At 37.0% G+C, this 114,900-nt stretch overlaps 4 protein-coding genes and 1 non-coding gene across 9 annotated transcripts; 3 read left to right on the top strand and 2 right to left on the bottom strand.

The window, feature by feature from the left end:
* Positions 1-16,662: 16,662 nt before the first annotated feature.
* tbc1d16 (TBC1 domain family, member 16) lies at positions 16,663-36,262 on the bottom strand. Of its 3 annotated transcripts, none has more exons than XM_052552789.1 (12): positions 36,095-36,262; positions 32,036-32,242; positions 31,419-31,830; positions 25,375-25,563; positions 24,718-24,865; positions 23,751-23,915; positions 23,410-23,558; positions 20,283-20,417; positions 19,147-19,333; positions 18,869-19,048; positions 17,742-17,888; positions 16,663-17,487 (listed from the first exon to the last, which is right to left on the bottom strand). In XM_052552789.1, exons 2-12 carry the CDS (start codon positions 32,208-32,210, stop codon positions 17,221-17,223), a joined length of 2,154 nt encoding a protein of 717 aa, XP_052408749.1. In that variant the 5' UTR covers positions 32,211-32,242; positions 36,095-36,262; the 3' UTR covers positions 16,663-17,220. The 3 variants fall into 3 exon arrangements, with proteins under 3 accessions (XP_052408749.1, XP_052408750.1, XP_052408751.1); XM_052552790.1 differs by having other exon boundaries at positions 35,867-36,256; XM_052552791.1 differs by having other exon boundaries at positions 32,036-32,309; positions 36,095-36,256.
* Positions 36,263-37,331: 1,069 nt separating this feature from the next.
* Positions 37,332-47,256, bottom strand: gaa (alpha glucosidase). Of its 2 annotated transcripts, none has more exons than XM_052551285.1 (19): positions 46,143-47,256; positions 45,546-45,697; positions 45,200-45,365; positions 45,018-45,114; positions 44,816-44,935; positions 44,617-44,735; positions 42,970-43,101; positions 42,729-42,839; positions 42,457-42,570; positions 41,583-41,667; positions 41,381-41,498; positions 41,129-41,262; positions 40,729-40,880; positions 39,563-39,711; positions 39,339-39,480; positions 38,876-38,974; positions 38,634-38,798; positions 37,669-37,821; positions 37,332-37,556 (listed from the first exon to the last, which is right to left on the bottom strand). In XM_052551285.1, the coding sequence occupies exons 1-19, from the start codon at positions 46,665-46,667 to the stop codon at positions 37,494-37,496; spliced, it is 2,796 nt and encodes a 931-aa protein (XP_052407245.1). In that variant the 5' UTR covers positions 46,668-47,256; the 3' UTR covers positions 37,332-37,493. The 2 variants fall into 2 exon arrangements, with proteins under 2 accessions (XP_052407245.1, XP_052407246.1); XM_052551286.1 differs by having other exon boundaries at positions 42,481-42,570.
* Positions 47,257-47,350: 94 nt separating this feature from the next.
* On the top strand, positions 47,351-62,636 carry LOC127952651 (transportin-2-like). 2 transcript variants are annotated; one of them, XM_052551287.1, is made up of 25 exons: positions 47,351-47,516; positions 48,746-48,845; positions 49,220-49,295; positions 49,434-49,583; positions 50,041-50,147; positions 50,373-50,506; positions 50,595-50,676; positions 51,373-51,495; positions 51,572-51,690; positions 53,307-53,367; positions 53,551-53,722; positions 53,933-54,085; positions 55,403-55,628; positions 56,173-56,344; positions 56,427-56,513; positions 56,599-56,706; positions 56,782-56,940; positions 58,157-58,244; positions 58,381-58,479; positions 58,576-58,671; positions 58,880-58,955; positions 59,042-59,141; positions 59,785-59,859; positions 59,969-60,110; positions 60,199-62,636. In XM_052551287.1, exons 2-24 carry the CDS (start codon positions 48,747-48,749, stop codon positions 60,074-60,076), a joined length of 2,670 nt encoding a protein of 889 aa, XP_052407247.1. In that variant the 5' UTR covers positions 47,351-47,516; position 48,746; the 3' UTR covers positions 60,077-60,110; positions 60,199-62,636. The 2 variants fall into 2 exon arrangements, with proteins under 2 accessions (XP_052407247.1, XP_052407248.1); XM_052551288.1 differs by lacking the exons at positions 58,576-58,671; positions 58,880-58,955; positions 59,042-59,141; ... (1 more) ...; positions 59,969-60,110; positions 60,199-62,636 and having other exon boundaries at positions 58,350-58,479.
* LOC127953969 (small nucleolar RNA SNORD41) lies at positions 53,410-53,478 on the top strand. Its single transcript, XR_008153395.1, has one exon. It is a non-coding gene; the product is annotated as a small nucleolar RNA SNORD41 (small nucleolar RNA).
* A 710-nt stretch (positions 62,637-63,346) lies between the features above and the next one.
* LOC127952680 (transmembrane protein 104) lies at positions 63,347-109,420 on the top strand. The gene is made up of 10 exons (XM_052551334.1): positions 63,347-63,649; positions 63,948-64,036; positions 66,080-66,201; positions 69,183-69,264; positions 70,042-70,138; positions 70,237-70,317; positions 73,752-73,851; positions 74,672-74,768; positions 92,140-92,233; positions 106,326-109,420. Exons 2-10 carry the CDS (start codon positions 63,992-63,994, stop codon positions 107,087-107,089), a joined length of 1,482 nt encoding a protein of 493 aa, XP_052407294.1. The 5' UTR covers positions 63,347-63,649; positions 63,948-63,991; the 3' UTR covers positions 107,090-109,420.
* Positions 109,421-114,900: the final 5,480 nt, after the last annotated feature.

Genomic DNA, 114,900 nt, shown 5'->3' with positions numbered 1-114,900 from the left:
CTCTTGTGTTTCACAGAATAAAGAAATTCAGGTTTGTAATGAAATGAAGTAAATAAATAATGACCGAATTTTTGGGGGGCTGAACTACACTCTTAAAAATAAAGGTTACAAAAGAGTGTTTTTTTCCAGGGTGATGCAAAAGAAGAACCATCCAAACAAACATTGAATGTACTGTGCTTAAAAAAAAAAAAAATCCAGTATGTAAAACATTTTAATAATCAGAAGAACCTTTTTCCACTATAAAGAACTTTTGTGCAATGCTAGATGAAGTGCTCTTCATGGATTCACGTTGCCTTAGATGTTTGTCCTGAAAATAATGAAATGCATGCAACTAAACCATTTCGCATCTATTAGAAATAGTGAACATTTTCAGGTTACCAGTTCGTTTCAGAAGAAGAACAACCTCTCAAACACTCCTCTGGTTTGTCAAGATCTCTCAATATGATCTCAAACATCTGTCAGCAGGATCTCACTAGACCCATCCATTCATTTCACAGCTCTCCACCCTTACGGCATGTCAATGATTGTCTCCATTGCACACTGAATTCTCCTTAGGAATTTCTGGAGGAAGCTCAAAGGCGAAGTTGACACATAAATAAAACATAAGTGAGATCTCCATTAAGTCTTTTGCAACCTCTGAGCAATAAAATGTTCCCCTGGGCAGTATCATGCAAATCTAGACTGGCGCATGTGTTTAAGTGTGGAGTTGGCTTCGCCCTTCTTTTCTGCCCCTCTCGGGGAAGACAATCTGACTGTTTTCCTTGCATTTTAATTTGGATTTCCCTGGCAGCGGAGCTCAAGGTATTCTCCATCCATCTCAGCCTTGGTCTCAGGGTCACTGCAGCTATTTCACGCAGCAACCTTGAGGTCTTGGTGCCTGATAACCATTGAGCTGGTGTTACAGCGTAGCGCATTCACTTGGGCAGATGAAACCAATCACATACATAATAAAATGACAATCGTGGATGTGCCAGGGAAGATGATGAAGCATATTAAAAAAAGAATATCTTGAACAAACGGTGATAGGATAAATGGACAATGCAATGCAGTTTAGTGTGGTGCTCTATCTATATGGAAATGCAGGCGTGTAAGACTCTGCCAGGGAATGTCGAGCGGCCCACACTGGTGATTGGAGGGGGGGGGGGTGTTTCAAATTGTGATTTAAAAGATACAATCACACGGAATTACAATGAAGACTGTGGAATTGTCGGGAAAGAATAAAATGTTCTCCTTTTAAACAAATTACAAATGGTTTAATTTTAAAATGGCATTCACATGTGCGCAAAAAAAAAAAAAAAGTACAATTGCACACAAATACGAAGAATAGATATCTCCAGCTCTGTGAAGTTGCTTGCTGCTTGGCAACACCAAACACTAGACTAAAACACTAAAAGTAGTGTTTTAGCTGGAAGCAATGGACTGAAGTTAAAAACATCTTGTTAGTGGATTGGTTTCTTACAAACATGCAGCTTTTGTCTTCACAAGATGTTAACTGGTGGATTGGAGTTGTGTTTTACTTGTGGATTATTGTGATGTTTTTATCAGCTGTATGGAATCTCATTCTGACGGCACCCATTCACTGCAGAGGATCTATTGATGAACAAGTGATGTAAAGTTGAGCTTCTTCAAATCTGTTTTATGATACGATGTATGATTTTAGATATCTCCAAATCTGATTTTTAACAGAATTTCATTTTACTTTAAATGTGATTTTTGTCACTCGTACATAAATGAAGCAGATAAGATTTTACAATAGAAATAGAAATGATTCAAATACACAATAACTAGATGTACTGTATATATTTATCATCAATAAATCCACTCTTTTAATCTTATAAATGAATTGCAATTGAAGTGTTTTCACAATGGACAGATTTTTTTAATGCATTAAAAAAATATGACTTTTACCATAAAATTAAATTTGCAAATAAATATTACCTGCTTCATTTATGTATGACGTTTGTTAAGTTTGTTTTAAAATTATATAATTCAATTTTATATGCAATTCAAATACATAATTCTTAAATGTAAGTCTTTTTTAATGAACAGTTACACTACTGAACACCTTGACATGCATATTAATTAAACACTCCTTTGATTAGACTATAGCATCCAAAAATAACACTATCACATGTTATATTGGCTGTAATTCCCTCTGCACATTTAATAGATTTGCCTGAGCACATCTGATGGTTATTTAAAGAGAAAGCCATGGATTTTTCATCCCCATTGAAGAGAATGGTAAATCAATAAGCTTGTATTCAAATCATCCAGAGGGTGAGGTGTATAAAAGAAAACAAAGGTAAAAACAGGAGAGATATTTATTTTCTGTAAAATAGATGCCTTGTGATGTTGTGATGTAATATTATCCAGCACAAATTTCCTGTATGCGAGTTACTTGCTAAATTGCAATGACCATCACAATAGCTGCCGGCCATAAATCAATATGAGACTGAAGTTGTTTACAAGCACAGCTCAATTACAGCACGGATGCCGCTGGATAACATGGATGGAGGTGTTTTGGTTTGCTGTGTTTGTTCTTACAATGAATTCCTTCTGCTGGCAGGCCTTTGACATCAGATTCAGAGAGCCGCACTTCTGGTTCTCCAGTTCTCTTTTATTCTCTGTGCATCAAACACAATATATGGATTCTGGTGGATTTCATGTTTTTCAAGAAGGTGCTTGTTGAGGGTGCGTTTGTTTTGATACAATGGTTGCTATTGTTTTTATAATTAATGAGGTATGCTAAGACTATATATATAGACTATATATTTGCAACACAGTATTATCAGTAGTTCTTTCCCCCTTGGCACTGTTTTGGGCCATGTGAATTCACTGCTGTGGTATAAGATACACACAGTGAAGCAGAATAAGCCGATGTTTATAAACCCCTCACACATGAGTTTGTCTTGCTCTTCCTGGAGCTGGGAGCAGTAGGACACACGCTCACACACAGATCAGCACTGACGCAGGTACGCAGAGCGCTGAAACAAAGGCTTTGTTCTGACCTCTATCCCCTACAGCCTGTCACAGCATCCAGCCACAGGAGTCCTTCAGCCCTCTCCTGCTCCTCTGCTGGGGTTTCACAAATCTCTGCCACGCAAAAACAATCAGGACTGCAGAGCTGAGGCTCCCCCATGAGAGGAAGGAAACCTGTGCTGGAATACACTACAGAAACCTTCCCTAAATGAACACATTTGCATCTGTCTGTCTTCATTTCTGTCTATCTGTCTATCTGTCTATCTATCTTTCTCTGTATCTTTCTATTTATCTATCTATCTATCTTTTATCTGAATAAACACTGAAAATATTTATTCTATATACTACACCACTTGTGTGCATGCTATTTTTTGAAAGCATAAATAGTGCAGATTATTTATTGTGGATTTAAAATACATGACATTTTCAGCTGCATGCAGATTTGTACAATCTGTTATTTCCACTGCATTTAGACAGAAAATGAAGCAAAACAGAGCAGTCATAATTAGCATGCAGCACTGTTGAAGCAAGTCGAATTAATGTCCTCCGTATTAGATAAAGAGAAATATTGCTATTGATCAAGAAGAGCAAAACAGGCCTCTTATTGATTCATTTTGACACTGCAACCATGTGCAGTCAATATAAAATCAAAGTATAATTTGAAAGTGAATGCATTTTTGCGCTTTTAAACTGTGCTTTTCATTTAACCATTAGTTTTCAACCACGTTTTTAATGTCACAACTGCTTTCGGAAAGAAACGCCTGGACATTTCTGTGAATTTAAACGTCACCAAGGTGCAGCTGATGACTAAGAAGTCTGAACACACACCCAATGGAAAGAAAAACACACACGAAGATGAAATCAGTGGCTCTCGCAGCTTCTCTCAGCAGCCACGTGTTCCCGTCTTATTAAAATGCATAAGAGCAAATGAGATTTGGGAAGCTGCTGAAAGATGCTGCGTATAATCCACTTCTCTCCATTTCGCAGCGGAAAGGGTTTTGACGTAGCATTGATGTGCTCAGCCGCACCTCTGACTCATTAATATTCATTGATGATGTTTCTCCCGCTGCGAGTGGCGGATATTGTGATTATGAAGATTTGGCTGTGTGAGCTGAGGGTGGGCTCTGGAATTCGAGGGCTGGGGGTGTCATGGGTGTTCATTATCTATCCTTCGGGAGATGAGTCACATACACTCGTGAACCTCATGACTCACCGAAGCCTCTGATCCTGCTCACATCAACAGCAGCACAATCCTCCCAAACTTCAAACAAAAGGACGACACATGTTTGAAAGAGCTACTTGAGGCGTTCCTGCAGAATTGTGCCCTTCTTCTGCATGTTGACGATGAACGCTCATTTACATTTATTCATTTTGCACATGGTTTTTTTTTCCCGACTTACAAATGAGGAAAAACACATGCATATTATCATGAAGGAGACAACATTAGCAGTGCCAGAATTCAAAACGTCTTTCATAAACCAGAATAAGTCTGTGTAACTGGACAAAGTAAGTGAATTATATTAAGTTAAGTCATTGAATTTTTCAGGAAAAACATGAATTGATTATATATATATATATCTCTTTTTCAGGAAAAAAATGAATCGTGTATACACACACACACACACACACACACACACACACACATATATATATATATATATATATATATATATATATATATATATATACACACACACACACACACACACACATATTCTGTACACACACACACATACACACACAATTTGTGGTCTAAGCTTGATATTAAATACATAAATACATGCTGTGCATGTGCCTGTGTTTTTAGCTGAAGAAATGACTGTTTGTGCTGTTATTCCCAGGGTATGTTATTATGTTCAGCACACTCCCGTACTCTCTTACACAAACATACATTAATATGAAACAAATGCAAGAGGGAAGCAGCTGCCAAACAGCTGCATGTAGGGGGTCAGATGTCCACCGCACAACTCTCCGTCCACACAGAGGTGGATCCAAACCACAGGTGCATCACTGTACCAAGGACAAAACCTGAAAATAAAAACACCTTCAATATATACAGAGGCCACCAAAAGCACTTGTCACATGAAAATGTCTGATTGTATTAGATCTTGCAAATTTTAGTTTCAATTCACCTGGTCTTTGAGTTTTAGGTGATCCTGAAGAGCTTGATCAGCTGGTTCAGGTGTGTTCGATTAGGCTTGTAACTGTGTGTCAGATAATTGCTGGGGTTTGACGATAAGCTCATACTGTCCAGAATGAAGGAAAAGTCTTTGTTTCTTGCAGTAGAACAGTTAATATGGTTAACTACAAATATGGTTACACTGAGAAAAAAAAAGGCACAAATCTATATTAACTGGTTTTGTTCAAGTCCAAAATATTATTTAATGTTACTGAGCCAACTGATATGGAATAATTTATACCAAAAATATTTTTATAGGTTAAATCAGCGAGAAATAGCTATTTTACTCTTGTGGGACAACTTGAACTTGAGGGGTTTTATAGTTAAGTAAAACTACAAACATGTTAGTTACATGTTAATAATCGTAAACTGAAATAAAATATACAAGAGTTAGTTGCAAAGTCAACATTCCTCATTCTTATTGTTTAACTACTAAAATAACTAAAACATATAAAAATTTTCATAAAACCTACATTACCCCCACTAATACAAATGACAAAATACACAATAATCTTGCCCAGAAATTACCTAAAATGTAAATATTTAAAAGAATCTTAATGATACTAAAATAACATACAGTATCTTGAGGAAAACTAACTTCATACATACTAAAAATGACCAAAACAATAAAGGCAAAAGTGAAGAAAATGTAAGTTTTTGCAGCTTTTGATGCCACTTGTTTTGAATGTTTTGTCACTGACTGCAATAACATTCAGACATTTCTTTGGGGTCACTGGACAACACATTCCTATGCCTCATAATTATAGGGTTTGTGCTTTCAAAAGTCGCCGTCACTGTCATTTGTTTTCTTTTAACACAACATCGAGACTGCAAGCTATCGTGCCCCTATTCTACGCTTGAAAATAGCCATCCCCAGTCACACACACACACACACACACACACAGTCGCATTCGCATGCTAATGCTGCTTTAATCTGAGCTCTCTAATAGACCACCATGGCAACAGAGATACAGCACTAATGAGGAAGAGGTACAGGTTAATGACATCAGCGACTCTCTCTCTTCCTCACACACCGTATAAACATCAAACCTCCTTATAACACACATCATGCGTTAAGAGAAGATGCTCTTAAGAGCCATGCGAAGTGTTAATAGGCATGTCAGTCTCACCTTGTCACTGTGTGTTTGACACTAGCCTGACGCTCATTTACAAGCGAATCAAAACCATTAGGCTAAGACGTGATTTAGCGAGACTCTCTCGTTTAAGACGGTCAGTGAGGGAATACTCATCTGCACACACACACACACACACACGTGCAAACATTGCTGTGGGCTGTTATCAACATGCCCTTGAGCGGAGAATGTAAAGTGACGTGTGTTTCCCGCTTTCTGTCCATCCAAAACCTGCTCTTTACAAGCAACAGACTTGTGTACCAGAATATAAATTACATCTGTTTTATATACTGTGTGTGTGTCTGTAAACACATTTCATCTATACCCAAATAAAGTTAATTTCATTTTAATTTATGTATTTAATTTACAGTTTGGAATCATGACCCCACCCCTACCCCCCATTTAAAAAAACCTGACTTCTATATTAACATATTTTACAATATAATTTATTCACGTGATGACAAATTCATGTTAAAATTACATTTTAAGAAGAATTAAAATAAAAAAATAAAAAAACAATGGGAATTTAAATGGTCATTTTGCAGTGTACTTTTACAGCCTCAGTGAGCATAAGAGACATTACAAAGATTTTAAAATCTTTAAATATTCATAACAACAGCGTGCATTAATATTTATGAAATGAAAAGGCTCTCATTTCTTTTAAATGCAGTACAGCATGCCACTTTAGGAACTTGAAATGTCTTGAATCACGACCGTGTTACAATGCATAACTACAAATAACAACAATAATAATAATAATAATAATGCGGTCTGATGTCCAACCATTCAGACGTATTAATGTTTGGAGAAAACATTGTTTTATGTGATGATCTGAGCAGTCTCCTCGTGGGAATCATTACTCCTGCTAATTGCTTTTCAAGGCTGTATAATGGCCAAAGAAACATTTCATGAGACCAGGTGCACACAATGTTCCTGTAAAACATCCTAAACCCTCCAGACAGCGTTCCACAAGACTGGAAACAGAGAATGTCCCTGCTCTGTGACAACTTTTGGTCATTGGCAGTCATGTAATGAGGTCACGGCTCAGCATGCTGGGATAGCAGCGTCCCTTCGCATCCTCCTTTGATGATCAGAGACGAGGTCCAGGTGTTGGTGTCCCACTCGCCGCATCTGTTTAGTTGTGGTTGCGAATGGCAACGCTGGCTTGTGCTCTGAAGGCTAGAACATAGAGATGAAAGAGGAAAGAGAATGAAGCAGGGAAAACCATGAATGAATGAGCTATCTATCTATCTATGTGATAATGATACTTTTTAAGATGTCATTGTTCAAACAAATGCAACAAATTATTCTTCCAATGTATTATTCTAGTCGTACACTCTTAAAAATAAAGGTGCTTCATGATGCACTTTTTCTGATTGGTTCCAAAAAGAACCTTTAACATCTGAAGAACCTTTCTGTTTGACAAAAGGTTCTTTGTGGCAAAAGAAGGTTCTGCAGATCACAGAAAAATAAGAAAGAGATGGTTCTTTAAAGAACCTTTGACTGAATGGTTCTTCGTGGAAGCATAAATGGTTCTTCTATGGCATCGCTTGTAGAACCCTTTGAATCGCATGAAGAATGTATATTAATTATTATGACTGTAACCAATTATTTTTTTTAGCAAAAGAGAGAAAGTAAAAAAAGAAGAAGAAGAAAATCCTTTAACATGCTCAAAATAATTCAACTGAAATACCTGCGTGACATGGTCTATTAAATGTTGAAAATGAAGCAGACTAATCACACGAGGAAGGTCTCTGGAGACGGCAGAGCTGAAAAACAATGGAACAAGTGCTGGGGAGGGCGGCCATGTGTGCTCAGCTGTTTGTGATGTGGCAACAATTGCTTTTCTCAGCTTCATTTCAGAAACCACAAATCGTTCTCTAGGCTTTGGACAATCTGTTCTTCCAAGACTGTTTTCACAACATGAAGCGAGTGTCATTCATCAGATCTCACAAGTACATTTTTTCCAACATATGGGGCTTTTCGAGAAAAATCAACTATTCTGACTCTACATAATACACATGTTGAACCAACAATATCCCATTTACTGTTGTCCAAGTTAGAGCGTATTTCTAGAAAGTTACAGATTACAGTTTCTGATGTTGCAAATTTACACTTGGATAAGAGCATTTCAATCAGGCTAAAAGTGAAAACACATCCTCTTTTACTGTACAGTATCTAATCCAGTGTTGGAATGAGCACACCAAACCCGAATCAGTTTCACACCCAGAGAGTGTAAAACACACTAATCCTATGAATACTGTACTGCTGCTGGAGGAAATGAAACAGATGACAAGAAAAGGCATGAACTGCAGTCAACTCTTTTTTTTTTGTTGCATGCATTATTCACTTTTGCTGCGTCATGGAAAGAACGACAGGTTTTCGCTGGGTCTCATTTCAGAATTCAGCTCCCTGGAGAGAGCATGTGAACAATGATTTTCAGTAGAAGAACAGTAATCAGCCGTGGAAAGCTTAGAGACAAATATGTGCAGGTTTAACAATGTTTTGAGTAAGCTGAATCTGAAACTGGAACAATCAAAACATTAACGCTCTGCCAAGATCATCGCATTCTCCTCTGAAGAGCTCATCCAGCAACTCTGAACTCGATCCTCAATCGGTCAGTCAGCAGACTTATTTGTCTGATTAGAGGACATGCTGCATGCTGTCCTCTGTCCTAAACACATCATGTCCATTTAGGAAACAGTAGTAATAGAAACACGTGACCTTGAATTACATACAATGCATTATATGTACAGTGGCCTGAAATGTATCTGGACTCTTAAAATGTCTGATTGTCAGTGCATTAAATATATATAAAAAATGTGTCAGCTTCCCCAACACCGTTTTTATCAATTGAAGCCTAAGTAGAAATATATTGTAAAACTGATTAATTTATTCTAAATACAATTTTAATTCATAAAATTCGTCAGTTTGTCTGAACGAACTGATTCACTAGAATGAGTTGGACTTTCCATCGTTAAAGAGAGAGGAACGTTTAAAAGGGTCATATGATGCGATTTCAAATTTTTCCTTTCTCTTTGGAGTGTTACAAGCTCTTGGTTCATGAAGAAGATCTGTAAAGTTGCAAAGACTAAAGTCTCAAATCAAAAGAGATATTCTTTATAAAAGTTAACACTCATCCACGCCCCCTTAAAACGGCTTGTTCCCACATCATGTGGGAATATTTGCATAACGCTGCCCAGATGTTCATGCAAAGAAAGAAGGTATACATTTAATTTTTGTTGCAGTTAAGAGTTGTCTCTGCTTCATCATGCCTGGAGCTGATCCATGCTGGTCGCTAAGGAAATACATCAGCTTTGTACTGTGGCTTTCCCCATGGACGAAGCGGCATACAGCCCGGGGTCGTCACATGTAGTTACCGCAAGACCAAGGTATGCTCCTTCGTAGAATCAGCCGGGAGCACCATTCTCTCAACGTTCTCTCTCCGTTCCCTCGAAGCGAAACGACTTTGTTTGGCCTTCCAAAAGAAAACACGACTAGAAATCATGTTTATATCACGTTTTTAATGGGTTTTATGTTTTTTTTTCTCATCGCACCGGCCGGACAGGGCTTCACAAAATGTTAAGGGGCCTGACATTTCCATCACACGCTTGAGGTATTCGGCCAATCACAAGGGGCTGGATAGCTGGCCAATCACAGCACACCTCGCTTTTCAGAGAGATGAGATTTGTGAAAATCGATGCTTTTCAGAAGGTGGGGCATAGAGAAGAATCAATAATGCACAGAATATGGAAAATAATGTGTTTTTTTAAACCTTAAACCGCATAAACACATTTCATTACACCAAATAATGTTTTTTTTTTTTTGCAGCATCATATGACCCCTTTAAGACAAACTGATTCAATAGAATGAATCAGGCTTCCAGAGCTTTTTTCAGAGCGAGAGAAGTAAATGATTTACTAGATTAAATTAGATCTGCCATGAAAGAGACAGAAACATTTTGGACGAACTGATTTACTAGATCGTTTACAGCGAATCTATTACTGATTTTCCAATGCTACATAAAGAAAGAGAGAGAATCGTTTAGGACGCGACTTATACTGGAAATGTTCGAACCTTCAGGCATTACATTAAACAGAATAAAACTATTTAGGACTAACCAATTCACTTTAGGCTTTCCAGCGCTTCTGAGAGTCGGAGCGAAACCGAATCACGATAATGATTCACATTTTCCAGCACAATAGCTGCAAGATGAGAACCGTTCCATCAAATGGATTTCGCATCCATTAGCTGTTTAAATTCACTGTAAACCACGGCTTCTTGGGGGGTTATTGCTTTTATAAAACGGTTATTCCATATAAGTAGTAAGGTTGCCGAACAACACACGGTCATAAACAAAGGTGTATGTTTGTAGAATTTACATCAGATTCGAACACGGCTCAACCAATCAGAATCGGAACTATTTGTTTCATAATAATTTTGAACCTTTTTTTAGCACTTAATCACATAGAACGAGAGCCGTTTGGGAAGAACCGATTCAGTAAAATAATTCGAACTTCCCAGTGATGCAAACAAGGAAGAAAGAGTCGTTTAGGACTAAACAAATTTGTTTCAATCGTTGAAAGTAGTAGTTTGTCAGTACACAACGTGTTTTAAATGTATAATCTATATGCTACTTTTTGTCAGCTATTATTACTGAATAAACTGTTTTTTTTTGTTTCACAATACAGCTGATGTGAGCCCTCAGGTGCATCACGCGGTGAATGCCAGCTCATCCAGTGTTTCAAATGACTCACTTTACCTCAGATTCCCACTGTATCAACCCCCACAGAAACCTACAGTCACGCTCACGTCCCTCTCAAGGTGTTTCCATCACCCTGCTCTGTGTTAGATTCACGAGCGGTCGGGATCCTGTCCGTCATGGCGGGATTTCAGAGTCGTTCCCGACAGAGGAGGGATAGGGGGACTCCGAGTGGGGGTATTTTTCCGACAGAAAGGATTCCCTGTGTGAGGCTCTGATTACGGTGAACCCCCGTCACGAGGACAGATGATTATGACAGAATCACGTCAATGCAGTTTGTGTAGGCTATAAACAGTGGGAAGCATATGACTCAAACAGCTCGAGTAGGCTGCCATCATTGAAGCATTATACCACGCAAAGACTTAGAAAGAAAATTACTGTATGTATAGCCGATACTTTCTGTTCTGTGCTGTTCATTTTCCACTGACATCATATTTAAATTCACAGTGACTTTCACATCTTTGTGACATCATAGATAATTTTGGCTAAATGTTTGAAAAAAAAATTTTCTTTGCAATATTTCATTTTCTGAACCTACATTTGAAACTCAGAATATAGCAGGCTTGACATAAAATTCTATTTCAAAAATAAAATAAAAATTGTCCTTGGCTATTAACATTTGTTTCAGTTATATGAGGGTGATTTATTAAAATTCACACAGAAACTGAGATATTCATTCTAAAACTATGTTGACTGGGTTGAAATAAATGCCTTAAGAATAAATAGCCTATAAAGTCAGTTTGCGAGACTTGGTGTTAATTGTTTAAGAATTTCCATGGAAAAATTAGTATTTGTGATGTACTTTAGGAATGACAAAATCAGCAGTAACCTTTTCACATTAAATTATTAGTAAACATCATTTTTTGAGAAATACCAATTCAGAGTTCCAGTGAAGTCGTTGATTGTATTACCACGGTATTGGCAAAATTTAAGACGCAATCTTCCTGTTTTTCATGCATTATTTGGAGTAGAACCGAAAAGAAGATGATTTAATGGTTTAAAGTCATTAGTCTTTTCTCAGTCCCGAGCTAAATCAGCATGGTTCCTTCTATTCTTTGTGTGGGAGGGTGTCCTACAGAGATCTGTGCAAAGGTTCAGTGAATAATCCTTGATAACATCTGGGTGTGATTCATAATCACGCTAAGCAAGAAACGGAGAAAATCTCTTCTCTTCGAAACAGCCTGTATAGACTTGTGAGCAACATTAAACACATACATGAAGATCCCAGCCCACAGATGTTCCCCGTCCAACCTGGTGAAATAAAATGAATAAGTGACACAAATGTACAAAACAGGTGGATTAATTTGAGTCATAATTGCTGCTTAGTCCTAAAACTGAATAAATAAAACGATGACCTTCTTGCTTTCAGCTGATCAGTATCTGTTCAGTCGATAGGAATTGATTAACGGGTTCAGATTGAGCGGAGAGGTGAAGGAGAAAGGTTATGAAAGGTCAGAAGAACTATTAATAACATTCAAATGGAACTAGTCAAATACACATATATATATATATATATTTCCATCAATTGATCCCAGTAGGGAAATTCAGGAAATATCACTGCACAATCATAACATCTAATTAAAAAAATATATATATATGAGGATATGTATGGGTGTGTCTCTGTATTCACGGGGCACTTTAACCGCTCAAGTGCTCTTGTTTATCTGAGCTGTGTTGATCTGGGAGTTAAAGTGGCTCCCTGGAAACCGTCGCCAAGGAAAGAACCGGCGGGAAACACACCAGTCCCACTGGGAACATTCTCCAGCTTAAATCTCATAAAGATTTGATACATCTCTCTGCTGTTGAGCTTAAATCTTATTTATTGAAACTCACGAATGCTGCATGGGATTATTTTCAAGGCCTGTACTGTTGAATAATTAAATGTATGATTTTCTAATCCTGGTACAGAGCACAGCTCATCATACCCTTTGCTCAGAAGCAACTTTGACTATGCTTTTTGTTTCTGTTCTTGATGTTTAAGGACAAGTTGTGATAATCCTAGTCCCACTGATTATGCACACGTATGCATTTGTATCGATACAATCACGTGATAGTCCTATTAAATGTGCCATGAAATAAATAATTTAATAAAGAAGACATTTCTCATTTAGTTTAATTTGATGTACTTAACTAAAAATCAGCTAAATAAAAATATAAATTAAATATTAATAAATAAATTAAAAATAACAGAAATTAAATAATTGAAACACTAGACTGAAATAAAAAAAAAACTAATATTTATAAAAGACAAAACCAAAACAGAATTACTCAAACTTCAGCTAACAGATAACTAACAGATAAGTAATGAATCAAGCTTATGAAAATAACTATATTTTGGGTCATGCAGTCCCACAACTGGCTGTGAAATCTCCACTGTGGTCTCTCAAACACAGACGCACACTAAAACATTTATTGTGTCAGAGAATCTGGTAAAATAGCGTAGTCTGGGATTGTGTTTTTGCTAGTATTCATGTACTTATGCATTAATTAACCCAATCAGGCTGTTTGGACACACAGACCAGTGATCTTTTAAATTGGTTTGATTAAATACCTGAAAATGTGCAAGATCAGAAATAAAGGCTAGACTAGGCTTGAGAGAGAATATCAAACAAAATGGAAGTTATATGCGTCTGTGTGTGTGTGTTCCATATATATATATATATATATATATATATATATATATATATATATATATATATACACACACACACACACACACACACACACACACTGATCACACTGCTTTAGCTTTAGCCTTGGCATTCTACATAATCATACAAAATATAAATATACACACTCCCTGTTAAGCTCACCAAGGGATAACAGACCAGTATAATGGTCTTTTATGCTCACCAAGGCTGCATTTATTTAATCAAAAGTACAATAAAAATGGTAATATTGTGAAATATTTTTTACAAATAATGATTCCTGAAGGATCATGTGCCTCTGAAGACTGGAGTAATGGTTGATGAAAATTCGGCTTTGCGTCACATGAATAAACTACATTTTAAAATATATTCAAATAGAAAACAATTATTTTCAAATGACAATGATATTCCACAATATTACCGTGTTTTACTATATTTTTCATCAAATAAATTCAGGCTTGCTGTCATTCGCCTCAGAGTTTATTAGTACAGCGGTCTGCTGCTGGCGGGGCTGGTCTGGTCCTGATAATTGATAATTAGGGGCAATAACACAGCAATGGTTGCAGTTTCACTGTAGGGGGCTTCGCCTGCAAGCAGTCCTGTCATTCAAAGACCGAGGAGGAGGCACAGCCACAGGTCTGAGGGAGACCAAACACTTAAAGTAGGTCAGGGATAAAAACACACATACTAAAACCCACTTTCATAAGGTCTGACATTTTTTCCAAAAAGCTTTTTTTGTGATAATCCATGGTAAATGCGATATTAAAGCAGTAATGTTAAACAAGGACACAGGTCTCATTTAATAAAAGCAACCTGATACTTCTAGGAATACAATCAAGGATGGACGTGAAACGGCTCATGATATCTTCCTGTTGCTACCTGCATCGTGTTTTTATCAGATTTAGCTTTCCAGAAATAGCGCGCTCACAGGAAATGGAAAAGGTATTTTTGACGTCCATTATGGAAAGCCAAAGGAAATTAAAGCTCATTCCAAACCTCCGGCCTGTATATTTTAACAGTCAATTGGCTAAATGCATATATTAGCTCACAACATCTGGGTCTTTTAGTCGGGTAAGTGTTTGCTTTTATGTGTGTTCTTTTGTGCTTTTACCAAACAGAACGAGTGAGAGGTGGACTGTCATGTGTTCTGACATTTTTGCATGTCATTGAAAAATAAGATGATGCAAGATGATTTGCTTGTTTTGCTAAACAACCTGCAACAGAAAACAGTATACAAACCAACAATAGTGTTTCTGATAGGCTTTTACGATCATACAGACTATGATCTAATCTTCTTTCTGTTAAACATAAACAAGCTGCTTAAAAAAAAAAAAAAAATTCCACAACAAATGTTGTCTTATGATGTCATTTTGCTGGGTGAATCTCACAAAAATAATTAAAAGGCAAAAAGAAGAAAGTGATATTCTGATATCAACATGACATTATTTTTATGTAAACAAATAAGCAAATTTTCCTCAAATTAACTGTAATGCATCTGGATGTTTTAATTATTTTTGTAGGCAAGTTCAAATTTTTACTGTATCACAGTAAAGGTTGAATAAGAAATTACTGTAATATATATTTTTTTATTATATTCAGAATAAAATGAATGCAATAAATCATTAGATACATTAATTCCATTAATAAATAAACTGTAATTTTCATTGAACCTGTAATTTGATAAGAATAGAATTTAGTCCGTTTAACCAGTTTTTACATATGGCAAAGATATCAAAACGATCCCATTTACACAACTTCACGAAAATGACTTAAATTGCCATATTATGCAAGCTGGGCCTAGTTGTCACGTAAACACTACATGTAGCCTAGTACACATAAAACGCATGCGCATGACATTTTCATAAATTTGTGAATTTTGAAGTTGACACGGATTAGATATTTGCACTTTGAACCCCGTTTTTGTTTTCACACAGCCAAGGTCATGCAAGTGAATGACCAAAGTGCATATGTAATAGCCTATACAATTTTAGGGGCAGCACCTCAGACTGGTTATAATCCACGCTTAATTTAATATGGCGCCTGGTTTCTCTGTGAAAACATTTGAATGTTGCGCATTTTTGAATTAAGCACCTAAATCTTGATGAGAATTTTAAGCTTGAATTAAAATAATAAAATAGCGTGTTTCAAAACCTTTCTCATTTTTTTTCTTTGCTTGTTTTCACCACCTTGTGTTTCACGTTCTCACACAAACATCCTTTACATGCGTCATTTGGTGTTGCTGATGAGTAGCCTAAGTAAACGTGATATCCTCTCTATGTTAAACACCCGCGTAATCAGCAACAGCTTTGACGCATATAAACATCACCGTAAAGCAGCGGGCAGATAGATGGGCTACCGTAAATGGAAAGTGGCTCTCTAATAGTTTCACAAGCATGTCATCATCCCCAAACACTTTCTAGATCCCTCAGAGAGCAGCAGCCTATTCGCCTAATGGCTAGCCAAAGCCCATAATGCCTGTCACTGAAGGAGACCGCATATTGAGAGGGAGAGCTGGTCTTAAAGGAGTCTAATGTTACCTTTTGAAAGCAATTTGCCGATATCTACCTTTTAAAGAGGCTCTGGGGAACCGCAAATACGCCAGTGCACCTTCTCGTTCACGCGCGCTCAAGCACGGAGTCTAATCTCCGAGAGCGCGCGCCATCGTCAGATAAACTAATTAAAGTCAAACTCCCCCTTGGGTTTTTTAGATTTAAGCTCATTCTGTTCTGGAGAAGAAGATTAAGAACTTCTGCTATAGCTGCGGGTTTACCACATCAACACGGACGCAATATTGCACAACAAAAACACAAAAATGCTAATAGCTTTTACCTGATTTAACAGGTAGGCCTACATTAATGCTCAGTTGGTATATGTAATAGTTAACATTACGTTATTTTAAAATAATATTACGGTTCAAACTCAATCGCCAGGAGAAAAAAAAAGTAGCTTAGACATGTCAGATAATAGCATCAATTTTAATTTCACATTGACTTCAAGATCTTCAAGGATTCGACATAAGAGGAAGATCTTCTCCCATCTCTGAATCATAATATTTATTGTGAGGATATGAAAGGCATAGATGATCATAAAACAATGTTCTGATGCCAGAGAGCCAGTGAGAACAGTATCCCACTTCCTTTTGGCTGATTGTTTGATGAGAACTGCACAAAAAAGAAACGAAAAATGCAGTAAAACACAAACAAACAGAAAAAAAACAACCTTCGACTGTGGTAACAAAACAAACAAACAGTAACACATGCATACATTGTCGATATATATATATATAAAAAAAATAAAGCCAAAAATATTCAGAGATGTCAGTTTTCAAGATGTGACTTCATGAAAAATGATTGTTTGTGATCATTTTACTTGTGAATTACTGATGAAACACAAGTTCCTCAACCTCTAAATTGGTACCCTTCATGCACGAGGCAGTGATTCATTCCAGACGCTCAAGTATAACACAACGGCTCAGAGGCTAAGCCTTATGGGTAAGGGGCTTCCTGAGGTGTGCTGGAGTCAGGAGTGCTTGTGGAAAGTGAAAATGTCTCGTGTCTTGAAGCCCCTCTTGCCCTCGCTGGGCTGGTTGGGGCTGGGTAGAGGTGGGCTCTCGGGGGTGGCGGTGCCTCCATAGGGGCAGCTCTGAGAGTCGGGATGCTCTCCGGAACATTCTATGGCCGGGATGTAACGGCTGTCCCACATTCCTGGCCCGCACAGTTTACACAGGTCGTGCAAGCTGCAGGGGATTCTGGGAAGAAGGCGGAACTGATAGAGCAGGCTCCGAGCCTAGGATTAGAGACAAAGAGAGAGAAAGAAAGATGGACTCAGAACAGCTTGTTTGTACCACAATCTCTAATCTTGAGAAATATTTCTCCAGAGATGACAGCATGTTTGGCATGCTAACTTTTGTTGCTGTAAGAAAACTATGTTTTGTATGCAGCGCTAGAGAGGCGCATCACTTCTGGATGACACAAAGACACAACATACATAACCATGAGGAGCTCTGTCAGCAGTGTGTGTGTGTGTGTGTGTGTTCATACCTTCCTCAGCACCAGCTCTCCATTCATGTGCATGGAGAGGTTACTAAAGTGCAGCAGCATTTGATCTGTAGCGAGCTGCTGCTCTGTGACATCATCGCCGTACAGCACGATGATGGCGACACACAGGAAAAGGTGGAAGTAGTCCGTCTGTCACAGAACATGCACAGAAAACATATAACTGCATCCTTGAAAACACACTGAGCCAAAACAGCCAATGAAATGACAGATTCTATAAGCTAGACCAATCGTGAAGGCCAAATTAATGCATATAGAGCCAATTAAAAAGCAGTAAATGTTGATATGCAAATGAGGGGGGCAACAAAGAGACAAACCACTTTGCTCCCCGAGATCACCTCGTTATTACCATGCCAATGTATGCAAATGGATTCCGTGGAAACCTGAATAATTAGCATCTCATCTTCATTAGACACTCTGCCGATCCTTAAAGTGATACAGACACCCATTCGTTTATCCAAACGGGGAAAAATTTGCATCAATACAGCGAAAGGGCATTTAAAGAACAACTTCGTAACTTCAGAGATTTCTACATCATGCATCGGTTTGAACTTTCACCCAAAATCTCCTTGAATTCTTTGAGTAAGAACACTTAATACATTAAAAAAAAAGAAAATTGAGGAAGTCAAAAAGAGAAATAAACTTCTGCAGTCGTACACAAGGAGAAACCAGCATTAACACAACACAAAAAACACAACATTTAACCTATGAAGACTTTTCAAAAATATCTCTACTTATGAATGCAATTTTTAATGTTCTGTACTGAATCAGTGTGTGTGCGCAAATGAATGACTAAATAAATGAATATTGATAAACACTGAAAACAGAAGCCAGAATATTTTTCAAGAACATTTACAAATTGAGTCAACAGCTTACCCTGAGAAAACAATTACCTAACACTTACAGATCAGGATAAATGTCAGTACTAATATTGGTACAAAACATCCCAATAAGTATATATATATTTTACGTACAAAGCCTTTTATGGCAACCGTATTAGTATATGGTGCACTGTAACTAATACCAGAGTCATATTTGGTGAACAAATACCTCACGCAGAACCTGCTATCAAGTTCATTCAGACATAATGTAGCCCAGTGAGTGTGTTGTACCTGATAGTGTGCCCAGCAGGCCTCCCACATGCGCAGGGCTTCAGCATCAGGGAACTCACGCTTGAAACACAGAAGAACCCAGCGGTGGCAAAACAGCAGCTGAAGGCCGTCCTCACCCAGCCGGGTCAGATGCTGGTGGAAGCGAGGCAGCATCAGCCGCAGGAGCTCACGCAGGTACATCTGGACACACACACACACACACACACACGTGCACAGAACTATAGCAAATAACACGCTGAATATTAACAACAACAACAACATTTCATTCACACCCTCACCAGCTGCCTCTCCATATCCTCGTCTCTAGGAGAGCTGATGAAGATGGTGTGCTCCATGAGCCCCACGAAGCACCAGAACGTGTCGCTCTCGTCCTGGATCTCGGTCAGAAGAGGAGCCACCAGGTCGGACATGCCCTGACAGTAGCCCATGTCTGGGTTAAACACCGCGTAGTTCAGCAGGATACGCCTGGGAGACAAGTGGACAACTGTAACTTTGGGAAACCTTAAAAATAATTAATTGTGTAAAAAAAAAAAAAACTACCACTGGCTTTTTGCAGAATGAATTAATATTTTGTATTATTAATGGAATGGCACAGATTTATATCACAATACACTGAAATAGCCACAACCAAAGGAGAAAATACTCATCTAAAACCAGTGGCCTTTTTGAATAAACTTTTGAATAAACTTAAAAATGTATGAATGTCAGTTCAATTAGATAATAATAATAATAATAATAATAATAATAATAATAAAAAATAAATAAAAATAATAATAATAATAATAGTAATAATAATAATAATAAGGAACTCCCAAGGACTCTTTTTGAGTCCCAGATGATAAACAAGAGAATCTCAAGATAAATTAATGAATACAATTAAATAATAATAAGTACTGTTACGTTTAATTAAAAGTAATATTTACAATAATATACTATCATATATTATAATATAATGGACATTTTAATTCTGACTTAGCAGCTTACATGTTTTAAAATTCTTCTCAGATAATAATAATAATAAGAAGAAGAAGAATTAATTTAATATTAGTAAAATAAATTATTATTATTATTAATAATTACGATCATAAAATTCAAATAATAATAAAAAAATTACAACAAAAATATAATGACATTTTAAAAATGACAGCAGCTTACATTTTTTATTTTCAAATAAAAAAACAATAATAATTCAATATTATTATAAAGAAAAATATTATTAAAAGTATACATTTAAATAATTGTATTTATTTCATAATTATTAAGTCATATAATATCATAAACATTTTAAGTATGATGTGGCAGCTTCAGCTTTGTAAAATCCTATCAAAACGGTGTTTTCAAATGCAAGCAGATATATTTGTATGGGAAGAGTGAGATGTTTCTGGTCGAGTGTCAGTGATTCAGTTTCTCTAACCTCATGATTTCTACATTGGGGTTGTTCTCTCCTCTAAAGAACATGTTGCTTCGATCAGTTCTGACAACATCTTTATCAACAGTGAACTGCACCTTCCTCCAGAAGTCACTGTGCTCCTCTGGACTCATGGACAACCTGACGAGGGACATAAAGAGAAGCGGAAAAGATCAAAACAAGATGCACATAACAGAAATGAAAAATATATATATACAATAACATTAAATAAAAAATACGAATGCAAAAAAAGAAAAAGGAAGAAAACAACCAAATGAAAAAACAAGGCAGTCCCATTCCCATCCTGAAGCATGGCAGTGCCTCTGGCTGTAGACGTCCTCATAACAAGCAGGTGGGATTTCATTAACACTGTTTGTTTTGCTGGAATTGATGCCAGACCTGATGCAACCTCATGTAAGTGTTTCGAGACCTGTGTTTATGTGAACTACTCCCTCTCTGGCCTCTCGAGGTTCAGAGCCCTCACTGCTCAGCAACATCCTTCACACACACACACACACACAATTAACCTATTCATTACTAAAACACCAACAAAATCATCATTGCAAGAGATGAAGAGTGTTGACATTATGGCCATAAAATACACTCATTCATTCACTCACTGTAAACACTGAAATACTGCTCATACTTTTATAGCAAGTATACATTTTTACTACATAATATATATATATATATATATATATATATATATATATATATATATATATATATATATATATATATATATATATATATATGGTAGAAAACTTATACGATTTAGATTTTTCACTTATAGTTGTATTACATAAATCATAATAATTCTAATTACAATATATATATGATAATGTATATTCAAATAATTTAAAAAAATAGATATTATTTGATATTTTATTTTCTGTAATGTGGTAAAATTCAGGTCTGTTCACACACACACACACACACACACACACACCATGTAGGTTATTATTAAAATAACAAATATAATCGCTGCAAGATAATAAGTCTTGCCATTACTGTAATAAAATGCATTGAAATACTGTACTTATTTCTATTATACATATTTTTCCCCAAAGTTTTCCATGTAAACATTTTTAAATGTTTAATTTTTTTTACAATATTATTAACAACAATTGTTAAGAATAACAATAATAATTTTATGGACATCTGTATCAATATGAGGTTGTTTTGTGTCAATTTTATGATTGCCTAATAGCTAACAGAATACATTTCATTTTATTTTAATTAGTCATTCACTGACTATTTTTTTTCTTTATTTTTTGTTTAAAAAAAATAGAGTCTTTAAAAACAATAATACGTTTTAAAAGCGCGGCAGTATGTGCACTACATTGGGATTAGAAATAAAGCAGGAAAATATGCTCAAATCTGAAACACAAGCAGTAGGCTTCATAAGTGCTCTATCAATGGCTTGACAAGGATTTAATTGATTAAGTGAATTATTCTCTGACACTCATTAAGACGCAGAGCGCATATATATATATATATATATATATATCTGCACACATTTATTGATTGATTATGGCTCGGCTGTTAGAAAATCCTTCAGAGACTCACAGTGAGAAAAAAGACAGTACAGCCACGCAAGTTATAATCATTTTAATCAAATAGCAATGCAATAATATAGTTCCACCAATAGAGAAGAAAAAAATGGACTTTCGTTGCCAAAACACATTTGAACAATTCTGGTTGTTGCAATCATGAAACTGACTATTTACAGTCAAAAAGTGCTCAGCCAGACCTTTTTAATACTGAGGCAGAGATATGAGTGAAAACAACATTAAGCGGTTAAAGTGGTTAAAGGTGTATTTAGCCGCTGCTACATTGATTTCATGTAATGATCCCGAGTCTCTGAGTGATTCACCAACCACAAACCCAAACACCATCTAGCTAACTAGAAAAGCTGGAGGATAAGCTAGCCAGATGTTTCACAACAGCTCCGTTTCCATAACAAATCTCCAGTTTCAGACTCCAGAAATATCACATTTAGTAAACAACGGGTTATGCCAACCAGCCAATTCGAACAAAAGTGAGCAATCTAACAACTGGGTGTAGCTTGGTGCTTTTATCCTGACATCAACAGAAGTGAGAGAGCTAGCAATGACAAGTCGCAGCTCTCTTAACTAGCAGTAACAACGGTAACATCAGTGAAACGCACATTAATACGGTTATTTATTTATTTTTGTATTGGTTTTGAACAGACAGCGGTTCAGTTAAATGTTAATAGGTTTCATTATACTTTTACAGTTTTATTATTTAAAAAATAGAATAAAATCATTTTAATTTATACATGCCTTTGATGATATGCAAAACTATACGTTAAAATCACCAATATGTGATCAATTCTTGAGTATACTGGAATTTAAATTCAACCACGTTTCAAACAATTTACAACACGTGTTATTAACTTATAAATAATCTTTTAACTGTTAAATTATGAAAGCTTGTTTTGCACCCAACAAATAATGCAGCAAATATTTATATGTATTTTTTATAACATGTGCAAAATAAAGTGCATTTAATGGATTAATATGCATTTTTGGAACTGGTTGATCATAGGGCCTAATTGATCTGAGCTTATGCACCACAGTTTTTGAGTGAAAAAACATTATTTTTGGATAATTATGGTAATGTTCACTCAAAAACTGAAGTGCATAAGCTCAGATCACTTATGAGCAATCAGAGTAAAAAAAAAGAAAAGAAAATAGAAAATAAAATAAATACAAAACCTGTGCTAACTGAAAGAAAAGTTTACAAAAAATATAATTGCATAGACTATAAATATTATTGCCTTGTTAAATTTTTTATATATATATATATTTTTTTTTTATACCCAGTGTGAGGTAAATTCTGAAAGTTTTAGGCCAATGTGATTACATTTTTGGGAAAAGAAAACCCTTCTTTGTCAAAATGACTGGAACATTGAAAGTTCTAATTGAAATAATTGCAAAAGGCGACAACTATGACTAAAGCAAGACAAATTCAAAATGCGTAACACTGGTTTTTATCTTTTTATTGGCAGAATATTAAAAAGTAACAGGGAAAGCATGACAGACTGCTATGGTTGAAGGAAAATGGGTTTGGAACTGGCTTCTAGATCCGCACTAGTCTCTCCACTAACCTCCTCTGCTGGATCTCCTGGTACTCCACACGTTTCTGCAGTCTCCAGGCTTCCCGCTCCTCAGACGTGGAGTCGTAGCTGTAGTAGTGCAGCAGGAAGGGCCACACCTCACCACGGATGGATGGGTCAACGCCCCCGAAAAAGATCGCCTGAGAGAACAAAGACATTAGGTCAGCTCTCAGAAAAAAATCACATCATAACAAAACCTCTATGACATTGATGCACATTTCAGACAAATATTGCTACAACAACCCATTATGCCATTCAAATATGATGCACTGAAAAGACTTCGACAAGTAATGCTGATTCTTATTTGATTGACAGCTGTCAGTCAGGCTGACCTTCCTGAGCTTGTACTCCTCCAGCACCTGCCCGTTGTTATTGAGATGCCGGAGCCAAGAGCTGACGTCCAGCCGCCGATACAGACGCTCCTCTGGGTGCATCTCAGCAGACGGTAACGTGGGTCTACGGATAGAAAACTGCATACATGACTTCTCATCCGACACCTGGAGCGGGAAGAGGGTGATACAGGACAGGAAAACACTGCATGAACAAGATGTGTATTTTAAAGACAACCAGTTCGAAGGGAGCATAATCAATTAATTCATATTTGCCAAAAACCAACAGTACCAGCAATTAACTATCGGTGCCGATTAATCGGCAAAACGATACATCGGTTGACCCCTACTTTTATCTCAAAATTGCGAGTTGATCTTTTTTTTTTTCAGAATTGAGATATAAACTTGAAAGTGCAAGTTTTAAAGTCAGAATTCTAAGAAATAAAGTTGAAATTCTGACTTTTTATTATATCGCACAATAGTTTTTTTTTTCTTCTCAGAATTGCAACAATTATTTCTTAGAATTGCAACTTCATCTTGCAATTTTTTCCTCAAAATTGCGACTTTATTGCAATTTTTTATTAATTTATTTATCGTGAGTTATAAAAGTCAGAATTGGGAGATATAAACTCGCAATTCTGAGAATATATCAGTCTCCATTCCCTCAGAATTAGACTTTATAACTCGCAATTATGAGGTTATTTCACACAATTCTGAGAAAAAAAGTCAAACTCAATTACCTATTTTTATTCAGTAATGGAGAAAATAAAAAAATTCAAATTCCAAATTGTGATAATATTTCCCAATATTACTGTCTATACTGTATTTTAAGCAAATGAGCATAAGAGACTTCTTTCAAAAACATTAAAAAAAATTTTACAGACCTCAAACTTTTGAGCATTATTGTGTAAGTGTGTGTGCCTTGCATATAAATGTGCTAAACTGATGAATGGTGCTAGACTCTCCAGACCTGGTCTTTGAGCTGCGTCTCCCTGCAGCATTTCCACTGCTGAAACACCTCGGCCAGTTTATCCAGCCCCGCGTGGTGGAAGTGAAGGATCTTGTACTGGCTCTCTCTGCTGGCGATGACCAGCTGGCCACAGGTGCAGGCCTCGTCGCTAGAACACACACATGAAACACAACACACATTCACAGGTCTGGTTTGAACACAAGAACACATCCTGGAGATCAAGGGGAAAATGAAGGAAAAAAAATCAGGACGTGAGCTAGTTATGATGATTTCTCTATTGTTTGCACTGACTTTTTCTCAGTAATGCTATTTGTTATATTGTATTTCCTCTTCATAAAAGGACTATTAATGCACATTTTCCAGAAACATTCAATTTTTATTCACACACACAGAAATATTTTAATATCTTGAACAAAATCAGCCTGAGGTTAAGGAATAATCATTAATATCTTGCAGCTATGGCTATAACTAAATTTCCTAAGATGAGAGCAGTAATGTAATATAAGGAGGTGAATTAAATATATGAGGTGTTTCATAAGACGGAGTCTTATGAAAAAGATTCAGCACAACATATTAAAAACAACTGCAAGAAAAAAAACTAATCTAAATGAATGGATATTGAAATAAACTCTGGACTCTTCTAGGATCCCGTCTGACCTGAAGAAGAGACGCAGTGACCTCATGTGACCCAGGTCAACTCTGAACACCCCACATAGATGCTCTAATGCCATGACTTTATGCTGCTCCTCCCAACGATATCCCTGTGATTGGCTGCTTTCATAGGGGGCGTGGCTGTCCAGACTGGAGGCGGAGCTTGCAGAGTGAGCCATGGGTTCATCGCACTCCCTGAAATGAATGGTATCGCTATTAATATTGATGTAATAAAAAGCAGATCAAATACTAAAATTGTGATAGATTAAAAATGCTTGAGAACCTTCTTTTTATTTTTCTATTTTCTGTAAAGCTGCTATGGAACAATGTGTATTCAGTTTGGTTCATATTCATTTGTATAGACAATGACAATTTATTTATATAGCACAATTAACTACAACTTCCGTCGACCAATGTGCTTTCCATTAGGTCATTAAAAACAGAGAAAAACACACAATGAACAAACAAACAAACAAACAAAAATATATATATAAAATTGTACAGATATCTCATCAGCCAAATATAAGTATAGCACTTTCCACGATAAATATTGTCTCAAAGCAGCTTTACAGAAAATGAATGTTTCTACATTAGAGTTAGGAGAGATCTGTTATCAGAGGTGACTGCACATATGGCAGAAATGTACAGTTTATACAAATCATGCAGTTAGTAATGCAGGAACAGTGGACATATTAAAGCAATGATTACGCAATGATTACAAAAAGGAAATTTGGCAGTGCACTGTAAAAAGTGCTATGTAAACAAATTGAACTGAAATTTAAGATGGAATCCACAATTATCTCATTATATTTGCAATTACATTTGGTGTCTATAATGCAGAAAAAAAATGTCATTTGCAACCCACCTAACTCTTGTAATGCAATGCATTCATGAATAAAACTGGATATTAAATGAAAAGGAATTGGGGATTGATTGGACTGTGAAATTACAAAACAAAGCCTAAATGGCTAATGGACTATTGGTTAACATAGTTATTAAAATATTACCCCAAAAGTCATTTCAGATGATAAGAGAAAAACCCTTTTTCTTTAAAATAACACTGAATAATTAGACCAGAAATGTGTATTAAATATACATATATTTATAATTTCAAATCGTCTTTAAGAGACTACAAGAATGGAATAATAATAATAATATTATTATATATATAGATAGATATATATATATATATATATATCTATCTATCTATCTATCTATCTATCTATCTATAGAGAGAGAGAGATAATATTCTGTCACGCTTTATATTACGGTCCAATTATCAACTTATAACTTAGTTATAGTGAGTTAATAGTGAGAATACTGGTTAATAACTAGTTAAAAGTGAGAATTGGTCCCTATACTGAAGGTGTTAACACATTTTCTACAAATAAAATTTAAAGTTAATGTAAAAATACAACTCAAAGCCAAATTAACTGAAGTTAATTACCTGTTATCTAACTGAAGCCCTTTATAAGCTCTACATGACAGCTTAATTCAGCTGCTCTCTCTACTGTAAACCTGCACATCAATTCATTCGTTCTGCCCTGTGTCTTTAGTGTGAAACTCAGCGACAGCTGTAGGGATGTATACCACTGGAAGTGAAGAGGAATGAGAGGAATGCTGGGAGGTCATTGTGCTGGCAAGAGCCGAGCAGAGACACAAATCAAGCAGCCTGGCAGCCAATTTCCCCTGACAACCCTCCTCTCTCTCTCTCTCTCCCGCTGTGAGCGTATCTCCCTGTAACTGTCTCTCGACCTCTCATGTAGCCAGAGCTGTAACCTGAACCGTGGGACCTCTTCTCCTCTCTCACACTCGTCTTTTTCTCTAACAGAGCACGTCTAACAGGCCAAAAGCACCTCCAGACACGTCCCCTGTCACAGATCCACTGTGGGAGCCGAAGGTTTATGGGTCATGTGGTATTTGAGAGGTCTCTTGGAGTCCACACTACAGCAGGATCACACACATGAGGCCATATGGCGGGCTGAGGCCGTGACAGACAGCGCACGGTGCAAAGTTACATCTCATGTTCTTTACAGACCCTTGTTTTCTATTCTGTGAGCCTAACAGTGGCTTTACGAAACAAGAACAATAAGGGGACCAAACTGAACTAACCAACTAGCTAGAAGTTAGTTGGTTCCTCGGTTAGATGTTTGGATGGATAACCACATAGATGTTTATGACGAACTGAACTAAAGTTGGTTGATTCATTAGTTCGACACAGAGGCACAAAGATGTTAATTAGGAACAGGAGAAAGTAAGGTAATTGCACTTAACTAACCAACTAGATGGATAAAGCTGGTTGGTTGAGTCATTGGTTAGTTGGGAAGATAGATAAAAGTAGATGATATTTAAGAACAGAAGAAAATAAAGCAACTAAATGGAACTAACCAACTAGATGCACAAATAGAAGTTAGTTGGTTGAATGGTTAGATCAATAGTTCAATAAATGGATAGCTACATAAATGTAGCAACAGGAGAAACATGAGGAAATGGTCAACTAAATTAAATAAACCAAATGGATGGATGGAAATTAGTTGGTTGATTGGTTAATTAGTTGGATAGATTGATGAATAACTACATAGATGTTTGCTAGAAGAGAAAGTATAAAATAAGGTGACTAAACTCAACTAACCAACTATGGACAGAGACGTTAGTTGGTTGAGTGGTTAGATGGGTAGCCACACAGAGATGTTTGTCAGGAACAGGAAAAATTATGTTAACTGAACTAACCATCTAGATGGATGAAGTTAAGTGGGTGATTGGTTTGTTAAATGGACAGGCACAGATACATTAGTTAGGAACAGGATAAACAGTAGAAAGTACGGTACACGGTACAACTAGTTAACAACAAATAAGGTAACTAAACTGAACTTACAAACTAGATGGATGGGTAGAAATTAGTTGGTTGAATGGTTATATTTCAGTTGACAGATTAACATTAGTGTTAGTTAGGAACAGGAGAAACACCTGTAAATAAGGTAACTAAACTGAACCAACCAAACAGATAGACAGAATTTAGTTGGTTTATTGGTTAATTAGCTGGATAGATGGATGAAGAGCCACATAGATGTTTGCTAGGAACATGAGAAAAAAAAGATAAAGTAAGGAAACTAAATTGAACTAACCAGATGGATTGATAGTGGACTGATAGTTAGTTGGCTGATTAACTAGTTGAACAAATGGATGGATAGTCACAAAGATGTTAGTTAGGAACAGGAAAAGTTAAGATAACTAAACTGAACTAAATAAATAGATTTAGAAAGTTAATTGGTAGTTTAGTTAGATGGACAGATGGATAAACAGCCACATAGATGTTAGTAAGGAACAAGAGGAATGGGGGAAATAAGAGGACTAAACTGAACGAAGCAAACAGATGGACAGACACAAGTTGGATAATCACATAAATGTTAGTTAGGAACGGAAGAAACATGAGGAAATAAATTAAACTGAACCAACCAAATGGATAGATAGAAATGAGTTGGTTTAATAGTTTGGTATTTGTAAAGATGGATATATATGTATAACCACATCAGTGTTAATTAGGAACAGGTTAAATAATAGAAAATACATGTAAATAAACTGATGGACAGATAGAAGATAGTTGGATGAATGATTAGATAGCGAAATAAATGTTAGTTAGGAACATGAGAAAATAAGATAACTAAACTGAACTAACTATACGTACAGAAGTCCGTTGGTTGATTGTTTAGTTAGATGGACTGATGGATAGCCTCACTGAGGTTAGTTAGGGACAGGAGAACAATGACAAAACAATTCAGACAGACAGATAGATAGTTAGATTCAACTAATGACATTTCTGTGTGCCCGCCCGGCCTCCATCTATCGGTGTTATTAGTGGTAGCTCTGAGAGTTTGTACTAGTATGAGTTGAGGGAAGTTTTTCCAGGGACTGAACTCCCGCTGGAACAGACACTATCTCTCAGGGCCTGTTTATTACATCACACCGAAACAAATGCCCCAGAGCCAGAGCTGTCAAACACGGTTAACACATTACTATTACATCATCCTCAAGCAAAACATGACCTCAATGGGACGGGATCTACAGTCTTTTCCACCTCTGCCACCCACAAGGTCTGCTTTCACCTCCAGCTTGGTATTTTTGTAAACTCTATTGTAAAGTCTATTCACTCTAATGAAATGCAGACACGGACACAGTCATAACAGAGAACATTTACATATTTCATATAATAATAAAAATAATGATTCTAAAAAAGACACAGGGTGGAAATAGTCGTTAGAAACAACAAACTAAAGCTACAAAGGTTAAAAATGTACTAAACCACACATTGAGCCAAACCACGACAAGGGAGTAAAAAAAAAACGACATGAAACAGGGGAAGAAAACATCTATTAGGGAAAAGCACATGTGTGAGAAAGCAAAGGAAGAAAACTTAACAGGCCGAATAAAGGAGAAGTCAAACATAAACACTAAAGGACTCAAAGAGGAAGTGGAAGTCTGAAAATAAATGGCAAAAAAGCAGGCCAAAGAGAGCCTTCTCCACCCAAAGGAACCGTTCATCACACACCCAAGTCAAACACAAACCACTGATATTCATGATCCGATGGGCAGCTCAGGACATATAACAAAGGGAGGAAATCAAGCTGAAAGAGGGAATGCTAGCTGAAGCAGCTGGGGGAGTGAATCTGGAGAAGTTGACCGACTGAGACACTCGCTGCCAGCCTGCTGAGAGCTGCACTTTCTCGCTCTTTCTATCTCACGCGTATCGCCCTGTGTCTCCACCTTGTGTCCACAGTGGAGCATTACAAATATCACATTCACAGTGACCACATTTCACCTACACGAATATATTTGTTTACAAGTATACGAAATGAAAATACTTTTGGTAACCAAACAGTTTGCGGGTAGTGTTAGATAGTGTTTGGTTACCAACATTCTTCAAAACATCTCTTGTGTTCTGCAGAACAAAAAAACACGTATGATGACAGTTTTTGGGTGAATCCTTTATCCCTTTATCTAAGGTGAATAGATGCTCAAATAAATAAATAGGTGTGCAAATATAAATATATATATATTGTTTCACATTGCATGTTATTTTAAAATGGGATGCAGTGTATAATACTGTGTAGTATGCAGTAGTCATGTTGGTATAACATTACAAACATTGGTTGTGAAAAACTGTTGTTGGTGAAAGCGTTCTATCGTTACATCTGTGCTAACACTTATGAGAGATGGTCTGTGATCCCAGGATGCTGTAGAGGTTCAGAACAGGAACACATGATGCTGTGTAATAAGGCATGCTGAGCTGATCTATGAATTATGAATAAGCTCGGAGCAGCTCCTCTTACTACACACAGACCTGCAGCAGCACAGCATGTACATGACAGACGCATGCTAACATTAAAAGATCACATAGTCTAGAGAGACGATACGAAGCAGCACAGCTATTTTCAATACTGATAATAATCAGAAATGTTTCTTGAGCAGCAAATCAGCACATCAGAGTGATTTCTGAAGATCATGTGACACTAAAGACTGGAGTAATGATGCTGGAAATTCAGCTGCGCATCACAGGAATACATTATATTTTAAAATGAATTCAAATTGAAAACAGTTAGTTTAAATTGTAAAAATGTCACAATATTACACTTTTACTGTATTCTTGATCAAATAAATGCAGCCTTGGTGAGACTTCTTTCAAAAATACTTAAAAAAAAATCTTACTAACTTTAAACTTTTAAACGCTAGTGTATGCAGAAACTATTTTAATTAACGTTTTTTTTTCTTTTCTTTTCTATATATATATATATATATATATATATATATATATATATATATAAAATGTAATGTAATTATGAATCTGTCAATTGAGAATGAACAGCTATAAAAAGTAGCTTATTAATCCATTTGTACGTTTATAAATCCATTTGTCACACCGCAGGACATTTATTATGAACCAGTGAAGACCCCCCAAAAAAGTAATGTAAGCTAAAAACTAATTAAAAACAAGGACAAATGGATACATTTAAGTTCCCTGGCACATTTGTGTGAGGTGTGTGTGTTCCTCTCACCTGCTCTCATTATCCAGGAAGACGGAGCTGCTGCTCTCGCCCAGAGCCTCGCTGACCGGCGACAGGCAGAATGGCGAGGAGAAGGTGTCCGAGTCCGAGCCGAGGGTGCTGTCCCGACTCACCTCGTCCGCAGAGAGCTCGCACGAGCCTTCATCGCCCTCTTCCAAAAGCTGCTGGTTCTGCTGGGCTGGCTCAGGCGCCTCCTCATCCTCCTCTTCCTCGGGGGCGGGCGGCGGGCGAGAGTGGCTCCGGTGGGCTCGGCGGCGCGGGTTGCGGCGGACGGGTGAGCTTTCGGGCGTGATGTAACGGAGGGCCTCCTCGTCCTGCCGCTGGATGCGAGAGTTGGGCACCCAGGTGAGGATGAGGGTGGAGCCGAGGGTCTCGTCTTTCTCCAGGTGCACACAGAGGTAACCTGAAGGAGGACACAGTCAGAAAAACTCAAAATGGGTTTTATATATGTTTTTATATATATATATATATATATATATATATATATGTTTGAAGTACACAAAATATTAATACAATTGCAAAAATAGACCATGAATGTACATCTAATATCTGAAATAACACTAACAAACCATTAAGTCATTACATTTCAGTTGATGGCTGTGTTGTACCTGGGTGATGCTCAGGCAGTCCGGGCACAGGCTCGGCCGGGTGAACACACACGTTGTTCTTGGAGAAGATGATCTCTCCATCCAGCACTGTCCTCGATCCTCCCGTGCCCACGTTAAAGGTCAAAAGGTCAGAGGCTTTGGAGGATGCACGTCGCAGGAGTCGACCGAATGACATCTCCTCCAGTGACCGCTCACTGCTCCCATCCTCTGAGACAGAAACAACAAGACAACCTCCAATCAGCCGGCTTCTTCCTTTTCTAAAATACCAGATCACCTGCCAAACAATAAATATTATACAAATCAGAATATCATAAGCTGCATCTCATTTCGGAGGCTCATTTGTCAACCACATTGAGGCGGTTTCATTTAAGAAAAGCAACTGTGATAAAACGACCTAATTGATCTAATCATGACAACATAGGAGTTATATATAAAGTCCCAGTCAATCCATGTCACCTTCTTGAAACTAACAGCATGGTAATTTGTGACTAAAGCCACACACAGACACACCTTAAAACAAACAAGACACACACAAATGTGCCAACTCACTCACTGGAGGAACCCAAAGCTGCAGCAACAGACGGAAGATTCAGCGCGCCAAATGGTAGAAGAAGAAAAAACACCACATTTATAAAACACTTTATTTTCTCTTTATAGCTGCCAGAGTCTCAATAATGTTTAAATGCTAACAAGCCAGTCGATAAAAGTGTGTGAAACTTAACATTTCATCTAAAACTACTTTTGACACAATTGTCTAATTCTACATTAATTTCTTTTGACCTCATAAGTTGTGCTATTACTACTCCATGTTGTATTATTTTTGAAAAGCCCTATAGTAAATTCTAAGCTTTCAACTTCAGTGTGCCACTCGTCTTGCTCTGTTTGTGCTACAGACATGCAGGATTCCTCAAATTATTTTCTAAAAGCCAGAACACACAACACTTTGATCTGAACAGTTTTTCAAACACTAGTCATTATGCACTTGTCAAATTTGTAAATGTTTACAAATGAAAAACAGCATCATACACTAAACTGAGAAGACCGAGCAAATCTTAATAGAAGATAAATATAGAATAAAGAATGAAAACAGTTCAGAGTCTGAAGCTAAAACAAATCGGAGGCTGTGACTGTCAAACGATTAATTGTGATTAATCGCATCCACAATTCAAGTTTTTGTTTACATAATATATGTATGTGTACTGTGTGTATATATTACGTATATATAAATACACACACGTGCACGTACATATTTAAGAAAATGTGTTACGTTTATATATTAAATATATTTATATGAATATAAATGTTTACATGCAATTTTTTTCAAAATATATACTGTATGTGTGTGTATATAATACTATATATATGCAGTACACACATATATTCTGTAAACAAAATCTTTTGTTTTGGATGTGATTAATCGTGATAATTCGTTTGACAGCACTAGACTATCATGCACTATACGTGAATCATGATTTTATATAAAATCGGTCAGACCAAATCTGCTGACTGGCTCTGACTTTCGGTATCCAGTGTCAACAACAACAAATGTAAATTGGGGCAAAGATTTGAGTAAAAGTCATGCAGAGTATATTCCAGCTTTAAGTGAGTTACTTGAGCCAGTAAGCAGCTAAACAGAAACCCTATCAGCCTAGCAATGTCATTAAAATCTGCAGTAAAATACTATACACTTTAGTCATTTCGCAGGACTGTTTAATTGTCCTGCAAATACACTAAAATGTGATTTAAAATGGTTTCAAAATTTTAAAGCATCTAAAACATAAACATTCCCTTAAACACTGGTTTGTCACAGACTAAACATAATGTTTGTGGCTGAAAGGATCAAACAAAAACTACGGTTTTCAAACAATATATATATTTTTCTTGAATTGAAGGCGCCAGTACGCTGCTTCAGATCACTGCAGCCCAATTTAACCCCTTGCTTGTCTTTGAACTGCACTGCATAAACACTGAAAGCCAATTTAAAAGATGTTTCAAAATTCTGAAGCATCTAACACATACACATTCTCTTAGAAATCCATATTTCAACCTAAAAATTGCATATTTGTCAACTACACAAAAACAAATTGCGCAACATTCACAGTCATCCATCACTCGTGACAAGAACTTCCTCAGGACGGATGTTTTGTTTCAATCTTCCTCTTCTGTCTAGTGGGTTTATTTTTTTCCTGTCTTAATTAACGGTACCCAACTCTTCTAGAATGGCATTGCTCATCTTGATGATAAGAGGTCTACTTCCCATTACAAATTAGAGAACATGAATGTTTCTAATTGTGAACAATGTTGCTATTATTATGAACAATAAAATAGTTTTAAGGCTGAAGAGGCTCGTTAAACAACCAGTGAACTTCCAACAAGAAACGAGTCTTGTTAAGACAAATTAACCCAATACTACTGAATTTAAGAGAGGAACAAGTTTGTCCAGTAAAGTCGCCTTACAACTTAGGAGTTCATCTTTCCTTCAGTTTTACAGTGACTATTCAGGTGGATGCATGGCTGCATGTATCATATGGCTGTAATTACAGCGCAAACACGACTCCAGTGAGTAAACATGCCATATCATTGCATTGCACTAGCAGACTCACAGGCCAAATCAGGCAAAAGTGAGTGTGTACTATCAGGAGCAGTGCACTAAGAAGAGAGTGTCAGCAGTAGAAGCATGTGTTGTTTCTTCTCGGAGCTGTCAGCACCGCTGCAATCTCTCGCTCTGGCAGACATCAAGCTCCATACAACAGAACAACAACTACTTCACCTGGAATGCAAACAGAAGATAATCTGGCCTTCAGTTCTTGCTATTCCATCAAACTGCACAATGATATTAGCTCACTCAAAAATAAACATTCCCTCCAAAGATGCACGGCTTTGCCTCTTCTGTGCAACACAAATGGAATTCTGAAGAATGACCAATGTAATGATTTAACTGCACTAGGCAAGAGATGACATGATGCTTCTCTTTTACTAAATTAGCTGATGCATATCAGAAATAGAAGCACATTTGGTTGCATTTTATTCTGACAGTGAGCACCTGTCAGAGACGCTCTAGGCAAATGTGGCTCATCTCTATCTGGGTCTGTCACTCACTGACTATGCATAATTTTTTCTAATTAAACGGAGGCTGAATGGGTCTCTGAAAATAAAAAATTATATAAAAACAATATGTTTGTATATATATAAATTTTAATTAAAGGTGCCAGAAAGCTGATTCGTGTAATGGAAAACAATAATAAATAATGGCGCAGGATTTCCCTACAGTTTTCGCTAGAAATTGTTAAGTTTAATGAACAATTACAAAGAAACAGCAAGTATCACACAGACTTAAACATGAAATTCTACAGTTGAAAGAATGTAAAAAAAAAAAAACCTTACAAAAAAAACAACAACAACTACTATCTTCTAAAAAAACATCTCTTTGGGGCTTACTTTATATTAAATGTCTTTACCATTTCCTAACACTACAATAAATAATTTGCTAGAGTGCACTTATTGTGTAGATACATGTATTTGCACTGCACTTATAATAATAATAAACTGGGACATCTAATTGTGTTACAAAAAATAACATGCGAGACATATTTTAATTTTTGGGGGGGTGAACTATCCCTTTAAGAAGTGTCATAAAATAATTTACTTGGGCAAAATTATATTTATCCCAATGACAAACTTATAAGTCTTTAGCAATAAACTGTGTTGTGTGCATGCCCTAACATAAGCATTACAGCAGGTTAAATTTATATAACGTTAATATAAATATATACATATATATGTATATATAACGTTCAGGCCTGTATCAGCTGTTACATCAGGGTAACTGACCTGTATCAGTGTTGTATTTTCATGGATAACCTCTCTTGTCCCACTTTGAAGGATCACGTATCTCGTGTGTGAGGGTTGATTTCAGACGGAAATCGTGCTGCTGTCCCGTTATATCTGTTATAGAGGGTGCACTGCTGTACCCATATGGGACGCTAACTAAACTCCTTCCAGTAATGACAGCCGAAGGAACACATCTGTGATCGAACAGCACACATGCAGCAGTCTTACCTTCAGCACCAGAAACGAATACAGCCGTCGCTACACGTCCATATCACAAGCGGCGCGTCCGATCCAGGCTACGGTGAATGACGCGCGTGTTTATCGGTGACACTTCACTCCGCACGCCGCCGCTGACGTCACGCCAGACTCGACGCTCCGCCCCATGACATTCCGCTGCTTCCGGAACGACGCTGCGCTTCCTCTGAACGCAACGCTCGACCCGCTTATAATAATCTGTATCTGACGACAGACAACATAAGAGGCACAAGTTTCTGTTGCTAATGTGTTGGGATTTGCATTTATATAAAAAAAAGTGTATAAAACTAAACACACCTGAAACATAAAGAGATAACGTGCACAGACATTATGATAAATAAAAAATGTAATCATTGTGTTCTCGAATCACTAAATGTGATATTTATAATTAAATGTGTGCGTGGGTACCCTATGTGTGCGACCAGTCATAAAAGTGAAATTATAAATGATTCACCTGAATAAATAAGCTTTACATTGATGTATTGTTTGTTATGACAGGATCATATTTGGCTGAGATACAACTATTTGGAAATATGGAATCTGAGAATGAAAAAAATAAATATAAAAATAACATAAAATAAATAAATAAAATATTGAGAGTTGTCCAAATGAGTTTATTAGCAATGTATATTATTAATCAGAAATTAAGTTTTTATATGTTTCATTTAAGAAATTTACCAAATATCTTCATGGAACATGATCTTTAACTAATATCCTAACGATTTATGACATGAAAAATGTATAATTTTTTTTGACCCATACAATGTATAGTTGGCTATTGCTACAAATATACCCCAGCGACCTACTGTATATTAAAATGTATTTAAATCTGAGCTTAATTTGAAAAAATACAGTGCCCCTAGGCTACTGTGCATATTTAGCTATATATTTATTTGTTTAATATAATCTTATAAGCAGAAGACCAACAATAACAACAAAATAATATTCTTATTATTATTATTTCTCTGACATGTAAAATAAACCCTTTCTACGTGTACTGGGTTAGGCTAAGTGACACTTGTCATAGCACTTGCATATTGTTGCTCTCTTGTTGGTCTTGATTGCTCCTATTGTCATCATTTGTAAGCAGCTTTGGATAAAAGCGTCAGCTAAATGACTAAATGTAAAAGGAAAAACGTATGGATTATAAGAAATACTGATTATTCTAATTCTTCAATCACAGTCACACAACAATGAAACATTAAGAACATTTAACAAAAAATATATTTATTTTACAGCACAAAACTATATTTAAATGGCAATGACAGTAGAAACATGCTCTTAATGATAAATGGGTAAAAACATTATAAATGCATTCATATTGCATAAGCAAGGAACATATACACAGCAATATAACAGCAGAGATTTCTCATCAGCTCCACTGCACTGTGATCATGGCTGTCATGGGGAGGTCCAGACCTGGCACTGTCAGAACCTGCAACACACACACACACACACACACACACACAAATTCACTACCTCATGACAGCTTTTTGAGATCAACCCATTTTAAAGATCAGCATGAAACACAAGCACTTGATGCATACCTTGGTGTCTGGGCTGTAAGAGAAGTCATGAACCTTTTGGCCATTGGCCCACACGGCTGTAGGTGGAGCCTGGACCCCAAAAACACGCACTTCCCCGAGGACCAAACCATCGAGACATCCATTTAATTTGACTGGCTTACTGACCACATAAGACTGCAGGGAAATATGACAGAATCAAACAAACAACAGAATACATTTCAAATTAATGCACACATTGACCAGAACTTTTGAGTGTTCTTCAGTAGTCCATTTGTTTGATGGGGTTCAAATGATGTTCTAGTTGAAGGAATAGTTCACCCAAAAAAAAAAAAAAAAAATCTTATTCATCAACAGGCCATCCAAGATGAGTTTGTTTCTTTATCAGAACAGATCTGGAGAAATGCATTTTAATTTTAAATCCTCACCTCCGGTCAAAATACTAGTCTATAATCCATAGTCTAATAATTTTGCTTGCAAACGGTGCTTTTTCTCTGCATATTTTGCTCCTGATTCAGACAAAATGACTTTTTTCAAAAGAAAAAGCAATACTATGGATATGAATCATATTTTAGCCAGAAGCATTGGGGAAAAAATGATGGATTTGTTTCTTACAAACATGCTGCATCAGTTGATGGACTGTTTTTCTAATCTGTTTAGACTCTTATTTTGACGGCACCCATTCACTGCAGAGGATCTATTGGTGAGCAAGTGATGAAATGCTTCTTTTCTCTAAATCTGTTCTGATGAAGAAACATCTTGAATGGTCTGAGGGTGAGTACATTTTCAGCAAATATTCATAAAAAGTGCATTGAACTGCCAGTCAAAGATCTGGTAAACACAACGCTTGCTCTTTTCCAATTTTAACGCCTGATGAAGCATTTCACGTTGGATTGCTCTAACACAAGATAACAATTGGAAACAGATGTTCAATAGAAAAAAAAACCCATTCAAGTCAACATGAGGCCAAAATTCACCCTATTTTGTACCTCTTCAGCAGAGAACAGAACATATGAATAATTTCCACGCTCAAAAGTGTCCAGACTTTCCCCATCGTCCCAGAAGAGCTCCCCTTCAGCCCAATTCCCCACAGACAGTGCCACGATTAGCGTGAAGGGATTCCTGCGAGATGCTGTGGTCGTCAATGCAGGGGCCTGAGAAACAGATAGGGATGGCAGAATTCACTTGCTACACAACAAAACACACAAACATCGCTAGATCTGGTCTTCACCTGCTGCGGGATGATGCTCCCTTCTCTCACATGAACGTTAATGGTGTCTAAAGGAGCAGGGAACAGAAAGTATTGCCCTTTGCTGTAACATGCTTCCCCCTATGAGAAAACACAGAGGATTCAATCACATATAGATTTGTCTTAAAGGGGGCTTTTGAATTACATTGTAGCTTTGTAAACAAATCACAACGTGACGCAGGCTTTGAATTTTATTTAAAAGCATCTACAAGGTAAATCCCAGAGAGCTTAATACGGTGGGCCAAAGGGAGGATGGAAAATTGTTACAGTATCAAGTTTTCATTTGTAATCATTAGGAAACTACATTAGTTGGCACGAACTAACAGTGAGATACACCTATGAATTATAAATAAATATTCCATTAATCTAAGGAAATGTTGCTTTGATAAAATCAATTAATGTCTCGATTTAAATATGTAGCGCATAGTATAAGAGGAGGGATTACATTGTGCAGACTGTACCAAGTCCCCGGGGGAAGATAGGCCGTCACCTCCAGCGCTCCCTCCTCCAGAACGGGGCTGATGAGCAGTGAACCGCCCCACAGGAACTGCCTATCAATGGTATGGCAGTTTGGATCAGTGGGGAACCTGAGAGAACCAGCAAGTCTCAGTAAACAGGTGACCGCTGAGCTCAGAGGAAGAGATATTGAGCTGAAATGAGTGTGTGTACTCAAGGAAGAGCGGACGGGCCACGGTGCGGCTGGAGGTGTGTGTGTGATGGAACAGGGTGTAGAGGAAGGGCAGCAGAGAGTAGCGCAGTGTAATCACAGTCCTCATGGCATCCTGGGCCTGCTGGCTGAATACATACGGCTCCTGGGGCTGGGGTATGGAATATGGGAAGAAATATTCATATACTGCTAATATTGCAACAGGCTATATTTTGGTCACACTTTAGTTTGGGGAAACATTCATACTATTAACTAATTATTGAGTACAACTTTTGCATAAAAAAAATGCTGCTTATTTTAAATAAGTTGTTAAGTTTAGGTATTGGCTATGATAGGGATGTAGAATATGGTTATGCAGAATAAGGCATTTAATATGTGCTTTATAAGAACTAATAATCAGCCAAAACTCTAGTAATAACAGTCTAGTCAACAGTGAGAAATCGGTCACCAAACTAAACATTTACCCATATTGTAAATTAATAATATTCATTCAGAAAATATCCAGAAAATTATTAAGCAGCGCAACTGTTTTTAACATTGATAATAATATAAAAGTAACTTGAGCACTAAATCAGTATATTATTATATTAATATATTAAAAGTTAAATAATATATTAAAATGAAATGTTTTTAAATGATAAATAATCATTTACAATATAACTATTTTTATTACGGTAAAGTGTTTTTGATCAAATAAATGCAGCCTAGTGAGCATAAAAGATGTAAAGGGGTTTTCAAGCCTCAAAACAATAAAAGTTAAATAGAGCTATATATTTTTTCTCCATACATTAGAATGAGTCCTGTTTAATGTTTTTCTGTGAAAACAAATTATGACTATCATACATTTGTACCATGATTTACAGAAGTTACCCACTAAAATGTCATTCAGTTTAACAATAGTTCATATACCTAAAATATCAGGAATATTTCCAACAAGAATCGTTAAATAACATTAACTATTTAAAAATTATTTAAAATGTAACAAAATTCAGTATGATCACATTTTCTTTTAAATATTTTAATAAGTACAGGTCAGAATAAGTATGCCCCCTCCCCCTCCCCTAAATGTTTCAGTTGCACGAAATGGGACATCTTGCCTTATATCCATCGATTTATCAATATGTATTTATTTCTCTAGCTGGCTTTAAACTGTTGACTGGTATCTCACCGCATTGGGTCTGTCATTATGGTTTCTCATAAGGGGGTAAAAGGCTCCAAGTTGTGTCCAGCGCACACACAGCTCTTCGGTAGTGTCTCCACCAAACCCACAGACATCAGCTCCCACTAATGGGACGCCATAGAGTCCAAAGAGGAGCACACCTGGTCCAGACACACAAACACAGCAATATGCTAAGAGCAGGGACGAAACGTACTTGGTTTGCAGGCATTAAAAATAATAAAAAAAGACAAAGATGTTATATAAAAATGGAAATCCACACATATTCCACACAATTGTCATATCTGGGAGGCCAGTTTGCATTATGAATATCTCATATATAATACATTACATTCTTTGTTTGCGTTTAGCATGAGTGTTTTAGCATATGCTTGTGATTGTTTTCTCTCACCAGGTATTGAAAAGCGCAGTTGCTCCCAGTCACTCCGCACATCTCCAGTCCAGTGTGCAGAGAAACGGCCCAGTCCTGGAAAAGACGACCGGGACAGGACAAACGGCCGAGTGCTCTTCACTTTCAACAGTGCCCTGAAACACAAATGAGCGGAACGCTGGTAATCATGTTAAACCATGTCAAATGCCTCTGTTTCCCGATTAACTTTCCCCATTTAAGGTCTTTTATGAACTGAAGGGGCATTACTCTGACCTGTGGGTGGCGATGGCCTCGGTCAGCCCATACAGATTGTGCAGATTGTAATGACTGGACAGATACTGCTGTGCGGACACACACAGAGTTCCTGAGTTTAACTGACCTCCGATCACACCTGTAAACCCACACACATCAATAATCATCAGTCATCAATAATAGTCATTTTTTTAAAAGTATATTAAGAGTTTGCTATTCTGACCTGGTGTATAAGGTGGTTTCTCCAAGTCAGAGTCAGGACACCCATCCACAGAGCCCTCCACGAAATTTGAAGGCTCATTCATGTCCTGTGAGTAAAATTTCAAAGGAAAAGTTCTATATAGTGTATGCATGTTCTGCTAAATTTGGCCACTTTTTCAACAAAAACTGAATAAATAATAGGAATAATAAAATATAAAACTTTTTTTTTAAATAAAAAATAACTTTTTTTTTTAAATAATGCCATTTACATAAAGAGTAAAAAAAAAAAAAAAAAAAAAAGTTATCTACATATGGACGACCCTGGACCACAAAACCAGTCTTAAGTGTCAATTTTTCGAAATTGAGATTTATACAACATCTGAAAGCTGAATAAATAAACTCTCCATTGATGTATGGTTTATTACGATCAAACAATATTTGGCTGAGATACAACTATTTGAATATCTGGAATCTGAGTGTGCAAAAGAAAATCGAAATACTGAGCAAATCGCCTCTGAAGTTGTCCAAATGAATTCTTAACAATGCATATTACTAATGAAAAATTATTTTTATGGAACATGATCTTAATATCCTAAATATTTTGGGCATAAAAGAAAAATCGATCATTTTGGCCCATACAATGTTTTTTTTTGGCTATTGTTTAAAATATACCCCTTAAGACTGGTTTTGTGCTCCAGGGTCACATACAGAGATCTTAAAGGTACACTAAAATATATTAAACATAAATAAGAAATAGCTTTTTAAAAAACATTTCTTTTTTAAGCTTTTAACTCACATTCAAAATAAAAATAACATTTATGTGGCCCTTTAAACATCAAGCATATATGTTTTGTTCCCTTTATATTTGATTTAAAATGAAATCCGTAAACACTCACTATCCAGAGTCCATCCACAGGTACCTTGCTGTGAAAGACTCTGATGCAGTCCATCCACCAGTCCTGTGTTGTGGGATTGGTGAAATCTGGGAATGCGGTTGGACCCGGCCATACCTGGCGAGAAAGATACAAGATCCCTATGCTGCCCTCCATATACCATAATGACTATAACACTGCTAATAATACAACAGAGCAGGAAGAAAATACATGCTGTAAATGACATTATCATGACTAACTTTAAGTGACGATAACATTTCATGTGTGGTACTAACCTTTCCAATAAGGATCTGTCCAGTGGAGTTTTTGATGAACACTCCCCTCTTCAGCCCGTCATCAAAGGGTTTGTATGAACCAGGAGGACTCGCACTGCTGATGCCTGGATCCTAACACAAAAACACATGCTATTTAACACTGATTTGGCTTTTTTTTTTACTAAAGATACTAATAGCCCTGATATTTGAAGACAAAGGATCAAGCGCAAACAACACAAGTTGGAAAAAACCATCCACGTACCAGAATGAGCACATACTTCAGGCCCAGCTGATGGAACTCTTCAACCATTTGGGGCAAATCTCCAAATCTTTGAGGATCAAACGTAAAGACTCTTCTTCGGTCTGCATAATCAAGGTCATTCCACTGTACGTCCTACAGAGGAAAATTTAAGGGTTATCGTGTATATCTTTTGACCTTTCATTTCCGGTACCATGAATGATCAGAAGCCATGTGGACAACAATTTTACACAAAACTGGATTCAAAATAACTGATATTGTCATGTGACAACAGTATAGGGTCATTTCATGTCAAACCAACCAGAGGTCCTCAGTTAATAATGGTGATTTTAATCATTTTTATTTCTGGTGAAACAGTATTTGTTCTTCGGACATTCCTCTTTAAAAGAAAAAGGATAGGCTGTATGAAAAGTGACCCACATTTGGTTTTTGACCATTGATAATGTGTACAGTTTAACTATTTACTCTTGGAGCCATACTGAGATCTCTGGAATTTAAATATGTAAGGAAACCACACACACACACACACAAAAGGCTTGTTCCCATTTTAGAATGGTCACCATTGGCATATACTGCAACAAAGATGGCTAAAGTGAACATATTTTATTAATAGGCCTACCAATATCTCTGTATAAATAAGATTTAATAAAAGCTCGACTCCTGTAATTTGGCTGCAAATGTCTGGCGAAACCTGCCATTTTGACCCCCCTCAATAAATATTCATCCTTGGCATTGAAGGGATAATTGATGCAAAATGTAAATTATGTCAATAATTTCTGACCCTCATGTCATTCCATATCCGTCAGACCTTCGTTCATCCTCAGAACACAAATTAAGATATTTTTGATGAAATCCGAGAGCTTTATGATCCTCCATGGACAGCAACACAACTGAAATGTTCCCAGGCCCAGAAATGTAGTAAGAACATCATTAAAACAGTCCATGTGACATCAGTGGCTCAAGCTGTTCTTTCGGTTTTATTTGCACACAAACACTATTCTCGTAGCTACATAAAATTATGGTTGAATCACTGATGCCACATGGATTGTTTTAACAGCATCTTTACTACCTTTACGGGTCTTAAACGTGTCCGTTGCTGTCTTTGGAGGGTCAGAAAGCTCTTGGATTTCATCAAAATATCTTAATTTGTGTTCTGAAGATGAACAAAGGTCTTAAGGTTCTGGAACGACATGAGGGTGAGTAATTAATGACAGAATTTTTGGGTAAAATGTGGCTTTCATCACTATGTATTTTGCAGTGTAAGTTTCTGATATTTGGCTGAACTGACATAGAATGACCCTAAAACAAACTACAGTTTAAAAACTACTTATTAAAATATAGACAGTGAACACACAGTACTGTATATACTCAAACCTTTTGACTCCAAGGGCTCCCATTGTCCACAACAATATTCAAAGCCCCCCTCCATTTATGTTTACAATTTCCACCTGATAAAATATTTTAGAACTTGGTGTGTATATATTCATCATAAATGCAGTTTTAAGATGGTATTAACTTGAAAAATTCACGGTTTTAAAATTAATTTAAATGTGAATAATTTTAAGTCATCTTAAGGCCCACTTGGAAGAATGCTACAGTGTACCCCCCACCCCCCAGGTGAGAAACACTGGGAACAACAGGGGAACATACTAGAGGGATCTTGGCCTGGCGCATGAGCTGTACCACAGTTCTTGTCCTGTTGGTGGACGTATAACCCCAGCGACAGAGGTGGAAGCCCAGAGACCAGTAGGGGGGCATCATGGGATAACCTCAAATGACCAGAAACAACAACTTAAGTTGCCTTGTGTGTAAAATGCAATTCTAACACAGCATGTAGACTGTTAAATACCTATAACCTCATGGTACTGCTGAACCACACTCTGAGGACTTGGGCCTAAAAAGATGTAGAAGTCCAGTATTCCTCCGACAGTCACCCAAGTTAATGCTGGAGCGGGCTGCAGGAACACTTCTGCAATTGGCAGGTTATCAAAACTTTTAGTCTTAAAAAGGAGACATAATAAGCCATTTTAGACAACAACAAAACACTGTACCCATCGCATTGCTGTTGAGAAGAAAGACTCCATGTGCCTGTCCATCAACTTCTTGGACCAAAAAGAAAGGGTGGGAGCCGTACAGGTTGGCGTTTCTCTACAAAGGCCCATATAAAACATTAAATACAGCTGTAAACAAAGGGCAAGTTAAAGAAGAATGTGAAATGCTATGAAGGTCTTACATGTGGCGCCATGTCTCTGTTCCATAATGAAACAGAGCTCCAGTTGAGGTCCAGTGTGATGGGGGTGTAATGTTCACCCAGGCCAGATATCACAGAGGAAGCCATGCTGCTGGAGAGCTGGAGATACTGATCTGCAAACAGGAGCGGGCCTATTGTAGTATTCAGACTAGGAAAAGAAAAATACAATGCATTTGTTCAATATTATCAAAATTAAAAGAAATTTGTTTGTGGCAAATTACAAAACTGTTGCCATATGGTTCAGTGGGCTGTCATTGACTGCCAGTAACAATACAAGCAGAAAACTTACGCAAATAAAAGTAAGAAAAGAAAAACTATCTAAACTTACAGAACCCGGCCATTGGATTTTCGCCGTACAATGAATCCAAATGGATCTGGTTGGAAGTCAACATCATAGAGGGGGTTCTGTATATCCTTGTGGCCCCTGGATTGGGATGTCACAAAGGGAACCTCATATCGTGGAGATGCTGGATCTTTCAGCTGTGTTAAAGTGAAATTAGTAAGATAAAGTAGGAATGGGTCATCTAAAGGCTGTCATCTAAAAAATACAGATGTTTGAACAATTTACAACTGACATTAAAATGTTTCTAAAAGTAAAAACTTGTAAGCAATAAAAACAATGCAATTGTTTAAGATGTATAACATTTTTGTGCTGTCATTCATATAATAAATATCTAAATTATATATCAACAAATTAATAAAAAATGAACAACTAGTCGCAGAAAAAAAATATAATGTTGTTGTGTATTCCAGCCTTAAATAAAGCTAAATTAAATATTTCCAAAATTAACCATTTCTGATGCAGATTTCAGTCACAAATGATTCAAGCATTTATATTTGCCAGAATTCAATGACAGATCATCTGACTGTATTACTGAGAATACCTTTATGATTTGTAAACGAAATGACTACATGAATTGCTCACAGTGAGGTGAAGACGACCCAGAGTCTCAGGCATCACATCTAGCTGCAGTGTGGGGATGTCCCGGGGCAGGTATGAGGGTGCAGAACGGGCCAGGGTGGCTCTTTGGCCCTTCTCTGTGGGCAACAGGGGCCCCATCTTGTAGCCTGGGTAACGAACTGGGTAGAAACACCACGGTGGTCCTCCTAATCCAGACCGAGGGAGAGGCACATAGCAACATCCTCTTCCCTCACAATCAGCCCGGCTCAGAGATCTATCACGGCCACAGCTGATCCGGCTCTCCACAGCTACACCACACTGACCTCTGACTAAACTAGTGTGAGTCCTGGGACCAGCAGATAGATTAACATCACTGCTTAAGTTCTTTCGGAACTCGACGCTCCTGTATGAGATGTTTGAACTATGCTGCCATTCTGCTGCTGATGGAGCAAAGGCAAATGAAAGGTTCTTGTCCTTGAGCACCATAATAAGAAGTACAGAAGTCAGTAGTGCAAGAGTGTGCAGGGGCCCACAGCAGATCCTGGCCATTAAAAGGGCTAAGTTTAACTGTTCTTGTATTAAACACAGGTTTATCAAGCTGCAATGATCAATACAATAACTAGAGATTGTAAAACAAGCGTCAAAGGGAAAACGAAAGAAAGAGGGTAAGATTATTTACTGTCGTGTCAGCACAATAAATGGCTCATCTCTTTTTCAAAGCGGGGGAGAAAATGACGCATGCGCAATTGCGCACTCACAAAACTTCACAACCTAGTTTGTCAAACGCAGCATGATGATCCAGCTTTAAAAAACGCAAGCGAGATCTCACTCCGGGCGCCGCCATTTCCACGTGACGTCACGACCCTGATGATCAGCGAAATCGATGTTTCCTGTTTTATTAGAGCGTTTTTATTGTGCTATTGTATTATATGTTTATTAATTTACATTGCATTCATTTTTCTGGTTGCAATGTTATTTCTTGCCTTTGCTATGCTTATTTTATATTGTTATTTTATTATTAGTGTTATTTATTTGTGGCAAATTGAACGTATATTCTTGCACTGCTTAGTTTATTTTTATCGCATTGCAAATGTGTAACGATACAGCAAAAATTCAGATATACCAGAGAATAAATGTTGGTTAACTTAAGTTCGACCCATATCAGTTTGCATAAACATCTGCGTAGACATACAATTTCAATTTTATTTATATTTTGGTCTCTATTACATGTATTACTACAAACTCCCTCGCGGATATTGATTTGAAACTGGCTACAGTGTGGCGTTGACCGTCACTTCCTCGTTGTAGCGCTTGCGCTGCGGAAGTGTTTGAAATCGCAGTTGCGCGAGACGACTAGCGCTGCACGAGCTGATCGATAGGCCTCCGCACGCGGCATGTGTAAGTGAAAACGACCTAGTTCTCATCATTAATAGTATTTACATCATATATTATATATACAGGGAGAGTTTAACACAGTATTAGTCGGTAGCATGGATGGGAACGAGTATGCATAATAGATTATAGGCGGACACTTCATGTATGTGTCTAATCCTGTTTTGGGGGAATTAAATAGCCTTTACTTGTTACCCCAGGATTTACAGTTTCGCATGAAGTTCATATTATTTTGTGCTGGTGTTATCATAAAGGCTATTATTAGGTATTTGTGCGGCTCGTGTGTGAGGTTTTCTCACCACACATGAGGAGAGAGAGCAGGCCTCGGCGTGGTATGCAGGCTTCACCATGTGCACTGCTGGCTTTTTCGTCCTTTGTCTGGATTTAATAACGAACAATAATTGAGTCAAACATATGATAAACGATTTTTGTCAACTTTACTCAGGTTTCAACCATTTTACTGAATTGCGTAAACTACGTGCATGAATTCTCCGTTCACAAAAAACCGGTTCGTCATTAAATTTAATGTTTGAGTGCGCAAAATATAAAACATGTTGAACAGATTGTAAAACCACTTTACATTCTTACTAATAGAAGTATGAAAAAACTAGAACTAAGTTTTTCTCTCTTTTAAAAGAAATTGAATGATTTTAAGAAATAGATTTGAAAGATGATTTCATTATGTTAGTTTGATATACATACAAGAATAAAATGAACTGAAAACAAAAATGACTTATTTAATATGAAATTGAGATCAAACTTTTCCTGGATGCTCATAAATTTGAAATTAGAGTAGTTTTTTTTTTTTAAAGAGAGAGAGAGGTTTTCTACAGGTGATTGTGTGTCTGAAATGGATTTATCGTTTGTTATCACCAATAAACTTGCATAACATTCTCTCCGTTTCCATTTGTTTGCTTTAACCTTTGGTTAACCAAACCAAAGTTTGTCTCCAATCACTGATATAGGGATTACACTTAACATAATTTGGCAGGTTGTAAACTGTTGCATTGATATTGTATGTTTATCAATGCCTTCTAGTGTCCTCAACAGCGCAGTGCATAATACACAAGGTGATCGTAGTGGACTACACTGCTCTGCAGAAGTACACAGACCACAAAGTGGATGAAGTTGTTTTGCAGTCATAGTTGTCGCAATCGTTTGATATGAGGAAGTGTTTCATGAAGACACGAGGCGGGAGAATGTAATTGTTTGTGTCTTGTGTGGTTTCTGCGTAGGATGGAGTGGCAGCCGGATGAACAAGGCCTCCAGCAGGTCCTGCATCTCCTGAAAGACTCCCAGTCTCCGAACACCGCCGCGCAGAGAGCTGTGCAGCAGGTATCCTCATCCTCATCTTCACACACAATATCTGCTGCCAGTTACACTTCTAAAGGGATGTGTGATGTGTGGGTGGTGACCACACTGATATTGTAAAGCTGCCGTTTTTTTTTTTTGTTGTAATTATATATAGCAGTATGACAAGGATGTATTGAATTTAGTGTGCCAGGTTTCAAAAGCACTGACTGGTTATCAAGCTTTCTCCACAGTGCAATAATATGTTTGGATACCTGATGATGTGGCATAACAAGAAACTAATTATCAGCTGTGGGGCGTTCAAAGTATCATTCATGTGCATATTATACAGTGACTATTCATACACAGTCAGTAACCATCATAGTAATGCCTTAATTCTCCTTCATTTGAACTCTCAGAAACTAGAGCAGCTCAACCAGTTTCCTGATTTCAACAACTATCTTATCTTCGTCCTGACGAGGCTGAAAACTGAAGGTGGGTGTCGGGTTCGTTTTATTTTTATAAAGCTCATTGCATTTTTAATCATCTTACACGTGTGGGTTGTTCCATGAGGGTTTCAGCCATGAATTTGATGATAAAATGGTCTGTTTCCTGTCGTCTTACGCTCTTCAGATGAGCCCACTCGATCTCTCAGCGGTCTGATACTGAAGAACAACGTGAAGGTTCACTATCAGAACTTCCCCCCTGCAGTCGCGCACTTCATCAAGCAGGAATGTTTAAACAACATCGGGGACCCTTCCCCTCTCATCCGCGCCACGATCGGTGAGCCTCTCAGCCAAAGGATTTGATTTTATTAGCTAGAAATCACATTTTGTGAATGCAGTCTTAAAAACCACTTGGAAAAAGGTCTTTTGTTTACCAAAGCTGCATTTAGTAAAAAAAAAAAAAAACAGTAATACTGTGAAATCGTAATTAAAATGTAAAGTTATTTTAAAAAAGTGATTTATTCCTGTGATTTCGTTACTGCAGTCTTCACTGTCACCTGATCCTTCAGAAATCATCCTAATATGCCGCTTGTTATTAATGTGCCGCTTTATATTTTAGTGCAAACTGTGATGCATTTGTTCAGGATCTTTTAATTTAAAAGGAAATTCAGTATTTATTTGAAATATAAATATTTGTAACTTTATAAATGTCTGTCACTTTTGATCAATTTTATGGATGGTCAGTGCAAATATCTAAATTGTCTATGTGCTGATTCTTGTCCGTCTGTGCTCAGGCATCCTCATCACAACGATTTCCACCAAAGGGGAGCTGCAGACGTGGCCGGAGTTACTGCCTCATCTGTGCAACATGCTCGATTCAGAGGACTACAACATCTGTGAGGTCAGTGCATTGCCTCTTCATATCCGCGTTAACTTAATCCTTTCTTTGTCCTCTCACTCGTTTATCCTGCTTTTCCCCTTCTATTCTGTGTGCATTTTCCTATGCAAATGTGTTTGGAAATGATTCAAGACGTAGGCAAAGTGGTTCTGGTGCTCTCTGTATCATGTCTAGAGATGCTCCAGAGTTGTGTGACTTGTATCTTGGTTCGTTCTCGTTCACACGCAGGGCTCGTTCGGAGCTTTACAGAAGATCTGCGAGGACTCGTCTGAGCTCCTGGACAGCGACGCTCTCAACCGACCCCTCAACATCATGATTCCCAAGTTCCTGCAGTTCTTCAAACACTGCAGTCCCAAGATCAGGTCGGTCTGAGAGAGGATGGGCGGTGGTTTTTCATGTCCTACGTTGAATTGTTCTGGGAATCTTATGCTTGTTCATTTGTGACTTTAGGTCTCATGCTATTGCCTGTGTGAACCAGTTTATCATCGGAAGAGCACAAGCCCTGATGGACAACATTGACACCTTCATTGAGGTACCTGCAGTTGGATCGTGATTTATTCACGAAATACATTTACATGGGACCTGAATCATAGATCTCATTCCTTCAGATGACAATGCGTTTTGTCATACTATAGAGCCAAGAACTTGCTGGTCAAGTTGTTAGTCACATGAATGTCATTTGCAGACAAAATGTCTTATTGCTTGTTGTTATATTATTATATCCTAATTCAAAATAAGAAAATTGATGTGCAATCGAATAATCTCAAATTATGGTCATTTAAAGGTTAACTTGAACTCTTATTTACATAGTTACTTGACCTGGCTACTTGTTTGACAATTAACATCATTTATATAATTAGTACATAATATAAAAAAATTAAAAATAAAAAATCTTGGAAAATTAATATTCTCATGACATAACCACGAAGAACAACAGTTATTGTACAACATCTTTTAGATTGATCCCTTGTAAACTCGCAGATGTGAAATTAAAGTACTCGCAGATGAAATCCCACACAACTTTGGTGCTAAAAAAAAAACAAAGGGTATTTCGGCTGGTACTTTTACACTGGTGGTGGGAGTAAAACGCCAACATTTCCTGATTCAGATGGTACAAGTCACTGACTAGCCCCTGTAAATCTTGAAATTAGCCCCAATAACTGTCTGAATATGGCTTTACCATGATTGCATTGTTTTAATCTGTTGTTCTCCTGGCCTGTTACTCCAGAGTCTGTTTGCGCTGGCCGCAGATGAGGAATCGGAGGTGCGCAAGAACGTGTGCAGGGCTCTGGTCATGCTGCTGGAGGTGCGAGTGGACCGCCTCATCCCTCACATGCGCAGTATCGTTGAGGTGAGAGCTTGATGACCCAGAAGTGATGTAGATCTGGAGCAGTCAGAGATGCTGATGATGTTGACTCTTTGTGCAGTACATGCTGCAGCGCTCACAGGACCCGGATGAGAACGTGGCTCTGGAGGCCTGTGAGTTCTGGCTTACGCTGGCTGAACAGCCCATCTGTAAGGACGTCCTGTCTGGACATCTTGCACAGTAAGTGACCTTTCTCTTTTCTCTTGAGAGTCTCACCAAGAGAAGTGTGTTTGCTTCAGTCTCAAACCCTTCACGAGCAACTGTTCTGAACTGTGACAGACACAGAAGACAGGGACACATTATTGGGGCAAATGGTAGTTCCATTGATTTGATAGCCCTCCAAAAGTTAGATAATTGAACATATGAAACTATACAATGAAGCGTGGTATGCTCCATACATTGTTGCATACATTGCATACATAAAACATTAGCATCCTGCTTCGCTTCTGTAGTGTGAACTGTGAATTTAGTTTTTCTTGTTACACAGGATGTTATTTTTCGTCTTTAGTGTAAAATGCAATGATACATTACTCTTAGTAAATCCAGTGTGTGTGTTATGTAAATAGTGTATTTTAATTATTGTCACTTAAGATCTGCCTCAAACTATTTTTCACATTCTCTGGTATAAATTGATGTGCAAATTAATTTGAACAATTATTATTATTGTATGTGATTTTACTGAATTTCTTTAAAAATAGCATTTGCTAAAATGTTAAACATTAAGACATAAACAAAAGACTATAGGAGAATCTCAATTGCTTGTCACATTGTTATTGCCTTAATTTTATTATTTAAAGTTAGCTTTTTCCATTTTAAACAAACAAGATTTTTAAATCACTAAATAGCCTTTTTTCCTAATTTTGATTTTACAATTTACAGTTTTTTTGGTTTATTATATAAATTAAAATAATTCCTTCTTTGAACATTTAGCCATTAAAATGAACAACTGCACCACAGCAGAATCTCAATTGGCACATTTCTTCTGTTGCGCAGTATTTGGCAACTGAACTTCCTGCCTGTTGCCTTAGAAATTACAGGGTTTCCACGCTTCTTGAAAGTACTTGAATAACAGACACTTGTTTAGTAGAATTGTGCTATTTGGTAAATGTTCCTATATGCGCCGTCAAAGGTAAAACGAAACCGCACTAATGATTCGACTTTGACTAAAACGGTTGCATTTGCGACCAAAGATATTAATTTTAGAGTGAGGTTTTTGCTGTGCTTGCCACTAGGCGACTCTATATATGTTTACATGTTATAACTTTAAAATTTGTATGTAATGTTTTTTTTCTTGGATTGTTTTGCAATCACATCTTTTGTTATTTGGATATCTGCAATATCATTAACAATACTCGTTTATAACCATCACTAATATGGCTGCTTCTTAAGATCTTAGGTCTATGATGTGTTCTGTTAATGCGTAAACTTCATTATTTGAAGTGCACTAACTGTTCAGTAATCGCAAAAAGCTTTGTGCTTGTTACTTTTTAATAAACAGGTTTTGGTGCTCTTAATGTGGTAGGCGCGGTCACTTTAGCGCTTCAGTTCAAGGGGAAAGTTACCCATTTAATCCTTCTCTTTACTACTATACTATATAATGAAGATGAATTAACATCAAAATTCAGACTATTTTATAAGAGAGCCTACAGTACAACTTACTGACATGTCTCATGTAAAAGCTCATTCAGTGTTTCAAACTGCAATTTTATTTAACTGATTAAGAATAACAGACTGAAAGTGTGAAAGACATACACTCACTGACAAGCTAGTCAAACTCTTTCTTTAATCTCTCTTAGACTGGTTCCTGTTCTGGTGAATGGCATGAAGTACTCTGAGATTGACATCATTTTGTTGAAGGTTAGTTACTTGACTTCACAAGAAGTCTGCACCAGCCTGGCCTCGGGTGTGATGATAACATTATCCCTGATCCTCTCCATGATTTTCAAGTATTCATACTGTCTGACCCAAGGCCTTTGACTCAGTCATCACTGTCCAGATTTGGCAGTCGTTTCATCACCTGACCTTCTGCTTCCTGTGTAGGGCGACGTGGAGGAAGACGAGGCCGTGCCGGACAACGAGCAGGACATAAAGCCACGCTTTCACAAGTCTCGCACCGTCACCCTTCGGCACGAGGGTACTGAGGGTGAGGAAGGAGAGGAGAGTGATGAGGATGACGATGATGACGACGACAGTTTGTCCGACTGGAATCTGCGTAAGTGTCTGGTAAAAGAAACCAACCTGATGCTGGTGAAACCCTGCCTGTTTTTGTAAGGTTGTTTTCTGTGGAGATGATTACACACTATGTCATGAATGTCAGTGATGTTTAAGTATTCATACTGTCTGATCCACAAAAAGCTTTTGAAGCCTAAAGTTACACTGGTGCTGAGTGAAACCTCTAACCCCATGTGCTACATCTCTGCAGGAAAGTGTTCGGCGGCTGCCCTTGATGTCCTAGCAAATGTGTTTCGGGATGAGCTGCTGCCCCACCTGCTTCCAGTGCTGAAGGAGCTGCTGTTCCACCCGGACTGGATTGTTAAAGAGTCTGGCATCCTGGTGCTGGGAGCCATCGCTGAAGGTAGAACACAATGAATGCAAGAATGGTGTAACATTGTAACCCTGTTTGTGCTAAAACTGGGCTTTGTTCTGATTTGAATGCTAGAGTACAGTTTAAGACTCTATACAATAATAATTTGTGTTTTTAACAGTAGTATGCAACTTACTGAGGTGAGGTCATGTGACCGTTAAGCACATTTAATTCAGCTACATCATATTTGGTCATTTTGTGCATTGAGCTCAATTTTGTTTGTAAAAGAAAAAAAAAAAAATCGATCTATGGCAATATTTTAAACATCGTTTTGTTTTCACTAAATGATTTATTGTTAATTTAACACAAGTCTTTTTTTTTTCTCAAAGCAAATCTCTTTAAAGGTCAATGTAAAACAGATAAACACTCGAATCACAGTATAGCAGAGTTCAGTGTATGGTTTTAGAACTGTAGACTAAATCAGCGGTCCCCAAACCCCGGGCCGCACAAGAAAGAATAAATAACTTTATTCATTAAAGCTGAATCAGCAGTTGGTAACTTTAGGCGCTCGCATCTGGCAGAAGAACATTGTAGCCGGAGCTACTTCTCTGTTTACATCTATGGCGAGTCAGGCAGGTACTGTGCTACTCTGCAGTGATTCAGGATAAGACAAAAACATTGATTCATTAGGGGGTAGAGAGGATGCTATTCATGTTATGTTTTTGGCGCGATGTTACTAGAACGCTGCTTATAAAGTTGCATACGAATACACAGTGGATTCAGGTTTATTACTATATTTTCAATCTACCACAGTTTTTATGCCAGTCGTATCATTTTATTTTGTTGTATTTATCCATCACACCTTAAAGCCCGGTCCGTGAAAATATTGTCTGACTCTAAACCAGTCCTTGGCACTAAAAAGGTTGGGGACCGCTGCACTGAATAATCAACATCATATCTTAATCTTTATGACTTAATTTTCACCCTTATATTCCATGCATGCAAAAATAAATTGTGTACTTGAATATTATACCCTACTATTCAAAGGTTTGGGGGTCGGTAAGTTTTTTTTTTTTTTTTTTAAACCATCATGTTCACTAAGATCTGTTTATACTACCATTTAAAATAACAATACTTTTACTCCTTCCTCCAGTCTTGAGTGTCACATGATCTTCAGAAATCATTCTAATATACTTATTTGATGGTCAAAATCATTTATTATTGTTGTTGTTGAAAACGGTTTACTATTTTTGTGAAAACACTTAGTATTTCAGTACGAGTGTATTAAATTGAAATCTTACTGACCTTGAACTGTGACTCATCAGTGTATATCCTCGTTTCTGAGCTGCTCCTCTCTCTTGTCCTCAGGCTGTATGCAGGATATGGTGCCGTACCTGCCGGAGTTGATTCCTCACCTGATCCAGTGTCTCTGTGATAAGAAAGCGCTGGTCCGCTCCATCGCCTGCTGGACTCTGAGCCGCTATGCACACTGGGTGGTCAGCCAGCCGCCAGACCCCTACCTCAAACCCCTCATGACCGAGCTGCTCAAACGCATCCTCGACAGCAACAAGAGGGTTCAAGAGGCCGCCTGCAGGTGTGTTAAACAAAATACAGCCTCCAGACCAAAATAACAGCTCTTAAATCTGTCTTTCTTGCAGCAGCCTTTAACTAATAAATTGGGATAAACATCACTGGTGTGCATTTTAAGAAGAAACAAAGACACTGACATGTTTTGAGATCAGTCAGTGCAAGTTTCTTTCAGTTGAAACCGTGTTAAGCCTTGTCTGTGAAACTTTTGAAGAGTACACTACAGTGACTAAAACAAATAAAAGCTAAATAGGAAAAACAAAATGTCAAAATCACATAGGAGTTATAAAATTTAAATAAAAACTGTAGATTAAAAAAGCTCATTTAAAATATTAATAAATACTACAGTCTCACAAGTGTTTATTTGGCCCCTGTCCCAACCCTAATAGCTATAGAGCCCTCTTAAACACACCAGCTAAAACGAAGAAAGCCCAACATAGATTGTGTGTGTTTTTTTTAGATACTTTTCAGTTTTTTCTGTTCAGTCTGGACAGAGCTTCTGGAGATGTATCGGCATGTTGAGCTAATTCTTGGGTTTTTCCTTCCATCAGTGCGTTTGCTACTCTTGAAGAGGAGGCCTGTACAGAGCTGGTCCCCTACTTGAGCTTTATTCTGGACACGCTGGTGTTTGCCTTCAGCAAGTACCAGCACAAGAACCTGTTGATCCTCTACGACGCCATCGGGACCCTTGCTGACTCTGTGGGACACCATCTTAACCAGCCGGTGAGAGCACTGCGCCTTCGGGAGTGTTTCGGGAGGAACATGTTTAAGAATCCTAATTACATGTGAACGTTTTGTTTAACAGGAATACATCCAAAAGCTCATGCCGCCTCTCATTCAGAAATGGAACGAGTTAAAAGATGAAGACAAGGATCTGTTCCCTTTGTTGGAGGTAAAATAGTCTTGCGAAAAGAGAAAAAAAATCCTACTTCAAAACTGAAATGTCTTAAGGAGTTTGTTACTTTGTCTTATTTTAGTGCCTGTCTTCAGTGGCCACAGCACTACAGAGCGGCTTCCTGCCCTACTGTGAACCAGTTTACCAGCGCTGTGTGACCCTGGTCCAGAAGAACCTCGCTCAAGCCATGGTCCGTGGAGAACGAACAGTTGTGGTTCTGGTTCATTCCCCTGGTCTTGAGCTTTTCTTTCTGTTCTTGTTGCAGATGTATAACCAGCACCCTGACCAGTACGAGGCCCCTGATAAAGACTTCATGATTGTGGCCCTCGATCTGCTCAGCGGTCTGGCCGAGGGACTCGGAGCTCATGTAGAACAGCTGGTCACACGCAGCAACATCATGACCCTGATCTTCCAGTGCATGCAGGCATGGCCAAATCAATATTTGAATTCAATATTTTATAGTGATCAATATTTCAGTTAATAACTGAATGATGATTATGATAATTATAATGCTGATGATTTTTGTTGTTATTGAATACATTTAATACGTGTGTGTGTGTGTATATACATAGATGGATATATAAAATATATTAACATTATTAGAAATACTAAAATAATTTTAGTATTTAATATCAAATAGGAAATACAAAAATTAGCTTTTATACTTATTTTAGTATGGTGCGTGTCTATATAATTTATGGTTTAATTTTATTATGAAGGTAATATATATATATATATATATATATATATATATATATATATATATATATATATATATATATATTTTTTTTTTCTATTATTATTATTATTATGGTTTAACAATAAATGTATTATTAAATACATATGTATTGGACTCTTAACACGTAATCTGAATTGACCATCAAGCCAAACATGATTATTTGTAGTAAAATAATTTTAGTAGGTCTGATTATGACACAAATCATAATTGTTGATCATTCCCTTGAAATTGTAATTGCTATTTATAAATTACAACTGTTAAAATTGACACTGAATGATGTTTATACCATTGTTTGATGCAACTGCATGCCGTATTTTTATGACAATAAACAAAAACACTTCACATTCTATAGTATTTACATTTATGCTTTTAGCAGACACTTTTATCCGAAGCAACTTACAGTGCATTCAGGCTATACATATTTAAAAAAAAAACCATTTTTATTATTAACCAGCGTGTAGTATTAAGCCTCAAATGTCAACTATACATCTGATTGGTTTCTTTAAATTATAAAGTAAAAATATGAATGGTATTACAGTGTTACAACTAATACTGAATTTAAAATAATGGGAAAAACCCTTAAAATAACATGTAGAAAGAAAAAACAAAGAAACATCTTAAGCGGGCAGAATAATATAAGTGGACTTGAAACTATTAATTGCTGCTTTGAATGATTGTGTAATTGTGGCATCTGTAATTGTAATTGCGATGTGAAACTCGGTTAGTTGTGCAGTCCTGATTTTCAGTTATTCTTCTTCCTTTGCTCATGTTGTCTCAAGTGCATCTGATTTAATCTTCTGCATAATAACTGTGTGGAAAATGTAACATGAATTTGATTTAGAAAATCTACTTGTGTGTTGTATGCACAAAGCCTAAAGCTGTATTTCTGCTCTAATTAAAGGACACCATGCCAGAAGTGCGTCAGAGTTCGTTCGCTCTGCTGGGGGACCTGACTAAGGCATGTTTCCTTCACGTCAAGCCCTGCATCGGTGAGCTGTGCTCTTTGACTCTACTGAGTGAAGCCTGACACATGGAGAGCTGCTTTCTCATGCTAGCTGTTGCTTCTGTGTGTGTGTGTGTGTTGTGCTGGTCAGTTTGTCATTGGTGTCCGTTTACACTCTCTAGCTGAGTTCTTGCCTGTCCTGGGCCTCAATCTCAACCCGGAGTTCATATCGGTGTGCAACAATGCCACATGGGCCATCGGAGAGATCGCCATACAGATGGGTGAGTGTTTATGCACTCTCATATATGAATTACCATTTCATATTCATTAACGTGCAGTTATTTGCTAATCTAATACCACTCCTGGTGTTTTTTCAGGTACGGAGATGCAGCCGTTTGTGGCCCTGGTTCTCAATAGCCTTGTGGAGATCATCAACAGACCTAATACACCCAAAACTCTGCTGGAGAACACGGGTAAATGCACACAGCAAGAATAATTCAATAAAATCACATGAAATGTATGATGAACTCCAAAAACAGACATTCGAAACCTGAATTATCTGTGGAAAGTGGTGTTCTGATTGCTGAAGCTTGGACTGCAGCCTTTTTTAGCTTGAAACTTTGAAAAGCACTCATGGCCCTTTTCTTATACTTTTGTTTTCTGTGTGTGTGTTTGAAACAGCCATTACGATTGGTCGGCTGGGATATGTGTGCCCACAGGAAGTTTCCCCCATGTTGCCGCAGTTCATTCGCCCTTGGTAAGATGTTGATTTAATTAGTGTGATTTAAACAACAAAATCTGCTAATCTTCTGAAATAAACTGCTCTTCATTTGTTCAACGTAGGTGCACGTCACTTAGAAACATCCGGGACAATGAAGAGAAGGACTCCGCCTTCAGGGGCATTTGCGTAATGATTGGGGTAAATCCTGGAGGTGTCGTACAGGTGAGGATCATTCAAGACCAAATCTGTTATGCCATTTTGCGAGAGCGGAGTTATTATATATTTTTAATATTTATTTGATTTGCTACATTAACCATAGTAACATCTATGTACCCAATCATTAAAATGCAATAAAAGCAAAAATGTTCAACACATTTTCAATGTAAATTGAACTTCAATTAAATAAAAAACAGTTGAATTTAACTCGATCTAAATATGACGTTCATACTGTATAGCGATATCAGAATCAAAAGCAATATAAATATAACAATTTTTCTTCTACATTCTCTTACGTGTTTACCATAAGAATTTATATAATTTGTTAAATTAAAAAAAATCTAAATAATAAATTGGGGTTTTGGCTATAGTTTCCATACTCAAAAAGTTCTTCCATACTATCAAAAACATGACATAATTTCTGTAATCTTTTTCTGTATTCTCTTATGTACTTACTACAATAAAATGTCAACAGAATTAATATAATTGATTACATTTTAAATAAATTATAATAGTGAGTTGGGCTTAACGTTCCATACTGTATAGCAATATCAGAAATATATAATTGAATGTATGTTTTCTCTCTGCTTCTGATGAACTAACTACAGTTTGGTTTTAATGCAATTTTTTTTTTTTTTCGGGGATGCAGGACTTCATCTTCTTCTGTGACGCTGTGGCCTCCTGGGTAAATCCCAAAGAGGATCTGAGGGACATGTTCTACAAGGTACAGATCCTCTTCTTCTGTAACAGATATTTAATGGGTTCACAGCTGGCCAAGATTGAAGCACAATTGTCTGCTATGCTTCAACAGATTTTGTCCATGTCTTGTCTAGATTTTGCACGGCTTCAAGGATCAGGTCGGTGAGGATAACTGGCAGCAGTTCTCTGAACAGTTTCCACCGCTGCTGAAGGAGAGGCTTTCAGCCTGCTATGGTGTGTAGACACCGCCCCGCTGACATGGGAACCAACTATTAGGTGAGGAGAGCCTCTGTGATACAGTAAAACATCAAACTGAAGCAGCTTTGGCCAATCGTTTGGAACAACACACTGTTCTTATTTGCAGGTCAAATCTACGGGAGGGTTACTGGGGAACTCATCCATGTCTGTTTGTGGGAACTACCTGCTGTTAGAGCCAAAGACGTGTGACGGTTTGTGATCTGGAGCGACCCCGCGTCCTCCAGCTCTGTACAAGAGGATTCGAAAGAGAGTTAATGTGAAATCAGCCTTTTTACTGTCACCGCTTGGCTTCTGACTTGCTCCGAATGGGAATAAAAGCTGAAGCTCAGGGATCTTGATCGGGAGGGAGGGTTCGTTAAGGCAAGATTCACCAGCTGCTTATAGGACAAAACCACGCCATTCACAAGCCTGGCTTCTCCGCTAGACGCCAAAAGCACACACACAAACTGCAACGAGCGGCATACATGTGCCTGAACCAAAATTTGTTTTCTTAAAGCGACAGATCACCCGAAAATGAAAACTTCCAAGCTAATGTCTCTCAAAACAAGTGTATATCATCTCTAAGATGTGGAATAGCACAATTACTCTTTTACATGTATAACAAAAAGTGCGTTATAGCTGCAAAAGTTATGATTTTAAAGTAGTTACGCAGTGTTTTCCCAGTCTCCTGAAGCCATGCAGAGGTTTGCTTGAGAAACTGGCTGAAGTGAAGTAGTTATTCGCTAGAAGCTGTGATATACACCGCATAAGTCACCATCAACTTGTTTCATGGGAAATTTTCATTTTGGTGGTGTCCTTTCGTTTTAAAAACTAAGTATAACACAAGTTCTTAGGGTTGGCTGATGACAGACGCATGCAATCATCATGACACAAGTACATATTTCCGAATTTTCTGCCTGCTTGATTTCTTTCCACAGCTCCGTATTGCATCGATCTGTCTTTTCATTCCACAAAGTAACAGCTTTCTTCATGTATCGCTGAGAATTCTGCTGTAGCCAGTAAAGGAACCGTAATGGAGGTGTTGATTTAGGCCACGTTTCGTTAAGCACATACCTTGATTTGTTTCCTCTCTTCTTTTTGCCAATCTAAAAAGTGCATAGCGAGAAAGGCAATGGGGATTCTTGATTAAGTGACGAGTAATAATTTTCCCTAATTGATCGCTGTGATCTGTAGTCTGTATTTAAGCATTATTATTATTCTTTTGTTGCAAACGTCACGTAAAGATTGATCCTGCACCAAGAAATCATTGTAGAGAACGAGTGTTTGCCTCTGCTGCTTTAAAATACATTTTAGGGATTTAAATAACTGTAATGCTTAAGGAACTTTAGTTAGTGGCATTATTGAAATGCACTTTCTCTTATAAGGTCTGTTTGTTTCCCCCTCAAAGATGGGAACCTAGTGAAGTTATGAAGGCTGTTTTTGTTAAGAGTAAGGATGTTTGCTTGTGTAAGGACAATCTAATTATCACGACGGAGAAAACGATTTCTTTAATGACCTTAAATTGAACATGGAGTAAAATTTTAGCAAAGCAACTAACCTGTGTTAATAGCATGTGAAGTGTTACGATTCTCCAGGCCACACAATATGCATTTGTCCCTTGTAGACTGATTTAATTTCAAGGATGTGTAATTGCAAGTACATTGTGTGTCGATGGGGTTTAGAATTTAGGAGAGGTTTCCCAAATCTTTTCCCCAAATTTTTTTTAGCCGCTTTGAGCATATTTCAGCTGTTGTTGTGATTTTAAAATGCCTGTTTAAGCAATATGCATGTTCATCTCTACGAATATCAGTTGCATCTAAAGTTTATTTTCTCATTAAACACTAGCTCTGATGATCTTGTTTTTAAAATAAATACTTAATTTGTTTTTATGGTGCTTTTTTTTTTTTTTTTTTTTTTTTTTTGTATTTAACAGATTTGGTAAGCAACCCTGATAGACATTTAATTCAAGGTAGAATAACTCGAGTTTGACCTTAAAATGCAAAGCTGATATTGTAAAATTGTGTGGTCTGATTTGGAAATCATGCTGTATTTAGATTTGGTTCGTTAAAACTGTCAAATTAAAAGCCTCACTTTGTCATAGATTAATGCACTGATGCATTTGCTCCTGTTACTGTAATGATGTTATGCTGCCAAGCAGACCCGTGATCCACCAAGACCTTCTGTATTTTTTTTTATTTTTATTTTTTTTTTACTTTTGCATTTTATTTAAAATTAAGTATTTTTGTTTAATTGTTTAATATGCTTTTGTTTAATATATTTTGTTTTGTGCATATGCACAAAGATTTTTTTAGACTTTAAAAGTTTTATTTTTGCTTTCTTTTTGTTTTAAAGAATTTTATTTATTTGTTTTGGATTTTTCTTTTAATTTTCTGCGATGGAGAAATGCGTTTAGCTTATGATTTTCAGAAAGTCTGCTGAAGCATTATGATGTTTACCTCACCCTTCCCAGTCCTCAGTTTGGATGTAGACTTGTTTTTCCACTAATCACCTTTCTTCAAATTCTTTGAATGGGGAAATAAACCTTTTCTGTCAAATAAAAACAAAGTGTGGTCTCTCTTTTTCTCCTTCAGCTGTCTAGATGTTGACATAATGGTCTGGCCAGACAGAAACGGTCTCAAAAAGATGGAAAAAATGCGTACACTAGTGACATATTGTGCACTTAACTGAATGCCCTAGCATTTCTGTCCATACTTTACTGAATGCAAAAATTTTTTATCCATAGTTCATGACAACTGAAATCACTCCCCCCACTTTATATTTGGAAATTGTCTAAATATTGTTTTATGAATTCAGGTAAAACGGTCACAGAAAAGTCCCATTTTAGCAATCAGTATTATTAAAACAATCGTAGTAATTATTAAATCAGTGTACTAATCAGATTTTTATTAATCAAGGAATCCTTTAAAAAGTATCACATTAAAAAGGTCAGCATGTTAGAATGATTTCTGAAGGATCATGTGACTGTGTAGTAATGATGCTGAAAATTCCGTTATTTAAAATAAAAACCGTTATTTTAGGTTTTAATTTTTTATTCAATAATGCAGCCTTGATGAGCATGAGACAAATGTAAAATCTCAGTGATCAGAGTGCACTGATACGATATTTGCAATGAACAGAATAAAATATTTTAATTGTAAATTGCTGATTAAAGTCGTTACTGTAAAAAAAAAAAGTTAAATCTTTGCGAGCGTCACAAAGCGTCTTTTTCATTAAACGTCAGTACTTCCAACCAACCAATCAGCAAACACTTCCTATCTGCTACGCCTCACCCCCTTTCGCAGGGACACGCTTCCTGCTGACGTTCTGTGTGCTGTTTATGTTTAATGGCTATGGTTTCCCAAACAGAAGAACTTCTGCAGCCTGTCTTAATTATCCGCTAATGACACAATGAGGAGGAGCGCACGATGTGCTCCGCTTTGTTATTAAGTCGCATTCGCTCGCGAGCCGCGTCGCTGACCTGAGGACGTCACAAGAAAACAGTCTCAATCATTTCTAACTGACGTTAGCGTTATACAAACCTCACGCTTGACAACTAAAGTCGCCCCACACGGTGACAGGTGAGTCTTTACTTTAGCGATATGACTGCTTTTAAAAAGTTTTCTCTCTGAAAATGATATCACCGCGGTGAAACAGTCACACAAAACATCGCAAAGCAGTTGAACTGATTAAGAAAACGAAGTAAACGTTACATACTTTTTAAATCTGCCATATTCTGTGACCACCGAGTGAATATAACGTTAAATAAATCATGAACAACGGTTGACACTAGTCATGTTACTCTGGCCTAACGTCACTCAAGTCCCTTTGGTTACATTTCAGTGTATTAAATATTAAAACAGTCTTTTCTTTCTTCAGGGTGGTAATTTTTCGGGTTTAAGAGTGGTGTTTTTCTCTTCGAGATGGCTGGAGGCATTACAGAAACAGGGGAGCCTTACTCCCCATTAGTAAGTATTACATTTGACCAAGTAAATATTGATTTAACCTACTTTACATAAACACACTGGTCAGTTGAACTCTTCTGTACACTCCGCTCTTTGTCTTGTGACAGTGTCATGGTACTGTGAACTATCAGGTCAGGTTGTCATGCCATGCATTCCTACCTGCATTCATAAAATAGTTCAAGACTTGAGAGCGTGTCAGTTTTAAGAGCACTGCCTGAGACCACTGAAATGTAGATCTGTTTGCACCCTTTCTTAGGCTTTGATATCCAGATAATGAAAGCTAACAGTTGTCATATGAAAGGCACCTAAACTCCTTGTCACTGTAAGTCATGTGATTTCGAACCACTCACTTTGTGTTACTCATTTAAAGAGGAAATGAAAGCTTAGGAAACAGGAGAAACATGCTTGCGTGCTTTAAATCAGCAGAAACCAGCACATGATCCAGAACTGTGTGTTTTTGGCATGTAGTCTAGTGGGTTAGTTGAACTGCTTTTCCTATTTTACATTTTAATAGATTAATTGTGTTAAATGTTTTATATTTAACAGCACTAAAGATATTTATTATAAAGTAAAACTAACAGACGAAGTGTGAAAACCGCGGAAGACGATTAAACGAGTTTATACCTTATAATTCTGTCTTTTTGTCTCATAATTCTGAGACAATGTGAGACATAAACTCAGATTTGCAAGGAAAAAAAGTCAGAATTTGCAAAATATAAGCTTGCAATTACAAGAAAAAAAGCAAAATAAAAAATTTTCCGTGGCTGAATCAAAAACCAAACAGCAAAATATAAATTTAGAAATTCGGTGAAAGTCAGAATACTAATAAAAATTAAATTAAACTAACCTGGATTTAGGACCTGCATTTAATTTTTGTATACAGTTTAAGATCTTTAATGCAAGTGAACGTCTTTTGATTGTGCCATCCCAGAGAAGCACAAAGTCACTTTTACGGACTTTTAAATGAAATGTTTCCTCCTGGTGGAATCACCTCCCCAACTCAATCCGAGCAGCTGAGTCCTAAGCCATCTTCAAGAATCGGCTTAAAACCCATCTCTTCCATCTTTATTTGACCCTCTAACTTTAACACTCACTATTCTAATTCTATTCTTAAAAAACATCTAACCACCTTTCTAATCTTTTTGTATTCTATTTTCATTTATTATGCAATTATGTGTGTGTGTGTGTGTGTGTGTGTATATGTGTATATATATATATATATATATATATATATATATATATATATATATATATATATATATATATATATATATATAAAGATCTCAAACATTAGCTTACTTTATTCGTTTTTTTTATTCTATCTGTTTGTTTTTATTATATTATTTAAAAGCCCTTGCTACTTGTACTGTGTTAACCTAACTGAGACTTGTTATAGCACTTATATTATATATCATTGCTCTTTTTGTTGTTTTTGATTGCTTCCACTGTCCTCATTTGTAAGACGCTTTGGATAAAAGCGTCTGCTAAATGAATAAGCGTAAATGTAAATGTAATGCAGATTTATTGTATTGTTCCCAACTACATATATTGCACTGGCCTTTATTTGAAAACTCTTAGGAAAGAGTTGACATGAGTATAATAATTCTTTGAAATAATAGGAAAGAAATCAAGTTTACAGTAAGGTACATAGTGTGTCAGCATGAGTGTACACTGTCTTATCTCACGTTGGTTAATGGGAAGTATTTTTTTTTTTTATATGATCAACAAGGGAAGTGCTCATTAGTTTCTAATGGAATCAACAGTAAAGTTGAGCTCATGGCTAGTTTACAGTAGACTACATAGGTGATTAATATGTTACTTGTGCACTCAAGTGGGAGAAAATGCAGTGCATTTCAAATGAGTTATCACACACATCAGCTTATTGAATTGCACGATGGTGATGCATCCCAGACTCATCCTCTTTACAAGAAAATAGAACAGAAAACAGACAGATGATGTGTGTGAGAACTTGAGTGTCTCTTGTAATGAATTTTCTATGAAAACTTTAGAACCTGCTATAGCCGTGTTTGTTTTGTGTTCATGTAGGTTGGCCTGGTGTACATGTTCAATCTGATTGTTGGCACTGGTGCCCTGACCATGCCCAAGGCCTTTGCAGCAGCTGGGTGGGTTGTCAGCGTCTCCCTCATCACATTTTTGGCTTTTATGAGGTATGATCTCCCTCTAGGTTCTTTTTTTAATCATCCATCACACTCCCTTTGTTCCTCTCTTTTTCTATCTTAGAGGTATAGTGCACTAAAAAATGAGAACTTGCCATCCTTTACTCATCCTCAAGTTGCTCCAAACCTGGGTTTGGGTGCTTCGGTTGAACTATTTCTTAAAGATTGCAAAAACCAACTTCCATCAATTGCTGGGTTTTGTTGAATCACGGTGATAAACCCTGCTTGTTTTTTTTTGTTGTTTTTTTTCGGAGAGCCATATAAATCAGCCTTGAGCATTTTTAGGTTCAAAAAAGTGCATTATGGCCTCTTCACATCTATAAATATAACTATTATGATAACTGTGTCAAAATCTATAAGCATCCACAACGAAGCACGGCGATTTTCTGTGTATTATAAGCGCGCTACAGATTAATAATCTGCCGCTTTAAATGCTTGAGCTCTTTAAAGCAGGATAGATTCTGATTAACTCTCAATGTTTTTATTTTCATCAGCTGCGGAAAAAAAATACAATCTGGAAGTGATTCCAATGATATCTTTTTCAGTGTCATTATCGTTATAGTTGTGGTGTGGACTTCACAATTATCACAGAATTAGAAAAATAATTGAAACCCAAAGTCATATAGGCCTTTAATGCTGTGATAAACCAGGGTCCACATTGCCAAACAGCAGTATAATGGAATCAGTGATTCAGTCAAATGATTACTATGCACTTTAGTGTAAGTATTGTATCTTATGTAAACATTTAGAGAATAAGTGATAGATGTAAAAACAGTGGCATCCTTTGTGAGCTTGAGGAGAACTGCCTTCACATATCCACTGCAAATCACCTTGATACCTGGAAATAAAGGATGGGTTCTTGTGGTCTAGAACAAAAAAAGAAAATGATTCATTTACTCCTGGTTTGCTTAGCATTTACACTGTCATTTTATAACACCGAACCTAAAGACACAGGCACAACTTGATTGAACAGCTTTCATGACATACATCTTGTGTGCTGGTCTAAATGCATTCACGTGTACAAATAATGCTGCTTTACCAGCTTGTAAAATGTGTAACTTAGTCAAAACAGCACGTTTGGTTCGTGTCGCATTTATATTTCAGAAACTTGTTTCATGTGCACCAAAGTTTAAATACACTCTAAAAATCATGGCAAAAAAGGGTCAGAAAGTAAAGCTCTTGAGAAAACATTTAGCAGCTTTTGTTTTCAGAAACCACTTGGTCGTTTTTCTTTTGCCGTTTTCTTATTGCGAGTCTTAAGTGCACACCTTGCAGCTAGGCTTGATTATTTTGGGGTTTCACATGTCAGGCTGTGCGTATTAGATTTCCATCACTATTCTTTGTAGTGCTTTGCAGTTAGTTAGGGCATGAATTAGTGAAGTCTGATTCTCTCCGTCCTCTTGTGTGCAGTGTGAGAGCACAGCCATGCTGCTTCTCTCTGTCACTCGCTCATCTTCAGCTGACTCCTCAACCCTGTAACCACTGCTGCTGGTGCTGTGGCCATCAAAGCACATTTATCACCTCTGCCAGCTGTCTGAGTCACTGACAGAGCCCAGGAGAGAGTTATGAGTGGTTAGATCAAACAGGATGGAGCTGTATATCAATGAAAGAGACCAGACAACATTCGGCTTTAAGTACAGGTTATAGGAGGTAGGGATGTTCAATTCGGTTATTTTTCCTAACTGACAACCGAAGCTCGTTAACCGATTATTAACTGTTAACCGACAATATTATTTAAGTTACAATTGAATTAAATTAGAAGGGATAAGTGTCTGTGACCCATTAAAAATACTAACATTTGTTTCCCGGGGATCAATTTTACATATGCAACAAACAACAGAAGGTGAGGATTCACATGGTCTTCACATCAAATCACGCACCTGCAGCTCTTCTGCGAGCGGAGAAAATCATAATAAAGCTAGGCTCTATATAGCGAATAAATAGGCCTATATGAGAAATATAGTTTCACATTAATAAATTAATGAAAATGAACAAAAAATGCATTTATTTTTTGTGCTGTGCAGAAGGAAACTGATTGCGGAAAGCAGTATCCTGTTTTTGTTAGGCTTATTTTACACACAAAGATTTGTTTTTATTGTGAATGTACACAAATGACTAATAGGAGAATAAGTGTCGAATGAGAGACCCAACATTGGTTTCAGTTTCGTTTTAGCCTAAATGTATTCATTTTGGCTTGTCGTTTGTTGCTATAGCTTCTTATATGCTATTTTATTATTCTTGTTCTTTAAAGATCTGTTGTGGAGCGAGGGTAACTAAAATAGCATAGCTATGTTTGCAGTGTTTATTATAATGTTTGTAAACATTTAGCGTCGCCATTAGGCCTATTTCTGAATGAAATAATAAAATGTGATTTATTAATATGCTACGCGCCGTATGTTTTTTTTTTCTCGCAAAGAAATTTTTTTGTAACCGCTTAGCATAGCCTATTTTAACAATGCAGCAAACTCTTTTAATTATTTTTATAAATTACCGGAAATAAATAAATGACTTTTTAAACCATTTAACTGATTGTATTAATCGGTCAAAATTGTTAACGGTCGGTTAGCGTAATAGGAGGAGATGGACGTAGTATGTATTTATGACATACAGTTGCAATTTTTGCACCAAAAATGAATGATATCATTAAAAGTGTCTGTGTTTGTGTATTATATTACCTAAAAATATGTATCATTTAATTTTCTGTTTGAATTACTGTAGATATTATTGGTTATGTTGTTGTTGTTTTCCTATTGACCACAACAGACATCATTTCAGATGGGGAAACATATTGCATTTAGTGAAAGAAAAAAATGTTTTTTTTTGTTTGGTCTTTAAAATAATCATGATTACCATTTTTTTTAATGTTTTTGTTCAGGATTTTCTTCATGATACCAGCCAGTGGCTTCTTTCTGTATTGTGTTTTGCCCTGTTCTTGTTTTATTCTTGTATTGAACTCTTCTGTCTTCTCTCAGTTTCATGACCACCACATTTGTGATTGAAGCCATGGCCGCTGCCAATGCCCAGCTGCGCTGGAAGAGGAGAGAACAGGAAGAGGTTAGTAACTGCATCGGTTTAATGCCAGCCGAATAAGAACATTATGTTCTTATTCAGTCTCAGGTCATTCCCTATGAAAATTACACTGATCTTGGAAATGTTGCACGTTCCACTGCAGGTAATCAAGCCAGAAAGTCGATGAAGCTTTGAACGAGACTGACATATCAGTGAATGAAACCGGGCCATTTAGGGCAGAAGTACTAGAATAGTGCTATTATTTAAAGCAGACTCAGAATGAGGCCAATGCTCAGTGTGATTCTAGACCGTTTCACCAATACAAACAGAATATAGAAAACCTCTCTGGCAAGCAATAAATGGGCCTATGCAACTTTAAAAGCAAAATGTTTTTATTCATATCTAATAGATCATCTGTTGTCTGCAACAGCATGTGTTGTGCATATATTATACTCATGCTGAATAAGCATGCCATGACCAATTTTGCAGTTTAGCATGACAAATTGCTACTTTTGTTTTTGTTTGGCACATTATATTGTGCACACAGCTTTTTAGCTGAGTGAACTGAGGCAGTAATCAAACATTTTCTCATAAAACGTCCTCTGTCAGTCGTATAGAACATAGTCTTAAAGGACACTTCACCAAAGATATAGATGTTATCCTTTACTTTCCAAACCTGTATATTATTACTGCACAAAAGAAAAGTAAGGCTAAATGAAAGCACAATACAATGAAAAGTCAATGGGGACGAATGGTTTTTGGTTAAGCGCATGTTTGTTCAATAATTAAACGAACCATTATTTTTGTCACAACCATTTTAAGGTTAATGACAGCGACTCCAACTCGGACTATTCAGATGATGATGATGTTATCCGGGGACGTTACGAGCCTGTCGAGACGCGGCCCATTCTCTCTGTCCGTAAGTGCTGTTTGCGTTGTTTTGTGTCTTTGTCAAGATAATGATTCGCAATGTCGAAATCTTAAGCTCACTGCTGGTTTTGTCATCTGATATAACAGAGCGTGCTGCGAATATAGACCACTTTGACATTGTCGAGAGAGTCGAGATGGGACAAATGGCCTCCATGTTTTTTAATAAAGGTAAGAGTTCCTGCATCATTATGTGCTACAATGTAATCTTCAGTTAGGACATTTAGCTTTATGTGGCTATTAAACAGGCCTTAAAGGATGGCTTCCGAAGGTCAAGTTTTGTTGGAAAGTTCAGTCACGGTGAACAAGGTTATTGGCTGCTAATGTGGTGTAATTAGAACTAGTTTCAATTACTTTTGGTTGTAATTACCTCACTCTAGATCTGTTATCTACTTTAATGTAAGGAAAGGTGAGGCTTGCTTCCAGATGGAGAACCCAGGTAATGAGAATCTTATGATGAATATGAAGAAGACGTGTTCACCTTGAACCACAGACCGAAGTGTCATTTATACAGATTCCTTTTTTCAGGTTTCTTGCCCTCCGAAGCATTATTTCACAAGCAGCGCTACGCGAAGGCTGACTCAGCAGTGCCCAGAGCAGCCTTGTAATATCTCAGCAGCATTGCTTTTGGCATCTTTTCCAAACCATCAAAGAAAAGCGGACATCAGAAATGGTTTGCTGCTCTGTTCTATACAGGGTCGGAAATTTAACCAGGGGGCAAAGAAGATGCCACCAAAATTCACAAGTCCCCCCAAATTCAAGACAAGGGGAAAAAAATGCCTTTAGACAATTAAACTGTATCTAATACAACTGTTGCGATTTAATGTCAAATGTGAAAATGAATAAGTTACCTCATATTTAAACCTGCTCACGTTTTACACAATTGTTTTGTTCCAAAAAACATATTGTTCCAAACCCGAAAGACCTTCGTTCATCTTCTGAACACAAATTACGATGCTTTAGATGACATCTAGGAGCTTTCTGACCGTCCATAGACAGCAACACCGTTACCGCTTTAAAGACCCAGAAAGGTAGTAAAGAGATCATTAAAATAGTCATATATAGTCATCACGTGACATCAGTGGTTCAATGTCATTTTATGAAGCTACGAGAATTTTAATGATGTTCTCACTACCTTTCAGGGTCTTCTTGAACGTGGTAGTTTCCTTGCTCTCTTATTCCATCAAAAATATCTTAATTTGTATTCAGAAGATGAATGAAGGTCTTACGGGTTTGGAACGACATGAGGGTGAAATTAATGACAGAACTATCCCTTCAACTTACGGTCGAGTTAGCCTTACAAGAAAATGAAGAGCTGTTCTCCCACTTAAAACTTTTTTTTTTTTTGTATTCTATGCATCAAAATTAAGAAGCATTATTAGATGCTTTATTACAAGAGCAATAAACTACAATAAAACAGTTCTTTGTAATAAATGAAAACAAATTAATTTAGCTTTGTTTAAGCTATTTACGTTATACAGCATAATGCTGTTGTCGTATAAATATGCCATCTTTAAGCAGCATTAAGCAGTTTGTCTATATAAACTTGATGATCAATGCACGTTGAGAGAATTTTATTGGTAATAGTATCCAGATTCATTTAATTTAATAAAGAAAGAAATACCCAAGTACAAATATTGCACTATAATGGAAAGGTTAATTTCTGACCCTGGTTGCACAAGTCCACAGCATGTGAACGCACACTGAACCCGCTAGGTGGAGCACTCGTTACACCCTCCAACACGCACTCACTTTTGATGAACACAAACACACTCTTGTAGCTTCAGAGCTTAGTGTTTCCTCAGCTTGGACGTCACACACACACAGTTAAGCGTGACGTGCTCGCTTTGCTCTGACCTTTTCCATTGTGGGATGGAGTGAAGTGCACACTTTGGAGGTACACTTGGGAGAAACTAATGACTACCTGAGCAGCATAGCAGACTCTGATTACAAATGTATTCAATTGAAGCGTAACTCGCTGGGAAGAAGATTAGTATATAGTATAGAATACTTTATTACTGACCGTTTTAAATATAATACTCATTTGCCCTCATGTCTTAGGACATGCTAGTCCAATCCATGAGCTGCCATTCAGCAGGAAGAAACCACACTTTTATGTGCCAAAATCAACTGAAGTTCGAGGCTTTAATGTTTGTGAATGGACTTTCAGATTGTCCAGGCAGGTGGGAGGTGGTTTTTAGAGAAAAAACAATCAGCGACTATTTGTTTGCAGTTTAAGGTTAAAGTGGAATATGAATTCGCTTTGGTCTGAAATGACCAACGGGAAGCCTGGCTTTCCCTGGTTTCATCATCGGACTGCTGGTTTATCAGGGATGTTCACAGTAACAGGTTGATTAGAAGTCAGCTTCGGATAATGTCACCGAGGAGATGAATTAGTTAATGATTGATTGAGTTTTTTGATGCGCTTGCTAAGACAAAAAATCAAGTTGCATCTCAAAACTAGTCCAAAACTAGCCCAATAACGTTTTCAGGAGGTTCCCTGATAAAAATAGCTTCCCGTGGTTAAAATATACTTTTTTTTTAGGCAGGGTTGCCTTGGTAAAATTCACATTTTAGGGGCTAAATATCACGTTAATGGTATTGGGGTTGCTTGAGCCGCGGACATGAAAAACAACCAAAGACTTGGCAACACTGGTTCAGGTGGAGCGGCAGTTACTACAGAGAGCCATAGTCTACCGACAACTAACACAAAATCGCTTTCAAAATCGACAAAGAATCGCCTGCGATTTTAACATCGATTTTGTGTAGATTGTCAGTGAATTACGGCTCGGTGTAGTAAATGCCAACCAGTGTTGCCAAGTCTGTGGTGGTTGTTTTTCATGTCTGCGGGTCGAAGCGACCCCAATACAAATAACGTATACAAATACAAAATACAAATATTTAGCCCCTAAAATGCGAATTTTACAAAGGCAACCCTGCCAAAAAAATTATATTTTAACCCCATTTTCTAAATAAATTTTATACATTTTGTTATTAAAAATGTAAAATAAGCACTTTGTCTGTATTGGTGTTCATAATTCCCCATGTTTTCTGGCAGGTTTTCGCCACTCGTCTTCGTAAAATGAGATTTTTTATGTGGAGGAAAAGATGACTCGGTTAAGCTTGTTAAAGAGAATATCTTCATTTTATTCTTTATTTAAATAGAGTTTTAAGAGTCTGAAAGCTCTAGTCGACTTCTGAGTAATTAATGAGCTTATTGGTCGGTTGAACCGTTCGAGATCCTTGATGATGAATGTGTGTATGGTAGCCCATGTGTTTCCTCTTGAATGCTCTCCGTCTCATCTCCAACTGGCAGGGACTGATTGATGGATGGATGGATGGAGGAACAGGTGAAGAGGAGTGTGGGGTTAATGAAGAGAAGAGCCGGGGGAATTTCGTAATGAAGTGCTTGTTTCTTTAATTAGGATGATTTATACATGCGTTTAGTGAGTATAGAGAGTTGGGAGGAACATCAGAGGAATCTTCTAAGGAATGATGCCACCCATCTTCTTGTTCAGTCAACATCTCCACCCGTTTGTATCTGACGTGATGTTTTATGTAAAGCCATGAATCTTCAGAATGACAGATGCTGCTTCTTTCTGCAGTTGGCGTCAACATGTTCTACATCTGCATCATCGTGTACCTGTACGGAGACCTGGCCATTTATGCCGCTGCTGTACCTGTATCACTGATGGAAGTCGCATGGTGAGTTCAGGAGGATCCCATCTTGCTATTGTTCTAGACATTAATGAGTGAAACATTAGTCCCACCATTTAAAACTTAAAACGGACTTATTTCATGTTACTTGCAGATCAAGTCATAAAAAGTCAACAAACTTCTTATGGCAGACGTTTTCACATATAAGTTTATGTTTGAACTTATAAGAAATGTTTAAAGGTCTGTTCACAGCAAGAAGCATTTTTGATAAACTGCAAAATGCAAATTTGATAAACATTTTAGAAATCCATTGAACCAAACATTTGTTTGGCATCAGTGTGTCATCATTTTTTGAGCCGTTTTTCATTGGTTTGCAAAAATAGCACAAATCGCACCAAATTTTTGTTCCGAGCATTCATTTTGGTGTGAACAGACAATTTTATCATAATTGATAAATGAACTCCTAAGGCCTCACAAAAAAATATCCACATAGACACAGCGTGCTTTACTCTGTGTTGCTTAAAGCGTATCATTCTGCGCATGGGACGCTCATAAGTGCTTTGTGTTGCTCTCTATTGGAGCCTTCCATATACTTTTGACACAATGAAAGTTTAATTATCTAATGTATAGCACAGTAAAGGAGGCAGCAACATACAGCTTGCAGAATCTGCCAAATTTTAACTATTTTACCAAAATAAGAGGGATCATACAAGATGCATGTAATTTTTTTTTAGTACTGACCTTAAAAAGATATTTCACAAAGTTTACATGCCCTTGATTCTTAATACTGTGTTGTTACCTGAAAATACTTATCGCCTGAAATGAATTTTCAGAGGTGGGAAGTGTCTAATTGTTCACCCTCTCGCAGTGGGAATCACTCGTGCAGTGCTGGGAGAGTGAAATACAACGACACCGATTCGTGCTGGGGCTCCGTAAGACGCAAAGATGCCTACAGAGTGTTTCTGGTGAGTTACAAACACACACGCACCTCGTTGGCAGCACTTGTGTCTCGGCAGGGTGCTGGACTCACTCCGGCTGAAGGTAAGAAAGACAAACGAGACACTTAATACTTCTGCGTAATCTCTGTGGACTCCTCGCCTCGCGCGTATCAGGAGGCTCTTGAGTGCCCTTGAAATTCACATAGAGCTACAGCGCAAGACGCCGGTGTGATTTCCTCCTCGGCTTTAGTGATTGATGTGCTGATTCATCCCGCTCTGCTCCACCCTCCTTCATCTCTAGAAATGGGGGAAGTGGCTGTCCCGTCTGCCATTATAAAGCATTGTTTCAGCTTTTTTTAATCTCATCGCATGGATAAGCCTCTTACTGCGTGTTAACCACAGGAAATTATTCTGATTTTAGAATATGTGCTTGCTCAGTTTGTCATCTCGTGTTGAGTTTTAAGACGAGGTCACATGCCGTGACATCATGTATGTTGTGTGTCGGCTGTAATTGTAATTTCGTTTATTAGATCATTTCTGTACGCAGGCAGTTAGGATGCTAGAAGGCAGAACCCACATCTTCCGTTCCCAAACTCTGAACCGTTTGACTAGAAGGCCATCATTCATTTTCCTTTCCTTAATGCCCTTAAATAAATCATCTTTTTTTTTTTGGAAAAGATTCAAATTCATGAAAGATTAATCCGGCCGGTTTATGAGCTGAGTGTCACTGGGGCTGTTCTGTTCCTCTTACCTTAGCCTCCAACTGTCTCTGTTGTTGTGAGAGAGCAAAATTGACCAATTTTGAGTCTGTGGAATGACCATAGGGCCCAAATATCTGAGCCGCCAAATTTATGAGCTTTATCAGACTAGGTAAATCTGTGCCACAGGATGTTTAACCAAGCAATTGGCAATTCTTGTTAAAAAAAGGTATTCTTATAATTGTAATGTTAAAAAACAGTGCATTCTTTAAGTGTTAAATGCGTTATTAAAATGTTAATGTACTGTTGTTAATATATTTAAGTGTACAGAATTAGATTTATTCTAATTAAAAATAAATAAATAAAATTGTGTCTGGAAGGGAAGGTTTTCATCGCTATGTGAGATTAATGTGAAAAAAACATGTTCTGCATTACAGTATTGAGATTTTGGTGCAAATTAATATTTCTTAATTTTGAGACTTTATTTTATTTTTTATTTTGAAGAAATATGAGGCATGTATTTTTTTGTGAGATTCACCCTTTAAGACTGTGCCATCAAATTTGCCCCATCAGCAAAATTTAACATGCATTGGTACTTTAACATGACCACAAAAATGTCAGGTCACATTTGCATGCAAATGACTGACATTTACATAAATCCCCCATCTTTGCACTAACTTTTTCATTCTCATCGTGTACATGAGCTGGTTTGCGTTAGTTCATCACTTTGATTGCTTTTTAATTGTGTTGTTAATTAGCAGTTCCTCACTGACATTATATATTTTTCTTTCAAATCAAAGCATGTTAGTCTAACAGAGTCCTTGTTATTTATCTGGCCTTGCATTCTGGATTGGTGCTGATCATGCGAATCTATCCCCCGTCCTATTAAGGAGACGTAGCTCAAATCTATTCCAGATGCCATGATGTGAGAAAATGAGAAGATCTAACAGTTTCACCTGTTATTATATTTTTAATCTTCATAAATGCAATCAATTTTTTGGTCGTCCACTGAAGCATGATGTTTCTAGCAAATATTCCAGATTATTGAATCGTGCCCATATGCCCTTGTAACATGTCTTGAATATATTCCTAAATGATCGTACTTTTAAAACCTGCCTTTAAGAAAGAGTTAGATGCAGATGCGTTAGTTTTTTCTGCTTTTTGGTGCATCTTGACTTTGACTTGAAGCCGTACGTGGTCTGCCTGGGAATATTTGCAAGTGATGGTCAGTTGTATCCTCTCGTGGCCGGCGGGATTGATGTTTGACACATTAGTGCAGCCTCATGGCATAAGCTTTAGGAAAGAAAAAAGGGAAGATTAAGAGGGATATTATGCCTTCACATAACACCTTGCCTCACTATAATCCCTGAGTGGGCGGCAGACCGTGACACCGTTCTTTCTCTATCTGTGACACACAAAGAGGGATGTTATGGATGTCTTTCTTTTAGGCGAATGCAGCCAAAGAGTTTCCAGCAATGGAGTGTGCTGGACTAAAGATCCTCAAACTGCATATGTCGGCAAAGGCCTTTGTAGCTGCTGTTCTGCTTTTACTGCTTAACAGCTGCTCACACCCAAAACAACACAACCATACATTGTTTAAAGCTTCCTGATCTTTATTCTGACATTTATAGCAGGGATGGGTCAGGATGGATGACTAGGTGTCTTTTCTTTTCTTTTTTTAAGTTGTGGTGCTCTGACGTGTATAATCAATTTGGTAATGGAACCAGCTTGTGATTGGTGCCATAAAATTGGACAGTTTCTTGTTTAAAGTCTTGCTCATATATTGTAACAATAAAAACTCCATAACTATGGGAAGAAGGAGGCGGGAACCAGCGGACAATCAAAATGAAAGCTTTAATAATCAAAATAAGGGAAAAACAAATCAAAACACAAACTAAAATCCACCGGCCTCGCTCCTGTTCCCATGTCTCTCGGCCCCGCCCCACTCGTCAAATATATACTACATTTAATTAGAATTATTTCAATTTTCTGCACAGAATAAGGTAGAAAATATACTTTATAGTTTCTGTACTGTTATAAATGATATGTCAGTGAGCACTACACCATTCATTAATTGTATTTAAAAAAAATTTCATCAGTTCATTCTGCTTTTATTCAGTTTAGCCGCAGATAAAGCCTAGCACGTCTATGAGAGCAATTTCACTTCTCTTTCAGTGTGAAAAGTTAATCTCATTTTCACAAAATAAAATGCTACAGTAGCTATTTAACTTCTCTCCATCAGCGAATGATGATTCTGAGAGAAAACGCGCTCGATGTCTGTTTGCTAAAACAACGAACGCTACTTTCATGCATCTGATTATCAGGTAAACCTTGCGCTCTTATTTCAAGGTCGTTGTTAATGCTGTGCTTATTTTAAAATTTTCCTTTACATTCGGTTCATCAGCATTATTAAAACACATTTATCATTCAATGGAACTGTGCGTATGATTTAGACACTGACATTTCTGCTCCGTCCATGCAATAAATACAGCATTCACCTGCTCAGGTAACGACATCGGTATGCAGAGAGCAATTAAACTTCAGAAAAGTAAAGCTACTTCACTTCAAGTATTACTGGCCACGAGTCCTAAAGATCGCACGTCAGCTGCGTCAGAGACGAACGGAGCGTGAACGCAATCCTGTGACAGTCTCGGGCAGTAACAGTGGAGCGATAGATGCAAGGCATGAACACTGTTCAAAGTCTCCATTAATTCGTGATTGTAGTAATTTAATGTGTATATATTTTAAAAGCATTGAATTGCTATTCATTCGATTCTTAGCGTTTTAAATCGATTACTGTCCGAGATCGACCATTCACGATCGATGCATATGAATAGTCAGGATTTGTAATCGATGCATCGAGAAAACGAGTGAATCGTTACACCCCTAGTTTAATATTAAAATGTGAATAAAAGTTAATTACACAGCCCTATATAATAAACATTTTATATTCAAATATGAATCCAAGTAAATTTACTAGTATAATTAAAACTTAATTTATATTTGTAGGCGTGTCAGGGTATGTAGTATATATATTTTCGCAACGCAATGGGACCCAAGGCCATGACTCATTGCACATTAGTTCTCATAATGGACAGTGTGTGTGGCATGTGCTTAAATAATTTCGTTCTCTTCTCATTTCTTCACAGTTTTAAGTGTTGAGCAGATCAATGCCGTCACTATTTTATCCCATCATTTAAAAAAAAAAAAAACTTCCAGCACTTGCTATTCTGGTGGCACAGCAAACAAAGAGCTATTTTTGAGCTCTGGCTCAACAGCTGTCCCTGAGCAATGCTATATTTTTAAAGTCCAAGACGGATGACACAAAAACCTCTGAAAATATCAGGGCTGCGGGACAAGGACAAAAAAAATGGAATTTCAAAGAAAAATTATATATATATATATATATATATATATATATATATATTAGGGATGCACGATATTGGATTTTGGCCGATATTCGATATGCCGATATTTTCAAAATAATTTTGGCCGATGCCGATACCGATATCGATATATATACAAATATATACTGATATATTTAAACTTTAATTTTACTGAAGAGAAATCCATGTATCTCTTCTGTACTGATTCTACCATAAATTTATTATTTTACAAATGTAGACAGACATTCACATCTGAAAAACAGGTCAATTATTTCACTTGGAGAATATCGGTTTGGCTCATCGGCAGAAATATTCATATCGGCCGATACCGATAATGGTCATTTTAAGCTTTTATCGGCCGATACCGATATTGTGCCGATATTATCGTGCATCCCTAATATATATATATATATATATATATATATATATATATATACATGTATGTGTATATGTATTTTACCCTTAATCAAGCAATTTTGTCAGTTGTGAGAGACTTCAGTAGATCTATTTGGGTTGTCTGAAACAGGTATGGCTAAGGCAGAGTCTAGAGTAAAGTCAGACAGGTCTGTCTGCCTGGCAAGTAGCAGCTTTGATCATTAGTAAAGGTCCACACTGTGTAAAACTGCCATCTTATCTGTTGTTCACTGCAAGCTGTTAGGAAGATCAGTAGACTGAGACTTCATCTGCTGTTGATTCATTTCAGTGTCCAGTTTAAAAAGCTTTTTAAATAACCAGAGGTTCTGTTCTGGCTTTAATGGCATCTGACCATTAGGCACTAACACGCATCTTTTGACCGGAACTTTGTCAAACAAGCACAAGTTCAAGACCAAGACATCATTGATTCATTTAGGAAAAGTATTGAGAGCCTTCCGTGGATCTGCTTATATATGGAAGGCATAATGTGGAGTGAGGCTGTAAATTATATCAAGGACAAAAAAGTGTCCTCCTTTTTCTCATTGGGCTGGTAATTATTCTGAAGGGGAAGCAGGATTAATGGCTGTACATGATCACCTTTATTCTATGGGTCCTTGTTAAATGAGCTCATTTCCTTAACTATCTTGATGGGAGGAACCTTTGCACCAAACAGTCATTTGCTCATACAGTAAGCTATGACTCTTATAAAGTCATATGATGGTTGTTTAGATTCTTGTGGCATGAACAAAGACACAGTCAAGTGACCTTAAATTGTAATTTTGTCACATTTTATTTTCCCCTCAAGTCCACAACTTTAGTCGGGGTGTTCTGTCATACTTTGTATTGATCAGTGAATCCTGAAACAAATTTTAAAAAAAAAAAGTCACAAAACGTGATAATGAGAAATGTTTCTTGAGCATCAAATCAGTATATCAGAATGATTTCTGAAGGATCATGTGACACTGAAGACTGGAGTAATGATGCTGAAACTTCAGCTTTGCATCACAGAAATAAATACACTCAAGCTCAGATTTGTTTTTCTTGTCTTTGGGAAAATGTACTTATGACTTAAATGGTTAGTGTGACTGTCATTAATTCCTCACCCTCATGTCGTTTCAAAACCGTAAGACCTTCGTTCATCTTCAGAGCACAGATTAAAATATCTGTGATGAAATCCGAGAGCTTTCTGACCCTGCATAGATGGCAAACCAGCCAACACGTTCAGGGCCCAGAAGGGTACGCAGAAATTGTTAAATAAAGTTATTTGTTTTTCTGTGCGAAGGATTTGTAAATCTTTATTTACTATATTATACTCATTACTACCATTTAAACTTTGTCCAACTTGGTGCTTTCATACAAGTTTAGATACAAAGAACAATGACAAACTGTTTTAAACAGATGGTTACTTTTACTTTTACAGCAAAATTTTAGAGTTGACAGCAATAGATTTTGATTTCGCAGCTTTCTTTTGAGGATGCGCTGATTGTAGATGGCACTGCAGGAATAAGACAACGCAGATGGTTTAGTGGATATTAGCACAGCAGGACGAGGAGCTTGAGCAGTGGCCCATCAGGGGAAGAGTCCTCTCTCTAATCCACAGTGGGACCATCGTGCCAGTGCAAACACTGGCTGACCCACAGTCACACTGACGATTCTTGCCAAGCGGGGAAGAAGTTGTCATGAGGACTAAGAAAAGATGTGGCAGGGGAAGTAAATGCAGATAAAACAAACTCAGCCTTGGGTTAAGATGATAATATACCACGTCTGAAGCACATTTGATGGCTGTTTGTATCTACTGCAGGATATGCAAGGATGATCTGTCACAATGCTGTAATATTGCGGTAGTTGATTTCACAGTGACAGCTCTGGTCCCAAATGCAGTTTAGGATCCCACAGCTGTTGCTCCATGTTTTAGTGTGTCTCATTTTATAGATCCCATGGATTTACACTGAAGAGATCGGAATATCATAGACTTTGACCTGTAAGTAAGCCCCCAACCACCAGTGTTTATCAGGTCTGTTGTAGCCCCTTATTATAGTTACTTTTAATTTCCCATAAGTCAATTTCTGCAAGCTTAACTTTAGTCCATTGAACAGCTTGCATGTTCACCGGGAGTTTCCTGCTGGGTACAATATTGTTCTAGGGTTGGAAAAGCTGGTTATCTGGTCCAAGGACATCGCAGAATGATGTAATGGTCTTCCTCGGTGGGTGTCAGGACGAGGCTGTACGTGATTTCCATGAAATGAAATCCACAAGCACAAGCCGAAGTCTCATTATTAAAACATCCTTGCGTATGTCACCCCGAACAAGCTACTTGTTTGACCTTCATTCCACATGTTTGTTGCCTGAAAGGGGTTTGGACTGTTGTTCAGGAGCATTTTAGATTAACAAATATATTTGCAGTACAAGGTTGGAGATGATGGCAGTGGATTTGGAGGTTTACTTCAGATTTACTTTAGAACTACAAACCTGATTCCAAAAAAGTTGGGACACTGTACAAATTGTGATTAAAAAAGGAATGGAATAATTTACAAATCTCAAACTTATATTTTATTCACAATTGAATATAGATAACATATATAAAATGTTGAAAGTGAGACATTTTGAAATGTCATGCCAAATATTGGCTCATTTTAGATTTCATGAGAGCTACACATTCCAAAAAAGTTGGGACTGGTAGCAATAAGAGGCTGGAAAAGTTAAATGTACATATAAAGAAACAGCTGGAGGACCGATTTGGACCAAACTTATTAGGTCAATTGACAACATGATTTGGTATTAAAAGAACCTCTCAGAGTGGCAGTGTCTTTCAGAAGTCAAGATGGGCAGAGGATCACCAATTCCCCCAATGCTGCTGCAAGAAATAGTGGAGCAATATCAGAAAGGAGTTTCTCAGAGAAAAATTGCAATTAGTTTAAAGTTTTCATCATCTACAGTGCATAATATCATCCAAAGCCTCAGAGAATCTGGAACAATCTTTGTATGTAAGGGTCAAGGCCGGAAAACCAGACTGGGTGCCTGTGATCTTCAGGCCCTTAGACGGCACTGCATCACATACAGGAATGCTACTCTAATGGAAATCACAACATGGGCTCAGGAATACTTCCAGAAAACATCTGCTGGCCAAAACTCTATAGGTCAAAAAAGAACAACATATGCTCTCATCCAGACATTGTCTCTTTCAGGCAAGACCTTGCATTTTCCAATATAACAATGCCAGACCACATACTGCATCAATTACAACATCATGGCTGCGTATAAGAAGGATCCGGGTACTGAAATGGCCAGCCTGCAGTCCAGATCTTTCACCCATAGAAAACATTTAGCGCATCATAAAGAGGAAGATGCGACAAGGAAGACCTAAGACAGTTGAGTAACTAGAAGCCTGTATTAGACAAGAATGGGACAACATTCCTATTCCTAAACTTGAGCAGCTTGTCTCCTCAGTCCCCAGACGTTTGCAGACTGTTAGAAAAAGAAGAGGGGATGCCACAAAGTGGTAAACATAGCCTTGTCCCAACTTTTTTGAGATGTTGATGCCATGAAATTTAAAATCAACTTATTTTCCCCTTAAAATTATATATTTTTTCAGTTTAAACATTTGATATGTCATCAATGCTGTATTTTGAATAAAATATTGAAATTTGAAACTTCCACGTCATTGCATTCTGTTTTTATTCACAATTTGTACAGCTTTTTTAGAATTGGGTTTGTACTTACCTAATGGAAGAAATATGATATTCATATCGGTATGAATCATTGACTAGATTTTGAGTTATTTGGTGGAGATTCTCTTTTAGTATTTCAGTCACAGTTTCAAGCCATGACCTGCCATTTTCTTTGACTGCTTAAAGCAGTGAAGGTCTGAATGTTTTTTTTATTTTATTTTTTAAGAAAATTACATGAAAATGAAATTGACTACATTGAAACAAAACTGACTACAAAAACTGTTTCATGTTTTTAAAAAGTATATATTATTTTTAGGTTCAGGTTTGCCATACCTTCTATCAACAAAGTTGATTTTAGACTCATTTTGATATATAATATGTATGTATGATAATCATTTGCAACTATTTATTTGTATTCTGTATATGTCTTTTCATCAGACTTTTTCTTTAATCCAAATCAAGCAAACTGATGTTTTAATGGTTGTTTGTTTTAAATAACCCTGTTTTTTTTCTTTCCTTTATCCTTAATTTTATTATTTCCTTTTCTCAATTATTGATAATTTCTCTTTTTGATCTTTTTAGCTTTTCCCTTTCCCTTTGTGATTTCTTTTTCTTTCTGTCTGTAAAGTGGTTAATCATAGTTGATGCATGATTGGATTTCTAGCTAACAGGTTGTAAAAGTCGTGTCAGCCCCGATCTTGGTGAGAAAAAGATTTGACTCTATTTAGCATTCATTGAATTGGACAAAACAGAAAGCTCCATGGTTACAAGAGAACTAAGTGAACTTTGGTGAACTTGACACAGTATTACAAAGTCATGAGAATTAGACCTGCTCCTCAGTGGCTCCCACTGATTTAGAAAGGTTTCAGCTTTGATTTACACCACAGTTGCCAGAGTAATCATGCTGTAAATGACTCTTAATGGACGAATGTTTTTTTTTTTTAAATATATAGACATAATTTTTTTACGAAAGGCCTTTGGGAGAGAGCTGTTGACCCATGAATGGTGGAGTAATGCAACTGTCCAGCCTTAATGAACACCGCCTGACAAGCTCTTCCATAGTGATTTATTGGCTCTGTGACCGTTAGAAAAACTGATTGTGTGATATGAATGAGAGTGAGGAGCGTTACACCCATTCCAACACACTTATTAATCATTTTTACACAATTTTTTTCTTAAACCTGGCTCTCGAGTTGGGAAGCTAATTGGTATGTATTAGTCTTAGTTTTGAGCTTGTCAAACAATAAAACATGATTGTTTGTGCTGCGGTTGAAATGTAAAGATAAAAGTTTAGTTACTTGTGTAATACACTACGCTTCAGGTCTGTTAGTAAGCAAAATGAGAAAGGAAATTGCCCAACAAATCTGTTTTATTGTATTTAATATGCTTTGTAAGTGAAGAAAAGGTATTTTTGGAAAATGTTGTCATGGATTGAGACCAACAACCAAAATATTTCAAGGACAAAAATCAGTCTGTGGTCTTTTGGCCTTTCCCACTGTAATATTCAAGCAGACAAAACCCATGACCTCTCCAAAGATTAATATATACTCTAATGATTTTAGGACACTTCCTGTCTTAATTTAGAAACCTACTGGGACAAATTAATATTTGTGCTTTCTGTGATTGTGAAGATCGATATACAGAAAGATCTCTCTTGACCGCTTTCAGTTTCCCTGGAGTTCTGAGCATATTTGCTGCTTTTTATATAAGATTTGCACAGATACCTTATTGGATCATCAGAAATTATTAGGCAGAGACTGAATGAGCCAGAACCTGAACCCTCGTCCCCTTATGGGATCTGAGCATCTTATGATGAGTGTGATTTTACTGATCTACTGATGCCTGAAAGTTTCCATTTGTGCTAATTTTGAATAAGTTCATGTAAAATATCGGTTTACAATCATGCCATGAGTGTCTTTAAAAAGCTTTAGGCTTGTTCCATTGCACATCCTGGAGAGTTTTTATCAGTTATTTTTGTTGTGTCTCATGAATTTAAAGTATTATTTTTAAATCCAGTATTCAATTAGTGCCAATATACCTACCCCAAAACCAAAACACTTAATAATCACTTTTCTTGTTCCACTAAAATTTTCAGTTTGCTTTCTTCAATGCATTTGTTTTGATCCATTTCATTAATTGAGCTGTTAATTGTGATGGCTTATTGCATCTCATTTTGCAGGTTAATGACGCCGCCTGACCGATACAATGAGCTGAAAAAAAGCTCAATTACAGAGTCATTATTGGTTCCCAGTTTTTACGCTGGCTTCGTAGCAGGTTTATTCTGCCTAATGTGTGTCTTATTAGCCTGTTTCACACTGATGGCTTTCAATCCAAGGTCAACTACAAGACTCTAAAGTTTGAGGTTTGTGGGACGTTCAGATAATGTAGCATAAAAGGAGTGTTGTAGTTAAATGTTCTCCTGTACATTCTTCTATGCATGTATTTTTGTTAATTAAGTTTGTTTCCGAATGCTTATGGTTTTGAGTGTAGGTTAAACATTATTCTCTAGTCTGTCTGTTCTGTTAGGTGATGTGTAGCAGTGTATCTGCTTTCTATTTGTTGATCCTGTCTAGAATGTCTAACAAAGATTAGCAGTGGAGACAAATGCCACTGGGATCTTGACACTGTGGGGATTGGAAATATAATCCCTGTTTTGCATGTCGCTATCAATTGAGTTATAATCCTACATTCTGTGACGCCACATAGGCCTTCCCAGAGACACAAATGTCCACTAGAGACATCCACACTTGGTACATCTTCAGTTAGAGGAGTAATCGGGAAGAAAAACATACTGGTTTTGCTCACTACACAGTTTAAATAGAAGCTAACGTGTTATTGGGCGGTTTCTGTGCAATTCAGTTCAATACATGCGAGTATTACAATACAAGGGCGAGGTATGTACTTTTACAAAAATAGTTTGTTTTTTCAAACAGGAAACTCAAGTCATAATGCCAATATCTCACTTGCTCAGAATTTGATGTCTTGCGCCGTGACACCATCCCCTGGTCATCGATTGCTTGGTTTCATTTCATATTAATGCGATAAGTCAAGTTCTGCTTTTCCGTCAAGCTATTCACCTTTGCATTTTCTCATTCAATTTTTTTGGCTTATCTCATTTCAGTCAAGTGTTGGGTTTAGATGAGCACAGTATTGCTGAATTTGTTATCTGATATTGCTTTAGGAACATTGCAGTCACCCAAAAAAAAGACACCCAAATCAGTCAGAATGCCCCAATGAACACAATTTTTGGCCTGCAAAAGAAGGACAAAATTAGCATGGAAATTGACTTGGTGTTTACCCAGCAAAAAGATGTTTATTGTGAAAGATGAAATTGATTAAGAACAGCATTAAATGTGCATATTGCCTTTTGAAGGAAGTTGTATAAAACCTATTAAATATTCAGCTAGACGGATTGTATAAATTGTACAATGTAGTTTTTACCACAATGCACTGGCAACTAATATCAGCCACAGTTTCCTTAGTGCTTTATTATTTTTAGAAGCATAATTATATTAAAAAAATACTACTCCCTCCATTAAACATGCATAATCAACTCATGTAATAAGTACCATTAACCGACAGTAAGAACTTTGACTGATTAATACAATCAAATGTTTTAAATATTTATTTTTAATCAAAATATTTTAACAGGTTTGCTGCCTGGTTAAAATACGCTACATGTATAAAAGTTGCGTTTAAAAAAAAAAAGTCACATTTTATTATTTCATTCAGAAATAAGTCTAATGCCGACGCAAAATGTTTATAAACATTATTATAAGCACATTAAACATAGCTAAGCTAGGCTATTTTATTTCCCCTCACACAACAACAAATCATATTCAGAAAAGAACAATAAAAATATAAGGATGCTATATAAATGAAAAGCCAAAACTAATTCATTTAGGTTAAAACGAAACTTAAACCAATGTTGGGTCTCTCATTCAACACTAAATCAAATATGTATTTATTTGCGATGTAGCCTATTTGATGCCAAAATATAATTATGTAACCCTGGTTCTGTAAGCCACTTCACTCGCGTTCAAATATCCATGTAAAATAAAATGTGTTTGGCATAACATAACATCACGCCGGTATGGTGATAACACTTAATGGCACAGATTTCACTACATATTTAAACTGAGCTGTGTTGTTTTCCGTATGTTTGGCTGTTTGACTGTATTATGATAATAAACAGGCTGCACTGTCAAAGTAGCAATGCTTAACTGTGTGCGCTCACCCTTGCGACACCGGCGCTATCACTAGAATTTTTTCCTTCTAACATTTTTTTTTCTTTGTACTGTCTTTGTTTCCTTTCGCGCACCACAAAAATGAACTAAAACGCTGCATACTAAGCTACTCGTTAAACCGTTTTTATTTTATTTATTTTTTGTTACATTTTTTACAATTGTATCTAATTTGCATTGCTGGGGCTTAGAGGAACAACCAGTTGCTGTAATATAGCTTTCACAGGTGGTCGCTATCGGTGGCGGCACGATCAGGTCCTCAGGACGATAGCAGAATTCATCAGCAACACTCTTAACATCTGCCAGAGGACAGGGCTGAGTAGGAATGCCATTCATTTTGTCAAAGAGGGTGAAAGACCAACTAGAGAACATCAAAAGGCAACTGGGCTACTCCTTGCTACACAGGACTGGAGACCTTGGAAAGCAACTTAGGTTTCCTCCTCACATCACAGAGAGTTCTTTGTGGCCTGACATTGTGCTGTGGTCAGACTCACTAAAAAATGTTCAGATGCTTGAGCTCACCCTACCATGGGAAGAGCGGATGGAGGAGGCCTTTGAGCGGAAAAGAGCAAAGTATGAGGAACTGAGGAGCAACTTGCTAAGAAAAGGATGGAAAGCCAAGTATTGGCTGGTGGAGGTTGAGTACCGGGGCTTTGCAGGCCAGTCGCTGTACAGGGCATACATGGCACTCTGAATATCAGGAGAGAGGTGAAGGAAAGCAGTTAACCCCAAGATAGACGCAGCTGAAAAAGCATCTAGGTGGATTTGGCTAAAGAGGGCAGATCTGTGGGTTGCTGCTAGGGCACAGTCCGGGGTCTGATCAACCCTGGTCGGGTCACTTGGGCGAGAGTGTATGATATTCAAAAGACCCGAAACACCTTGTGACCCCAGGTAATATCACCGATGATGTGTTTCTAAAAGCGCAAGTAGTTTAAAATAATCTTGTCTGTTAACGGGTGTTGATTGTTGGTTAGGAGGTAATAAACAAAATGAACATCCCTAGTAATAATGTTGTACTGTATAACAATACTTTTTGAAATAATTACTATTTTACAAGCGGTTAATCTGAAATTTTTTTCAGAGTTTATCTGAAATTATTATTAAATGGTTAATGATAGTACATTTATTATTTTTGTTGTTATACATTTTTTATTTTGTATCATCATCTTGAATGTTATTTAAAAATGTTAATGTTTTATGTAACATCTAGTACATTGTTACATTACAATTTAATATTATATATTACTATAATTATCATTATATTGATTATACCATTATTTTTTTTTTTTAATCACATTTTAAATCATGCCATTGATTTAAAATGCATTTTGATTTTAGACATGAGTTTGCAAAACTTTAACCCCAAGCATAATTCGTAGCAATAGAGATGCATTCCTTAGCAAACAGTGATAACACTTTCATGGCTTGAGTTTCATGTATGGCTATTTTATGCTAATATTGTTAATTACTGAGCTCTGTGCTCTGATAATAAGTACAGTATGCCACAGTGCCTCTCTTTGTGTCACATCTGAGTCACCAAGCATCCCGCGGCTCTCGCTCTTTCTCCTTCCCCTGATGCCCTCTCTGCCTGGACCTGTCCCTCCATTTCTCCCCTCACATCAATCTATTGCCAAACTTCCTTCCTGTTGTCCTTTCCAGGCATGCGTTGGGCACCAGCTTGCCAATGTTGCACCATTTTCACTATCAGCACCAGCAACACTCGTGGAATGAGATGGGGAATGGAAATCCGTTACTATCTCTCTGCCCTCCTGGCATGCGTGGACGAGCTCCTGTCAAGTTTCCAACCTTTCTGCCAACGTCCTTTCTCAAATCGGAAACTGCAGCATATGTTATAAGTCAGGCTTTAGATGAGGAGCTACAGCAGGCCCAGCCGTCAGAGTTGAGATTGGCTAGCTTAGACATTGCCTCCCATAAAAAAAGCTGAGCTGTTTTACAGGGTTTATGTTTTCAGTTTCATTTTGTGTTGACATGAGATTGCATTTGGTATTTTATGGCTGTTCTGGGATGTAGCATTTCTGCTTGGGAGTAAATGGTTAGGGCTCATGGTTAGGGTCGTGGGTGTTTCCGACCATCGTGGAACAAGGGGTTGGTTGTATATTTTTGTGTGGTGGGAGTGATGCAGGCATTTCAAGATAACTCATGCTGACAACAATGCATTATGGGAATTCATCAAGGTGGATGCTCATTTCTTGTAGTATTTGCTCTATTGGGTGCTCCGAGGTGACTTTTCTTTTCTCCTTTTTATGTTTTTTTTAAATATATTTAATGATTAATCCCACCTAATATTAAAGTTTTTAAATATACTTTTATATTGCAATAATTTGAATAGTTTAACAAAAAAAATTGCGCACACACACAGACAACCATATACATAAATATTAGCGGTGGGCCGTTATCGGCATTAACGTGCTGCGTTAATGTGAGACTCTTATTGGGCGACACAAAAAATATTGCCGTTAATCTATTCTCAAAGTTGGGTTGGGAGCTGGGTCTATACTACGCGAGCTATGATGACTTTCACCTATGTCGAGAGCGCATTATTGTAGCGCGAAAGTACATTAATATAATGTGTGAGCCCCGGGTCTCTTTGCTCGCGTGTGGGAACTAGGCGTGTGTTCTTAAATACATACACGTTGCTCTTGTAATCGCGATTGCACTGAACACGTTACAAGAGCAATGTGTATCTGAGAGCATGCGCCCAGTGAGATTCGCGTATTATATTAAGGTACTTTCGCGCTACAGTAATGCGCTCTCGACATTTGAAAGGGATATAACACCATAAAATAACGCCATATTCTGGAACAGGAGATGAGCCCCTGGTCTAATGCACCACCTGTCTTGAGAAACCCGTTCTCAAAGACTTAACGTTACTTTTAGGCATTATTTTATTTGGGTAACACATGTATTCTGAATGCCTTCGTCAGAATTCAAATGAGCCATTTTAATCTAGATTAATTCCAAGATTACAGTGAGACTCATCTAGATTAAAAAAAAATTTATCTATGCCCACCACTAATAAATATGTATAAGCAAAAGTTCAGACCACTTAATGGCTTGCCAACATGGTTGACGGCTTAAAGCATAATCACAGTTTTAGATTGATTAACTGCGATGCTGTATAAGATGTCCATTCAAACTGAAATCATAAATATAGGCAATGTGCAGCCAGTTTCAGAGCAAAATCGAAATGGAGAAAAACACCCATCTGTCCCACTCTTCAGTATCGCTCCTCAATTATTACATAAGTCCAAACCTTTTTTGCTGGTAACTGTTTAACTTCTGCCCTATTGTTTCATATCCCATTACAACCATTTATAGGAACCCCACATGAACTTTTGTCTTGTCCCTACAGGGTTTTAGCTTTTGACAGCCTCTCTGTCAGCTCTTTTATCAGGACAAACATGCAGGCATCATGATGGACTGTTATCTCACTCTCATCCTATCTGACTATACAAAAACCAAGACACTCCTCACCTCTCAAGATAAAGTATGAATGGTGTCATGATGATTTACAATTCACTCTTTAATAAGAGACATCCATCAATTTAGCGGAGTGTGTTGAGCTCTGTTTTTAGCCATTAATCTGTCTACTCAACAGGACATTAAAATTGAATCCTTTTTTTTAAATTCACATTCCTGGTCTAATTGTGTTTGAAAAGGGATAGATTTTTTATTCAACTGTGTTGGCAAACATATCCGTATGCTGGTGGCCTGAAAACCAAATCATCATATGCAAAATAGTGAGTCAGAGCATCTGTGATGTACCAGAAGAGGCCAGCTGAATCAGATTAGAGATTACTTTCAAGACAAAAATAGGTCAGGAATGTTAAAAATGTATTTTAGTTCCTTGCTTAAACAGTGATTGTGTTTTTAATGGAAATTGACTGATCGCACCTAAAATGGGTTTCACAGGTGGAAGACATTAGCCTTGTTACAACAGTTGTATGTATTAAAGGAGCATTCCGTAGGTTCTGAAATTTCTAACCGTTACTGACACCATTGGCCGTTAGAGGAACTGCAGCCAGTCTCATGCTCGTTCTCAGTGCCCAGAGGAGCACGCTCTTTTTTTTTTTTTTTTTTTTTACTTCGAGGAGTGTCCGTGGGTGTCTGAATTGTGCTGGAGGCTGGTCGCTTCTTTCCATCCACAGAGTCCATCTGAAAACACTATTGCCGCTGCATACTATAATGGCTGGCGTGCCGTACGGTTGTAAGCCCAAGTAGACGAGAACACGCATGACGTCACATTTTATGAATTTTCGCGGCAATTCGGGCCCGACTCCTCCACAAACAATTGAGCCTACAGGCTGATAGAGGCAACCGTGGTGGACAGTCGAGGTGTCATTCTTTTTTTTTACATCATGGTTGGCTCATACATGTACAAATGAAAACTCTATCTTAAAGATTTTTTTTAAGTAAAAACCTCCACATAGCTCCTTTAAGGACAGCTACCTTCATGCCAAACATGAAAACATTTTTAAAAACACAAAAGATGTGATTTAATATTGTGTAGTTATGTGGGACATTCAGAGTAAATTCCTTGCTTGCACGGTCAAGCACACCAGGACTGGGAGGTCCAGTACTTCTTGCTGCTGTCTGTAATGTTTGTAATGTTCATATCAAAGAGTCTGGCATCAACACTTAACCCAGTGCAGTTCATTAGAAGCGTGTCATGAATCTATGTGCCTGCACACACAAGCACATAAAAAGTAAGTATGTGTGTACCATGAGTCTGCTCCACAACTCCACAGATCTCCATAGAATTGGAGCACCCATCGTTCATGAAGTCCTATGCGTCAGTAGCCCTATGTATACACTTCAGTTGTGGCTGAAATAGGTGCTACATTTGGTAGTTATTTCGGATAAAATACCACACAGATCTGTCTAGGTATCCTAACAGCACACTGTTTTTACTGCAAACTGCTTTTTGCTTTCTTTGACTTGTTTTCTGTATTTTTACTTCACTTCAGGCAATCTTCACACTGTTGTTGGGGCCCTTCACCTTTTTCAATGCGCAGAAGACCAAATACCTCCAGATCCTTACCTCACTAATGAGATGGATTGGTAAGTTGTTTATTATTTTTTTGTTTGGTTTGTTGTTGTTTTTTTAATTAGTTTTTTGTATGTTTTTGTTTTTGTTTGTTTTATTTGGTTTTGGTGTTTTAATTTCTTTTTTTATTTGGATTTAATTTATTCTAAGGTTTTGTTTACATTTTTTATACATGGGTGATACTTATATTTTTCTATTTATTCATATAATTTTTTTTTTTTTTTTTTTGCAACTACATAGCCTAAAACAAAATCTTCTCTAGTATTCAAGTTTTACCTTAGGGAGAAAATAAATTATGGTGATAATGTTTCTGTGAGTAACTTGGTTTTGTGAAAGCTTAAATTATGATAACATAAGTGCATATTTTTTTTTATTTCCTCATTAACCATTTTTATTTATTTTCTATACGTCTCTTAAAGGTACGGCATCATGGTTAGTACGTTGCTCCCCTCCTCTGCAGTGTAGCCAGGGTCTGTCAATCATAAATGTGTCCCGCTCCATGTCTTCGCCTTCTGTCTCCCTCATACTTCAGCCTGACAGGCTAGACAGGCCCTCTCAGGCGTGATTGGGCAGTCACTTACCAGACGACAGGCCCAAAATAAAACCGCCCATCCTCAAATCACAGCCGCACTGAATCGTGGCTTCGCAGTGGTGAATGAACCTGTAAAATGTACAAAAGCATCTGGGGCGCACATTCGCAGTGCTCATAGACCTTTAGAGAAACAAGCATACGCCCTTTTGCTCACCTTTTCCGGTCATTAATTCACAATGAGATGTGAATGAGAGTCATTGGCTGTTTGATGCGTTTCCTAATGGCTTCATGGGTCTTAAGGCAAAAAATGGAGGCAGTTGTTTAAAATTTATGTATCAATGAAATGTATAGACAAAGTACAGAAATCTGCTGATTAGCATGTGCGGCAATATTTCTGCCATCTGTATTTTAATGCACAGCCCATTTAAGAGCACTATAACCTGAGGGGTGAAGTAGCTTATCCTGCTTACTTCAGCAACATATACCGCTGAATGAATGCAGGTGATGAACTCCACAGCAGTGCTGTTATTTCTCAGACTGTTGAATGGATTCCTGCTCTGTTAGCCATGTGAATCAATATGGGCTCATTTGCATCATGTATGTATTATGTATGCTTCCACTCGATCATGAAAGATATCACCGGTCTAGCTGGCCACTGTTTGCTGTGTATCGCAGTTTATTTTTTTTCTTTTTGTGGAAATACTTCACTGCCCTGCAGCAAAGCGGCCATTTTTTCTGTCTGTGCTGCCCTTATCATTTTTTTTGTTGCTGTTTTTTCCTTCCTCTATTCTGAATCTCCAGAGAGCTGAAGTAATTATTTGATGATGCATTCTTCTCATATTTAGTCTACAGTATGATTTGAAGCCATTAAAATGTCTTAAATCCACTTTTCCAACATCTTTTTTTTAATCCTTAAATATTTTGCATAAAACTCCTTTTACTTTGTCATCAAAATGATTGCATGTTATCATTATTAAAATAGTTTTGTTACACAGTATTAATCTCCATACATTTCCTATAATAAGAATTGTTACTTTTAAAGCTTCAGTGTTAGTGCTGTTATATTATGTATTTAGTGAACTAATATTAAAATATTAATGTCTATATTAGTTAAAATTTATTTTCATCTTAAAGTTGTAAAATTGGTTTTAAATCAAGCATCAAATTATGTCATACAATTGAATACATTTTTTTTAACGTTTCAAATTATTTTTACAGTGATTCAGAAATTCTGCAGTGGTACTTATTTTCCAGCTGTGCTTATTAATCATTCTCCCAAGCAGGACCAAATTGATTCACAGGCAAAACAAACAGACAAGTCTTAAAACAAATGAAAATCTTGTCTAAGCTTTAGATTGGATTGAATTTTTAATGTGATCCAGCAACAGTCAGTGGTTTTAGTTCCTTTTGACTAGCTGCTATTAACAAACGCTTGGCCATTTAATATGCACAGTGATCCATAAACGATCTCAATTTCTAATTAGTGTTAAAAAAAATCAGCCTCATCTGTGTTAATGAAACTTACTTTACCATAGATTGAGGCACTGGTATCTATCCCAGAGGAGAAACACAGATAGACAAATCTAATACAAAGCATGATATCAGTTTTAGTATTTTAGACTCTCATTTGACAAACATTTGCATTGAATATGAAGTGGCTTTTTTATTTTGATTGTCTCGAAATTTTACTAAGAAAATCTGTTTATTTATTACTCAGCTCTCCAGAATACTTGATTCTGATTGGTCGATCACTGCAAACATTATTTTTTTGTATAATTATGCTAAACTGTATATTTGACTAGTCCCTTGTTACTGAACTCCTACATATAGGAACAGTTTCTTGTCTTTTGTATCACTCCACAGCTCCCTTTTTTCCCCACGTAATACAATAATTTGATCTCAAATCAATATTTCCTGTCCATTTAATTTATTCATTAAGTGGTCTAGTAATAACATGGAGAATATGCTTAAGCAGTCATCCCAAAATAAACCCTTTCCAAGTGATACAGGACCATTGCCATCCTTTTAGACTTTTTGACCAGCTGACTGAACTTTCATCCGTTATGTAGTAATCATATTATTTCATACCAGAACCCAAGCTGTTAAAATTACCTCAACACTCTTCAACCATTCTTCCGCTTTTATTGATTAACAATGGCATTTCAATAGATCAGTGCAGCCGTCAATAGGTTGACCAGTCGCCCATCATTTCTTTTCCTCGTTCAGTTCTCCCTTTCCAGTCTTGTGCTTTTTCCCATGATCCTCTCTGCTCTCAGTCATTACTCACAGCAGACAGCAGGTCAAGCAGGCATGTCCCTTGTGTGCCTCTGTTCACCCATAATGCACAGAAGGAGAGACCGTGCCTGCTCCTGTGTCAAACAAGATGTGGTACGTAGGGATGGGTTCAGTTGGTGTCAGGGGAGCCACTTTGTGTTTTAGCCTCGACGCCACCCAATACCTGCGCTGTCCTCTGCTCAACCAGAAAACAGAGCTCAATTATTAGCTCCAGGACCACAGCAGCTTCATACTTGAATTAACGCTGATATGAAACCTCAGCAGTCTCAGAAGCCATAGACTCTTCTTGATCGCCACTTGTATGAAATTCACGAAGCACCTTGTTTACCAGGAACGCAGCTATGACGTCTTGTATGCAGAGCTGTGCATCTTCACATGCATTATTTAAAGGCAATTTTATTGCGGGGGTCATTTAAATGGGAAGGATCACCTCCTCTCAGCACTGAAGTAAAGCGCATTTATCAGGTTTTGACGTGGAGAGCGAAATGAGTCGGTGAGGTTGCCACTTTAATTCATATTTAGTGTGAACGGTGAGGAACGGACAAAGGGCGTGTGATCACTCACTGGAGATTAATGACTGCATGTTGCATTGCTGTGGTGGGTTATTGAACGCCCCTCAGGGACTGTATTACTGTTGTGCTACAGCAATATGCTGAAGACTTCAGAAATCTGTTGTTCGGGTTCAAGAGATCATTTGCATCATTATATATGTAATGGTAGAGTGCTAACAAGGTCATGGCTCTATTGCTCAAATGAGGTTCTGTTCCCAGGCAGTGCATGAATAAAAAAAAAAATGTATGGCTTGAATGCAAACTAATTCACTTTGGATAAAAGCATGTTTAATGCATACATGTAATGTAAGGAAATGTGTATATATAAAGTTGATTTGCAATAGGTGCAATAGGCAGTGCAGTGCAAAGAATCAATAGTTGATTCCTTTAAATATTTGTGAGCACAAAAAAATAACGTTTAATTAAGTTCTGTCTTTATTTTGATAGCTTGGATTGTGCTCTTTTATCCACAAAAGCTCACTATGACCTCAGCCATTTTTTTTTTTAACTAATAATCACTGTGATACCACCAGTTACAATTATATTCTAGATAAATTGTATCAATAAGTTGCAGCCCTATTTCAAATCGGCTTGTGTGTGAACAGCAGCACTACTATAAGGATAGCTCCAGTGCTACAGTATGTAAATGTTAAGGGTTTTCCCCATATTAATAGGCCCGATATACTGTAAAAGGTGCTGCAGCAGTGTAGTCTCAAGGTGTTCTGAAATATAGCCTTGCCTTAATGAATACCACAGGAAATGGTTCAGCTCCCACAGCCTGAAAATTGCACTCAAGGAAAATGCTTTGTGTCTCTCATTTTGCAGGGCCTGCAATATGGACAGGCTACAAACTACCATACACTGCTTTCCTTAACAGGCCGTAAAACCTCTCGCTCATTTGCTTGAAAATGTCAGAGGATCATCAATTGGTCTGAAATGGCATAGTTTGGATGCTTTCTGCTGGGTTTATTGTGTAAACTGTGTTCAAATACATTTTTGACTCTCTTAAGCCTGTGCTATGTATTGATGCCCACATTTGCTTCCCTTATGGGTTTCTGTTAAAACTTTAATTACTTTAACAGTTAGGTGAGGAATAAAGTTTAGGGGGTTGGGGAGATGTGTGTACCATATATATTCACCCTCTGTCACATAAGCATTTTCATTTAATAATTAACAGAAATGGATCACAAAGACAGTCCAAAAATCTATTCATGCTCATTCCAAATGACTTTTTGGCAGTAAATAATAGACTATTAGTAGGGGCTCTGTGGTGCTGCATACTATAGGTTTTAAAGAAGCCTCACCTAGACTGCATGTATTTTATAAAAAAATATATTATTAAAATTTTAAGGAACTTTTCTATTTGATTATATGTTAAAATGTCTTTTTTTCTGTGATCAAAGCTGAATTTTCAACTTTCAGTCTTCATTGCCACATGATCCTTCAGAAGTCACTCTAGTTTACTGATTTACTGCTTAAGACACATTTATTGTTATTGTCAATGTTGGAAACCGTTCCATATCGTTTCAGGATTCATTGATAAATGGAAAATGAATTTCTTTCAAATAGAAATCTGAGCCTGAAACCTGGGCAAGGGAATGTTCCAGCCTGGGCAAGCATGCAAGGTTGTTGATCTAGCAATGCGATTACTGTAAGTTACTAAATAACAAGTTCCTTAAGTTTATGGAATGTGATTGATTGATACTATCACAGATGGGATGTTTTTGACGTCTGCCTAATGTACTCCCCACTCACCGTTCTGCATTCACACTTGATGGTCACAGCTGGTCATGTGACTCAACATCTCACGGGTGCTTTGTTAATGAAGAGTGTCCTTCAAAACCCAGCACACCGTCCTTTGAGAAAGCTTTAGCAATCAGACATTTTGATTGTAATGTCATGACAAGTTTGACTTTCCTGCATGAATTTATTCGGCCCTCTTTATACATATATATATATATATATATATATATATATATATATATATATATATATATATATATATATATATATATATATATATATATATATATATATATATCCTCCTTGTCTCTCCGTGTGTGGTGTCTTCTGACCGGGCTCTGCTGGTGTCAGAGACAAACATATCATGATGAATAAGACTTGAAGACACAGATACCAGTGGCTTTTTCCATGGCCATCAGCATGTACACTGAGGGAATTTATAGCGTGTGATGAATCGGTGTGCTGTATGTGGTGGGATGGAATCACATCTCATCCCTAAACAACAAAAGGCCTCTGTGCTGAAGGTTAAGCATCTATACAATGACTTAAGTTGTGTCAGGAGTATTTGGATTAAGTGTGCCCTTGATTTTCTTTTCTTTTTTTCTCTCTTCTACCCTCCTATTCTTTCGGTGCAACTCTTTTGTACTCGGCTACTCTAATGAAAAGGAGTAATGCATCTTGAATCTGACTACATCCCATCCATACTTGTATCCTCTCTGGTTGGGTCTTCCATTAAATTATCTGTCTCTGATGTTCCCCAGTGATTTGCAGTTCCATCGTTGTGTATGTCTGCGTTTGTCCTCTAGTTGAGCTCTTGCGTATCTGATTTGCTATATTAAGCATATTGCACAATGAAGGTTACCTGTTAATGCAGTTGTTTGCCTTTGGCTTTGTGCTCTGTATTTCACAGTCCTTCCTTAGCTGACTTGTACAGTATTTGTATAGTGTGACAGATGTTTAATATATTATACATTTATATATATATATATATATATATATATATATATATACTCAGTGGTGTACTGAACATTTTCTGGAAATCAATGTGAAGAAAACAAAAGAGATGGTTATAAATTTTAGCAAAAATAGAATGATAGTTCCCCCCTCTAATATTAATGGTGAATTAGTGGAGAGGGTTTCAACGTATAAATACTTGGGAGTTGAAATTGATTCTAAATTAACTTTTAATGAATGTGCACTAAACAAAATTAAGAAAATGCACCAGCGGATGTACTTCCTTAGGAAATTATATAATTTTAGATTAGAAAAACACATTCTTGTAATGTTTTATAAAAGCCTACTTCAGAGTGTTTTGTCCTTTGGCCTCATCTGTGTGTTTGGTAACATGCATGTTAAGGACCAAAAGAAACTGCAGCGCATGATTAAGATGGCCAGCAGGATCATCGGAATTGACCAGGTGTCGGTAGCTCAGCTGTACAATGAGCTTATTTCAAAAAAGACTGATCAAATCCTTAATGACCCTACTCACCCTCTATATCATAAATTTATTAGAAGTAATAGGTCAACTGGTAGAATTTTACAACAGAGAATTAGAACAGAAAGGTATAATAAATCATTTGTCCCCATAGCGATCAGATTGTATAATGATCACGCACATCGCAAGCTATCATAGTTTTAGTTATTTGATAATATTATAAATTTTTAACGTCAAATGTTGGATTGTAATTTTCATTCTTGTAGTACTGTTATTTTTTGTATAGATTGTGTTTTATGTGTTGTGTTTGTTTTTTGGAGAATATGTTGTGATAAGGGCGTGTAATGAATGAATGACCATATGAATTTCCCCTTGTGGGACAATAAAGTTCACCTTGACCTTGACCTTGATATATATATATATATATATATATATATATATATATATATATATATATATATATATATATATATATATATATATATATATATATATATATATATATATATATATATATATATATATATATATATAAAGGGGTTGCACGACTACTGATGTCTGCTAGTCGATTTCTTATAAAAAAAATACTCTATTTACTCGACTACTCGTGGTTCATGCTACTGTAAATGAAAAGACATCATGAAATAGTTCTTATCAATCAACGCTTATTAATTCATAGCGTTATGCAAAAATTACATATGTAAATTGTCAACTTTATAATAATGACATTTACATTACAACAGCCAGTGTTTGTATCTGTATTTGTATATAACAATTGCAAAAATCTTCACATTTGGATACAACTTCGGATGGTTACTTGAAGACTCTTATGACTATCTTTTTTTTCATATTATCACTGAACAATTATGCCGTGTTAAACTAAAATAATGAGTATCATGTAAGCAGAGAGATGTCATGACACGTTTAGTGATCATTTGAACTCGACTGAATTAATTCAATGCTCACATTTTCATTACGCAGAACTCTTTAAGCAAGTCTTTTTGTGAACTTCACTAAACAAATGTGCATGTGCCATGCAAGCCAGCAAAAGATAAAGATGCAAACATGTAGGCCAAATAGAAAATGTATCCTTTTTAGGGCTGGGATAAACGATTATTTTTTAAACGATTAATCTAGCGATTATTTTTTCGTTGCATCGATTAATCTAACGATTAATTTTTCCAGACCGATTCGATTTCAATTATCTCCCCATTAATTGATTACTAACAATTTATACATGTTGATTTACATATCTGAATGAAAAAAATAACGAATTCCTTACCATTGCAATATATGTTTATTGCTCTTAAAATTACAAAATTAAAGACTGACTAAGAATGCATTACTTTGCACTTGTATAGAGATATGCATTCAATGAAACACATAGCTTACTGAAACAAGCTTACTAAACACATAGGGCCTAGCTTACTGAAAAAAAGTTCTTCTTTCAGATGAAAATAACAACAACTTGATGTCTAACAGTAACCAATGTAAACTTGAGGGCTTTAAGCTAATACAGAGTGCTTTTCCAAAAAAAAAAAAAAATTAACAGTGGGAGCCAGCAGCCTGTCATGGAGAAAAAAAAATCTCTGAATGCTCCACGTGAAACTTTGGCGTTCCGCCCTTTTCCTATCGTGTCTAATGATTTTGATCAATATGCACAAGGTAGAGAGAGAGAGCAAGAAGCGCTCGTGTTGTTTGAAGACTGAGTGTGCGCACGCAGCCAGGGCTCCCTCTCGTACGTGCCCTGTCAGGCACAACAGATCACTCACCGATCAAATAAGGCTTTGACAGCCGCCAAAAAAAAAAAAAAAAGATCAATGCAGAAAAACCCCTGAATTGGTTATATAACGTTGGACCGAATGTTGATCCGGCCATCGCGTATATTCAGCGCACATAAGGTAAACGTTTTGCAAATGTTTTTTAGAGAAATAAAAACAGGTCGACGAATCAATGCGCATATTTTGCATCGACGTATTTTTTGCGTCGACGTCATCGATGACCTCGACGCGTTGTCCCAGCCCTAATCCGTATCTAAGCTGATTATGAGCCTACTCTTGAGAGAGAACTGGTTTGGTTTTTGAGAGACTGAGGCGCACAACGCCTGAGCCACTGCTGCTGCTTTTTTGTGTATGAAGTAAGAAAAGTCATAAAGCCTTGAAAAAAAAAAAACTTTTCCTCAATTTGCTTCTAAATCAAAAATAATCACTTAAGTTGGTCACTTTTATTTACTAAAATAATGGTACATTTAATAGGAGAGGAACATATATTTTCTAAATAAAATTTTTCTTTTGCACCAGTAAATTTTGTATGCATCTTGACTCAAGCTTAGTGCATTACAGTAAAATATGTATAAACTAGGGCTGGTAATTTAACGCGTTAATTAGATCAATTTATTCATGGAGAAAAATAATGCATTCAAATTATTAACCCATTTAACCCACTTGCGTGGATCATCTGCCATTTCATACAGTCGGTTGATGATTAATATGAGCCTTAGCAACAACTTACAGCAAGGTGGAGCCTGGATAATATCCCTAAAATTCAAGATATGGGGCAAAATACCCCTGTTTTAAAAATTTTCATATTTACAATCACATAGTTAAGAAATATCACACGAGCTGTAGGCTAAGTGCAATATCACACTAGTGTAAATGTGATACTCATCTTATAAAACAGTTCATTAACAAGTTAATATTGTGTTATTTTGGACACAATGTTGTATGTTTTGCTAGATTTTGCCAACCAAATTATAAACACAAATCAGAACTGTTCACCTCTGAGCAACCCACAGTGGCATTTCATTTCTTAATCCAAGTTTTGAATGAATTTGGTGAACCATTTGGCTGGCGCGTTGAACCATTGGCCATAGTCGCGATGGACTTGAAGTGGCGCTGGACACACCAAACGGTGTATGACATCAAAGTACAGCGAGGGAGATTCAAAAGCACAAGGAGTTGTCTCTAAAGCGCTTTGCGGTACTTTGATGTAACACACCGATCGGTCTGATGGTGATGACCTGCTTAAAGTCGAACAAGCCTAATGATTCAATGAACCATTCTTAAAGAACCATTTACTTCACTCCTCAATGAATCAGCCATTTGAACGAATCAAACGAATGAATAAATGACCCGATGACTTAATCATTAAGACATTTACCACCACCTACTTGCAGTTTTAGTTGAATATTCAGAGTTTCATTTCATTAAAGAAATTATTATATTTTCATAGTAATAATAATAACATTAAGAAAATAAATTAAAGTTATAGTTCACCCAACCAAAAATGGCAATTCTGTCATAATTTACTCACATGGTCCAACAGAGTATATAATAAGATTTATCAAACAAAATATTTCTTGCTGAACCTACTTTTTGTTATCTCTGTTTGATGCTTTGCACAACAATGACTTTAAATGATCTTTTCAGAGTAATTTTCAGAGTTTTATTTTTATTTATTTATCCTTTATTTAACCAGGAGAAGCCCATTGAGATTAAAAATCTTTTGCAAGGGAGACCTGACCAAGATAGGCAGCTGAATTGCATCACATCATTACATACGTACAAAGACACACAAAAAAACATGAAAATAAAAACAAATAAATTAACCACATCATTTAATTAATTAGATTACATTTTTTGATTACTTACCAGCCCTAGTATAAACAATAAACAAGAGAATAATAAACAAGAAATGAACATGTAATATTATTAGTAACTGTTCTTATTAATGCAAAGCAATAGTAATTTTATGATTAAATAATCTGTATTTTAATACTCCTGCACACCACCCCCAGCACTACCAAATCTCTCAAACTCTCAAATGTTAGTTTGGATCCCTGGGGTAATCAGGTATTTTGACGTCATACAAAGATCGGTCTGCGAACACACAGATTCTGCTGTTGCTGCTGCCACCTTATGACAATAGATTTACATTCGAATTAGGTAGTCGGTCATCGATGACAATAGCTCATTGGAAAGGGATTAAAAAAATGCCCTTTATTTTGTTTGCACTAATAAATGCTGCTGCGTGCCAGCTTCAATCACCAATAAAAAGTTGTTCCATATAGTTTTTTATATCGTCATAAATATCGTTATCACAAATATTCTTGAAATATTGTGATATAATCTGAAGGGCTATATCGCCCACCCCTAATGGATGTATATGGATACATATAAAAATCTATATATTTACTTATTTATTCACATGGGCTGTTATGGAATGGTCACATGACATGTTGGTCTCTAGATTTGGTGTAAAATACCTCTCTCTCACAATACAGATTCAGTATTTGTCGCTCTGTTTTGTTCTCCACTTTTTCCCTGAGTTTTGATTACTTTCCCAACCTTTCTAAAGTCACTCATAATAGTTATTTAGTCATTTGTGTACTTGAAATGAGGTAATTTGCAGTTTTCCTGGCTGCATGCATTCTCTCCTGGGACACGTACCCTTTTACTGCAACATCACTGTGATTGCGTTATTTGTTCTTTGCAACTAGTGAATTATTTATTCCCCTTACTTGCAGCCTGCCCTTGATTAATAGACTGAGATTAGTGTGACATGCACTCTGCCCCTTGTTTGCTGCCAGAATGTTTTACTCCTGCCAGGAAGAATGCATCTTTTTCCAACACTGAATGAGCCTGGGTGAGAACACCTTTAATGCTAATGGAGACCTTTGGGTCAGCACTGCTGTCTGGAGCACCTCCGATTAATGGCACATCAGCTGGACTCTCAGATGTGTGGACAGACCCAATCCATTTCCCCTTTAAATCCAATGGCTGGCATCTCAGATTTACACCTGTGGTCCCTGACCTGACCCATGTGATGCATTAGGAAAGGGGATGAGGACTAATTATTACTACCTCTTAGCCATCTTTTATTTTATTTCTGAAATCTCTATATGAAGATCTTCAGGAGCAGCACTAAGCTTTAGATGTTTGAGATAATGAAATAGAGGAGATTACTCTTATGTTTTGGGTTTTTACCACCCATGTTCCTCTTCCTGGTTGTCTATGCAGGGAACATCACCTATAGAAGTTATTGGTCACTTTTTAACCAGCTCAGCATTTTCCAGCAGCCTATTAGATCCTTAACAGTCTCATCTTGCTCCGCATTGATTGCAGTATTGATCAGAATAGAAATACAGAAAGTCAGGCATTTTATTATAATTTTTTTCTTTTATATAAATTCAGTATAGCCGAAATAAGGTAAAGCTTAAATAAGATAAATGTTAGAATAATGAGACCTAATAACATGGTGGCTTAATAATAGGGCTTTATTCTGTGTTTGACCCGTGGCCATTTCTTTTTGCAAACCAATCAGTCAAACCTAAGTTCAGTGTTAATAATGTATGTCCATTGGCGCTTATGTTGTGCACGAATACAGTGCTAGCGTAAGAGATTTCGTTCAAAAACATGAAATAAATCTTACCAACCACAAGCTTTTTAATGGTGCTATACCTTCTACTGCTAAAATCTAATTTTTTTTTTTGTTTTGTTATAAAACCACTTTTCTTTATATACACATGTGCACAGTTTTAGTAGTTTGTAGGTAGGATGCACTACTAAAATTAAAGCTAAGATACATTATTTTAAAATGAACCAAAGACACCATTTTATAGCATGGATTTCTAGCTAATAAACCGGTAAAGTTTTGTTTTCTTCTTTGAAAGGGCCCATGGTGGGTGAACACTGGACGCACTGAAGCTGTGCGTCATGCCACAGTGTCGACAGACTCGAGTTGTTGCGTCATTGGCTTCCAATGTAGACATGGTGTATGAGCAGCAATCTGTCAGTGTGGATGGACCAGAACTGGGGATTTGTCCTCTGCTCAAGTCCATCATGACAATTCATAAAGCGCATAACATACACAACAGAGACCTTGAGATTTTTTTCCTTAATCTAGTTGTGTCCCAAATGATGGAAGATAAAGTTGATATCTGTTCGTGCAGTTCATGCTGAAATGGATCTACTCAAATCCAATTTAACTGGATTTCAAGTCACATCCTCATGAGACTTGGATTGATTTAGTTAAAATCAGATTTCATGCTCTTTTTTTTTTTGCTATTCAGGCTCCAAAAATAGGGATATGCTTAAAAAATCGGCTTTAGACAGGCCGTGTTAATAAATAACCATCTCAGCTTGGCAAACTCATTGTTGAGCTGAATTTGCAATATTAAGGCCAGACACCCCAGGTGAATAAAGAAAAACATCTATCTTTTCGATCACCATACTTCTCCAGTCATTTGCCCGGTTTCTTTTTTGTCTTAAGAGTTTTTGTCTATGAAATTCTTGTTTTATATTGTTGACATTGACATGCAGCTGAATTCGGTTGTTAGTTCACCTTTAAGTACTTAATCCTGTTCTTTACACACAGTTCAGTAATTTTACACAATTTTGTATTTACGAGAGACAACTCAACTGAACTACTAGTTGTTATGATGCAGTATTTAATCAGAGTGTATCAAAGTTGTGTGTCTCTTCTTTATTTACAGTGTAAGAAATGTTTAGGTATATAGGCCTTGTCTCTGTGTCGCGACTATATTAGTTAAAAGTAGTGGATAACAGAATTCCTGAATCTTGGTATAGTTACAAAGGGGTCATTCATCATAATTTCAAGAGATTTCTGTTCCATGCACAAACAAAATGACTTCTGTTGCTTTACAGCTACGTGGAAAGTCAAATGTTTTCACAGAGGGGATTTTGAATGTCTTTTTGTCACTCCATAAATTTAGAAAATCATGGAAACCCATTTCTTGCCAATGAATAAAAAAAATAAAACAAATTAATTGGGACTTATCTCAAATTTTTCTCTCAATTGAGAATCGAGTTTATACTTTGCAATTTAAATTTTTTACCCATCACAATTTAGATTTTATCTCCCTTTTAAAATCTGACTACTTTTCTCAGATTTTTGCGAGTTTAAATATCAAATTTATTTCCCAGAATTTCGTGTTTATCTCGCAATTTTGACTTTATAACAAGAAATTGTGTTTATATCTGTATTCTGAATTTATTTCGAAGAATTGCAACTTTATTTCTCATGATTTTTTTTTTTTTTTTGCAGTTGCAAGTTTATATTGTGCATTTCTGAGAAAACAGTCAGAATTCACAGTTACCTTATTTTAATTTTTTATTCTGTGATGGAAAATGCTATTCATGTGATGGAAAATTCTGTTCATGAGCTTTCAGAATTGCAAGGAAAAAAGTCAGAATTGAGAGCGTTTAAAGAGATTTTCAAGATATAAACTCACAATTGCAAGAAAAAAAAAGTCTACATTTGAGAGAAAAATCCAAATTACCTTTTTAAATATTTTATTCAGTGGCAATTGTCAACTGCCAGAAAAATTTTAATAATAATATTCTGTGAAATATTAAGTTTTCCTTCACTAGTCTGAAACAACATTATGAAAACAAATATTCCAAAATCTCATAATTGACAAGTATAAGAAAAAGCAATGTTTTTGACTATTGTCTTGCCTTAAATACAACAAAATCCACTAGATCTTCAAAGTCATATTGTGTTAACATGAATTTCTCGGTCTCTTTCAGCATTCACCATGATGATCATCCTGGCTTTGATTCGTATTGGCACGGGCCACAGTGAGGGTCACCCATCTGTGGCTCAGATCTCAGGTGTGCCCAACCTCTTCGGGGTCTGCGTCTACTCGTTCATGTGCCAGCACTCGCTGCCCTCGCTCGTGACGCCCATCTCCAACAAGCAGCGCATGAGCGCCCTGGTCATGGCCGACTACATCCTCATCCTGTGCTTCTACAGCCTACTGTCCCTCACGGCCATATTCTGCTTCGATAGTTCTCTGCTGCGGGACATGTACACTTTAAACTTCACAGATAACTGCGACGTCCTGAGCATCCCAGTGTTGCGCTACTTCCTGGGCCTCTTTCCCGTTTTCACCATTAGCACCAACTTTCCCATAATAGCCGTCACGCTACGCAACAACTGGAAGACTCTCTTCCATCGGGACGGCGGCACGTACCCTTGGGTGGTGGACCGCATCGTCTTCCCGCTCATTACTCTAGTGCCGCCCGTTATCGTGGCCTTCTGTACTCACGATCTAGAGGCGCTTGTGGGTATCACAGGAGCGTATGCTGGAACGGGCATTCAGTATATCATCCCAGCCTTCCTAGTATATTTTAGTCGTCGTCATCTAGAGCCTGTGTTGGGAAGGGATGCTGTAAATAAACACCGGTCACCTTTCCATCATACGTTCTGGGTTTGGTTCGTGATATTATGGGCAACGTTCTGTCTAATGTTTGTGACGGCTAATATTGTCCTTACCGATGGCAAGAGCTGAGCGTACTGGCAGACTTGTTTTGTCAAGCCGTGTTTTTGTTTTTATTTTTGAAGGGTGTTTGTTTGTTAGGTTTCATGTTAAAAGAATTCTAGTAGCTGAAGTTTAATTCAGTGTTTAAAAGGGACCAAAAGACGTTTCGGCATTTGGAGTTTTGACTTCTTTCGCACAAATCCACTATCCTTCAGTGGATGTTCTGTAAGGCAGGGATTATTTGAAAAAAAAGCTTTATTTAAAAACCATATATGATGTGCTCATTCAAAATGTCACTCGATGTGTATGTTCTTGAGTTATTATTGATTTTCCTCTTTGTTCCGGCAAATCTCATTAAAACATGATCGAGTCGCGCTCCATCCAAAAAGCAAAGAAAATGTATAAATAATAATAAATACAAATAAGTAAAATCATACGCATAGGAATGAAAAAGTCTTTGCATACCTGATGTTATTTACAAACAGCTTAGCACATTTACCCCAAAATTCTATTCTGAGTAATGCTTATCATTTTTCTAATGCAGTAAATATAATATATTATATTATGTATTTATAATTTTTTTGCATTTTAACAATGAAAACTGGTGGGAAGTTGTGGTTTAATCGTCTTTTTAAATTGTATTGTTCTTAAGTGTTTATACATAATTGAATACCTTATCTAAATCTTTTTGATTTTGGGGTGAAATGTGGCCTTCACATTTTCTTGACTGATTTAATTTTACCGTCTGATTTCGCTCATCTTCGGAAGAAACAACAAGCTGGTTTGTCTTTGTTCTTTTGGACTTAAAAAGTCAGCCCTCAAAAAAAAAGAAAAAAAAAAAAAAAAAAAAAAAGAAAAGAGTACACCAAAAATATTCCTAATATTCATCATCAAAGACAAACAGACTGACAATAAGCGTTCTTTGTTTTCATCTTCCAAGATTGTTAGTGAATCACAGCTGGCATTTCCGGCGTTCCTAACCTCACTGCGTCTCCTGCGTTGACGGATGGTGACACCAGCGTAACACTTGTCTGAATAATGTGCCCAGACCTGGAGTTCAATCTCAGTTCATCAGCAGATTGATCGAGGCATTGAAAGCTTCCCTATGTTGTCCATGTAGTGACGTCCTCCCAGAAGCTCTGGGCCTCTCAAACAGACCCTTAGGGAGGCAGGAAGGGAAGACGAAACAGATATTAAATGGACACGTCTGCCTCATGATCTACAGAGACTGAGATTTATCATGATCGATATGGAGCACCTCTTTGTGCCAGAGAGAACACATTCACACAGTTATTAATGTTAATGTCACTTAAGTTCTGACGAAGTTGTCTTGAGTTTGACTTTAAATCATACCAAATGTACGGCAGCTGATTCTTGCATTTCGTTTTTGCACATTTTTGGTTCCTTTTGCTCCTTAGAGGGATAGTTTACACAAACGCATTATTCACCCCCTGCTCGTGTCATAGCAGACAGTTCGACTTTTTATTTTCTGGCCATATAATGAAAGTCAGTGGGGTCCAGTGTTATTTTGGACCCCATTGACTTTGATCATATGGCCAAAAAGATAGAAATTAAAATCAGTGCGGTCCAAAATAGCTGAGCAAACAATGACAAAATACAACTTTAGCTGAACTATTCATATAATTTCTCTAATGATTTTCTATTTGTGGATGTGTATTCTCCATCCACCTCAGGTTTTGGTTGGCGACATGAATCTGTCCCAGACTTATTAGTTTGACATGCCTCTCTTCTTTTTTTTTTTTTCTCCTGTGTTGTCAGCGGTTGATTGGTTTGATCTGTGACGTGATCGCTGCTCTCTGTGAGAGCGCTGTCTCCTGATCCAAGAGAACTGTATCTGAACCTGCGCTTGAGTTTCAGCTGAAGGTTTAGGTTCAAACTACTGTTGATTTAAAGGGAAATAAATCTGTAGGATTGTGGTTATGGACAGAATGTATGTCTCCTTATTCAGTTCTTTCTCTGGTGTGCTCCATAAAGAAACTGTAAGAACTCATTTATGTCTCTCTAAAGCACAAAAACAAGTCATTTCACATGGGTGAAATGTTGTAATGTTACCAAATGCTCATGTAATATGTCCATGAACAAAACAAATGTGCCTTCTTTCCACCGATGCTTTCACAAATCTTTCTAGCTGTGAAATGTTTTTTTTTTCTTGTCTGTATGTCCTGTGCAGCCTGTCACATGCATGTCAGTCACTTCAAATACTTGACAATCACATCCACCGATGTCACGTTAAAATAAAAATGGATGTGCTCTTTTTGATCTCTGTGACTGACCCAAGCATTTTTTTATTCCATGGTTTGTGTCACTAAATAAATCAATAAAATACTAAATAAATTTAAATTTGCCATTTCATGTAACATTTGCATTGTCTCAGGATTTTCGTGGCATCTGTAATTGTCAAATGTGTATTTATTTATTTATTTATTTATTTGTTTGTGTATTTATTTATTTATTTTTTAAGGTTTATGCAGTTTGATTCTTAAAAAAAACTAAACATTTATTTATTTAGCCATGAAAAGTGAAATTGTTTAACCTAGTTGTCACTGGGCCAATATTGGCAGAAAATACCCTCCGTATTCCGTACTATATTGTACTATATTGTGTTTATTTAATATTATTCGAATTAAAAATTACTAAGTTGTTATAGTATATTTATTAGCCTGATATTACTATATTAGTTGTGTAAAACGGCAGAAATCAACTAGAGGAAAATACTGAACATTCACTCAAGGACATTTGGAATCTTTTCCAAAGTTTTCCGAGTTAACAAGTCTAGCTTTTTATTATGATCGTAAAGCTCTGAATTGTAATCCCAGCATGCCTGCAACAACCCCGTCCTTTAACGACGGTTCAGGGCTGTGTTATTGTAAATTAAAATGTCCCTCTTAGTTCATTCGTATTTCACTTGTTTTGCCTTGATTTATGCCACATTCTTGGAGCCGCTTGAAAAGGCAGTGCAGTCACTGGATTTCCCCCTCATTGGATGAAATGTGGCATTTTTATTGGTTCACACGCTTTCTGAATAGTATCCTACATGCTCTGAGTATTACTACTTCATCATAAACCTTGCTTTACTATCAGCTGATTGAATTTATTTTAAAAATAAACATATTCTCTGGTAGCCGTGTTCTCCTGCATGCGTTTGTGTCCTACCTTTAAGCTCTGCTCTACTGATTAGATAAAGAAGGATATTGATCCACACTCGCTGCACAAACTAGACCAGCGACATAGACTATAGCAAACTGTTTCAAAACGAATGTACATCTCAATTGTGGTGCTTATACGTCATATTTTTATCTTAAAAATATAATAGCCTTGACCCTTTTGACTTAAAAATGTAATAAAATTATGGATATTGTTTAACACAGATTCATGAAGACTTCAGCTGTCCATGAACTGCATATTGAAGTACGGATCGTGTTGTAAACAGCGTTTTAATGCAGACTGTATCACTGTCTATTGATCAACCGTGAGACAGCTGCCGCTTGAGTTTTGCAAAGCGAGAGCTAGGACAACATGTCATTGTTTGATTTATGACTGTGCTTCTCTAGATGACACTATATTACAACCATCTTAATCATATTCTGCATAGTGGTTCTCAAACTGCTTTATATCAGAAAGGGTTGATAGATACCAGCGCTGACGAACTGACCAACAAGATTCGCTTTTAGGCCCCAATGTGACATCGGTACACTCCAAAATGAAAATAAACAACGACTAAAGTTTCACACGATGCTGTAATCTGCCTGTATCATTTTTTGGAGTTGACCGTCATGGACGACATCCACTTTCATTAGGCTGGAAGAGCGCAGCGACCGTCTTTAAGAATAGAAAGAAAGGAACGTTTGGAGCAACATGAGGGTGAGTAAATGATGTCTAAACTTTCATTTTGAGATGATAAATCTGATGATTGATGCTTAATGTTTCTGTTTATTGTGGCATTAGTCAACTCTTCATTTTGATGATTCATAATAACTACACTGAACTATTGATTTACTGCTTCCCGACAAAGTGAATTAATAGATTGGCAGATTTATATTGTATTATTATATATGGCTGCTCCATAGTATTGATTGATATTGAGTGTCTTCTATACAAATGTATTGTAGTGGGTTGAATGAACTCTTGCACTGTCTTGCTCTCAGCGTTGATGGATGTTATGGGCCTGGTTGTGTTTATTTCAGACAGTTTAACAAGGCTTGTGCTGTCAGATGGGATACAGGCACTAGATATGAAGCACATCTGTAACACATTACTGCTGCTGCCTGTCAGAATGATCAAGATTTTCTTTGAGGCATTAATTGGAGTAAGTTCAGGATAGTGTTCATTTTTAGATTTTTGTATTTTGACCAGTGTTGGGGCGTAACTAGTTACGTGGAACAGCATTACATAATTTAATTACAATATTAATTACGTAATAATGTTACATATAACTAGTTATGCCCCAACACTGGTCAAAATATCAAAAATGATATTTATAGACCAATGAGCTCGAAGGTTGTTAAACAAGTGTACACTTTTCTTAAAACCATCGGTTGCATTATTTAAAAAAGATTGTAAATTTTGGGCCAGGGAGATGTCATAATGGGCGGAGCTTCCCAGCTTGATGCTACAGGCATATAAAAACCACAAAGACAATAACATTTTGCTTGTGTTAGTCGTAAGTGGTTAGAATAAAGAAACTGATTGCTATGGAGGGGAAAGAAAGGAAGTTTCCATGTCTGTACATTGTCTAATCCTGTGTGTGTATTATTACGATATGCAGAGTGATTCTGTGTGGTCCATTAGTGCTTGTTCTTTCACACAGCAGCTGAAACCAAGAAGAATCAGGTGCTTAAAGCATCAGTGGAGGTGTGGAGAGAGAGAGAGGAATAGAGAGCTATATTTGATCTCAGTGATAAAGCTTGCTGTCAGCGCCGCTGCGCTGCATTGTCTGACGAAGTGCTGCTGCATGTGTGTGCCCCGCATGGATGATGAGAAACACTTTCACTCAAACTCTTGACCATTGACTGGTGCTCATTCACACAAATAATTAGGTTGAGTCCTGTTGTACACAGCAGATTAAGACGATATAATGGGGAAATCTCGCGTTCTGTTTTATTGGTTAATGCAGTAGCGGTAAAACCTCATTTGAGTTTTGTGTTGTGCTTTTGTGGATAGTTCACCCCAAAAAAGAAAATTGAATCTCTTACTCACCTTCATGTTGTTTTAAACCTGTATGAATTCCTCTCTTCAGTTTAACATAAAAGAAAATATTTTGAAGAAACAGATGACAGTAGCCATTGACTTGTTGTTCCCCCATCCTATGGAGGTCAGTTGGGACCAACAACTGTTTGGTTACTAACATTCTTCAAAATGTTTTCTTTTATTCATATTTCATATGGGTTTGGAACAACATGAGGCTAAGTACCCAGGTGAAAAACAATAATGTTCTTAAAGTGCTCTTTTTGTACGCACTAATTTTGTCTAATTTTTGTTTCAATATAAAAAATGATTTAGTACTTCTCCAGATAATCTTAAGAACATCTAAGTGTACGCAACTGTGCTATTTTGAGACACCATGAATATGAACTAAAATGTGCTTTTAACATAATATCTGTATTAAAAATGTATTTAGTTATCACTTGAAGTACAATGGAACCCATCTTTCATACACTAGTATGTTCTAGTGTACTACAAGTGGTAAGTAAATACATTTATGGCATTTATTTAATGCCTAGCACCAATTCGAAAATGATACATTAAGACATCTATACACACAAAAATGAGCCATTTGGCTCTCCATATTCCACTGCTAACATCTCACACATTACTAAAACACAGTACAACCTGAGACTTGACCAAGGAAATGGAATTTAAAAAAAAATTGGCTTGGAGCTTACTTGAATAATGTAATGATACATATGAAAAACTAGAAAATACACACACGCAAACACACACATAGCGATTCAAATGCTGACTGATCTCTAACAAAGGTGTGATTTTATATAGTTTGTCTCGACCATGGTGATCATATGTACAGTAGACAGGTTTGCAACCCAGTTAAGTTTTTAGGCAGTTAAGCATAAAAATAAAACAAATAAGTATAAAATAAAATAAATAATTAGGGAAATGTAGAGCTCAATGTTCAGTGACAGCTGTCACATCTGAACAGTTCTCTGTTTGACCGGTCCGAGTCCTGCAGATGCAGTCTTTGATATAGTTAGCCAAAATGTGTTCATATTCTGACAATAAGTGTTGTTGCTTTTAATTTTCAAAATGATCAGTAGTGGGCTTTAAGGAATTACATTCGTTGAGTATTCTTGTACAAATGTGAAGTAGTAATAATTCTTCTTTTTTTTCTCACAGGACAGCAAAACGTTTTTTACAACATGATGCATTGTTGTAGATTAAACTTCCCAACAGTATATTTAGTAGGCAACTTTAAATGTAATAACCTTGAACATATTCAGAAGTAACAGTAACTAATTAACTTTTCAGAACAATACTGTGCATACCTTTACGTTTACGGATAGTTCAGCCAAATTTTAAAGTTATGTGATCATTTACTCACCCTCAAGTTGTTCCAGGTTTGGAATTTAAATTTAAGCTAAGGGTTTAAATTTGTCTAGTAGTTTTTTCCCCAATAGGGTATTGGTAGTTAATAAAAGTAGTTTACTTAAGTATGTCAATATGTCTTCTGCTAATTACGTTGTCATAGCTCTAAACAGACCTCTGGACAGGTTTTAATGGTTTTGGGCTGATCAGGGAGACCCTGACAGTGCTGCTGGATCTTCTGAGAAGTGAATGGGTGCCACAATCCAGACCCTGGTGTTTCTCTCCTGTCTGCCAGTGGTACATCATACAGAGTGGTCTCCAGAGTGTTTGTCAATTGACAATGTGACATTTAATGTACCCAATTTTTTCCCACTGTTTTCTGTTGGCTAATAGAGAATGGTTAATAAGTAATGTATCCAATAACCATTCTGTTTTTGCTCTCCTCTTCACTGTCTCTCTCTGGAGTTTGATGTCCTCCCTGAGTAGCTCCATCAGCTTTCACTAACTCCCTAACCTGTCCCAGGACACCTGCGATCCTAAGGAAGTGTGTGTATTAACTTGCTTAATTTGTATTTTTGAAGACTTTCCCCAGCAGGCTCATTTTCTCCAGAATAGTCCTAAAATTTAAGTCCTAAAACACAGCAGGACATGCATACAAAAATACAGAAGTGCTCAAGTTTGGTTACAACATTTGTAGAAATCTTGAATGAGAGCACTACAAAAACGTAACAAAGGGAACGTTTATTGCCTTATATAGTTGTTGTCTCATTGTTTGTGGACTTAGTGTAAAAAACTAAACAAAAAAATCCTGTCTTTTACCACTTGTTTCCCTAGGTATTTGAGTAAATGAAAACAATACTTACATTTAAATGGGAAACGGAGGGCACATTTAACTTCACTTTCGAATCACTGTGATGCAATCGGCCATGCGTATCTCTACTTAAACAATTTTTTTAAGCATCACATTTTAAAGACGGCTTGTCTTTAGTTAAAATGTGTCTTGACCCTTTGACTTCTCCAAAACATTGAGATTTTAATTGAGATCAGCCCAAACCCTAGTTATTTATCTCCTTTTTAACCTTTTGCACTTGTTTGTGTTTTCAGCCCACTGCGGTTCACATTCTGTTCGTTTATGTGACCGACTGAACTGTTGTCTCCTAATTTACATTAGCGCTACTTCCAGTTGATTGGGATGGCTAACAGGGCGATAATTTACTGGTTCGTGAAAAGGTGGCATCCAGTGACAGTGACCTTCATTGTTTGGGTCAATCTAATGTCAGCGT

Source organism: Carassius gibelio, chromosome B3 (assembly GCF_023724105.1).
Source record: "Carassius gibelio isolate Cgi1373 ecotype wild population from Czech Republic chromosome B3, carGib1.2-hapl.c, whole genome shotgun sequence".
In the NCBI taxonomy this organism is placed as follows: Eukaryota; Metazoa; Chordata; class Actinopteri; order Cypriniformes; family Cyprinidae; genus Carassius; species Carassius gibelio.
This window is presented reverse-complemented; position numbering and strand designations above follow the sequence as displayed.

Bases quoted from the DNA above. Each gene is read 5' to 3' on its own strand.
- tbc1d16 (XM_052552789.1), bottom strand. From the start codon at position 32,210: ATGTCATTCGGTCGACTCCTGCGACGTGCATCCTCCAAAGCCTCTGAC. The intron at 31,831-32,035 runs GTACAACACAGC...GTCCTCCTTCAG, and splicing joins ACTGCCTGAGCATCACCCAG to GTTACCTCTGTGTGCACCTG. The intron at 23,916-24,717 runs GTCTGGAGAGTC...TTCCCGCTCCAG, and splicing joins AGACGCAGCTCAAAGACCAG to GTGTCGGATGAGAAGTCATG.
- gaa (XM_052551285.1), bottom strand. From the start codon at position 46,667: ATGGCCAGGATCTGCTGTGGGCCCCTGCACACTCTTGCACTACTGACT. The intron at 43,102-44,616 runs GTATGTTCCCCT...TTTCCTCTGTAG, and splicing joins GCCAGGCCAAGATCCCTCTA to GACGTACAGTGGAATGACCT. The intron at 37,822-38,633 runs GTACAAAATAGG...ATTTCCCTGCAG, and splicing joins TTCTGTTCTCTGCTGAAGAG to TCTTATGTGGTCAGTAAGCC.
- LOC127952651 (XM_052551287.1), top strand. From the start codon at position 48,747: ATGGAGTGGCAGCCGGATGAACAAGGCCTCCAGCAGGTCCTGCATCTC. The intron at 54,086-55,402 runs GTAGAACACAAT...TCTTGTCCTCAG, and splicing joins GCTGGGAGCCATCGCTGAAG to GCTGTATGCAGGATATGGTG. The intron at 58,480-58,575 runs GTGAGTGTTTAT...GTGTTTTTTCAG, and splicing joins AGAGATCGCCATACAGATGG to GTACGGAGATGCAGCCGTTT.
- LOC127952680 (XM_052551334.1), top strand. From the start codon at position 63,992: ATGGCTGGAGGCATTACAGAAACAGGGGAGCCTTACTCCCCATTA. The intron at 64,037-66,079 runs GTAAGTATTACA...GTGTTCATGTAG, and splicing joins GGGAGCCTTACTCCCCATTA to GTTGGCCTGGTGTACATGTT. The intron at 70,318-73,751 runs GTAAGAGTTCCT...TTCTTTCTGCAG, and splicing joins CTCCATGTTTTTTAATAAAG to TTGGCGTCAACATGTTCTAC.